This window comes from Onychostoma macrolepis, chromosome 01, assembly GCF_012432095.1.
Source record: "Onychostoma macrolepis isolate SWU-2019 chromosome 01, ASM1243209v1, whole genome shotgun sequence".
Classification (NCBI taxonomy): Eukaryota; Metazoa; Chordata; class Actinopteri; order Cypriniformes; family Cyprinidae; genus Onychostoma; species Onychostoma macrolepis.
The window spans coordinates 24,990,710-25,125,985 of record NC_081155.1 but is presented as its reverse complement, the minus strand read 5'-3'; the positions used below and the strand labels follow the sequence as shown (position 1 = coordinate 25,125,985).

The window sequence follows — 135,276 nt, the reverse complement described above, 5'->3', positions numbered from 1 at the left end:
TTCAGCTAAGATCTGCATTCTCTTAGTGAAATTATTTTTCATTTATTTCTCTGTTTTCTCTCCACAGGCGATGAAGATTTGTCACAGAGCCAATTGCATTCTTTTAAAAGCTTGCAGAAATGTAATTCCAAAGGCAAGTTCTAAATTCAAATGATGTCAATGTGAAATATTTTGACAGGGAATGAAAAAAAAAAGAGATTTCATGGCATATTCACAAATCAAACTACATTACAGATAACTATTTAAAGAGATTTTCATGAATATTGTGATGTATGAATTCCAGCCAGGATTTAAAAACTTGCTATTTGGATGGATGAATAAATAAAACAAATAAATAAATAAATATAATTGATATTGACGATGTGTTTATTAATGAATTACAGGTTCAATGTATATTGTAACGTTTAATACTTCCCTAAATTCTAAAATATAAGAAACAACATGAATGTAAAGACTAAAGATTACAGTTCAGCACCTTATTAATCTATTCTTTCCTGAATGAATAGATGTTTTCTCCAGTGGTGCTCCTTCCATTGTTTAAGATGACCCCTGTTTTCATAAGCCTACAGAGGTCAGATGGTCTGCCTTTAAGCCACATCTCTGGAGCTTAATGGAGGGGGTGTGATTTGTAGAGCTATCTTCTAACACAGACACACACACACACACACACACACACACAGACAGACAGACAGACACAAACACAAAATCTGGTATATGTGGTTTACGTACACTGTAGAAAGTGATAAGTTTACTTTACTTAAAAAAATTTAGGAAACCCTGTACAAACTGTATTTTCTATTGCCCTACACCTAAAGCTACCCCTTACAAGAAACTACTGGCAATTTTTGAATTTCATAAAACACCGTTTTGTATGTTTTTTAAGCCTTTTGTTTTACAGGGACACAGGAAGTGTCCTCATAAACCATGTTTATGTTGTAGTACCCATGTTATTATACACTCCTCATAAACCATATATACCAGTACACACACACACACACACACACACACACACACACACACACAGAAAGCTGTTTAGAAGCCTGTCTCCAGTCTGAACCACCTGCCCCGTTTTCTTAATGACATGTCAAGGACTTCTAGCATGATTAAATTGCCAGTTTAGTCCATGCACACACACACACACACACACACACAAATGTGCTGTGGTCAGGAAAGGCTGAGTCTTTGGTGGTGAGTCAACAGTAGTGACAGACAGCAGTGAGAAAATCAATAGGCTGACTATAATAAATAGTGTATTGGGACATTAGAAGCATGCGGCTGTTTGTTGTGCAAAGCCTCTGACACTTCTGTAGTGTGTTAGAACTCGGTGACCCTCTGAGCTCATCTGTGCAGCTGAGAAAGCACAATTAGCTCAATCCCTAGGTTTTATTTATTTATTTATTGGAATTCACTTTCAGGACAAAAGGGCCAAAACAACATGTTTATGATATAATTATTTAAAGCAGGGATTGCCTTTTTTAAATTTAATTTAATTTATTTATTTATTTTAGTCGTCAGCTGAATCCCCTTTACCTGAAATATTTACTAGAAGTACCCCCTGAAATTTTAATATGCCAATAATGTTAACAACACATTCACATAATCATGGTTCTCTGATGTTGGTGAATAGTCACATGACATACAGTACAGGTAAACAAAACATTTCAACCTTTTTTAGTAATTGCGTATTTATGTATTTATAATCAATTTATTTTACATTTTAATTCATTTTAATTTTTAATTAATTATCACTATATCATCAACTGAGTTTAGGCAGTGAACCCCAATCTGACATAAAGGAATAGATCAAAACAAAAATTCAGTCTTTATTTACCTTTATCTCATCAAACATTGTGTAAACATGGCTCAGGTGAAGAATATTATATTATCTAAGAAAAGTCTGTAAAATTGAGAAATTTTCTGTATTGATTTTTCACGTGTTGTATCCACTGCATCGTGCTGGCATTTAAGGCTTTAAGATATGTCCATAAATTAAATTACCAGTGCTATTATGTTTTTCTTTGGATTTTATACAGTGCAGAAGAATGTCTTAATTTTCAGTCTGTTTCTCATACAAAGCAGATATGCACTATTTTTATATTTTATAAGCAGAATGAGTGAGTAAAATTGACAGAATTTGACAGATGTTCCGTTATTTCTAAATTACTCCAGACATTAATTAAAATAACAAGCAATTTGGGTCACATTCTGCATTTGTGTGTTTCTAAAATGAGACCGTTTCTATGCTATTGTGTCCTGCAGGAAGCTAGTGATCATTAGCAGTCTAGAAAGCAGAGGGTGCTCAGAGCTGTCTGTGACAAAACAGTCTCAGGGGAGGATTTCCCCGTCATACACCCCAGAGCTCTCTAAACATCTGAGTCCACAGCTGAGCTTTACCCTCACAGTCACAGCAAATCTAATCAAATGGCTAAATGAATTGAAATAGATAAATGAATTCAACGAAATGTATAATAAAGGATCAAATGAGGTTATTACAGATTTATTTAAACACTAAAGTGCACTGGATGTATAGAGGATGATGTATTTGTAATGTACTTTGGGATATCCTGCTGTAATTGGTTCTGTTTCAGATGAAATGTAATGAATCAATGCCAGGCCGTAAAGTTGCGGTCTGGCAGCCGTCCTTGGCAAACACTCCCTGCAGTAGGTCTTTGCCGACATACAAGTAAAACGACACCCCAAAGAGTTCAGCTGATGCTTTTCATAACATAAATCACCACAGCTACAGCCTGTAATTGAGACATTACTGGATAAATTAAGCTGAATTATTATTTTTTTTTCAATTTTGTTCAGCTTTTTTTTTTCTTTCTATTTCTATCTTTGTAGCTGCTGCTTTTCTTTTGTTCTACCTGCAAAATGAGGTGCATAAAGTAAATGAAATATATTGCATATTGTATTATATATACAAATACAATATTCCAGCTAACAAGGAACATTCTCAGAACTTTGGCTCTTTAGTCTCTCTTAGCAGGGTGTTTAATGTTCTCAAAACATTAGCACTAAAACATTATTTATACATCATTTATGCATTTTTTAAGGGTGGCCGAGAGAGCACAACACAAACAAATTAATAAACGTGCTGCAAAGGCTCACAACACGAACAAAGAAACCCACTGCAAAACAAAAACATGCTGCAAATAGGCAGAGACCACCTTGAAATGTTTAAGAGAACCGCAGTGTCGAACATGGCCGAGACATATTTATCAATGTTTGCCCTGAAAGGTGAGATTTTCCTTTATTTTTCATTCTGATCATACTATTACTTATTTATTTATTTATTTTGTTGATATTATTAGCCTAAATAAGCTGATCAAATACACAATTCCTGAAACTGTGAATGTAAGCTGGTTAACTTTTACAAATTAATTAATACATTTATTATGTAAAAATAAATAAAAACAAAAATGGTTACTATAGTTAAACCATGGTAACCATGCACTAACGAACCATGGATTTACTACACTAACCATGTTTTTACAACTGTGGTTTTACAAATGGTAATCAATAAAAACAGTTCATTTTCGTTTTGCCTGGGTAATTTTAAAGTGGTGTTGTGCTACTTGCATGTTTCTGATTTGCAGCGTGCCTCTGTAATTCGGTTGTGTTATGAGCATTTGCAGCACATGTGCTGTCAAACTGATGAAGATGTTCTCTTAACATTTGTATAACCAAGAAAAGGTGTTTTTAAAAATGTAAAAAACTGGGCATTTTGAATGTCAGAAATTGCGTTTTTCATAATTGGTATGTTAGCAAAAGGTTCCTAAAACATATTTTTGTTAGATGGGATATTGGCTATATAAACATCCACATATCATTTAGTGAGAAAAGACTCGTTCCTCACAGGTCATTGGTGTTAATGTAGGCTGTGTTTAGCTTTATACCTTCCATTATGCATCAATCGCTCTCTGTCACACTCCTCCCACTCATCGATTACACACTGAGTGTGTGCACATGACCCACATTACTTCTGCACCTGAGAAGCTGACTAATGAGATCAGAAGAACACTGCAAACAAATATAACTTACCTTTTTTGCTCATGTTTTTATTTAAACAATGTCAAAAGACTCACCTCTCTTTACAAATTTCCTTATATACAAATGTATTTAGAATCTAAAATCAATGTAAATTGCCATTGGCCCTCCATTTCATTTCAGCAATGTGATATATTTCAGAGTAAAAATAGGCAGAGCATGGTTTAATTTTATCTGTAAGGGCTTGACTGGATCATGAGAAGTGGGCGTGGCTATTGGTTTACGTGATCCAATAGTCCAAATGGGATGATTTCAAGTAATGTCCATAAGAACTCTTTTTTAATTATTATTATTATTTTTTTATTATTACATGAATAACATACACATGCAATAGTTAACAAAAGACCAAACAGGTTAATTGAATAAGTAAGGGTCCATTTTTTTTTTTTTTTTTTTTTTTTTTTTATTTATTTATTTTATTTTTTATTTTATTTTATTTTATTTTATTTTATTTTATTTTATTTTATTTTATTTTATTTTATTTTATTTTATTTTATTTTATTTTATTTTATTTTATTTTATTTTATTTTATTTTATTTTATTTTATTTTACATAAATTTAACTCTTTGGAATTTTTTTTTTTTTTTTTTAAATGATACAATATTCAAAAGTGGTCAAAAGTGACCTTCAATCTTCAAAAATAAAAATAAAAATAAATAAAAATAAAATAAAGTATTGGCCCAATTACAACCTTTGACATCTGCAATTTATTATCTGTACATAAATTATGCCCACTAAAAAAATGTAACCAAAAAATGGTAACATCTAAATTAAATGGTTTTATGTATGTTAAAAATAATAATTTAACATCACTGAATCAACCTAAATACATTAATTTATATGGGTTAAAAAAATGTTGTTTGAAAAATGACACGAATCATATGTAAATGCAAGCAATGCAATATGTGCACTGTATTGCACTATAGAGTGCCAGTGCCATAGCCGTGCTGCGTGCCTGTGGTTCTTCTGGAAGTGCCTGCAAATAATTCAGCTGCTGTTGAATTATTCAACAAAACAAAATAAATATAACATCTCAAGGAAAGTAAATTTGATTGTAATAATATGTCAGCAGATGATTATCCTTCATATACATATAATACACAGTAACACAGTAAATAGGTTTAAAGAATAATAAACCGTCTCCATCAAATTAAACCTCAGGCCCAATACTAGTCTATAGAAATAAATCTAACAAATGAAATTGATTTAACTGAACTCTATTCACCAGTCGATCAGTTGTGGCCTTGTCTAGTGTCACACTTTGAAGGTTTTGATGCTTGATTCATTTTTACACAGTCATGCTGCCTCCCTCTCTATTCTGGGAAAGAAAGAAACTGTAGTACTGAGGTTGCGTGATGTTCTTTGCCGTAATTTCAGAGAGGCCTTGTTCAATAATTCAGACTAACATTTTCTCAGAGCAAAGTGATTCAAGATCCCAGTGTTCCAGCAAGCATCAGCCTGCCATTATTACGCCTCACTGGACTAAAGGTAACAGCCATCGAACCCCCCCAACACACTAGAGAGAAAGAGTGAGAGGAAGAGGAATAGAGAGAGACTCACATCTGCGCTGAAAGTCCACCACCCCCTCAAATGAAAACTTCAAATGTGTGTTTGAAGTGGATGTGGGGGTGAAGCAGCACAGGATGAGGTCCATTTTACATTGAGCTGTCTCATCTTAAACCTTTTTTGATCCATATACAGTAACATACTGTATTACCAAGAAGACGAAGATCTACACACAAATAATAAAAATATACCACTTTTTAGCACTCAGATTTGTTTATTAAAACATACAGCTTTTCACTTCACAAGACTTTAATTGGTGAGCTGTAATTGTGTGGATTACTTGTGGATTATTGTGATGCTTTTATCAGCTGTTTGGACTCTCATTCTGACGGCACCCATTCACTGCAGAGGATCCACTGGTGAGCAAGTGATATAATTCTAAATTTCTCCAAATCTGTTCCCATGAGGAAACAAATTCATCTACATCTTTATTGAAAAAAATAACCTGTCGGATTTACTTAAAACATTAAGTAAATATTACGTAATTATATATAATTTCACAAATAGAATTGAGTAAAATCTACTTACCTAAGTTAAGTAATTTTAACAAAGCAAATAAGTAACTTTAGCTCGGCCAATAAAGTTTGATCCATTTTTACTTAGTGAAAACTTACTTGGCAATACTTTGATTTTACTATATATAGCACCTAATTAAACCATGCTTTTAAAGTGTATGTTACTTAAAAACATCTAAATAAAAAATACATTAGATATCATGTAAACACCATCTACATAATGTACTCAATACTTGGTACACAACACGATGATGGTAACATTCTGTGGATCATTTTTGAGTATGAATGTGTCATTTTCAGTACAAAATGAACTCCAGATGTAACAAAATCGCAAGTTACTAAACCTAACATCAAAAGCAATGATAAAACAGTGTAAATATAACTGGAAAACGGGAAGAAAAAAAATCGAACTTATTAATTATTCATGCCACAGTGCATGATGAGAACACCAGTATCAGAAACATTGGGTAAGTTTTACTTAATTTTATAACATTTATTTAATTTTATAACATTTTTATGATTTCACTTACAAGCATGAATTGATTACCAATATATAATGTACTTTGTTCATGAAGACATTACATTTGTTTTTCTGTATTTACTTCACCACAGAATCATTTTTCTTTATTTTTCTTTTTTTGGGGTGAGCTATTAAAGTTAAATAAAGTTTTCCAGAGTTTTTCCAGTTTTCTACCAATAGTGCCTGAAGTATCTTTTCATTTTTACAGTGATGAATATTTGTTGGAGTAACAGATAGTGTAAATTTGCCTCATTACTGAGTAGGAACCGGTAAAATCAAGAAATTAATTTTCTCTGGTGCTTAACATTGAAAAAAGGGGGATTATTTACCTCCATCTTCTTCAAGGCTTGTTTTCACTTTTGTTTAATTTACTCATTCTTTTACAGATTTGTTTATTCCCTATCAGACTGGTTATTGCAACTTTATTTATATTTCTCAAGTGCCACGTCTACTTTCTGTCACTAGTGGAACTGCGGTTGAGTGTAAATCTGTTTTGCTCTCTGTAGTTATGCAAATCTCAATAATTAATGTGTTAGGTTGAACAGATGAAGCTGGAAACACCTCCAGCGAGAGAAACGTTATTTTTGTTAAAGTTTCCAAACATTCTAAAATTGTTCCTTGTAAACAATAGACGTTGCAGGAATTGTTCTGCAGGGGAAACACTGAAACACAAGTCTTTTGAAGTGAACTGCACACATTTCAGGAAATCTCTGACAAAACAAGATGTCGCCCTCTTTTTGAAAGTTGATCTAAATATAAGAGCATCTGCAAAAGAATAAATGTTAATCATGATTTCATTGGTAAATTCTATGTGGCTTGTGGTGCAAGTGCAGCGTTAGTCTGGTCAGCATAAGACATTTATATAGAGTTAATGAATTATGCATACGTGGTTGGAAGTAGGATCTATTTGTCATATTAATGTGTCAGGCTAATTGAAAACACGCAAACCACAATTAATTTGTAGTTCTAGTCATAACTATGTCTTGCAATTCCTATATAATGCATGTGGATCTCGCTGCATAACTTGCAAACTTAGTATTTGGACACATTTATGTGTATTTCTGTTGACATAGTATGACATTAATATACCAAAGCTTTCATATCATATCAACACCACACATACAGTATCTCAGGAACATCAAGAGGAGACACAACCTTAGTTTCAAATTTAAATTTCTCTCTCATCCACCCACCTCTTCCCAGTCTCGCTTTCCCCCCACTTCTCTCTTTCTCACTCTCCTCCCCTGAGAAAATATGCAATAGGAAACACCCATTTCATGGAATGAGAAAAAATGGCACACCGACAGAGACATTCTTTACCTTATTGGATTAATTTCCTCATTCTGCACATCAGAACACCAATTTATTATTCAAAGCAAATGTCTGGTCTGAGACTTTTAATTAAACAAGTTATTTCATCAAAATCTCCTACTGCATTGTAGGGAAGGGCCTGTATTTGATTGTTAGAGGAAGCACTATTGATCTGACAAAAGATTAATGGATGTTCAGACTGACAGTAATTAAACTCTGTCAGCTCTGCTGTTGCCTTGTAGCAAGTCTTCATTACAAGACATGAACACGCATACAAACACATTCCAGTTACAGAAAAGTGCACACACACACACACACACACACACACACACACACACACACACACACACACACACACACACACACACACACACACACACACACACACACACACACACACACAACACAAACACACACACACATGTTTGTTTTTGTGAAAAGTGGGGACATCCCATAGGTCGTAATGGTTTTTATACTGTTCAAACTGTATGTGCTATTGCCACGTTCCACCTCCTTCCACCAGCAGTCCAATCTATTTTCACAAATAAAACTGCCACTGAAACAGTTTTAGCACATACAGAGTCATAAAACGTCCCGGCGCATGTCAGATCACTGCATGGAACGAAGCCATAACACTTCCTCATAATGAAACCACAGGAAGAGGATTAAGAGCAGGCTTATAGCTGACAGATTTAAAATGCTTTTTCATCAGAAATGTTACCATCAGCCAATCAATCTGACCTGACAGCATACACATATTTACTACATAATGTTTAACAGAGATTTAGTTAGCTGATGTTTAAAGGGATAATTCACCCAACTGTATGACTTTCGTTCATCTGTGGAATATTAAAGAAGGTATTTTGAGAAATATTTTTCAATAGTTTTTACAACCAGTGGAAGTCTATGGGCTCCAGTGTTGTTTGGTTCCCAACATTCTGCAAAATACCTTCTTTTGTGCTCTACAAAGGAAAGAAAGTCATATAGGTTTGGAACCACATGAATGTGAGTAAACAATGACAGAATTTTCCTTGGGGGATGGAGTATCTCTTAAGTGCCTCACATTATATGTGTCTATATATCATGTACAAGGACTACATGATAGTCCTTGTGAATACTAATTTAATACAGACTTCCCTATATTCACTATATTTATATATGCGGAAGTAAGCTATTTCCTGTGAGCTATTTCCAAGACTTCTGATTTATCAGCCACTGGGGTTGACTACAAGAATAACGAAGTATAAACTGTTGGGCTACAAACATGAGTGTTGTTTATGATTATATTTACGTTTATGCATTTAGCATAAGCTTCTATCCAAAGTGACTTACAATGGAGGAAAATTAGCAGTTTGTCACAAAGCTAACGATATCCATAATATGCAGAGCCAGGTTTAGACAACAAAATTGAAGAGGTGTGACTTCAGTTGATTCTTGAGATTGGCAGCTCATTCTGTGCAGGGTGGAACAGAGAGGGGGAAGGTTTTGGAGAGTGTCTTTGTGCCTCATTGTGAAGGAACAATGTGGCTTGTTCAGCGAACATATCTGGTAAGAGATTAGATCATTTAAATAATAGATTATTTATGATTAATACTATAAATTAAATAATATGATAACAAATATAAGTTTGCATTACCAAGCAGAACAACTGACTGTTATACTATATAGCTAATATAGCTGCCCGAATCCTTATGCCTATTGTTTTGTTTGTTTAGGTTCAATGTTAAAATGACATGCTAAGCAAACCAGTACTAAATGTATCAATTTCATTTTTGCTCGCAACCAAAATAACTGAACTTCAAGGGTAAAAACACCTTTACATTTACAATAAGGTGTATATGATCAAATATATATGGGTAGTTGACAATTTTTTTTTTTTTGTAAGAGACCATTTTTGAAGAAGAAATGTAAAGTCTGATCTTTGAGAAAATATAAAGGGTCACTAACTTTGTCAGTTCTTTCATTGTTTTTTTTAAACATTTTTACTGAACTGTACCATACATTTGTCCTATGGTGTGACAGCAAAAATTAAGAAAAAAAAAACTCTTAATAATATATAAATATATTTTCATATAGCGTTATTTATTTAATATAAAATGATAACATCATTTTTTCCCCACGACTTGACAACAAGACAAACTTTGCTGTCATCCATTCAAAACTGCTGAAAATTATACCATTTTAAGTTGATATTTGTATCTCCCCTATTGCAATACTCAACTGTTTTTTAAGATATTTTGAGATAAAAACAAAGCTGTGGTTCTTTTATGTGTGTCACACCATAGGACATTACGTCACACCATAGGACATCACACTAAAGGACAGAAATGGTAGGTATTAAAGTATTTCTATTTAACTTTGAACATGTCAAAGGAGAAAGTTAAATTTTGATATAAACAATATCAACATGTTTTTTAAACAAAACAAAATAATTTTCATCAACAAAATTCAGTCTCTTTCAATCAGTATGTTACTAAAACTCGTCTAGCCCCCCTGCTGCATGTGCAGCACAGCCAAATATGATTGGTATTCAAACTATATTCATTAAGATGTGAATTATTTTTTTAAACTATATAGCTACTCTTTTTAAGGCATCATTTTTGTTCTATTTACTTTCTGCATTGTTCTCTTAGGATCTCCTCTCTTCTGCGTGGATCCCTTTCTGTTCTTTCTGTTTCAAAAACATAGTATTACATTTTATACTTATATTCACGACACTTTATAACAGTACAAGTTTCTATAAAAACATCAAAAAATTGTTTAATTAATGCAATTATTGCATGTAAGAACACTGAAAATGATAAAAAAATAATAAAAAGGAGTTAAAGAAATCTTATTTAATTTTTTAAAATGCTTTTTAAAGAGACCTTGTCCTGTGGTGTGACATCTTTGTTCTGGTGTGACAGTACAGGCGTCACACCAGAGGACATATTCTGTCACACCATAGGACGGTTTCAGCCTTTTTCTGTCAAGTAATGACCTTGCTATTCCAAGCTAACCTGTCAGCGGTTTGCAAGACACATCTGCATCATTTTCCATGATGATTAACACAACCATGAATGGGGTCCTTCAACTAATTACAGTTTTTTTTTTCTGGAATTGTTGATTTAAAATCAGGATATGGTGTCACACCATAGGACATGGTTTTCAGAGAAAAAATGTATTAAGTTTCTACACTTTCAGAAATATATAGAATAGATATAGAATAGACATGCCGGGTGTATTTATTAACATTTTTATGCTTTTCTTTTTAATTTATAAAAGTTATAATTTACTGAACCATGCTTGGGACAGTCACACCATAGGACAATTTTGACATTTGGCTCAAAAATGTAAAAAATCGACTAACACTGCAGCTTTTTTATCAACAGTTCCATGTAGGACTAAGAAATGTTTAATGATTTACAGCATTTTAAATAACGACAATATTAATTATATTCATTTTTATCCTGTGGGACAGTGAAAATGCCATGTCATGTCAACAACCCATACACACACACACACACACACACACATATATATATATATATATATATATATATATATACACACACAGTATATATATATAATATATATATATATACATATATACACAGTATGTATATGTATATGTATATGTATATGTATATGTATATGTATATGTATATATATATATATATATATATATTTGTATTATTATATAAATGTATGCTAGCAAAAAATGGTGTCTAGTAAAATCATTCAGAGCTGCTGGGAGCCACACCCTGCCAACCCAGCAGGAGGTCTCTGCTCACAGGAGGAGAAAGAGAGAGAGCGAGTGGGGGATGTTTGCCCTGACACCTAGAGAGAACACATCAGACTAACCCAGGGAGGCGACAAACAAAAAGGACATCAAAAATGACCTAAATGCATATATAATATGCACAGAATACAGCGAATGAACCTCCCCAACCTATATACACAAACACAATACAATACTGCACTGTAACACTAAAAAAACATTCTTCACATCATAATCATCACTCCCTTTAACACCAACACTTTCAGATCTGCTTACAGTGGAACCTTTATAATTAATGAAATTATTTTCCAAAACTATGCCTTCCCATTCCATAGTTTCCATGTTTCCACTGTATTCGATTAAAACAAATACGGAGGGCAGTTTGAAGTATTGTAAGGTAGAAATGCTGTGCTGATCTCAGGTCAGCAGACAAAAGGCAGATGGAAGATGCTGCAATAATGATTGCAGATTGCCAATAGCTGTCTCTTCCTTTTAATTGCAATCGATCAAAAAGCAAAACGTAGCAATTGATCCAAAATCAATAACCTAAGGTTTAAGACTCAAACCAGTGCACAGGTCCTAATGTCTAAGACCTGTTTTCACTGAAAATAATGATATTTTACAATTTTTCTATTAAGTATAGGCTATCATCTGATATATATTTGAAATATTTATTGAATTTATATATATAAATTAAGACCAGGATTTTTATATAATAATAACTTAGATCATGTGGATTGTCCAACAATGGAATTTTCATTTTAAAGGAAGCAGTATCGACACACACAGACTGTGTGGTAAAATCCAAGCATGACCACACCCTGGTGTCAGACTGCAACGTTTGGCTGCTCTTTCTCCCTCACGCTCAGCACTGCAGTTATTATGTAACACACTGCCAATGACTCTCTAACACATATCTCATATGTGACTTTCATCATTCAACTCTTGCACCCTTCACTGTTCACAGTCAGCCAACTGTTCTGCCATCATCTCATCAAACTCTCATCCTTAAATCAAGCTGCAACTGACTATATCAGATTTGGGCTGATCATTATGTCTGTGATAGATGATCAGAATTATGGTGTTAATTGCTTAAGTCATGGTCAGTCTGAATAGCACAGACTTTGACAAGCATATCTGGAGATTTGGATGTTCTTTACATAAATATAAAGAATGCTAAAGAATGAGTTATTCACTCGTATGATTGTAGGCCTATTCCAGATTATTTCTAAAATACTGATATACTGTCATATGTTTCATATTTACAGATTTTTTTTTCTTTATGGTTTAATTGGATATTAATGAGAAACCGGTTAACTGACCAAATCATTTCCAAAAGTGATTGATTACTGTATATTGAACAACTGGAGTTAATTATTTGCTACAGCCAATATACCTAGGCATACTCCTTTTTCCCCGAAGAACTGCAACTTTTACAAGTGCATTTCTGTTTTTTTTTTTTTTAAATAATATAATTTGATTATATATTCTTTTAAAGCTACACTACACACTTTTATTGTCCCAATACGATCTTTGTCGCTTTAGTATTCAACGGCAATAATTGAACTACCACGCCATCTGTTGGTCAGTTGGAACATGAAACATACAAAATGAATAAATGATGCCATTTCCCATAAAATGTTTTATAACAGGCTATCATTTGCTCCCTTTTCAAAACAAAACAAAAAAACCAAACAAAAAACAACAAAAACAGAACTAAACAAAAAACAACAAAAAACAAAACAAAACGTTCTCTTTCGGGTGGCAGAAACGCCATACAATGTCAAGGATCTAAATACAATAGGTTGGTGGATGTTGCAAAGCTATAAGGTGCAACAGGAATGCTCAAATGTGAATTATAACTGAGATCACTAACCCAGCTCTGCTATCACTGTGCCCCAGAGCTCTTAACCCCTAATGGATAAAATCAGGTTAGGTGTGGACGACAGATAACAGTGTATTATTCTAGTCCAACCCAGTCATTTGCCTGCCTGGATTCATTCAAATCAATTATAACTAAAACAAAAGAACTGAATGGGTCAATTGCCACAAGATAATGCAAACTGGCTTCTGTTCTAAGCCAATTCAGCCTGGTGAATATTGAGGCTGTTTTCATCATGGTACCTATAATTGCATGCCTGTGAGAGAATGAGGAACCGCCAGTCAGACTGCGACAAATACAATGTGATTTATGTGATATTGAGGCACAGTGGAATATGAAGATGATTGGAGCTTATGAGTTCTGCTTGGATTTAAATTTAAATGGTCCAGTGCATAAATAGTGAACTCTTCATATGTCAGTCCATAACGAGTAAAGCCTTTATATTTGTATTTGTTTGCATCACTGTGGTTAGTCTAGATCTAAAGAACAAAAACAAAACAAACAACAAAAAACAAAAAAGATTCTTGCAGTTTAATCATTATTCTTACAGTTTGTAGTTTCCCTTCAAAACTAGTATATCAAAAATTAAATCATTTTATTTTATTCAATGAACAGATGATTCATCTAGGTAATGCTTAGCATATGTGCATTCACTGTCATTCAATGACAGAGAAGGACGAGCTCCTCCAGCTGAATCTGCTTTCTTTCAAGGTTTTTCCTTCCACTATCTAAACATCTTGTGGAGTTTTTCCTTGCCACAGTTGACTTTGGTTTGCTCTTTGGCTTTAAGGCTTGAGACATTTGTTTATGATTGTTTGTAGCTGCACATGAACATGGCTTGTGAAAAGTGCTATTCAAAAACGACTTGACTTTGATGAGAACAGTCAAATAAATAAATAAAACAGGATGCCGGAAAGATACTGTATACTGAACTAATCTTGATAACAATAAACTGAACACTGTCATGACATTTTATAGATATATAAAGACCAAATATGAAGAGACCAATATTCATTTTTGCCTGTGATGCAATGCATATCAATTAATTTGTCTTGAACATTTGAAATTAATGAACAGAAATTGTTAAAAAAAATAAAAAAAATAACTAACTAAATAAATTGCATTATTATTCTTTAAAAATCTATAAATACAGATACATTTCAAGAAATAATCACGGACACAAGTTTTATTGCTCTGAATATCATCATGACGGAGTCACCCATTGCCATCAAATCTATTAACATTTCCGTTAATTGATTAATAGATCATCAGGAGGGTAACAGAGCTGAACAGATTAACAGGGCATGTGATAAAGTTAAGATAAAAAGTGCTCATCCTTGACTCTGATGATGATATTGTTCCTTTGAAAAGATATGAGAGACATGGAACTGAATCATGTGATCCAGATTTCAATTCAGTTAAATATATTTCTATTTTCTTTCACAATATTGTCACAGAATAACAGCCTTAGGTGTTTACCATGGTGCTATGGTAACTGATTTAAATAAATGTAATAAAGTTATTTTCTTTTTGAGTTGTATTTTAGTTTAAATGGTCTGTAATGTTTCAGCCTCTTATTGTAATACAACAAAACAACAATATGACATCCATAATCTGTAAATTTGAAACATGAATAAAAAGTTGATTTGGCATGAATGATTAGGCTGGAAGTTTGTAGTTCCACATATTCTAAATGGAGATCTTCCCATCTTTTAAATACTTTGTTGTGTGTTTCTGACAGCAATGTTTTCAAATAAAGTTCTAAATGAAGTCCAGGCTCCACTGTGTCAAGTAAGTACATTTTATTTATATAGCACATTTAAACATAGCAAAGCTATCCAAAGTGCTTAACAATGTAAAATAAATTTAAAAGAGAAAAGAAAAGAAAAGAAAAGAAGCAAACAAGACAACCAATAAAACAACAACAACAGTGAGGTTATCTGCAGACATATATATGAACTAAGATGACTTGAGTAAAGGAAACCTTAGACATTATGGTTAATATTGCATCCATTAGTGAGAGCAGATCAGAGAGCATTTAGGATTTCACTTTGATTTAACTGCTCTGACATTAACTGGCCCTCAAGAAAAGACCAAATACACTTCTGTAATGGCTTTAATGACCAGCAGATGTCAGCAGAGTTATTAAACAAAGACTGCAAGGGTTCACTGTCAGGCCTAATAACCCTTTCTGAGCTGACAGACCTCATAATGTCTGAAATTAACACAAAAATGAGTTTCCTTGTGCCACTGCCAATATTCCATTTATACATGATCGGAAAATAAATCAATCAAAGTGTCTATGATGAAATCATTTATTCCATTTTGATTTTATCCTAGTTTTCACTTAGTTTCTCCTGCCAGATGGTGACTAGTTTCATCACTCCAATCAGTTTAAGAAGAAAAGCAGTTCATTTTCATTATTTACCGAAGATCAGTGTTAATTTTACACAGATTGTTTGCTCTTTGGTAAATGTGACTCATTTGTAGACTGACATCAACATGTGTTCATTCAGTTTTCCCAAAATAACGCAATAAAAAAGTTATTAAGGCGTATTAGCAGGTCGTTTCCTAACGCTGAGGGTAAAAAAAAGGGAAATGACAAAATCAACCTACCTCATGCTCCCCTACTAAGCCTAAATAAACTGCGAGGATCTCCTTGCACTGCATATTTACGAGCTGGGCTCCCCAACGGCCAAGGCATTTCCCTGGAAACATAAGGGGGGTATGGGAAATACCATTCAATAAGGCTGCAGGAGAAAAGAGGACCCCACACCAACACTGCTTTTCATTGGTATGTGCACACACACACACACCAACTGCCAATGCTACACACTATCCTGCTGAAGTACACATGCTTGTATACACGTAGAAACTCACAGCTGTAAGGAAACCGCAAAGACGTCACAGACGGCTATTTTTATGTGCATGGACTGATGCATAAAGACATTTTTAGGAGTGACACCTCACCTCCTAAATGTTATGATGTGTGGCTCGACCACCAGGTTCACCAACCTGGCCAAATGAGTATTTCTTCCATTCAGAGAATACTACTTTATAGTGGGCAAAATTCATAGCATTCATAAAACAGTAGGCAAAAAGTCCCTGGATGACGTATTACTTCTGCCCAGATGAGGCCATAGGAGAGGGTTTTTGAACGGCAGTGAAGTGATGCAGCTGACACAGGTCACATGACAAAAACAACATGGCGAATGTAGTACATCCAGATTACATTCATTCTATATAGACTTTATTGCTCATGTAGTCATGAAGTAGTTATTTAAAAGGATTACCTACTCAGAGAGTATGCGATTTTGGACACAGTCGACGAATGTAATATGTTTACATTCATGTTGCGCACATTCTTACTATATAGAACATAGTTTTACTATCAGTTGTGAAGTAAGTAGGTTTCATATTAAAAAAAAAAAAAACCTACTCCGAGAGTATGTGAATTCAGACACCATCCCAGGGTGCATCTCAATCAGAGGCCGATCCATTTTAAAGGCCATCTTAAAAGTGAAATCCTTGGATCATTTTCAGGGAGCATCGACGTTCACTGTGTTTCTTTGTTAAGCACAAAACATGAATCATAAAGTATTTGTCATACTGTACTTTAAACGGCATAAATAATAAATAATTTCAGAAAGATATTATGATATTATCAAGTATGGATGTTTCTGGAAATTAAGTAATTTGTGTCCCAGTCAGCCTGACCAAATACCCCCCATGCACTGCATCCAGAATTGCATCCTGTCTACTTGGTTTGAAAATCACTTTGCGAGCGTTAAAATAGTATGCGCTATGAATGTGTGTAGTATGATTGAGAATCAGACCGCCACATCCACCATGTTGTCACTGTCATGTGATCTATGGTGTTAGTTGAAGCGTTTCTCTGTCATTCTCAAATCCTGTACCAAGGCCTCATGGGATAGAAAAGTGGCCACTGGATGCACACTTCAGAATCTCATCGGAAGTAGTAGGACATCTAGGTACTTGTTGCCTGCTGTTTCATATATAATATAAATACTTGGCTCATATAGACTACTGTTTTTCGCCTACTGTATAGTATGCATATTTGGATGCAGAGCTGCATGCAATTTTGGCCACTTGAGAGCATGTGCATGTGACAGGAAGTAAGGTCTGAAATACCACAGCTCAAAAAAATCCCACCATTCATCATGTTCAGGAACTTACACGGAATATGTTCCAGCACAAGTTAAAATAATTAGATATTACATATAATTTGGTGTTAAAACACAAAATGTTGCACAACTGTTTTTTTATCATTTAATTAGTAGCATCACTATTAAATGCAGTCATCTGTTAAATAGGGACTACTAAACAGACATTGAGAAGTTTATTGTAAAGTGCAAAGTATTGAAAATCTAAATGTGTAAATAAAGCACTGTTTATTTGCATTTTTACAACATGGTGTTGTAAGTGCGTCCTATTGGATAATCAAATGTTTTACACACACTTGAACACTTGAGCCAAGAACAGGCAAAATGTCATTTAAGTTGACAAGTGGTCAAAGACTGCAAGTGTGGGTATTGGGACAGAGCCAATGTAAGTCAGGGAGGGTGCAAATTAATGTACAGCACACAGCGCACTGATTCACTACCTAGGGAGCTAGAGAGCTGATTGAGACACACCCACAGTCTGACAGAATAAGAGCTGTAATCAGCTGTTGATGATTACCGCTAACTTGATGTCAGCTCAGCCTGTAAAGGAAAACATTGTGATTCACCTGTATAAAAAAAAAAAAAAAAAAAACTGCTGACAGCACAGCTGCCACAACACCAGGAAGCTTTGCTACTTCATAAAACCCAGTAGGGAGGAGGACGGGCGTCTCGTTAACACCCTGGGTTCTCCCTTGTGAAGCCCAATTCATTACAGCAGCTCGCATGACAGAGTGAAAAAAGGCACATCATTTTGTTCAATATTTCCAACACGTCATATTTTCTCCATTCCTTGGGCGAGGGACCAGTGCCAGAATGTTTCGAGATACCTTGTGGTATACGTTAGTGGTCGTTTTAAACGCTCCGCATATAAAACTGTTGTTGTTCTCAGCTACCAGTGAAACCTTTTAATAGTTGTGGGGTTCCCTGGATGCTTCCTGCTCCCCTCCAGATGGGCTCAGGGTTTGGCCCATGATGCTGTGGGGTTTCTATCGGACACACACGTGCACAGCTGCATTTCAACAACACAGATGAGACCGAGTGGAAAATGTGTGCCCTGCATGGCATGTTGGCTGAGATTGTAGAAGCCCTGGTAAAAATGAACCTAGTACTTTGGGTGAGAAAATAAGTAAAGGGCAAATAATATTCATTCATGATCAAATAAATAAATCATGTGGGCTGTCATATGTGGTCCTGGACCACAAAACCAGTCATAAGGGTCAATTTCTTTGAATAAATAAGCTTTCAATTGATGTATGGTTTGTTATGATAGGACAATATTTGGCCGAGATACAACTACCTGAACATCTGGAATCTGAGGGTGCAAAAATATAATTAAGCAAATCGCCTTTAAAGTTGTCCAAATGAAGTCCTTAGCAATGCATATTACTAATCAAAAATTAAGTTTTGGTATATTTACGGGAGGAAATTTACAAGATATCTTCGTGGAACATGATCTTTACTTCATATCCTAATGATTTTTGGCATAAAAGAAAAATCGATAATTTTTACCCATACAGTGTATTGTTGGCTATTGCTACAAATATATCTGTGCTACTTATGACAGTCTCAAAGCAAGAAATCATTTCCATGGGCTGTTTTGTGGTCTACTTCTGTCACCAAAAGATGGCAGCAGTGCCAAATGTCTAATTAATGCTTATTAGTTTGAGAATGAGAAATCCACATTTGGATGGATGAATGAATGAATAGGTTTCATTAACTATGTTTTTTTTTTTTTTTTTAAGGTATACCGTATACTGTTTTGCTACCCTCAACATCTGTAATCGTTAATTGTCACATCCAAACAGTTGTGTTGTGTTCAGCCATGAAGTGAGCAATCCATAGAGAGCATCAGGCTGTGTACAGTATCTTCTCCACTGAACAGCTGCTGTGTGCGGTCGGTGCACCTGATCCCGCGCGTCTCACGGCGCATTCCTTGGCCAATAGCAGCGCGCTCTCTGGACAGGCCCCGCCCACACGCGCTCATTGAACTTTCATTATTTGCATCAAGCGCCTCCACATCCACTTTTACTTTCACGCTCTTCTGCAGACGGTTCAACAGAGCACTTTGTGATGGTCAAGATGCGCGACGCGCTCGCCGGTTTGTGCATTGGGATTATACTGTTATTAAACAGCGGGTTTGTGGTTATGAGGAGGCAGGACTCGTCTTCAGCTCTCGGCAGTATTTTCCGTACGAGGTGCGCCGCCAGGTGCCTGAGCCTTCACAGCACGCGCATCGCTCTCTCTCCAAGACATTTCCAGGTAAAGAAGAAAAAAAGTTGAAAAAAGTGATTTTTTTTTTGAGTGCTGTACTGTACTGTGCTGTAGACAATCAGTTTATTCTGCCTCATTTATGCAGTATGCTTTATTATTACTAATAATTAACTTATATTGATTTTTTCCCCACAACAGATATATATCGTTTTTCTTTAAGTGACCTATAATACTGTTTTAATTGATAATACTAGCTAATTGAAATGAATAATAATTGATTGCACTGATCTGTCATTGATATTAGTGATATTATTGTTTTACTTCTGCTTTTGACACAGTAACTAAACCAACTGTATTGTAATTCTAAATTGTATTGTAATACTAAATGTATTAAAAACATAGTATGAATTATTATTACTATTATTGTTATGCAAGGTGGATTTTGTATATTATATGCAAAAACGGTCTAAATTCACGGTCTCAAAATGGTCAGGAGGAAGAGCTAAGATTGAATGGTTGAAAAAGAAATTATACAAATAGCACATTAAATAAGTTACTTATTTAAGCTGCTTACTCACTTATATATATATATATATATTGATAATATACATATGTAGAAAAAAAAGGTTGATCTAATATTATTACTGATAATTAATGACAAAAAGCCTATTCAGTGGCATGTTATCTCATGACGGTCCATTCACACACAGATTTCTTTATCTTAGAGATAAAGTAATCTGTGTAAATGGACCATCATTCTACACCTCAGCCACTTTCTTTAGTTAAATGACAGTTATTTGTAGAGTTATACCCTTAGCGAACACAAGCAAACTCACTCACCAGCTCATCCATTTGAATTCCTAAGCATTCACCCAGAGGAGTTCTGTCTATAAACAAACAGATGCACAGGATTGGAAAACTGGAGGCACAACTGTACAAATCTCTGCCAGCCCCAGTCTCAACACTGCGGTTGGGGTTTTCATTAGAAGTTTAAAGTTACTTGCTTCTCTGTTTATGTTGGTTATGACAGACCGTGGGAGGGTTTGGATGGGAGTGTAGAAGAGGAGTGTGTTTTAGAGGCTTCCTTTGTGTATGTGTGTGCGTGCGCATGCCTTATATGTTTATGTGTGTGCACATAGGCATGTGGAGGGGGATCTTTGTGCGTGTGTCTGCACTTTTTGTCTGCTGTCAACAAACTCCCTTGTTACTGTGATTATATTCATCCTCATGTCCTTCCTGATCTTTATCACGAGCACCGACATCCAACCCAGAAACAGACTAGCTAGATATACAAATTCACTTATAACTCTTTTGCAAAAATTGTGAGTGAGTGTCAAACGTTATTCAGTATATCAACAATACTATTCCCTTTATTATTGTTCCATGCATAGGCTAATTTGTTTCAGAATAATAACTCCAAGGTGTTTTTAACATACTAAACCTTTAAACGTGGACTAAACCAATGTCTGTAATTACCCGGACCTTTAAAAGACATCCAAAAGACCTCCAGGTCTATATATCCATTCAAATGAAATCATCTCTTATCTTCAAATGCCCTGTCAATGTCTTGTTGTTATCTGGGCCAGACATCAGCGCAAAAGGAAGCTATGCACATCAGTCTCTGTTATCAAATGTTTTATTCTACAGCAAGCTGTCCATCTGGAGATGCTATCAAATTAGACACTGGTCTAGAAGCTCCTCATTGTTTTCACTGATTCCACAATGCGTTCAAAGCGTTCCAGAGCTCAAACAGCAGCTAGTGTTCCTGAACAGCTGCCTTCGTTCTGCTGTCCGTGAGGGTCTGAACCAGAATGAATGCTTTTCATATCTGCTGATCATTGTCTTCGTGTCCACATCCCCAAAGCCCACTTACGCTGTCTCCCAAGGGGGGACGCCATTTTGGCAATTATCCCCCTTCCTCTAGTATCGAATGGAGACCGGGGTCATGGGTTAATTTGAACGGGCTGAGCTGAATGTCAAGTTATGCTATAACACCGTGCTATGTGGAGCTATCACTGATGATTAACGATTACGGGAAATTAGAGAGTATTTGATGTGGTTCGGAGAACGTCTGATCTGTCAGCATTATGCAGACAGTTACGTGGAAATACACAAATCTTTCAGCTGTCTCAATATCCTGTTTGACTGCCATTGTTTTGTTATTTGATCTTCAGTCCTCACTTCACTCAATCTTAACCTTTTCCCATGCACCAATAGTTGGTTTTAGAAGTATAGTCATAATATAGAAGTTTAGTACATAATTCTAAAGTAAAGAAATTGGGTCAATGGCGTAACATAAATTTTTTTCTGTTCCATTCATTTGTTCAAAAATACAATAAAAATGCAATGTGTGCTTACAGTGACTTGAATACACATTTAAGGATGATCATGTCTAGAATTATTTTGTATTTTAATTACAAATGGTGATACAACTGTCTTGATATAAAGAAGAAAAATTCTCATTAAGGACATTTTTAAGAAGAAAACCTTATTACCTGCCAAATCAGAGTCATATGGAGTGACCAACAAAGAAAATTAAGAAAAAATAAAATAAAGGCGATTAATAAGGTCAATATGTCTCCTGAAATATTAGATCATTTGATGTTTTTATGATGGTTAATTCAGGTTGTAAAAATGTAATGATATTTATAAATTGATATAAATTAAAATCCTGATATTTGTTTAAAAGTACCTTAGATAATACAGTTGTGTGTTTTTATGTATTTTTTTTTTTTATGTGTTCATGTATTCACTGTGTTAGGAAAATATATTCTTACTTTTTTATTTGATGGTTATGCTACATAAATAAATAAATAAATACACACAAACACACGTGTATATATATATATATATATATATATATACAAAATATGAATGCAAATTTCTAAGAGAAAGATTTTTATTAGCATGTATGCTCTTATACGTAATTGACCCAATAACAGTTATTATATTGGAATATGTTTGTGCAGTTCAGATGTGAGCACATGCATAACGTGCATGCGAACACACCATGCTTAGTCCATTGATCCCACCACAGGCCAAAATGGATTTGTATAGCTCTATTCCCCACAGTGGCATAGTCACAAGATCTGGCAGCAATAATATTATGGTTACTTTAGAGTCCCCACCATGTGCAATAAAATATACAGTGCATTATATGGGTTTTATCCTTTTTTGTTATTGTGCTATTGAATACCCATTATTCTGAACCCAGCATGACTGGCCAGGGGCGTAGTTCTGCGCTCTGCCAATCAAATATGCTGTATATAAGCTAGTGTTATTCAGATAAGCCAAACTCTTTGACAATTCCTGACACGCTACAGAACATTCCCGAGATCTGCTATGCAAACAAGTTTGTGATTCCAGGTGCCGATGAGTGATTTCTGACGTTTCTGTGCTCGGGTGCCCTGGCTAGTCTCCTTAATAAGGGAGGGGCCCTGTTCTGGTTTATGAGCAATTTTACATTGCCGTAGTCAGGGCGGTGTTTTTAAATAAGAGTAATGCCTTCATAATAGGAAATTTCCTTTTTAAAGCCTCTCTGCTCAGCAGGGGCACATTAAAATAACGTGATTCAAATGAGGCTGTCTGATGTGACTGGTGATTACAGCATTCTGACACGCAATTCCATCTGTCTCTTCTGTCCGCAGAGTAATGGATCCCTTGGATGGTGTCAGAGCCATAAACAGTGTGCAAAGGTAATTTCTGTCAAAATTACACAGCATTTCACAGCAGCTTGACATAAAAGCCAACACAGATCCGTCACTGTAAAACATTGGTATGCCTGCGTACCTCCTGTAATGACATCATACATCATTGTAAAAGCTACTGTATTTGTCAGCTATCGCCTTGGACTATTATATCTGTGCTAGCTGGTTGTCGTACAGAAATAAGATTATGATTCACTAGCAAAGCTAGAGGTCACGTCTGTAATGAGGCTGATACAAATGGAGTTGAAAGGCTATGTGTTTTGATTCGCGTTATATTATACAGCCGGCGTTATTTTCCTTTTTCACTTCAAGGCGAAATGCTAATTTCAGTAAAGAACTCAACCCACTTTTCTTAATGAGGACATTAACATGCTCCAGCAGCCTAGTCATTAAATAACAATAATATGCCGGTAGCACGGGGGGAATAGAGCTGACATGTTGCCAATGCAGATTTTCCACACATTTCACTGTGGTATTATGTAAAGCTCCCTTTGATGTATTGTTAAAGATGAGGGCCGCTTTCCTTTCAATGCTCTGCGCTTGCATTCCTTTACATATCAACCAGCTATTGCAGTCCGAACAATGCCGCACAGAAAACCTTCTTGAATGTACATCTGGACGTTTTAAAAAATTTCGAAACAGTTCATGATTGTGCATGTTACGGTTAAGTGCCTAAGCAGACTTTTCATGGCTTGAGGGGCGGCTTTAAGGATTTGAGATATTTAATGCATTGATGTATGTGTGCATATGGTTGGAAAGAGTGCAGCACGTGTTTTCATATCACCCTGGGGGTAAGTTCACTGGAACAGCCAGGGTTCTGACCTCTCTTCTACGATCCATGAAAACATTTGGCCAACTGGTTCATGGATTTTTACTGCGTTCTCCAGAGAGTTTCCTCCGTTAGATTCAAACGAGGACAATGCCTTTTAAACTCTTTCTGCTCATTATACAGGATCCACAGTCAGTTAGAAGCCCAAATGCTTCAGGACAGTATGCTTTTGAAAGTTAGTTTTGTCATTATGAGAAGAGATGTGCAAAACGACGTATTTTCGGGTTGTCTGAGTGCACAGCCTTTCAATAGGGGTAACTTATATAACGTACACTCATATGGTTTTGGATAATGGTTCTTATTATTATCAATGTAAAAAAAACCCACTTAATATTTTTGTGGAAACCGTGTATATCTTCAGGATTCTTTGATGAATATAAAGTTAAGTTTATTTAAAGTTCTTTTTTTTCCCATTTTAATTTATTACTCAAAGTTTTAGTATTTTTTCTCTTTTTTTTCTTCTCCTTCTTCTTTTTTTTTTTTTTTTAATCTTACCACGGATTTTTGAATAGTAGTGCATCACTGTTTCCACAAAATATGAAGCAGAACAACTGTTTTCAACATCGGTAATAATAAGAAATGTTCTTGAGCAGCAAATAAGCATATTACAATGATTTCTGAAGGATCATGTGACACTGAAGTCTGGAGTAATGGCTACTGACAATTCACCTTTCCATTGCAGGAATAAATTACATAATATATATATATATATATATATTTTAATAGAATACTGTTGTAAAAATTGTAGAATATTTAAATTGAGAATATGCAACTTCTTTTTAGACTTTTTATATGCAGAAAGTAAAATAGCATGTTAAAGCACAAGCACAGCATGCAGCGTTTTGTTTCTAATTATAAATGGTTTGCTCTTAGTACACTGAAATGTGTGTCATGTGTGTAATCTCCCATTAAAATAAAGCCCATGGGATTCATGGCTTTAATAAAACTAAACTTATTTATGAGTCTCTGTGCACGATAAGTTTGAGTTTTTTTGCATAACATTAATGGTTTGCTCTGGAATTACAGACCTCTTTCACTTCCAGTGGCTTTTATGCCACATTCAGGTGAACAGGCCTCTAAAATTGTTTAAATCTCACAACAAAGTGTGCACGTCTGATTAAAGAGCTGTATCATATCTCTGCATACAGACACAAAGCAGACTGCAGCTTTTGTTTTCCTGACCTTGTTTCCCACTTAATTCCAGCACTAGCATTTGCATTCAGCATGACGTACACAAACAAGCATTAATACTACTAATACAGTGTTTACAAACTAGATTTGTGCTTCAAAATCCTGCCTCAGACATTAGATGTTCTTGCGCAGAAGCTAGTTAGTTAACTTGCTTCTTGCCTAGAATTAACCAGGCAGTTAACAGTTAACCTAGTGGTCTCCTCTCATCAGCTTTTGAATTATAATAACTATACTCAGACAGCACTTGGCCAGCTCTCCACTGAAGTACTCTTCAAAGTGATTAGCATGTTATAACTACACACAGCAATTCCTCCATTTCAAATGACAAAAGTACACAGATGGCCCTCAAATCGAAGATCTGCTCTTGAAAGTTATTATGCTTCCACAGCAAGTGGCCTTTAGGCATTTGATATTCAAATGCCACCAAAATAATTAGTGTGCCTTGACAATTCTCTTACCCTCCAGTTTAATCGCTGGTTCAAGTATTAATGCTGCAGCATCAATGCAATTGCAAAACCGAGAGAGCAAGCAATTTTCATGACATGGGCAAGATTTCAATTACAGTTGCTCTACATAATTTGCTGAGGCTGGCAAAGTGAGCGTCTCAGTGCTAGTTTAAACAAGGACTGGAACCTTCTTTTGTAACTGCAGTTTGGCCGAACATTTGCCACAGACAAGGGTGGGATTCTCACATTCCATCCTAGCATTAAACACCCAAAGCAAGCATCGTCCAAACTCACTTACAAAGGGCGCCATGTCAGATTTTACCATTTTATTCAAAAGAGACAAGTCTTATTTTTCACCTAATGCTAAAAAGTACAAAACTTGTCTCGGTTTGTTCAAGGGCAGTGCATCTTAGCTGAACTGGAACTCACCCAAGGCTTCTCCTCAGCTCAATCTCCATGTCCGCAGCTCCTAAATAACCTTTATTTTGTACGGTAGAAGGGAATGCTTGATTTGAGATTGAAATGGGGCGGAAAACTAACTGGCGCTGGGGTACAATAAAGGCACTGGGAGCGAACTCTTTCATGGAGATTACAGGTGCCTCACGGACAAAAGCACAGTGGGTTTGGCACAAGCCAAAAGGTGGCTTTAGAAAGGTGAAAGCGATTTAAACCCAGTATTGCAGGATTGTAATACTTTAAGTGATTTATAGCTTAGATCTATGCTGTGCTTTTTCCACCAACATGCAATGCATCATAAAGGGCCGCTACACAAAGGGAATGAGCCATTGAGTGCTGTATTTGAGAGACTGATAAATGAGACTAGGGTTGTGAATGTGGCGTTCCTCAGAACAAGCTATTGTTTACAGTGGTTTAAGTGAAAGGGTGAGGGTGAATGAGATTGTAGTTTATAAAGAGGCCAATGAATCTACTTGTCATATGAGGTATGAATAATATCTGATCAATTATATAGTGTGTGGGTAGGAGATAATTTTCCTGCATTGACATCAGCATTGCATAAAAACACATTACCTGCAGAGTATTGAGACATAGATGTTTATCAAAGACTGCATTATATATCAAGAGTTTTTATCTGATAGAAGTATAATAAGTTTAAAAATCATTTTAATAATTTATGTATGTCCATGATAAAGAAAAATAAAACAAAAATAGATATATATATTGTAACAAACGTTTGTCATCTTGTGCAAGATAATAACACTGAACTGAATGCCCACATCCTAATAAAATGTTATTTAAAAAATATCATTATGATTTTGGGGAGTCTATTCACTATATGAAATTTCCCTTTTGCTTCGCAATAAAAGGTCAAACTGTTTGATATTTTAAAGAGACCTACTGACCTTTACACCCATTTGTGAGGCTCTATGTGGATTTATTTATTCCCTGCATGTTGGTTGCTCCACGGCCTTGATTTCAATCACATGTCTTTCAAATATTTAATCATTATTATTATTATTTTAATTAATAATAAAATTTTATGCTAAACTACTAAATAATGTTTTCTTTTCAGTAATTTAATTCTTTTAATTAGCTATTTTCTTTATTATTATATTTATTCTTCATTATTATTATATTTGGAAAAATAAATTGGTTGTAATTGCAACTTTAATATCATGTATAAAGCAGCTTTACAGGAAACAATACAGTGTCATGATTTAAAATCAGTTTAATTCACTTATTCGGTGTTCTCATTCAATCCTATCAAGAACAGCTAAATCAATATGTTTTACTGAGAATTCATTAATTAAATTAAAAATACCAAAATATTAATGAATAGATCTGGACATGAAAATATGGGGCATTGATCTCTGTAACTCCAGTCATTTCATACTTAATTGACTTGTGTATTACACTTATTGCAAATGATAAACATTCAGTAAACATTAGTACTGCACTAGGTCTAGACTGCAAATGAAACTTTAATTATGCAATACTTGAAATGTCATTGTTTTATTTCATGTGGCATAAAGTGGTGTGCATGATGAATTGATATTTGCACGCATGGGAAACAGAAGCAAGCAAAGCTGAATTCTCTCAGCTGCACATGCGACTCTGAGACAGCGTTTCGTGTGTTGGAGCACACAAGCTCCAGGCGATCTCAGCAGGGCTCTGGCCGCTCTGAGCTCCATAAAACTGCCTCCTCTGCTGCCTCTAACTGCCCCTGTGCCTCTCCCATTATTCATAGTTTCCGACGACCGCGCCACCCGAGCCCGAGCCGTCTTTAAAAGGTGTGCATTTTTACTGCCCTCCCAGATAAATGTGTTTCCCACTCTCATTCTCACTCAGAAACATCGCCCCGGGATAACATCGGTTCCCTCTGACACAAACACACATATATTAACAATTTACACAGGCACACACACACACACACACCTTATCGTTTCCTCCTAATACTAAATCCCTGGATTAACAAGCATTTTAATGTGAAACTCTCTCTAACTGACGTCTGCAGAATCTTTCCTTCGGCAGGAAGTGTACGTTTTCCCAAGGTGGTGGTAAAGGTCCATTCATGCTGTTCTGAAAATGTGACCATTGGAGTAAAGACGCCTACTAGATCAGCATAATGTGTAATGTTCACATCTCGTTCCCAGCATGCTCCTGCAGAGCAATGTTTAGCCCCAGCACCATAGTGACCGCTGTGTCTCATCGTGGCATGAAATTGGAAATGTGAATTCCCCAGAGGCAGCCACGCTCACTCATGCAGGAAGTGAAGTGTCAATTTTAAGGAAAGGAGAATAGAAGATGAGAGAGGGAGTGAAGGAGAAGGAGAAAGAGCAAGGGAGAGAGGCAGGTGTAGACATCGAAATGAAAGAATTTTGGCATGTGATTTAAATGCTGAATGCAAATGTCAGTGATCGGAAAACGTTCAGGGATCTCTCTGCTGACACTTCCAAGTTGCTGAGAAGGTAGTGACAGACTTCAAACACCTACGAATGATGTATGATCAAAAACAACAAAAAAAATGATAAAAGAACCTTTGTGTGAACAATTTGCGAACTATAAAAGTGCTGACTCTTCAGATCAGCAGCAACGAATGTCAGATTTTCACTACACGATTATCACAGCCAAAAGAGTTCACGATTATGATGTTATTGCGATATCTATAGTACTTTTGGGAAAATATGTATTATGCTGTTAGTTAAATTCATCTTTAACTCCCACATTGGCAAGCTAACCTCTGTCAGATGTGGGTAGAGTAACTTGTCTCCTCCAACATGATTTTGTGTGGCAGTCTCATTGCATCTATTTCTTATTTCTGTTTTGGAGTGTCAACCAATTACAAGTGATGGTTTATTTATGATATTAGTGTGTAATATTACCATGATATCAATATTTCATTAATAAAATACCACGGTTATTGTCACAAGCGATATATTGCGATACCCCTACACAGATCAAATGCTTTTGACTTTAACATATTTGACTGTGATTGTATGAAAAAGAATAATACCAGAGTCATCTGAAACTGATTCCTGATACGCAGACCTCTGCTGTCTGTTCACAGTGCCTGGAGCCATGCAAAGACTCCTGGGAGTTGAAAGATGGACCTTGTCGAGATTTATGTGAGGTACAGACCGCAGCATTCTTAACAGATCTAGTAGTTTCTGGGATGTGCTCTCAACAAGAAAAAAAATCTGATACAAAATGGCTGACCTCGGTGTTCTGGTTTTCCAAATATTAATCCTCTATTGTTTTTCCTGACAGACTTGGCTACCGTTTAAGTGGTCTCCCATTGTTCAACATGATAATGTTTTGCTCTGATCTTCTTTTTAAACAGTCTGAGAGTTTCTTTGATCATTTCTCTTTGGTCTTGAATCCTGTTATTGTGGCGTTTCTCTACAATTTAAAACTCTTGGCTTAGTGACATCTAGCTTTTCTTCTTTCTTTGGCAATGAATATATTGTTGAGGGCAATGGGGACTTAAAACAATGAATATTAGTTCTTTCATTTGCCAGAATTGATCAGGACCTTCATCCATCATTTTAGTCTTAGACTAAGATTAAGTAACATGAAATCCACTCATTCACAACACATGTAAATCTTGTAATCATCTTGTGTTGAACGTAGAGCCAAAAACAAGAAAATCCATTCCCAAAGCCAGCTGAAAAACAATACACCTTTCATATAGATTTAAACTGCATGTGAAAGTCTACAATTTTATGTAGAACCTATCCTAGACCATTTTTTTTTTCTCTGAATTACATTTTCAGTAATATAATTTTCAATAATTACATTTCTAATATAAGATGGGATAGGCTCCAGAATCTCTACGGCCCTAGAACAAGCAGTTTGGAAAATAAATGAATGGATGAATATTATATTATATTATATTATATTATATTATATTATATTATATTATATTATATTATATTATATTATATTATATTATATTATATTATATTATATTATATTATTTTATATTATTATATTATATTATTTTATATTATATTATATTATATTATATTATATTATATTACCTATCATGTGTTCTTACAATAATATTATATAAGTTAAATGAATGTAAGTTAATATATAAGCTGTAGACACATAGGTTATATGTAAAAATACATGCATACATGTGATGTGAGTGAATGGGACTCAAAGTGTGCCGAATCCAAAATCCATCGTCAAATGAATGTCACATAGATTAATTGCTAGGTTGTAAGACTGTGATATACAGGTGTTAAAGTTTGGTCCTGTACACTATGACATCTTCTCAGCATGCGTTTCCCAAGCGTCATGGCGAGTGTGTGACGAGCTGTGAGTTCCTGCGATCAGTGATGGTGGTGAAACAGGGTGACTGTCCTGCGCCGGAGAGAGCCAGTGGGTTTGCAGCTGCCTGTGTGGAGGGGTGTGAGGAAGACGGAGAGTGTTCAGCCCAGAAGAAATGCTGCCCAAATGGCTGTGGACACACATGCCAGTCCCCTAAGAACCTCTACAGGGGTAAGATCTGCTACTGAACTTGATGATAAATAGCTGGCTTAACCCAGTTATCACTTAGAGTTTAACCTCAGCTGTGGACGATACCATTAAACTTGTACCTTTTTGCACTTTATCCCTGTTATCTGGAGCGAATAGCTGTTACAGAAATAGTTCACCCAAAAATTTTAATTGGCTGAAAATTGAATCACTGTTGGGCCATCTGAGATGTAGATGACTTTATTTCTTCATGGGAACAGATTTGGAGAAATTTAGCTTTACATCACTTGCTCACCAATGGATCCTCTGTAGTGAATGGGTGCCGTCAGATTGAGAGTCCAAAGAGCTGATACAAACACCACAGTAATCCAAAAGGAGTCAAAAACTTTCAAAACCACTGATATAGAGGAACTCTTAACATCAGATGTTTAATTTTTCTTACAAATTAAAAAAAAAAAGTGTTCTGTTTCAAAATGTGCTAAAAATAACCATAATCGGATTTTTGGAAAACATGCAGATTGGATTATCATATTTGAAAGGTCACAACAAATAGCATACATCAAATAGCAAACATCAAGCGTTATGAAAAACTAAAGCTAGTATGAATATATTGTTCTTGATAGACTACTGATCGCAATAAAGGCATATCCAGATTGTTCTTTCTCAGGTTGAGATTTGCTGTTTTTCTTGTCTTGATCTTCAGGTGCTCCTCTGAAGCCCAGGAAGGAGCTGGTCTTTGAGGAGCTGGAGTCTGGAGTGTTGGAAGTGCGCTGGTCCTCCAAGTTCAATGTGTCAGCAGAGCCGGTGCTGAATGTTCTGCAGAGGAGGTGGAACTATGGCATCCACCCCAGTGAGGATGGAGCAACTGAGTGGCAAGTGGTGGCTAGAGTAAGTGTGTGTTACTTCTTCAATAAAGGTTACTAGAAGGTCCACGGCCATAATGCAAGAGATTTGAAAATTATAGTTTGAGTAATGAGTAATATGCATTAAAAAATACATCACATAAAATTAAAATGTAACTATATATTCTGTTCAATAATAATGATTATTTTAAGAAAAATATAATATTTTATTTTTAACATTTTTTAAAATAATGCATATTATAATGCAAATAATAAAATATTTTTAAATGTAAGCATCACAACAACACATGCAAATATAGTAGTATGATATAAGCCAAACATAAAATGAAATTCTTAACTTCCCTTGGGATCCATGCACTATTACTTCAGTCGTTTATATGCTCCCTCCTACACTCATTGATCTGTGTTTTTGTACTGTAGACATCAGAAGAGCGTGTGTGGCTGACGGACATTCGGCCCGGTCGCTGGTACCAGTTCAGAGTGGCAGCGGTCAATGTTCATGGAACCAGAGGATACACCACCCCCAGCAGACACTTCAGATCCTCTAAAGGTGAGAACAAGAGACTGTAATCTAATGTACGGTGGCTGAGAGAGCTCAACGCACTACAACTTCAGAAAACACATGCAAATAGAAAAAGCAGCAGCAAATCAAGAAAACACCTCCATCAATTTGACAGCAGGGGCTGCAATTTGCTCACAACACAAACAAATAAAGGATTTGTTTGTGTTGTGAGCATTGGCGGCGTGTGCTCGTTGTCAAATTGATAGATGTTTTCTTAATTTTCAGGTGTTTTTTTCTATTTGCAGTGCATTGAGCTCTCTCGGCCACCGTACTAATGGCATTCTGTTAGGATCTATTTTAGCATAATAAACAATAATAATCATTTATATAATGAACGTTATCCTTTATTTCTTTCTATTATTATTTGAAATATCGGGCACTGTAACCTTTTGCTAATTTGTATTCCCCCTTATTTGCCCCTCTCTCAGATCCTGCCCCTCCCCCGGCTCCGTCTGAACTTCATGTCAGTGACATGACCTTTGGTGCAGAACGCTCTGTGTCTGTCCGCCTCAGCTGGAGCATGTCTGCAGATTTAGACATCCCTGTTAACCACTACAAACTCTCCTGGAGCTGTTCTGACCATACTATGCCATCCAAACTCAAGAGGAGACAGACTACAAATGGGGTAATTCATCTGGTCTGCCCACAAACTAACTCTCTGACCATTCGCTTTTTCTCTCGGCCTTTAATGCTTTCATTTTCTCATATATTGGATCGTTCCCAAAACCCCTCAAGGGTTAAGCTTCCCAGCCCCTTTTTTCAGCAAGCCACAACAAATTAGAAATCTTAGTGCAAATAAGTGCAAGATAAACAACTCAGGATTGGGCCTTTGATCACACCAAGCCCTATTTTCAAGGGCTTCAGACACCAAGCTAGGGTGGTACAGCATTGCATCACTACTCTTGGCAAATGCAAACATTTCTGGGCGCCATTTGATATACAGCCAAAAACAGCATATCAATTCAAGTTGTGCTTGAGAAAAGGAAATCTCTCAATAACAGCTGAATTGTTTTTCTTTCAATGAGATCATGTTGAAGAGTTTATTTTTTCCTTCTTTAGGAATCCAAGAGATGGCAGTTGATTCATATTTGCATTTGAGGGCTCTGTCAGTTGAGGGACATGGAAATTTCCTCAGAAAATGACATTTTCTAAATAGCTGCTGAGTGAATGCGGACGAATGTAAGCCATGCTCCTTTTACTGCTTGGCTCTGCAAGATGATAGGAAAAAAATATGCTGAAAATTGATTTTAAACAGATTACTCTAGTGCACAATGATTATAAGATTACAACAAATTTGGATAACTTTACAGCTCTTTTCTGGTGTACTCTATTACTGTGATTTATGTGATTAATAGTATTATTAATTTTATATTAGACCCCTGTGGATTGACTTTGGAGATTTTTTTAATTGGTATGATTTTTCTACAAAAGTTGTACGTTATACACTAACATTAAAGTATATTTATGGTCAGCACATTTCTTTTTTGAAAGAAGATTCTTATGTAATAATATTAATAGTTTCCACTGAATACTTACTACACGAATATGACACATTAATGCTAATTTGATGCTGCCAGAATTTGACTGAACAGCAGGCCCATAAATTAAAATGAGTAAATTATTATTATTATTATTTATTTATTTTTTTCAAAGAGCTCTTCACTGAAAGGTTCTTTGGCTTCTTCTATGGAATCGCTGCAAACATTTATTTTTGAGCAGTTTGCTTTTATTTGGCCTAACTTTGTGTTAATGGTCAGTTATACTTTCAGATGGCATATTAAAGCTTTTTAAATTATCCAGGCAGGCCGATAAGCGATAAGGGGTTTTCTCTTTTTTTCTTGTCAGTGTTTTTATTTGATCAATATTCCCTCACATGCAAATGTAGTCCAAAGGTCTCTGGTGACTAAAATCAGTAAATTGCTCCCAAAAGTTGGCCACTAAACCAGCTAAAGTTGATTCTGGATCTTCTCCAGAAGAGCATGTTCTTTGCATGCCCTTTTTGTGATTGGGGTTCACCAAGGATTAACAAATAAGATATTTGTTGCATGGTCCTACACCTAAAATGAGATTATTGGGTAGTTCAAAATTTACCTTCCATTTCCATTTGTTCTCTCTTTCTTTTGTTTTGGATTTGGATTTCCGTGACTATACTAATCCTTGCCTGTGGGTTTTGTGTGTGTGCAGGACTCTACCTATGCTGAGCTGGATGACTTGAGAGAGAACAGGAGTTACACTGCGGAGTTGCAGGCGGTTTCATACTGGGGTCAGGTCCCTCTCAAGAGCTCCAAGGCCATTTTTCAGTTTACTACAAGCCAAAGACAATCTGGTACAAAACTATTTAATTGCTGTACGTTTTTTGCTTGATACATAACAGCTCTCATTTGGGTGTTGTGAAATACAGTGAAAACAGCTGTAAATGTTTTCCATTTGTAACGTTATATGTTTTCTCCATATTTGATGTCATGCAGATTTGGAACCCACAGACAGCCCGGTCTTTATAAAACCCCAGTCAGATCTATTAGACGTGGGCACTCCGTTCTATCAAGATGGACAGCTTCAGGTCCGGGTCTACTGGAAAAAGAAAGGTATAACATACGCAATAGACCACGTCTTTCATCTGTGAATCAGTCCTGTTCCTGTTACTGTCTTCCTTCCTCGAAGCTATGCAGTGTAATTATGTAAACATAGTGCTTATTAAAGAGTTAAGAATTAGAATTATATGCAATTAAATGAAGAACAATAGCTCTTTGTTTGGGAAGTGATAAGAACCACTCTTGAAATAAGTGCGGAGCTGTTTGTGTGCTAACATGAGCAGATGAGGCATGTCTCAGCCTAGCTTCGCATGCAGCAAATTACATTTAAACAGTTTCGTTCTGTCAATGAGTGATGAGATAATCCCACATTAAACTCACAAATGAAAACTGTCATACAAACGAAAACATTTTAGTCATACCAAGCCATGTAAAACGATTCTTGAAACCTTGTCATTGACCTCTGTTTTGAATTTCAATAACTTAAGAGTCACACTGGCCACATGTCAAATCCCTTAATCTCTCTAATGGATGTCCAGCGGACTTATCTCATACTGATCTGTCAGGCACATTATCAAGATTGCTTTGCTTTGCATATTTTGCATTGTTTTGCATATTTTCTGGATGAATAAAAAGCATGGATCTCTACAGGGCGTATCACTGAGCACTGATTACTTGCCAGGTTTGAATAGATCACTACTGATGATTATCAGTGAATATTTAACCGTTCGTTTACTGATACTGAGATTTAAAAAAAGTTTAATAATACAATGAAAGGCTTATCCGAGTTTTTAAATATTTATCAAAAATGTTCAGATGTGTTGAATGGGATAGTTCATACAAAAATGAACATTCTATCATAATTTAGGCCTACTCATGTTGTTTCAAACCAAGACACAAAAGAAGATATTTTGAAGACTAGATTTTGAAGATATATTTTTGCTCATACATCGAAAGCCAGTGGGGTTTTAAATATCACTGGTGCCTTTAATTTTATTGACAAAAAAAAAAAAAAAAAAAAAAGAAGTAGTACAAATAATTTTGGATAACATGGGAGTGAGTAAATGATCACTTTAAATTCAAAACTTAAGAAATTTGAATTTAAATTTTTGGGTAAATTACAATTTCAAATTGCTAATATAAAATAACTTAAGTATCAGACAAAATTTCTGCCAGTCCATACAGTTGAAATAGTTCCAAACAAGAGCAAAGCACCAGTTTGCGTTTCACCAAGCAGCACAGCAGTGAGTGGAGTGGAACAAAAGAAACTTCCCGTCCCCCAATCAGAGCCCTCCATAATCACGGTCAGAATCTGGCACTTCATATTTTGCCGTCTCTCCTTTTCAGATCCCACCGTGAATCGTTACCGTGTGCAGTGGTCTCCGGAATTCTGCAGTCACAATGGATCCAGAACACAGGAGAAGCTCATCACCCAGGTAACCGGTCAGGAATGTGTCTTCTTTCCTCCCTACAGGTGCGAGGACACATTCTGACAGCTCATACATATTATGAATTTCCAGGGAGAGTGTTCATGTGGTGTTCATTGATCATTCATTTCATTTGGAGGCACATCCACAGAAAGATTTCTTTACTAATTCGCAGAGAAATATGAGACAAAATATTTTTAAACATCCTTAGGTTACGATTTTTATCAGTGTAATTATTTAATTTACAATGTGAGCGATTGTGTTAAAGTCTTTGACATTGAAAAAGTGGAGAATATCTATATTCAGCGTGAAAATAAATCTTTCCTGACATATGCAAAACATGAACTATAGATTTTCCCTTTGTGGCCCACAGCTATGCTGGATGTGGTGATAGGTGATCAGTCATCGTATTTCTACTTGAATTCTTCTCAGTGGAGTTGGAATAAGGTCTCACTTTTTGCTCTCTTCTCATATCACTGAGCAGGAGAATTTCGCCAGCCTTCCTGGACTTCAGTTCTCTTGCAAGTATAAGGTGATCATCCAGCCCGTAGGATCAAAGGGTAAAGCCCAGGCAGAAAGCACAACCTTCTACACCCCGTCCTGTGCTACCATCCAGAGCAAGAGTCCCAAACCCATCCCTTGCTCCACAGTCTCAGGTAATTCTGAGACTTAGTTTCTGAGAACAAGATGACTGTATTGCTACAATTCTTTAGTGTAATTTTCAAAACTGCTTTGTTTGTGAGGTATGTTGGATCAAATATGTGGGACAATGACACGTAAGAATGCCTATAGAATTTCATATTTTACAAATTAATTTGTCAAATTTCTTTATCTTCTTGCAAATGTACTCTTTGTAATCATGTAGGATTCAAAAACATATATTTACATATTTCCTTATACCTTGAATATTTGAGTGTACACACTATTTTAAATCATTAATTATATTGTTTCTGCATGTTGGGTGGATCACTTAATTTGTTTTGGCCATTTTTGTAAAAAAACAAAACAAAAAAAAACAAAACAAAACCTAGAAATAATAATAATAATTTCTTATTAAAATAGATTATGCCAAATTTTCTTCTCAAGAAATTAACTAAAATTTGATTCATTTTGATTCAATTTAGTTCAATTTCAGTTTAGTTCAGTTCAGTTCAGTTCAGTTCAGTTCAGTTCAGTTCAGTTCAGGTCAGTTCAATTCAATTCAATTCAATTCAATTCAATTCAATTCAATTCAATTCAATTCAATTCAATTCAATTTCATTTTTCATTTTGACATCAGGGCTGTTGTGTCATTGTAACATAATTGACTCTATGCCCAGAAATCTCAAAATAATTGTAGTATTAAAATTCAGAAAAAAATAGCATCAATATCTTTCTTTTTTTTTTTTTTTGAGTGTTATGAATTTAAGCCCTACATCTATTACTGGTATATGGTTTTATGTGTCTTATATGATTCTTTATGTTCTCTCAATCAGCAGTGGTTCCTCCAAAGGTCCTGGTCAAGGCAGAGAACCTGACAGCAGCGTTCTCAGTCTACATGGGGAATGTGACAGGCCTGTTCTCATGGGTGGTGGCCATGCCTCAACTGCCACAGCAGGTCACAGGATATCAGGTCACATGGGCAGAGGTTATCACAGAGAGTCGCAGAAATAATCTGCCCAACAGCCTCATATCCCAGTCTCAAATCCTGCCTCCAGTAAGTCACATTAATAATGATTGCTGGTCACAAGCATACAGTATGTTGTCTTTTGCACACTGTTCACCAGCATGGGATGTAATTTCATTTTGGGCATTAGTGTGCTGGTCCAGCAGTAAGACCACTAAACCAACATACTGTAGAATTCATACAGTTCTGAGTTAATTCATACCATTCTAAACTGCAGTTCATAAATGTTTTGTATTCATTGTATTAATATCAAAAGGTCTTCTACAATGTAGCTATTTTTATTCTGGAGTTCTTCTATGTCTTTCTATGGTGTTTGGTGTTTTTAAATATATAAATTTTTTTATTCAGTAAGGTTGCATTAACTGATCAAAAGTGACAATTATAATTTTTATTTCAAATAAATACTGTTTTTTGGACTTCCTATTCACCAAAGAATCCTGAAAATATGAATTTCTATACAAATATGAAGCATTACAATAATAAATGGTTCTTCAGCAGAAAATCAGCATATTAGTGTGATTTTGGAAGGTTCATATTGTAAAATATATTCAAATGTAAAAGAGTTATTTTGAATTGCGATAATATTTATTTTTCTGTATTTTTGATCAAATAAATGCAGCTTTGGTGAGCAATTACGTAAAAAAATCTTTAATCTTTCATCCCCAAAACTTTTGAACTATAGTGTATTTGTATTTGAATTCTTTCTCAGACTCAAATTTGAGTGAACTAAAATATCTTCTCTTTCTTCGCAAACAGGAACGTAATATCTTGGTAGTTTCTGGTCTTCAGTTGGCATCTCTCTACAGACTTGAGGTGCAGGTGATCACTGCAGGAGGACAAGGCCCAGCATCCTCCAGAACCTTCCAGACACCAGCTCACAGCAAGCCAGTCCTGCACTACAGTAAGTACTTAAACTTACAAGATGACATATGCGTACCTCCACAGCACATACTATTTTGAAATGGCATCATCGCTCTTACTTATTTCACAATTTACCATTGATCATCTTTTGCGGTTTCTGTACCACACTGATCTCTCCAGTGCAAAGAACTGCAGCCCAATACTTAAATCTTAATAAGGGAGCGATCAAAAGTCATTCTTGTTCGTCGGAAGGAAAAGGTCAGGGGTTGCATGAGAGGTCAAATGTCATGTGCAAGTGGCCCCAGCTCTTGATGTGCAGGTCAACCAATAAATCATGTAATTGAGATAAATTGCTTTTCCTCTCTTGACTCTAGTGTATATTTAACTTCTCAGAACCCAGGATTAAGAAACACCATCTAAGGTCGGTGATAGAACGGCACTGAAGACCACACTGCAATGAATCATCCTGGACCAGAACTGACTCCTCAGGAACACAGAGAACCAGACGAACCAAAGAACAGTTAATTGCGAATTGCGAATTGCGTTTCAGCCTGAGCCAGTCAGCTGCCTCATAACTCAACATGGGGACCTGCTGTAATCTGAAGATCAAATTTTGATTGACGTTACGATATTTAAAGCCCCAGTAATTTCCTGTGGGGGATCAGCTTCCACAAACTAATTAAAATTGAGTATACTACAAAGACTAGGGCATCAAAAGCAAAAGCCATAGGATAAAAACAAAACAAGTGCAAATACAAATACAAGAAAAGGATTTGAAACTGTAACTTTGTGGTTATTTGCCTAAAAGACATGCTTTGATTTGCACCCTCCCTAAAAAAAATGGTTACCCACACCCTAAGCGCTGCAAATGGAGCCTCTTTAATCCAATATTGCATGTGATGACTAATTTGGTTTGACTTGTAAATAAGCCTGTCTGACTCAATACAACTGTTTGTGGTTTTGCATGTGTTCGTTAAGCATGGAAATTTACTGTTTGTATCCCCTTTGTGTCAATAGCAACAAATGAGGAATCAATGAAAAAATATTGCAGCTCTTTAAAAAGAAAATGTCATTCAAGTTTATAAGGGTTTTGTGTGGTGTGTGCTCAATATGCTGTAGAGATATTTGTTTGCAGTCATGTAATTCCTGTATATACTGTATGTTTTTTATTTATTTATGTATGCAATTCAAATGTGTTATGTGGATTTGTAACTGTGTGAGTGCATGAATGTGTGTGTGTGTATGTGTGTGTGTGTGTGTGTGTGTTCCCCCAGCATCATTCACAAACTGACAAACCCTTGCAAGGAGATTTTGTATAAATATATTTGTAAATTCCCATAGATAATGAATATTACTGTACATATTTTATATGAATAAAGCTGTTAAACCTTGTTTCCCTTTACCAAGCTGGTTGTGTGTTTTGTAATTACAAGGCTGAATATGTGTGAACTGTGTGTTATGTAAATTTATCACGCCACCTAAGCAATATTCACTCAAATCATGTATATTTAAAATGCACAAATAAAATCTCTATAAATATACACACATACATGCTACCAGAGTGAATATGATTAAACTGTGCGACACAAAGCAATATTCCATCGTATATTATGTAAAATGAACAAAATCTATACAAATAAATGCCACCAGTATTCATTTTACTACTAAAACACAATTTTATACAAAACAATCAAGACTGAATTTTTCCAGTCCTTGACAAAAATAACATAATACATATGTAATTGTGTTTATTTTTCATTTCGATGCAAATGTACACACTACTTTGGAACAAAAAAAGCATCCAGATTGAGAGTAATGAGACGTTCTGTTGATGCAGCTACATTGTGTTCTGTTGTGGTTCAGTGTGTGTGTGCGCAAACAAAGCATTCATAAAGCCCTAAGCTCAAGGGACAAGTGTGTGGTTACTCAAACATACACATATGCATGCAGGCAATTCTGCCCTTGTAGCTCTGTAGTCACTTTCATTAGAATTCAACTCCACTCCACATCTGGCCCTCATGTCACAATGGAAGTGTGTGTGTGTATATGTGTGTGTGTCGGTGCGCCTGTTTGTTATATGGGATACTGATGTGCCCTTGTCATTACCCCTTAGGATAACGTCAAAACAAAAAGACAGGAGACAACGTGGACGTTCGTTTACAATATTCATTTGTGTAGATCCTCAGTGAGATTATCCGATACACATTCTCTACCATATACTGCGGATGTCAATACAATGGACTATCAAGCATATGCTTTAGCAATATCACATGAGCAGGAGGTTTGTTATTACCCTGGTATTTAGACCAAGAGCTTGTAGCATGATTGTGAGTGTGATATTGCTTTTAAACAAAAGTCATATATATCCAGTTACTTTGTCTGTGTTTGCTCCGGCAGCTAAAAGAAGTTCACACAAAGCCACAGTAGAATTAATCATATCTCGTCTTTGAACAATAGAGTTGCTGTTTCATTCTTTAATGAACCTGTTTTCAATAAATCATTTGAGTGAATGATTAAAAGACTCACCCAAAGAAAGCGTATGAATTAGTGTTTTTGAATAAATTGTTTGAGTGAACAATTCAATGACTCCATCACAAATGTCACTCTAAAGGTGTAGTCACATTTACTGTTGCTGTCCAAAATTTTAGGGGTGAATTTCAGTCACTTCAATAGGAATCTCTGCAATCTGCAGTTTTATGCAAGGTCGACAAAGTTCCGCACACAGAATTAATTTACTTTCACGTTGGTCAAGTGAATTCACTGTTCTAAAAAAAAAAAAAAACCCTGAAAGTTGCTTAGTTTCAAAGTTGCTTGATTTTGTGTGTGCCTGGTTTAAGCTGAAATTTTTATAGTTAGATTTTAAATGGTACTTTATATGAAAATTACATTTTTAGGATTAGATTTTAAATGGTTTTTAAATGTTTAAGATCTTATCTGTGTAAACTCCCTGAAGGAGTGTTCAAAAAGCTGCTATTTTGTCACATTGTTTTATCAACCTCATTGTTTAAAGTAATCATTCTCTAGTCAATGAGATGGACTCAGTGGACTTAATTAAGTAGAACTGGTGTAACGTCAGTTCAAATCAAATCACGCCAAAATTAAATTTATGTGAAGTAAGTTTTACAGTGGGGGTGTCATTATGTTCGCTAACATCATATTGCTTAATCTTTCAGATCATCATTACGTCAGGTAAACTTGTGTTTTGCGAAGCTCACTTCAGCAGAAATACATAACAAGGGCTGCAAAGGGGGTGCTTGTGAACACACTTCTGAAATGTAAAAAGACAAATGGGATGCCATACGGTCTTGCACATGGCTGTAAGTCCGCACAAGTGCTCATAAAGTATACTATTTGGGACAGGGCTCACTCACAATTAAAGACAGCTCTTCTGTCTGAATACTGTATGAATAAGTATTTTTTAACAAATCTGAGTTTCTGTGACATACAGGTGCATCTCAATGAATTAGAATGTCATGGAAAAGTTAATTTATTTCAATAATTCAACTCAAATTGTGAAACTCATGTATTAAATAAATTCAATGCACACAGACTGAAGTAGTTTAAGTCTTTGGTTCTTTTATTTGTGATGATCTCAAAAAATTAGAATATGGTGACATGCCAATTAGCTAATCAACTCAAAACACAGAAGTTTTGGAGCACTTCATGCTTCCTTCTGCTGACCAGCTTTTTAAAGATGCTGATTTCATTTTCCAGCAGGATTTGGCACCTGCCCGCACTGCCAAAAGCACCAAAAATTGGTTAAATGACCATGGTGTTGGTGTGCTTGACTGGCCAGCAAACTCACCAGACCTGAACCCCATAGAGAATCTATTGTCAAGAGGAAAATGAGAAGCAAGAGACCAAAAAATGCAGATGAGCTGAAGGCCACTGTCAAAGAAACCTGGGCTTCCATACCACCTCAGCAGTGCCACAAACTGATCACCTCTGTGCCACGCCGAATTGAGGCAGTAATTAAAGCAAAATGAGTACCTACCAAGTATTGAGTACATATACAGTAAATTAACATACTTTCCAGAAGGCCAACAATTCACAAATTTTTTTATTGGTCTTATGAAGTATTCTAATTTGTTGAGATTGTGAATTGGTGGATTTTTGTTAAATGTGAGGCAAAATCATCACAAATAAAAGAACCAAAAACTAAAACTACTTCAGTCTGTGTGCATTGAATTTATTTAATACACGAATTTCACAATTTGAGTTAAATTACTGAAATAAATTAACTTTTCCACGACATTCTAATTTACTGAGATGCACCTGTACTCTAAGCACATCTTGCTGACATTATCATTAAGTTATGAAAATGCTATTTCTGACTGTTCTGCAAACATTCAAAACATCTATTTAAAAAACAAAAAATAAAATCTTGGTTATGCAAATGTTAAGAAAACATTCCATTTTATAATTTTGCTAACATTATGGGAACATTACTTTCGAATACAAATAGTAGCATGATTTTTTTTTTTTTATACAAATATTGAAATTTAGAGAGATTTAGAAAAAAACAAAAAACATTATATTAACAATGTAGAAATTGTTTTTTGAACTAACAGGAACTATTGAAGGCAAGATAACTTTGAACAAACATTCTATTAATGTTACCCGGAGAACATTCATAACTTTGAAAGAATCTTGCCAGAATGTTAACCAAAGTTCTGAGAATGTTTCCTGTTAGCTGGGAAAGCACTGACTGACTGTCTGGAGTGTGCAAAAAAGACAAGAAATGATTCAAACATTGGAAACTCTTAGGGGGTTGTTTACCATAAAAGTATATGGCATAGCCAGCTTTACCAGAATAATACAGCATGGAAATTCATGTTGGTCTAAGTTGAATTTTTCAGCAGGCATCTACTCTGAGTCAGGCTTGGTGATGGCTATTACATGTGGCTTGTTTGGATGGCTGGGATGACTTCCATATGTAGTTCCTTGCATGTCGTGTGTGTGTGTGTGTGCCTGGGTTAAGCTGACATTTTTATGATTAGACATTAAACGATTCTCTATTAGAAAATGAAATATGTATCTTATCTGTCTGAACTCCCTGAAGGAGTGTGTAAAAAGTCATTGTTTTGTCATGTTGTCTGATAATGAGGCACATCAGTATCAACCTCATTGTTTAAAGTAATCATTCTCTTGTCAATGAGGCCTCAATGGATTCAGTTAAGTAGAAAATATTGCTAGTTGTTTGAATCCAGGCCGAATGTTAGTATGACTGATATAAAGGCTGTCTGAATAAATCGATGGATCTCTGCATGTTGCATCTGGAGTGCAGTGAGAACATTAGAGAACGTAATGGCCTGGTTGGAAGTGTCTTCTTGCTTCCCTGCTGAAGTGTTGAACTGTGCCTCAGGATTTATGAGTGCTTCTGGACTCTGGTGACCCACAGACAGGGATTTTGAAGAAACAGAGAGAAGGAAGGGTGGGGGTTAGAGAGTTTGGGAAGACTCGATCCGCTTGCAACACATTTATGATGCTCCAGAGATTGGCCGGAGTATGGTACAGTGTGAGAGAAAGGGAGACTAAAAGGTAAGCAGCATCAGGAAGAAGGAAACCTAGAGGGGAGAGAAGCAAAGGAACCAAAGGGGAGAAGAGGCAAAAGAGGGACAGCGAGAGAAGGAGAGAATAGATGACTTCAGGGACCGAAAGTGTGAGCAGATGAAATATGTATCAAAATACTTCACACTTTTTAAACCAGAGGGAGATATGATATTTCCTCCTCCCACTTTCCCATGAGCCTCCCAACTGGCCAATCCCATAAGAAACATTTTCAAAAATGATTGCACTCTGGCTTGTGTTCTCACCATTACAGCTTCAATTCCTGCATAATTCCTACATACCATTTTTTGTCTTAAATATTATTATTATTATTATTACTATTATTGTACCTTTAGAGTTATTGAGTCCTGCAGTTATTTTTATTTTAAAGAATTTAAAATTTATTTTTCATGAATTTAAACTTTTTTATTATGATACGATTTAATGCAGAAATTACACACATGCTTGTTACAGAAGAGGTGTACATAAACCATTGTCTGTATGAATTGCATGTTTAATGTAAATGTAAATAAATTAACAGATCATATATGTGACTTGAATCAGTATGGATATTGCACAATTGTTTCAACATCTTACTTTTCACAGATCATCTTAACATTTTTTTATTTTTTCAATTTTTTAAAATTTTTAAGTATTTTTTTTTTTTTTTACTTTTAACACTCTTTTAGCGTTAAACATTGTTTCAATGTTTGTTCCACAAAAATAACACGAGGATGAGAGCCATGTCATTGGTCAACTTGTTTTTATTTAGCAGTCTCTCACAAAGTCTACCTGTTTTGGATCTCCCTGAATTCTTAGATTCAGCTTTTATCCAGGGGTGACAGACTTTTTGGTGTTTTATTCAATCCAGTCTCACTATATTGATTTTTTAAAATCCCTCAGATGTGTTTCATAATCAGTTCGTGTGAAATCCATGCTCAAATTAATCCATGCTCTACAAATCGTATAGTGCAGAGGAGGGAGATATTTTATAGCTTGTTTGTTTGCAAAGAGCTGCTTTGATTATTCAATAGTTATTACATTTTGAGCTGAAAATCTGGGGGACCCACAAGAAGAAGAAACGCTCATGAAGTTGAATGACAGTCATTTCTCAGGGCGAAAGCTATTTTGCACGCTGGACTGAAAAGAAGGCACATACAGTACAGCTCATGGATTAATGGAGTGACTTCCCTCAGGGGTATTGAAAATTTGGCGTTCATGAGCGTTTAAACCCCAAATGCGTGAGAAATGTGGCTGCACATCACCACAGATGAAACAGAATTGCATTCGGGTTTGAACACTTGATGTTTTTTTCTGTTTATTTGATTCATTTTGGAAACATTTCAAAGAACAGTTTTTAAAAGATACAATGTGTTCTTCCAAACATCACAATGCCGTCTTTGCGTATCCCGGACTGCTTCAGAAGATTATAGGCCTACAGGTGAGAGGTGTCAGAATAAATCATTATTAAATTACAGTGTTCAAAGGATAATTCTTTCTATTCTTAGCATTTTAAACGAAAATGTGTCTTCTACATTCAGTACACTTTTGTAATGACAGGACCTTTGAATAGGACCTTTAAATAAGATTAAAAAAAAAAATAGCTTGAACGATAATAAATTCAAAGTAATGCGATTGTCCAGTCTAATCTAATAGGATGTGCTCTGGATTGTGAAATGGGTCTTGCTGTACTCCAGGGAGAGACCTTTTGGCCATTACTGCAGTGTTGTTGTTATCCAGCAATGGGGACCAATGAAAAAGCGGGACTTAGACAAATAAGAAATCTTAGGTAGTGTATGTGTGTCCTACATGGATTAACTACATTGTATGCATATGTTTGCTATCGTAAGTGTCCATTTAGATAACATTTGTGTGTGCATGTGTTTTGTGTCCGTGAGAATAGTGAGCAGATGTGCAGTTATTACTCTAAGTTTTATGGCACCTGGCTGATGCTGTTTTCTCCCATCAGCACCCAGTACGGGGGAGCCATTACTTTGGTGCTTTATATTTGATACTATCCCATATCAGTCACAGAGGATTTTATTATGAAGAAATGTTCGCTCCATTAAATCAGATCCTACAAAAAGAGGGCGGCGATGTGGCGACGTTACAGGCGATGTTTAAGAGAAGCCTCCTGAGATAAAGAGATTATAGTCCCATATGGACATCTGGAGGCCTTGATTTCTCCTTTTCCATGCGGATTAGTGTTTTGAAACTTTGTTTTTGTGGAGCACAACGCTGCATCGCGGCTGCTTTTGTTTGTCGAGTTCCTTTGAGGCTTTTTTCCCATCCAAATCCTGTTTAATATGGATTATGCATGTCGTCTGCACTGGGATTACTGGGGATGAGTTCCATAACAAAATAGCAGCAATACAGGATATTTTTGTCTCCTGCATTATAGGCGCTGCATGAAGTCTGTGTCAGTTAAATAGCTGATTTGTGATATTAAAAATGTGGCTGACTGGACTAGTGCTAGTAGAGCTGACAGCAAAACACAGCACTGCATAATCTTTTTAACAATACAGTTCTACCCTTTTGATGGCCTAAAGCAAAAATTCAGCTGACTGAGTGAATTTGCACACTCATTTAAGAGATCCACTATGACAAAGTACCAGATTAGCGCTTGTGTTTTTCTACATCTCTTCGAGGATTATCTCATCACAGCAAATTAACTGGAATGTTTTCATTCACATTTTGAATTATTTATGTTCCCAAGACAGTTCCCATGGCAACATCTTGTTGTATTCCACTGGCAATACATTAATCACCAACCCAGGCTCATTGGAAATACGTGCCTGTGGCGACATTTCAGCGAAATGATATTACCTTGCTTCTTGCGCGTTTCAATACACTTTTAAAGTGAAATGTCCAGAGAGTATCACTAAAAGCATATTCGGTTTTACTGAAACAGATGAGTGTGATCATCTCAATGTTTTATTATGTTGGTTGTAGAATGTATTGTGGCAGTTCGGAAATTAAATGTTGGGTGAATGACGCAATGCTGTATTGAGTTTGAAAATAACGTACCACCAAACCTACCCTAAACCTCACCAGTAGTGTTAACAAAAGCAAATGTGAGATAAAAACACATTTGTTGACGAAACCATGCTATTTTAGCAAAAAACGTTGGGATCGTTTTTCACAGAACTCACATTCCACACCACAAGCCGAGCAAGTTTACTGCATAAGAAAAGACGCATATATGTAGCTAGTTATGTGATGCAAGTATTACACTGTGGCAAAAGTGTTTTGAGTTCATAGAATAGTTTTGTGTAGGGACCCGCATAAAAATCTGCACCTGGTATCATAATTTACGTAAAATGCAATAAAAGTTAGCATTTTACTGGCACTAGTGTTCATTTCAGCTGGAAACTGCAATGGTCTGTATAGGTGCATATTTGGAGTTTTACAGAGATATAGGGATATTTTTGATGATCAAATTAGTAACAATATGACAGTAACCACAAAAGAATGTGATCAACTTTAGTGTTTTAAGGATTATTGAGTCGTTTAAACTAAAATGACAGGGCAATGTTCCTAGATGAGACTCCGTTCTTTGCCAGACAGCCATGTTGACAGCAATCAACTCTTTCAGTACGTCCTCGACGCTTTATCCAGACTCTCTAGAATGATTGCCGACCTCGCTCACGGCCAAGAGGGAGATATATTTCCTCCGTGGGCATATCTGTGTATGTGTGAGAGCAAAAGTGAACATGCTTGTTTGCGTGTGTGGGTGTTGCTGACAGGCGGAGAGATGGCTGTTCTGATAGTGCTGATGAGGCACACATCGGTGCTTAATCAAAAGCAGAGGCTGTGGAATCACACTCCGGAGATGGGAGTCATAAATTTACAGTGAAGTGCAGAGTGCAGCTTATAATGCAACTCACGGCGCTGAAAGCACAGTGAAGGGCCCCTTACGACACCTTTAGAGCACTATGAGTACTTTGTGCACTGGAGTGTGTAGTGCACTTTGTAGAACACTTCCTACTTAAGGAATTAATAAGTGCGTCAAAATAATGTACTGTAAATCAGTAGGCCATTAAAGTGAACTGTTTTATACCTTGTTGGCAAGCTAAGCTACTTAAAATATGCCAAGAGCAAAATTCAGAACGATAGTTCAAGATCTTCAACACCCCACACAAGATTTTACATAATAATGCAAATGATCAGCACACTGGTTTCATAAACAGACATCTGCACTCCGTATGAACAGGCGCGATCACATTCCTGAACTCCGAGGCTGAAATTGTGTTTAAATCATACCAATAACATTTAATACGACCCAGATTTAAGATCATTTTGTCAAATGCCACAAAACAGATTGACACAGGCTTTGAAGGGCCATTGACGGGCATGAACCACGACTGTGATTGACAATCGAGATGAGTCTCATTAAAAAGAGCTTGATGTCTGCTGAAAAAAAATCAATATTTAATCAAGGAAGACCGCAGACTCATATCTGATGTGTCTTATAAAGAAACTCAGTCAATCAATCTTCTCTGTAACATTTAATACACAGTGTCCAACTGTTTAATGGCTTTAAGTAGGTAAATATACAGTCACCTGATTTTATTGACCAGAGATTTAATAATGCATTAGGTATATTGAATCTTGGAAAGCATAGATGTGCTGTATGAATGAATGTGTGAAATGTGAGAGTTATCAGCTGTTGGAACATGGAGTTTGGACCAACCTTGAAAGCATTGATCCATAGGCTAATTTATTTTACAACCAACAAACAAGGCTGCAAATCAATTTTCAAACCAAACGATATGAAGATGAGTATTGATCGGTGGAGGTGTTGGCAGACACAGAGCACAGTATAAGGCAGCACATTGTGTGTGTGTGTGTCTGTGTGTTTCCATGGTAATGGAAAAACTGATGGATATGTGGAGCTGGAGTGAGTTATTTTGCTCTGAAGAACTTGAAAAATAAACCCAGGTGCCAGTTATCATTAAGTCTTTGCCAATGGGATATTGACGTTTCATGGCTATATCATGATGTCATGAACGTATTTGAATTTTTAAAAATAATTTCAGGTTTCAGCAAGTTCTGTCAATGGAGTTTACAGCCTTTAGATTTAAAAACACATTATTTATAAAGTTATGTTTGATGTAATTTATCCTTAAGAAACATCCATTAAAAAATATTATATCTACTTGTTTAAATCTATGATTATCTTACCATTTCAAGACCCTTTTTGTGTGAAAATGATTTGTAGTTTTATTTTTCTCGGTCAAAAAGTACAGCTGTCCCACATTTGAGGAGTCATTTCCAGCACAGCAAACAGTTTTCAGCAGCCATTACTCCAGTTTTCAGCTTCACAAGATCCTTCAGAAATCATTGTAATACTGATTGATGCTAATGAAACATTTCTGATTATTATCAATGTTGAAAACAGTTGTGAAACCTTGATACATTTTTTCAGGACTTTTGATGAATAGAAAGTTCAAAAGAAATGTAAAATAGAAATCTTTTTTGAAATTCTAAATGCCTTTACTGTCACTTTTGCTCAGTTTAATACATCTGATGTTGAAAACAGTTGTACTGCTTAATAGTTTGGAATAAAGAACAAATAAAGTTCAAAAGAACAGTATTTACTTATAAAATACAACTTATAAATACAATCTTCTAATTTGTCAATCAATTGAATGCGCCCTTGCTTAATAAAATTATTAATTTCTTAAAAAATAAAAAATAAATAAAAATAGCTGAACCCTTACTTTTGAATGGTAGTGCATCATAGATCAGTTCAGATCTACAGATCCTGTTTTACAATTTTTGGACTCTTGCAGCTATACGCTACTACAGATATGGGGGTTTTACACACACACAGAGAGAGAGAGAGATACACCATCTGACACTCAATCCATCTCCCCCATGATGCTCTGGATTTTATCAGGAACACTGCAGCAGATGGGCTGTGAACAAGAACAGAGTGATATGTGTTAAAGCGCAGACTGACGCGTATACACACACATTTCATGAATATTGCGTGCTTTGACTCATCGGAGACCACTGGCTTCTTTGAAATAAGTCTCTGACTTTGGCAATCGTCTAGATAGTCATCCAGACTTCATGGCAAACCCACTGCAAGCACTCCTCTGGGGAGCTTCAGCTCCAGACTCAGAGAAACTTTGCACTAAGATACTCCCACTGCACATCTGCCCCCAAAGCCCGGGAAGATGAACAGCGCTAACACTAGCTTATGAGACAGCATGTGAGCGTCTCGATTTCACAACCGCAATTGACATCTGACACAATGTTGGAAGGTTGACGTCATTATGTTTTACATTTATTTTTAGAAAGTGTGAAAAATGTTGCATTTTGCCATTAAATATTTCAAAAAAGGCTCTTCACAAGGTGCTAACCCTGCTTTTAAATTACAAGAGTGAAGTGTTCTTTTTTTTACCCAGCGTTAAATGCAGGGTTTATACAGTAAATGTGAAAAGCCTTTCTTCTGTGTGAATAAATCACAACCAAAACATCTTTAAAGGGTTTTAGCACTAAAGCTACAGGAAAAAGAAAACAAAACATACAAGACAACTACATAAATTACATTTAAACATTTGTCAGTCAAGCCTAATTTTAATTTAAGTTTATTTTTGCACTGGTGACTACAGTATCTCCTATGAGTCTGTATGGCTGTCAAAATATTGATGTTGTGTACTAAACAAATCATAGTTCACTATGTGACATATCCAGACAGTGATGTGAAAAGGGATCAAATTTATCTTGGCTCATCATCAATCATTCTGAACTGCTGCCGCTGTCAGACTCTTTATGATTAATGATTCTATGATTCTGCTCTTTATTTCTCTTTCCTGTATGTTAATGATGTGGTTTAATGTCCCAGTTCTATTCAAAGACTTTCTTCTTGACATCCATCCAAGTTGACCTGATTTCTTTCATCCTTAACTGAAAATGCTGGTTAAACGGGTTAATATTGCCAATCCAGACGAGTTGAAAATTTTTACTTATTCAAGGTTGACTGACATCGATCATGGCCAAATGATTTATTTTGCTGTAAACCTTGGTTACAGAAGTGGGTGTAGATATATATATATATATATATATATATATATATATATATATACAGTGAGTACGGAAAGTATTCAGACCCCCTTAAATTTTTCACTCTTTGTTATATTGCAGCCATTTGCTAAAATCATTTAAGTTCATTTTTTCCTCATTAATGTACACACAGCACCCCATATTGACAGAAAAACACAGAATTGTTGACATTTTGCAGATTTATTAAAAAGAAAACTGAAATATCACATGGTCCTAAGTATTCAGACCCTTTGCTCAGTATTTAGTAGAAGCACCCTTTTGATCTAATACAGCCATGAGTCTTTTTGGGAAAGATGCAACAAGTTTTTCACACCTGGATTTGGGGATCCTCTGCCATTCCTCCTTGCAGATCCTCTCCAGTTCTGTCAGGTTGGATGGTAAACGTTGGTGGACAGCCATTTTAGGTCTCTCCAGAGATGCTCAATTGGGTTTAAGTCAGGGCTCTGGCTGGGCCATTCAAGAACAGTCACGGAGTTGTTGTGAAGCCACTCCTTCGTTATTTTAGCTGTGTGCTTAGGGTCATTGTCTTGTTGGAAGGTAAACCTTGCCCAGTCTGAGGTCCTGAGCACTCTGGAGAAGGTTTTCGTCCAGGATATCCCTGTACTTGGCTGCATTCATCTTTCCCTCGATTGCAACCAGTCGTCCTGTCCCTGCAGCTGAAAAACACCCCACAGCATGATGCTGCCACCACCATGCTTCACTGTTGGGACTGTATTGGACAGGTGATGAGCAGTGCCTGGTTTTCTCCACACATACCGCTTAGAATTAAGGCCAAAAGTTCTATCTTGGTCTCATCAGACCAGAGAATCTTATTCAGGTGTTTTTAGCAAACTCCATGCGGGCTTTCATGTGTCTTGCACTGAGGAGAGGCTTCCGTCGGGCCACTCTGCCATAAAGCCCCGACTGGTGGAGGGCTGCAGTGATGGTTGACTTTCTACAACTTTCTCCCATCTCCCGACTGCATCTCTGGAGCTCAGCCACAGTGATCTTTGGGTTCTTCTTTACCTCTCTCACCAAGGCTCTTCTCCCCGATAGCTCAGTTTGGCGGACGGCCAGCTCTAGGAAGGGTTCTGGTCGTCCCAAACGCCTTCCATTTAAGGATTATGGAGGCCACTGTGCTCTTAGGAACCTTAAGTGCAGCAGAAATTTTTTGTAACCTTGGCCAGATCTGTGCCTTGCCACAATTCTGTCTCTGAGCTCTTCAGGCAGTTCCTTTGACCTCATGATTCTCATTTGCTCTGACATGCACTGTGAGCTGTAAGGTCTTATATAGACAGGTGTGTGGCTTTCCTAATCAAGTCCAATCAGTATAATCAAACACAGCTGGACTCAAATGAAGGTGTAGAACCATCTCAAGGATGATCAGAAGAAATGGACAGCACCTGAGTTAAATATATGAGTGTCACAGCAAAGGGTCTGAATACTTAGGACCATGTGATATTTCAGTTTTTCTTTTTAATAAATCTGCAAAATGTCAACAATTCTGTGTTTTTCTGTCAATATGGGGTGCTGTGTGTACATTAATGAGGAAAAAAGAACTTAAATGATTTTAGCAAATGGCTGCAATATAACAAAGATTGAAAAATTTAAGGGGTCTGAATACTTTCCGCACTCCACTGTATATATTTTGGAAACATGCTTATCATATAAGTGGTTTATTCACGTCATTTTATGTATTTTTTTATAATGCAATTAATGTTAATATATTAATACCACCCCCACCAAAAAATAAATAAATGAATAAATAAATAAAACAATATATATATATATATATATATATATATATATATATATATAAATGTTTTGGTGGGGGGCGTCTATTAACATTAATTGCATTATAAATAAAATACATAAAATGACGTGAATAAACCACTTATATGATAAGCATGTTTCATTGTTCATATTTTTGGAAAGTAAAAATACATACATACATGATAAAACTGCCCTGACTTTTTTTTAACAAAATTGCCTCACTTCTTATTAACAGTTTGAAAAATCTTTGTCCGCCAAATCAAAGTCATGTGGTGCTGGCAACATGAAAAGAAAAATAGATATAAAACAGTATAAATATCATAAAGAGGACCCTGCAGACCATCATAACATGTCAAGGTCATTAAGTCTCCTAAAATATCAGATAATTGGAGCTTTTTATGACAAAGCAAGGTCAGTTTTTCAAAAGCATATGAAACCAACATGACATTTCTACATTTAAAACTTTATTTTGAAAATATTTTCCCTTTTATTGTGAACACTATTTCTCATTGACCCTCAAATGATCCCTTACAGATCAAGCATTATCATATCATATGTGCAGACCCGATGAATGAAGATCTCACTGCAGTCATGGGGTCAGTGAAGAACGTGGCCATCCTTGACTAACTTGTTTTTACAGTGGTAAGAGGTCAGCAGCATAACAAGAGCACTAGCACTTGGCCAAAAAATGATTATTATTTGGATTTATATGAAGAGGAGACATGAAAACAACACTTGCCCTAAAACAGTCAAACTTGGAAGACTGTAAGATGTTAAGATGCTTCTCTAGGGTGTGGTTTCTGAAAACAACAGCCTGACGTTGATGATAGTACTGGGATTACTCTGAATCAACATTAAAATGAAAACAAGTCAAAGCTGCTGCCAAAGATAGCCTCACAACAAATAACAGATCAGCTTCAACAGAGGAAGAGCTCTCCAAAGACATCAAAGCATATACAGTACACCTGATAGAATTGATGACATGTGCAAGATGTTTAGATGGCGAAGGGCACCTGGTCCTCACCACACCTGTATGATTGTTTACAGAATTGCTAAACCTGCGAGACAGAGGTTTGAGGTGATGAAAACTTAATGCTAGCACATCAACGAGTGCCAGTCATCCCTCAAAACTGGCATTTTCTGTATACTGTCCCAGTTAGCATTGCTGAAGGCAAAAATGCGGTCGAAATGAAAACGGAGAATTCAGCAACTACTTCTCAGGAGATTAGACAAGCCACCTTAAGGGAATGAATCCCAGCGAGGCTTAAACACCTTCAAGTAGAGCAGCGAGGGGGGAGAAATGAAATAAGACAATGTAGTGTCAACATTACGGCATCATAAAGAAGAGTTAATTTTGCACAAACCATAAATTACAGACTTCAAAGTGATGTATTTTTGAGTGAAATCATTTTTGGGCACTTAATCCCCTCAGACAGCATGTCACTACTTTCCTGAAATGAAGTTTTCTTTTTGCTCCTAAAATAAATAAATAAATAAATATACTTGACAAGTTTTACACCTCAAGCAACGCACACTGACAATTACGGAGTATTTACGTAAAACTAACAAAGAGTTCATTGAGCTTAGCAGACCTTGATGGCAGTTTTCTTTGGATCAATTCACATGTGTTTTTAAGAAACGATTAAGTTGTCAGTAACAGCTGTACAGTGCAGAGATTCTCTGATCACCTTTAGCTCTGTTACTGCTACAGCAACACTTCTTCCTCCTCAGAGAGATGGATTCAGATATATATTTTATGTAAAAATCCACCAAAATGGAATATATGGAAAATATATATTGCTCATATTTAAAAATGTATGATAAAGTTTCCAATTATTATTATTTTTTTTTAATTCCCTCATATATTTTGACCCATTCTTGATTGGAAATGTATTTTCTTGCCCTGAGAAGTACATTTTAGCATTTGAAGGTTTAAACAAATGAAGAGTGTATTTGCAAAAACAGATAACGCTGTTTTTTTTTTTTTTTTTTTTTCAAAAATCATGTTTTTTATTATGTTATAATGTTTTTATTGTGTTAGTTAGCTGTATTTTTTGTTGTTGTTGTTGTTGTTATTTTTACTTAATAACCCAACTGCAGTTTGACTGAGATTACTTGGAATGCACAATGGAAAAACATGATTTTTGACAATTGTTAAAAATGGAGTTATATGGTTTTGCAAATGAACACTTCAAATATATTTTCAATTTTTAACCCTATGCTATTTACAACATATTTAGTATTAAAAAATTTTGGTCAGGAAAAAAAAAAAGAAAGCCATGCATTAAAACGTGGGCCAGCTTAATGACAAAAAACATACGCTACCATTTGAAGTGAGTGTGATTGCTTCCCCAGGCCACATTTTTCTCATAGTAAAAGAAATAATAGAGACTGTCACTGCCCGCTGTGTTAATGGTCTCCGTTTTCTCCAGACTACAGTGCTGAGATTGTGGCACGGCTCTGTGCAGAGGGATCAAACCACTTGTTTTCAAAGGGATGTCCAGGAAATGACTCTTCAAGTTAAGTGGTTCGTTTTGGTTGATGCTGGATGTATGCAGGACACGGGGCCGCATCGACCTTCAGACACGTGCTACGTTTCTAGAGCATTACTGGACTGTGGGGGACTGACACTCACAGAACACACACATGCAGACATAGCTCAAGGCCACCTCTTTTGTGTTGTGTCTAAACAATATTGTGGATTCTGGGAGGGGGGTGGATGTGGATTCTGCTGTATACCACAATGATCTAATTCCTCAAGACCACACAAGAAGGTACAGTGATGTTTAGTTTATTATACCTGGACTAAAACTGATCCTAGACTAATTTGACTTGTTAATATAAAGTATCCATTTGTTTCCAATTTCAAGTTTAAACTTCACATGAAGCCCTCAGATACAAAGCTCTTTTTTTTTTTCTTTTTTTTGCGTCTTTAAACTTAATTGACCGATTTGGTGTTCCAAGAGGGACTGGGACTGCTTGAATCACTCCATTTGTCCATGTTTGCGTTCCAGACAGGCTCGTAATTCTTATGAGTATTCATAAGAATTACGAGTTGGCGATTTTGTATGAGTTTGAATAGTTTGACTTGCACTAAAACGGAGGTGTGAGCACAAAAAAGAAAGAGAGAATTTGTAACAAATTCATAAAACCATAAAATTTGTCAACCAATTTGTTCAAACACACTGATTCACTCAAACAAAATATGATGCTCGGTATGGAGCCTTGCACATGACATGCCAACCTGGTGTAAGGTGTAAGCAGCTGGACTGGGACAAAAAATCGGCCCTGGCGGCCCACCACCACCACCACTTCTGTATATAGTATATATACATACATACACTATCAGTCAAAAGTTTTTGAACAGTAAGATATTTAATGTTTTTTTTAAAGAATTCTCTTCTGCTCACCAAGCCTGCATTTATTTGCTGCTCGCTGTCCCTGCGTGATGGTCCTTAGCAAAAAAAAAATAAATAAATAAAAAACATTCTGTTGGCCCCTTAAGTGCGTCGGCCCACCGGGAAAATGCCCGGTATGCCCGATTACCAATCCAACCCTGGGTGTGAGCAGATTGTATGGAAACCTATAGCTACCGGTTCGCCTTCTAAGATGTAGGTGAGTTTGTTTCTTCATCAAAACAGATTTGGGGAAATTTAGCGTTACATCCGCAGTGAATGGGTGCCGTCAGAATGAGAGTCTAAAATGGTGATTAAAAAAATATCACAAGTAATCCACATGACTCCATCAATTAACAGACAGACCGTCAATTAACCATCAATTAATATCTTGTGAAGTGAAAAGCTGCATGTTTGTAAGAAACAAATCCATCATTCAGACGTTTTAACTTTAAAATGTTGCTTCTAGCTGAAATACAAGCCCTCTATCCATAATATTGCTTTCGCCAGTGAAAAAAACAAAATAACAACAACAAAAACATCTTGTCTGAATCAGGAGGGAAATATGCACAGATCAAGCACCATTTACAAGCCAAAACAGGACAGTTTTAACAAACATGTTTGATATGAGAGGACAGACTTTTATTACGTTACTTTATGGACTCGTTGGCCAGAAGCAACAATTTAAAGTTAATTTAAATTTGTTTCTTACGAACACATAGCTTGTTGCTTCATAAGTCATTAATTGATGGACTGGAGTCGTGTGGATTACTTGTAGATTATTGTAATGTTTTTATCATCTGTTTGGACTCTCTTTTCAATGGCACCCATTCACTGCAGAGGATCCATTGGTGAGCAAGTGATGTAATGCTAAATTTCTCTAAATCTGTTCAAATAAGAAACAAACTCATCAACATCTTGGATGGACTGAGAGTGAGTACATTTTTGGCAAGTTTTCATGTTTGAGTGAACTATTCCTTTAAATGAAATGAGGTAACTAATTAATAAAATGTGGCCACAAACGAACAAGTACAAGTTCTTTATTTGTGGACACAATATCTTTTTTTTCCCACTTGTCATGTGCAGAGCTCTGTAGCTCAGAGACAAACAACTGTCAACTGCCTTGACCCTTTTTGGAACTATTTTTCGGTGCAAAATAGACAAAAACTGGTAATGTTATGTCTAAAATAATTATTTATATATTATAATTATAAATTATTTATTGAACGATTGTACTAAAGCATGACCCTCAAATCATGCTGTTGGTTGGAATATCAATGTTTGCATCAGTAATCAAGTTGTTTGAAACACAACAAGGGGTTAAAAAGAAAATGACAGCTGAAACCCATTTTATAATCATTGTAAAGCCATACAATATAATCTCAAGGTGGCACACCACTTCATGTAAACCATTTTACAACTGTAGGCCTACATGAAAATTGACAATTTGTAATATATTTATACATATTCAGGTCTCAAAGGTATGCAGTGGGGTAATAATATCTACAGAACAAGAAATGAAAAACAACAAGAGATGAAAAGAAAGCAGGAGGGAAGTTCAGCCCAAGCAGAATAAACAAGAAGCGACAAGTGATGACATGATGTCTAATAGAGAGAGAAAGGCTGTTCTTGTCACGACCTTGTTTTTTGTAGAAAGGCAGATAGAAGAAAAATTGACTATGCTTGTTGAAAACTTTCTCTGTTATGTTTATAATTTACCTCTGACATTCAGTGACAGTTCCTCACAGAATTCAAAGTCTGATACCAGTGGTTTGTTATAATCAAAAAAATGACTGCTTGGGCAAAGTGTTCTGTGGGCCTACTTGAAGACTTTATGAAGATTAGTCTGAACATAATTCTTTGACTGTCTTGTAATCATTCACAATTTCTGCCTACATGATTTTAAGTGGTTGTGACTGGTTCAACAGATCTTCCTTACAATAAACCAAGGGTCATTTGCCTTTAACGGTCCATGCTTGCCTTCCCTTTGAATCCGAGCAGAAAAGATTATTACATTTCACCCCTTCGTGAGATTTTTACAAAAACTATAAAAGCTTTTGTTGTGGTTTTTAGAGAAAGAGAGGTCAGACAGTTCTTGAGCATAAATAAATAAATAGTCTCATCAAGTGAATAGGCCATTTTGATATTGTATTTGTTGTTTGAATTTAAAAAGTGTGAAACCGCTTATGAGTATGTTCCTGGTCACAGCAGTGGACACAAGCCAGTATTGTGTCTTCCAATGACAAAACCTCATACACAACAAATAGCCTTGTTTCCCATGAGAGCCCTTCGAGCCAGAAAGCCATTGCTTGTGCAATTTATTTTAATAGAACAAAATGATCATGCCACAGAAATATGTCCAATGATTATATAGAAAACACGGGCCAACGTGAGCTTGCCAAAAAAAATTTAATCCCAAACTTTTTTATTTATTTCAAAGTTGTCAAGCAGCATTTTGTTGGTACAAATTGTTTTACTGCTGTTTTTCCAGTTAACAGTTTGCTGTCTCAAATTATATTTCCCAAAAGTGACATCAGATGAAACAGAAAAAACAAATGAGGAAATCTGGAAGTTATCTACTCTTAAAAGCATTCTTCTCATAAAGCATTTCAGATTTCTTTAAAGAGAACCACCCCACCTAATAAAAAAACTGTGTTTACATTCAAAATGGGATTTCCTGAGACCATCTTCATCTTTGAGAAGATACCAAAGTCATTAAGTGAAGAAAACAAAACAGACTCAAAGGAAAAATAAGGGCTGTTCGCATAGAATGTGTTTTTGTATTTAAAAACGGAGAAGAAACGCAGTGGAATGGAAAATAAACGCACAGGGTCACAGGGCCCTTTTTTTTTGTCATAAAAGTTCTTTGAACTCTACATTGGGTCTAATGCTGCCTTCAAGTGCACCTGGGAAACTCATACCTCAAACACGACAGTAGCTTAAACAAAACAAAAGAAAACCCAAATAAACTTAAATTTATGTTCTATCATAATTTATACAAGGTATCAACCAGTATTTGTGTTACATGAAGCAAACTGTGAAAGGTGAGTGATTACACTTGTCAATAACCTGTTCATCAATCATGCCTTAAAAAACAAAAACAGTTTGCAAAATTCAAATAACTGCAAAACCATTCATTAATTCACTACAGGCTTACTTTTCACTCACTGATCTCTAAAAATGATATGTATTATATTATATATGTTATAGATCAGTGTTTCTGTGATGTATTAAATCAAGACCAACGTCACAACTTGCAAATATGACCTCGCCATTCATGTTCTTGGAACTCATAATTATGATATTTCTGACTCCAATGACACTTTAAAAAACGCGCATGAAATGCTTATATAAAGTTCAAATAAAAAAAATGTGCCTCAAGTTACGGAGTTCTTCTCTATTTTGCTGCCATGCACCTGACATTTTTAAACACAATATCTAAAAGCCCCTGACTGACCTATCAGCCCCTAATAAAACCACCGTGACTTGGGATGAAAATACCTGCTTCAGTTGAAAGAGAAATGCCAAGTTCTGTCATGAAACTCTAGATGGTGCAGGCTGATGGGTCATTATCGCAAATTGATGAAATTCACAGTGTTAAACTACTTGGCACAAGCTGATTGGTTCATGTTGCATACACAGCCAATGAGCTTACTGCTTTACATTTAAATGGTTGGTTAGCACTCATTAGAGCATTTTACTCTGAAGCCCTCCACCTTCCCTAGCTCCACCTGTATAGATCTGCTATGGGTTATTTAATATGCTATTTGTGCAGCAGCAGTATGTCTTAAATATTCACAGCACCATATTGGCAGCAGCAAGTTACTGTACTCACTTTGCAGCAGCAGTAATAATCTACAACAACAGCAATAACCAACAGCAGCAGCATATCAGATCTATTCCACCAAAACCAAATACATTAACATTATCATATACATTACCATGCTAAAATCTTCAGAGAGTTGTCATGATATAACTAGGTGAAATTTGTTTGAATTAAAGAGAATGATTTAAACATATTCAGTCAGACACTGCATGCTCAGCAGATGTAAATATTGAGAAATCTAATAGGCATATTACTACTAATCCAATAAAATCTAATAACACATCTAATTACATAGAGGGTCAATCTTATAATTATTATTGATATTGATATAATTGTACCCTGAGATTCTATGGACCATATTACTTTTAAAATAAGGACACATTACTTCAAGGTAAAAGTAAACTACCTGGACACTTCTCAGGGGCCTTTTCTATGGCTTTCGTGAAGGAACTTTGTTAGATGCTCCTTTCTCTTTTATCTCCCTTAAGGCATTCACTCATGTTTGACAAATTGTCTTTATTCAGTCATTACAGGAGTGTGGGGATGTGGGCCTCTAGCAATGCACCAGGCTCTTGTTCAGACAGAGTCAAAAGAGAGAGAAAAAGTGAGACCAAATAGAATGAAAAAAACAAACAAAAACAAACTGATTACGTAACACAATTTAATTTCCTAAAATAAAAGTATTGATAAAACCTGTTTTAAACGTTTTTAAATACCCTGCTATCTTTCAGAGGCCGGTGCAGGTGTGTTGTCTTTCAAAGTCCCTTTATGATAAGATCGACCACCAAGCATGAAAGGTGAGTTCAGGACCCTAACATGATATACAATGGTCTGTTCCACCTGGGTGGGCCATCTGTGCTGGAACGCGCCAACACAAGCCAGAGGGGTCTACCTGCTGAGACAGGAGCCTCGGGGCTCTTGCTGATAGGAGACCCCCATGTGTTGAGTGACAGTGGCATGACCCTGGTTGGAGTAGGTGGAGGAACTGCAAACAATTATCTGCAGATCTAATCTTTTTGAAAGAGAGAATGGGTGGATCGTATTACCATAGAGTGCCATTTAATATGTATGCTGCACTGAGGACAAATTCATCAGAATTATGAGAATCAGTGTGCCACTACGGTCTTAAAGAGTTTTTTTTTTTTTTTTTTCATTCAGTCTATTTGTGTAAATATCCTTAAGGTTAATTCACTGTGATGCCCTGCAGCTTCTTTAAATAAGCTCTTTTGTTGTGTACCTTGCATCAGTGCACATTCTTTCTGATACTGCATTGCTTTCAGTTCTGTTCTGGAAGAAAACTGATTCTGACGGCCAACTCTTTGTTTAGTGATCCATAGCCAGTATGTGCTGAGTGTTTCAGTTTAATAAATCAGGTATATGGCATACAGGCTTTATTCTTTACTTAAATATATAGTAGGTACTTTAGAGGCTACCCTCTATTTCAGCATGATATAGCTTAGAGATTCCAGGAAATGGTCAGCAGTTACAGGACAAGACTATGCAGTGATCAAAATTTCAGTCCATGCCAGAAAGCTGATACTGCCATCAACTGGTCAACATGTTACATTGAATATATGATGCCTTTTATTGTTCATGTATAAAACACAAACAGTTAAATGATTACTGTGACTTATGTTCTAAAATGTAAATTAATATATAAATGCTTCATTCATTCATTCATTCATTCAATTTCCAGTGCATACAATGTCTGAATATACTATCCAGTGCATGCAATGTTATACAATATAAATGCTTGTTTTTGAAAAAAAAAAAAAATAATAATAAAAATAAAATAACAATAACAATAATTAAACCTTATGATGACAAAGGCTGCATTTATTTGAAAAAAAAAAAATCAGTGAAATCAGTAATATTGTGAAATAGTAATACAATTTAAAACAACATTATTTATTTGGATATACTTTAAAATGCAATTATATTTACTGTAATACATTTAATGCATTCTTGCTGAAAAAGCTTTCTCTGTTCAATAAATTTCAAATAAAACTAAAAGATAAAAATAAACTATAGTTAATGCAGTTTGAAAAAAATGAATTATATTATACTGTACAGTATGAAAATGGATATTCAGTTTTGTATTTGCTAGATTACATTTTTACTGTGTTATTAAATTATTTGCATTTTTAAACACTAATTTTATGTGGGCATTAGACAACATCAAGGGTAATCTAAGTGTAAAAATAAGGTATATACTACTGATAAATGTTACCATCATGCACCTCACTACAGTCCTTTGATCAAATAAGAACAGGAGGTTTGCTGTTGAAGGGTTCTCCAGTGACTTTGTAAAGTGACACTAGTGAGACGTTAGCTGACACAGTGAGACTCATCCAAATCTTTCTTCCCTCAGTTTTCAAAAGGGGGATCAGTGTTTGATCATTGTACTCTGTCAATAACTTCCCATGGACAATTTCATTTGAATAGGACAAATCTTTAGCTGTTAGGATTTGATTTATTGTTTATTTAGATTGCGAGTCAGTGCCTCAGAGGCCTACGAAGAGAACATTTAAGTGTGCGACGCAATGATGTTATAAAACAGTGTAATGTAAAATGTCAACACAACTACTTGTGCACTGATGTGCGGCAGCAAGCCGGGGGAATGGTGTTTTATTAGCCTACACAATTAATCAGAGAATCATGTTAGACGGTAAAGCCAGCTGGCACGTTTATGGCCAGGAGCCAGATTTGCATATACAAGCAAAGCAGCAGAATGGCCTGGATGTGTTACTGCTGTTTAGCATAGTTAGCTTTTTCATTTTTATGTACTTCAGTGTGAAGTGTGCTCAGCACCAACTGCTGGCTAGCAGCTCACAGCACAGTCTGAGCGCTTGAGCATGAATATTAGCAAATGACCCCCAGAAGCCCCAGTGGCCTCAAAGATTAACAGAAGAGTAATGCAGTTAATAAGGCTGGATGCATCCCGTGAAAATAAATGCTAGGCTGTGTTAGTCTGCAAAGAGTGTGGGTGGATCTAGTCGACTTGATGGATAAATACTATAAATTTGCTGTAGAAAGAGAATGGTTGAGAGAAAAATAGAACAGAGAAACAAAAAGGCAATGGTCTGACAGATTGAGAGAGACAGAAAACAGAAATTAAATTTCAATACATGTTAAAGTAGCCCAATAGTTCACCCTGAAATGAAAGTTGTGTTATAATTTACTCATCCTCATGTAGACTTTAACCTATTACCTTCCTTCTTTTGCAGAATACAAGGTGTTTTGAAGAATGCTGGTTGGTTACTATATATATATATATATATATATATATATATATATATACACACACATAGAGGTTACAGTGAAGCACTTATAATGCAATGAAAGTAAATGGGGCCAATTATTGCAGGATTTAAGACCAGAAATGTGATACATACACTATGCATTATATTTTATAGGCCTATAAGAAAATTATTATTTTGTTAAAATGTATGTAAAATTTGCATTGCAAAGTTGTTGTTCTCTCTCTCTCCCTCTCTGTTTAAGGGACTTTTTTTTTTAGTTATCATTATGCCACAAGTGCTGTCGATTGCAGAACCCAGAATATTCTTGAGCTAAACAGCGTGAGACTGCTGGTGTTTGTATAAAATAAATCTGTGGGATCTGTCGCATGCTTAGCCTAATATAAAAGAGAAAAAACCAAAACACACTTTCACTGAGGGAGTTCATTTTCCATCAACGCACATGATCCCGACACAATGAGATAAACCTCAAAAGAGCTAATTTCAGAGCAATTTCTGTCAGGCACTGATGTGCGAGCTTTAAAAGTTAAAATTTAAATATTATGCTAATATGCAGCGGGATTATCGGTTGCAAACGGTGTTTTGACAAGCTTGTCATAGCATGATCTCTTGCCTGTCATGAAAACAGTAGACCACAGAAATCCTGATACAGAGGGTGGAAGATTGGTTTCCTTGTATATTTAAATGAACGAGAGGTGGCGCTGTTTCACTGAAAACATATCATTAGAATCTCTAAGAATGTTGCGGAGGACAAACTGACACAACACAAGCGAAAGTCTCCCAACAAGTTAGCAGAAGCTGGAACCAAAGACCGTTTCTTCGGAGAGAACAGTCCTGACAATTAGACTACTGCTGCACGTGCGCTACACGACATTTCCCGGTTCTTCATGGACATTTTATTTTAGCGCTTAATTTAAATCAAGCTGAAAATGAAAAGCGCTGTGTTGTGGAGGACATACAGAAGATTAAAGGTCAAAAGTGCTGATTATAAAAATAAATTTCCACTCTATCAGTTGACCAATCAATCTGACATGCGTGAAGCACGTGATCTTCTGCACTCAACTTCCTTATATCGTCAGCGTAATGTTTGTTTACACTAAACTAGAGCACGTTATGCATTAACTGGCATCTGCAGCGATGTGAATGTTTCTGGCAGCAGTCAGATTTATCTCTCGCCCTGGATGCAGCAGGTAGGCCACGGGAGACCGACCGTTTTAGGAGAAAATGCATTTAGTCTGTACTCAAAACGTATTGAATAGGCTAGTTTAGCATTTCAATAGTCTGTTTGGAAATGCAAAAATTGGATTATAGCCTATAGGTTGCAGATAGGGTGCACACTCGGCCATTGCACTCAGTAGTGTGAGTTATATATTATTTGATAGACTCTCATAATGTAATATTGACTACCATTCAGCTCACATTAAGTTTTCAAAGCTTCCCAGCAGTATTGTGATTATTTACTGAAACTATAAGTGTATAAAAAACCCGTATAATAAAGGCTAAATAATAGATGAAAAACTAAAAAAAGAAAAGAAAATTGGGTATGTTGCCTTGCTGACAAATAACTGAAATAAAATAAGTATGAGCTGAAGTTCTAAAATATAATAATAAATAAAATTAAATTAAAATTTGTGAAGTAAACTTAAAAATAACACACACACACGTACGTATATATTTAGAAGTTAAACATTTTGAAGTACACATCCATTTGTTTTCTATTTCTGTTACCTTCCTTCTCTTTCAGGGTATACAATGAAATCCCTTCCATGGATCCATTGCACCCTTGGCCTGCTGCTTCTCTGTACTGCTGATGCAGACAGTGGTAGAAAACCTAATTTTGTCTTTATGATGGTGGACGATTTAGGAATTGGAGACCTTGGATGCTACGGAAACACAACACTGAGGTTTGTTCATATAATTGAGTTTTTTGCTTTCATTCAGAGTTCTTCCAGTCTGCTTATGACTTGTGTATCATTTTAGTTGTTACATATATGTACTCTGCATGTGAAATAATGTACAGTTAGGCCAGCAATGTCAGAAGATGCTGTGTAAGAACGATTCAAGATCAGTAAATTTGACTTGCATGGGATTTTCTTTTTGATGGGTTCATATACAATATGTGTCAAGGATGAATACATTTGTTTGGAAGCTTGTTTCTGCCACGGGATAAAAAAGATAATTTCATATTTTTATTTAACAGTTCTTAGGTCACTTTTTTCCTCGCAATTTTGAGGGAAGTCTGAATTGTGATGTATAAACTGGCAGAATTGTTAGATTAAAAGTCAAAATTACATTTCGTGACGAAAAAATTAAAACAAAACATAAATTAATTGTGAGATGTAATCTCAGAATTCAGTGAAATAAATCAGTATTTTTTTATTCAATAGAGAAAGCAGGCTTTCATAAATTTGGAACCCAGGTGAATAGACATCTCTCTCACAGACAAAACGAGACTGTGTTATATTGTTGTTGTGCTGGCCCGCAGGACGCCTAACATTGATAGACTGGCCCTGGATGGGGTGAAACTGACCCATCACATAGCTGCTGCACCGCTCTGCACTCCCAGCAGGGCGGCCTTCCTCACAGGCAGATACCCGATTCGGTCAGGTCAGTGCTGGAGTTACTGCACATGGAGTTCTGCTGAAATAAGCAATATGTGCTGTTTTTACAGCATTTCTGAGACTTAGTGTGAAAGTGTTAGTGTTAGTAGTAGTAGTAATGGGGGCACATAGAGGTTTGAATTAATATTTATACACTTGAGTGGAGTCATTTATTTTTGTAAGTCACATTCATGCAGCACGTTCATAAAATTGGTCAGTTTGTCTTTTTAACTTTGGTTTAGGTTTCTCAGGTTTCTTTTTTTTTTTTGTGATGCCATAGGTATGGCAGCACATGGGCGTATGGGAGTTTTTCTCTTTTCTGCTTCGTCAGGAGGCCTTCCACAAGAAGAAATCACCTTTGCCAAGGCTGTCAAAGTGCAAGGCTATTCTACTGCTGTAATTGGTATGTTACTTGCATAACTCTGGTTATACAGTAACAGGGTCCTGAAAAGTATGTCACTGTGGGAAATGCCTTCTTAACATCTCTTCTTTGTTCTGATTGCAAGGAGGGAAGTGTGTCGAGATAACTATTATCAGAGAATGTGAGCTAGCATTTAACCTTAAAATCATTTGATATTTCATTAGGAATGTAAACGGCTCCATATTGCAAATAGCATGTAATTCAGATAATGCAGTGTTGTTTACTGATCTCTTCATAGCTTGTATGAATCAAATAAATTCTATAATTTATTTTTAAACGTTGGATTTACTCAGAGAAGTGTAGTATTATACAACCTGTAAAATCTCTTGATTGAGTGCAGTCATGTCCAAGCTGACTTTGCACTTATATCTTTGGAGGGATATGCACATAAATAGCATCTATAATGTTGTCATCTCCTGGGGTTGCAAGCTCACACTATTATAATTTGGTATCACTGATTCTTGGGACATGGGACAAAAGATGTCAGTACATTTCCCCTTTGAAAATAATCCAAGATTAGCAATAGAATACTCTTATCACACACACATACACACCATTTTATTGTATTATTTTATTAATCAATATTATTACTGAAAACCACTGTTCTCAGACCATAATTTATACTTCCTATAGACAATGATTGTCAAGACCGATAGAAATATAGAGATGCATATTGTAAACATTTTTGAAACATATACCGTTAAAAATTTTGGGGACTATAAGATTATTTAATATAATCTCTTATTTTATTTCACTAAGGCTTCATTTACTTGCTCAAAACTACAGTAAAATTGTAAAATATTATTGCAATTTTAAATAACTGTTTTCTGTTGGAATATATTTTAAAATGTAATTTATTCCTGTGATGCAAAACTGAATTTTCAGCATCCATTACTCCAGTATTCAGCATAACACACGAAATCGGAAATAATTCTAATATGCAGATTTGCTGCTCAAGTAACATTTCTTATTATCATCAGTGTTGTGCTGCTTCATATTTTTATGGAAACTGTGATTCTGCAATGAATAGAATGTTCAAAAGAACAGTATTTATTTATTTATTGTAAATTCTTAACAGTCACTTTTGATTAGTACTTTTTACACATTAATTTGCACATTTATATGCTTGTTTTGTGAATATTTATAATAAATATTAGATATTACATTCATATATATTCATAAAGCACATTTTGTGAGAAAAGGGAATAAGCAGGAGGTTTCACCAAAACCTCTGAACATGCGAATAACTGAATAATCCAAAATAATTCCATGATTGAGTGACTAATTGATTTATGTTGTCCTGTGTCCTAATAAATGAGTGATATTGCGTGCTATACCACTGGATGAAAAGCTAGCATCTGAACAGATGAGCAAATTAAAAATGACTGGCTCACCTCAGGCACAAATGTGGATTTGGCTTGAGGGACTCCTTTTAAAAAAATTAAAGGTGCCATAGAATGGAAAACTATATTTACCTTGTCATAGTTGAAAAATAACAGTTCTGTACATGGAAATGACATACAGTGAGCCTCAAAAACCTTTGTTTGCATTTACCCGCCCATGTTCTATGCCAGCCGCCAGCTGAACCATCAGAAGTTCTGCAGGTATTGTAAAGAAACAAGCGAGGACAACAGTGAAAATGGCAGATCATGGAAATAAATGTTGTGTTCCAGGCTGTGCAGGGGATGTGAAGTGCAGGGATGGGTTGGTGTCTGTATTCAGAAAGGCACGGAAAGCAAATAACGCATTCTAATAAAATAACTCGAGCCACTAAAGGGACATGGTTATCTCCTTGCTAGCGGTAGCCCGTTACATTACAGTACATAAGATTTCACTTACCACATAAACAGAGTAAGGAGAGATGACTGAGGATGATGGCGAATGATTTACAGATCTTGAGCACCACTGACAGCATCTGATCTTGTAAAATGTGTGGTAAGTACTGCTGCTCCATAGTATGAACAGAGTTTGTGCGATTGCGAATCTCAAAAGTGAAACTAAAAAGCGATTGTGCATTTGAAAGCAGTTTCAATGCCCAGCATATTAATAGCGGCTCCCTGATGCCTGCATTTTATTTACAGTATAATTACCCAACGATATAACTGCGCGAGAAAGTATTGAAATATATATTTTCCCTGTGTTTCTTTCCTGTAAGCTACTGAAATGAGCCGCACTGTGAAACAGCCAATCAGAGCAGAGCTCAACATTATTATTCATGACCCTTCCAAATAAGCCAATAACAGACCATTTCATTCTAGGGAGAAATCCTAGGGTTGTAAATGGACATGAAAAACTGTTTCTGGAGAATTTTTGCCCTTACCTAAGCCATATACCTTCTATGTAGATATCAGAGAACAATTTTAAATATTGTATCAATGCATTCTATGGCACCTTTAAGTTCAAAATGCATACAACTGGGGTAGAGTGACAGAGTATGCAGCTTGCTGACTCACTTTGCAGGAAACAGTATATGCTTTTCATCTTTTGTAGGAAATCACTGTTTGGTTCAAAAGGGGGCTGAGAGTGAGTTCAAAATCACAGTTAGATCTGAGAATGGGTTTAGTGGTTTTTAGGCAATTTGCATCCTTCATAAAATGACACATCCGTATCTCTCGCACACTTAATTCTCCAGTTGATTAGAGTTGCATATAATGAATGGGAACGTGCACTCCTCCACTCAGCTGCCAAACTGTGCAGCTGTGACGATTGAGTGTCCTCCTGCTGATTTATGCATGCCACCACTGTGGTGGTGTTTGATCTGACCAAAATGCAGTGCTTCAGAGAAAGTGTGCAGAGTTTTAAAACCGAGAAACAAGAATAATTCAAGATAATTTATGTGTCCCTTGAAATTATGGTGGCTGTAAGCCCTTCGTTCCTCTGCCCTCAAACTCAGCACCTCAGCGAATTAGTGTTTGTGTTTATCAACTTTTCTCAGTGAAACAGGACCTAACTAGGTTATAGTTATTAGAAATGAGGCAAGCTGAAGAATCAACTGCCAGTTGATGTGAGGGTGGGCAATGCTGTGTTGCTGTCCAAACCGAGGTTTTGCAAAAACCCCAGGAGAATAACAGCCCATGTCGAATCCATTAGGCCCAACAGACGAAGGCACATCCTGAAGGAATCTGCTTGTCCCTTCCTCGTTTTGAGAGGGAGTGCAGAGACGCAGATTGTCTAAATAAGCAGACACTCTAAAACCGACATTTCTCAAAGCCTCTTGTAACACCCAAGGGGCAAGTGAGAGGCGACAGCTATTGTTTGATATTTGTGAGTCCTGTGTCTCAGGCAAACCTAGGAAATTTGTTGTTTGCAGGTAAATGTCTATGTGAAAAAATGTGAACCAATTGGTGGGACAAATAAAGCAAAACAATAATTTACAGATGTGGTGGAATATAATAGAGGTCCATGCATCAATCTGGTGCACTTGAAAAGCAAAATTACCAATTTGACAATAAATAAATAAAATTTGCATTGACTTTAAAGTGGTCTGTTTTGTGGACTGTTGTGATAATGTCTCAGTTTATATTATTTTGACTCTTACTGTATTTCTAAGAAGTCAAATGATTTGAGTACTATTATTATTATTTTTGCAATAAGGTTTCATTTGTTAACACGAGTTAACTACATTAGTTAACATAAACTAACAATGAAAAATATTTCTAAAGCATTTATTAATCCTAGTTAATGTTAATTTCAGCATTTACTAATGCAGTATTAAAATCAAACACTGTGTCTGTTAATATTATTTACTGGACCTGAGCTAAAATCAACTAACATCAAACAGTTGTATTTTTATTAAGTAATGTTAACAAAGATTATTAAATACTGTAACAAATGTCTTGCCCATTGTTAATGTTACTTAATGTATTAACTCATGTTAACAAATAAACCTTGTTGTAAAATGTACTTATAGTAATAAAATTAACATATTATAGTATTAAAATACTATATAGTAAAAATAAAATTAATACAAATATGTATTAATTTATTCACTCGCAAGAGGTGAACCCTCAAGGCTCAAGCCTTTAGCAGAAAACTGCAAAGAGACCTTCAAAGTTTCTGTGAGAACAGGTTTACAAATTCAGGGAAATGCTGTAAACTTCTGTTCACAAAAATGTTATAAATTCTATGACTTCTCTAATGAGTTAAACTCGTAGCACATGCAGAGATGAAGTTCGCAATGGAAACGCTGAAAACACCGGATCATGAACTGCATCAATGTAAATTAACATAGTGCCACGCTTTGTTCTAAAATGCATAGTAACAGACTTTATTTATATTGCAGCTTTGGATTGTGATTTGATAAGCACACTGAAGTTCAGACTGCACTGAAAATTTTCCATGGGGATATTGAACAAATATTAGGAGGAGAAACATTCAGTTCCAATTCCTTTTTTTTCTCTTAATGTAATGTTGTGCCAGTCATAACTTTATTTATTTATTTATTTTTTTAGGGAAATGGCACTTGGGTCTCAACTGTGAAGATAGTGCCGACCACTGCCATCATCCTACCTCTCATGGCTTTGACTACTTCTACGGGACCATTATGACGCACCTTCGGGACTGCCAGCCTGGACATGGCTCTGTCCTATATTTTGTCCATGGCTACATCCCATACAAGGCCCTTAGTATTGGTCTAGTTTCCCTGGCATTACTCCATATTAAAGGGATGATAACTGTAACCAGGAGGGTAGTTTTTGGTTTTCTGGTCCTGGTAGGAGTAGTGGTGAGTCTCTTTGGTGTGTTGGTGTACACATTCCCCAATCTAAATTGCTTTGTCATGAGAGGGACGGAGATTGTGGAGCAACCATATACATCAGAAAACCTCACACAAAGGATGACCAGTGAAGCCATAGAGTTTCTGGAAAGGTATGTGTCCACATTTTATCATAATATTAAAGTGTGAAAAGCTTTTTTCAGGGACTTGCTTTGAGCTTAACAAATGCAGTGACTGAATTAATATCAAGGAAAATTGTCAATCCATTTTGAAAGGTCTGTATTGAAAATGAAGGTCTTGCTTAAGCCTCTGCATTATTAATTTGATTAAACCTCAATAGTTAGATTTCACCCAAAAATGAAATTGTTTCTCCTTTTCATTCCAAACCTGTATTACTCTATTTTTTTCAGTGTAAAAGGAGACATTTTGAAGAAAGTACAGATCACTCAACTAAATGCTAGTATTACTACAAAACTAAAATGGGAACAGATTTTAAAACACTCTAAATAATACATTTGGAAGTGGTTATAGGGAAAAACTGGGCATCATACACGACTGAGGATCACACATTAGCAGAATTTTACACTGTTTCAAAAAACAAACTCTTGCAGAAACGTGCACCTGGTTGCCAGATGCAATATTTGTTCTAAAATGTCAAAATATCTGCTTAAAAAATGTTTGAAATCCTCTGACTGGATGGAATCATCGTCTGCAGCTAAAAGTGGTTGCTGACTCCTCCAAGCTGCAAATCGCCACAAACATCTAGGCAAAAGTCATGTTGTGTATTCCAGCCTTAAGGCTGTCAAGCTTCAAAAAGGACACAAAGGAATAAAAGTGTAATTTTTCAGAATAATGTTCATACTTTATTGCATGGCTTCAGAAGATTTGAAATCATATGGACCACTTTTATAATACTATTATGGCGCTTGTGTGTCCTTTTTGAAGTTTTGAACCAAATTCATTGTGTGGAAAAGAATGACTAGTACAGTTCTGTCATGACAACTCTCGGAGGGATTGGCATGGTAATGTACTTGACAGTGTTAATGTATTTGGTCTTGGCGGAATAAATCTGCTACGCTGCTGCGGCAGAGCAAGTATGCTGGAGCATGTAAGAAATACTGCTGCTGCAAATATAACATACATGAAATAACCCCCCATAGCATACATGAATAGCAGATCTATACAGGTGGAGCTGGGGAAGGTGGAGGATTTCTGAAGCACGCTGCGAAAATGCTACAACAAGCACTAGTCATATATTTGAATGTTGAGTAGAGAGCTCATTGGCTACCGATATAGGAGAGAACCAATCAGCTGTAACCATATGGTAATAATGTTATTAGGTCAGATTGAGTTAGACTTATCAGACTTCGCCATCTAGAGTTTCATGCCAGAACTCTGTATTTCTTTAAAATTTGTCATTTTATGTTTCACAGAATAAAGAAAGTCATACGAGATTGAACACATAAGAGCGTGTAAATCATGGCAGAATGTTCATTTTTATGTGAACACTGAGCCTCAGCTCTTACCTGTATCACAGAGAGTCTGTTTATTGGAAAATTGAAGTTTTCAGCTACAGGGCAGATAAAAGATTCATATAGTAATGACCAAGTTTAAATTCTCTCCTTGCAGTATTATATGGTTTGTAAGGCACTGTAAGACATTGCCTTAATGTAAAACAAAGCCTTGTGAAAACTTACATAAAAGCAAATCCCTTACAGCCAGGCTCTAATCCCTGATCTGATGGCATAACACAACCCTGAAATGAAGTGCCTTGTGTTTGTCCAATGGTAATCTAAAGATTGAACATTGAAGTTTTTTTTTTTAAACAGGAATTCAGAGAGGCCATTCTTGCTCTTCTTCTCATTCCTCCAAGTCCATACTGGACTGTTTGCCTCTCCTCTCTTCAGGGGAAGAAGTCAGCATGGCCTCTATGGTGATGCTGTCATGGAGGTAGACTGGAGTGTAGGTACTGAATGACTTTTGTTACGTCAATAATCTAAATTTGCTGGTAATTAAAAGTGAGTGCAATAAATGGCCCTTTGATTTGACAGGGAAAGTCTTCTTAATAAGCTGTTATCTCAAACTGTACTACTTGTTTCTGCTGTTTTTGCCTTTAATTAAGGTATATTTATCACATTTGCTAAATTTATCTTCTGAGGCAGCTGAGTCCAGAAAGAATTCATCATAAACCAACGAGTCTGTCTCTTAAAAGGGCACAATGAATGGTTTCTAAAAATATCTATGAAAAAATCTAATAACAAATTAGAATAGTTACCATATAAATGCAAAAGTGACATTATTTATAGCACTGAATGCATACTGTCGTCATTTTTTTTAAAGCAAAGGACACTTCTCTTAGTCATACTTGAGTGTTCGGGAGAATAAGCAGAAGGAATGAATAGATTTTTTTCTGTCTGTTGCAAACCGCAAGCTGGTAACCAGATAATTGGATTGTGCATTTTAACATATTTTAGCAAGTTTTGGAGGTAACAAGATATTTTAAAGAAATTCATGTCTAGGCACAATTGATTTGCCTTGCATTATTCAGGCATTAAAGCATAAGCTTTTAGATCTAATGTTTTAATGTTTTTAGGATCATGACTAATTATCAGTCAAGTGCGTTAAAACATTTGACTGGTAAATGTTGGTTTTTGACACAGGTGCATTGCAGAAACTAATTAGTGTAACATGATAAACTAGATTTGCATTTCCTAAAGGAAGCACAATAATATTTCACCCAAATATGACAATTCTGTCATCATTTGCTTATCCTCATGTCATTCCAAACTTGCATGACTTTCTGTCATCTGTGGAACATAAAAAGAGGTATGACAAATTTAATCAAAATAGTTTAGTTACCAAAATGTGATCTTTTGTGTTGTGCAGAAGAAAAAAAGTCATACAGATTTGGAATGACATGAGGGTAAATTATGACAGAATTGCCTTTTTTTGGGTGAACTGTCCCTTTAAATACTGAAAAAAGCCTATTGCAATTAAAGAGGAGAATAAGCCACTAGATCTGCAGACAGTCACAGCTAAAGATAATGTAATCAAGTGTAATCAGAATACTCTTTTGCTTGTGGTGTTTCTCAGTTGTAAGTTGTTTATATAAAAGTGTGTGTTTTGAGTAAATGAACTGCAAAAGTTTCTACCGTAGTGTTATGGATTTAAACAAATCTCAAATGAGAATTTTGGTAAAAATCAATACAGTACTGCATTGCACTAGAAGATGCTAAATGTTGCACCAGGTTGGTTTTAGTATTTTAATATTGATCTAATTGTCAATCTGACTTCTCACAATGTTGTTGCCGTTCCTAGGTCAGATAATGCAGACTTTGGAGCGCTTAAACTTGAAGGAAAACACACTGGTGTACATGACTTCAGATCAGGGGCCTCACCTGGAAGAGATTTCCATCCACGGAGAGATGCATGGGGGTTATAGCGGCATATACAAAGGTATTCTGTTCTGTCCTTAGAAAAGTCCTGAGAGCTAGTTTACCAACCCTCATGGACAAAGCATTATTTTCAAATATGAGGTGAACAGTAACAGTATGCAGTTTCGCATCCTTTGCGGTCTCTCGAGCAGCTGGCAAGTCAACTAACTGGGAAGGTGGGATTCGGATACCGGGGATTCTTCGTTGGCCAGGTGTCTTACCTGCCGGGAAGGTCATTGATGAGCCCACTAGCAACATGGATATTTTCCCCACGGTGCTGAATTTAGCTGGTGCTTCCATACCCAGCGACAGGTGAGAACCTGTTGCCTAGCAACAAGATCTGCCAGTCAAAGATTTGGTTACTGAGATAACAGATGCAGATACAATAGATGCAGCTCATCTGGAGGTAGAGTGAAATATTGGGATGAACAGAAGTCAGTAGATTAGAATTTGTTTTCAGGCACTTTGTAAGATGAACGTATCCCTGGTAGCTCATTAGTATAGAATAATAATGTTTTGTATTATGGCTACTCATACTGCAAAATAGACTCAATAACTAGGCTAGTAATTGCAGTGCATCGCCACTTGTTTCCATTACAGAGTCATTGACGGTCATGATCTCTTGCCTCTGTTGCAAGGGCAAGTGGAGCGTTCTGAACATGAATTTATGTTTCATTACTGCAATGCCCAGCTGAATGCCGTCAGATGGCACCCACCGAACAGTGAGTCCCCTCTTGTGATGGGTTGTAACTGATAACTATTTGGTAACCCTTTACAATAAACTTCCTTAGTTAAAGGAATAGTTCACCCAGAAATGAAAATTTTGCCATCATTAACTCACCCTCATTCCATTCCAAACATGTACAAGTTTCTTTTTTATGTTGAACACAAAAGAAGATATTTTGAAGAATGCTGGTAATCAAACAGTTGATGGTCCCCATTGACTTCCAAAGTATTTCCTACTCTGGAAGTCAGTGGGCACCAACAACTGTGGTTCTTCAAAATATCTTCTTTTGCATGTGTTCAACATAAGAAAGAAACTTATACAGGTTTGAAACAACATGAGGGTGAGTAAATGATGATTTTTGGGTGAATTATTTCTTTAACCATAGTTGACTACATTAGTTAACATTAACTAACACTGAAAAATTCTTCTACATCATTAAATAATCATAGGTAATGTTAATTTCAAGTAGAACTTATAAAAAAAATGGATCTGTTTATATTATTTAATGAACCTGAGCTTACATGAACTAAAAATGAATAGGTGTGTTTTTGTTAATTAACAAAAATTAAGAGAGGTTATTGTAACATGTTACCAACTATTTTGACAATCTTAATAATTACTAATTTGAGTAGTATATTAGTTGAGTAGTATATTAAGTCCACATTGCTCAGTGTTGCTCTTCTAACAACATGCAAATTGAAGTCTAGATAATGTATGTATTGTGTACAAAATAGTTTACAACTAAACTAAAAGTTAAAGTTGCTTTGTGGATAAAGCTCATATATTATGTAAACAAACTTTTATTTTGGATGCGAGTTAATCAATTTGACAGCCCTATACACACACACACACACACACACACACACACACACACACTTTAATGGGTAGATAAGATAAGATTTTCCACTGTGAATGATTAAGAAATGGATAGATAAATGTGATGACTGATTGTTGAAATTTTGAAAGCTAGACTTCCTGTTTTTCCAGGTAACGCAATCTGGAAGGCCTTTTTCTTTACCCCTGACTTCTACCCAGAGAACAGCTCAACCTGCTTTCACACTCATATCTGCCTCTGCATCAAGCCATACGTCACGTTCCATGATCCTCCGCTGCTTTATGACCTGTCGAAAGACCCGACAGAAAGCACCCCCCTGAGTCCAGACACTGAGCCCCAGTTCTACTCAGTTCTGGAGGTCATAAGGGCAGCAGCAAGCCGTCATGCAGAGAGTCTGAAGCCTGTCCCAGTACAGGTTTCACTTCAGCAAATAGCATGGAAGCCTTGGCTCCAGCCCTGCTGCTCCTCTCTCAGTCAGCTGTGCACGTGTGAACGAGATCATCAGATAGAGAAGCTACGAAATGAGCTTCGAAAAGAATAGTCAGGTACTCAGAATCCTATGGCTTTAATGCACAAGAAGGGCATGTAATACTTAAAAGGATAGTTCATATCAAAAAATATAAATAAATAAAATAAAATCATTACACCCTTGTGTCGTCCCAAAGCCGTATGACTTAATTTCTCTGTAAAACACAAAAGAAGGTATTTTGGTTCACAAAAGAAGAAAACTGGTAACCAAACCGTTTTGACTTGTTCATTGACTTCTGTTATGTTAAACAGAAAAAAGAAAGTCTTACAGGTTTGGATCGAATTGAGGGTAAGCAAAGATGACAGTATAATTTTTGGGTGAACATTAGCTTGGTAATTGGATAGGTAATTTAAAAGTGTTGTAAAAAGTCATTTTGTGATGATATGCTGTTGTTTCTACACAACTGGCAATTTTGCGAGGGCAAGAAAATGGGTTCACTCAGATTTTGTTCACCACAAAAGTTGCTTTGTTTAAAAGTGACTTCTGTGTGAGCTGTGCTTCATACATCGCTAATCTGTTGACAACGGACAATGGTCCGTTTTTGCCTGCAAAAATGTCACTAAAATTCGGCTGATTTAACTGAATAAAACTAAATATTTTCTAGCCAAATTTGTATCAAGATAGCACATCTAAGGTCATTTGCAACAGTGTTTGTAAGCACAGCCAGGTTCTCTGTTCTGAGTTCTGTATTCCTGCTAGTCTGGAGCTGCATCATCCTGATTGAACATTGTAAGGTCAGGGATTTTGTGAAGCAGTAATTACTACCTTTATGCTCGTAAGCTTTGATCTAGCCTGCAACCGGTAACCACTCAATACCCGTAATGCCTTTTACAGGCTTTGGTACTCTAAGGGTTTTTTGTGGTATTTTTGGTATCCAATCTGTTTTGCTTATTTTTGTGTTTAATCAAGCTGCACTGAATGGTTTACAATTTTTGCCAGCCATAAGAGGCTCTCCACGCTCTCAACATCATGTTCATTACACTAATCTCATCACATTAAAAATGGTCTGTATCAGGAAATAAAAAGATGTTTTGCCTAATTTTTTAAGAGCCAGATGTGATATTTATTGGTATTATGCTGTACTTTAAGGCTTGATGTATTTATCACTGTTTCTGGAATATTTAATATGTTTGCTAATCAGATATTGATAGTCATTTGCATGAGGTAAATTTCATATTTAAGAGTGTCAGCTCTGTAAGTTTTCATCCTTAACCGATGTTTACCATTTGATAGTTTCACACATAATTTCCTCAAGATTTCATGATCATCCACAGTCCTGAAAAAAAAAAAAATAGTCCAGCTTCTTAAAATTATTAAAATTATTTCAAGTGGGTGTTTACTTGGCATATGATCAAGTATCTCTTACTAGCATCTTTCTGAATCGAATTTGAAAACATTTTGACCACTTTTACAGCATATCTACTAAACCGCATCACTTTTATGTGAACAGATACTGACTTTTAAAGATAGCTAAAAGAGCAGATGGCAGTACCCAGGGGAGCCTTGAAAGCGATTGAACCATGGGGCTTCTCAAACTGAAAAAGATCTAGGCCTATGTCAAAATAGACAAGTTCAATCATTCTGATTTTCCGGGCACTTTTGCAGAGGGGAGAGATGAATCAATTGCATTATGGGAGGTCAGCTTGGCTTAAATGATCAAAGGCACCAAAAGGGAACATGTGCTCTGCTTAAGGATAGGTTTCTAAAACCTATAGAAAACCTATAGAAACTTTATTTATAATAACTCTTTAGAAGTTGGAAAACATAAATGTAAAGCTTCTGTTTTTTTTTTTTTTTTGTTTAAGAAAAAGAAAGGAATTTCATGGTTTTCTCTATCAGGACAAAATAAATAATCATCTGGATCTTGGCAGGTCTTAAAATTTGGAAAATAATACCTCAGATGAAAAAATGTTGTGTTATTATTTATTTAGCAAAAATAAAGCCAATATTGAAAAGCCATGGGTGACGAACTATGATTCAACTGCCTGTAGATCCACTTTTAGCAGCAATAACTTGAATAATCATTTTCTGTATGACTTCATCAGTCTCCCACATAATTCTGGAGGACTTTTGGCCCAGTCTTCTTTACAGCATTGCTCCAGTTTAAGGTTTGTGGCCATTTGTTTATGCACTGCTCTCATCACAGCATTTCAGTCAGGATGACGTCTGGACTTGGACTGAACAGTTGTTCTGTTGTAGATTTGCTGTGTGCTTAGGATCATTGTCCTGTTGCATGACCCAACTTTGGACGGATGGCCTCACATTTGACTCTAGAATACTTTACTCACGGAATTTTTGGCGATTCCATGATGCCACCACAGATTCGGAGGTTAATTAAGTCCGTGAACATTACACGGAATTCTGTGAGATCATGTTGTTCATTAAACAACAGAAGATGTAACATAAAGCCCAAATGTACATAACTGATAACAAAAACTATTAAAAAACATGATTATTTAAACAAAATACTTTCAAATGTGGAGTGTCACGCAGGGAATTCTGGGAATATCAGTTTACAGTTTTTGACTGTAAATTATACATTGATTTGTTATTTTTACTTCTAAAAACTGTCCAATTAACAGCATTTTACTGTAAAATTACATGAAATGTCTGGTTAGATCTTTTACAGTTTTCTCCTGTATATTGTACAGGAACTCACTGTTAACATAACAGTTTTTTTCAGTAGCATTTTTACAAAATTTTACAGTTAAAAATACACGTATTTTTTACAGTGATGTTGTCTCTGGTCGTCTGATCTGTTCATGCGGTCAGGAGGCGTGGCTTTGGGCGGCGATTTGCAGGGAGGGTGGGACGTTCACTTTCAGAGCTATCTGGCTAAAGTTAGCATTTTCCAAGATCTCCTACTGCACTTTTAACCTCAGAACGATCTCAAAGTAAAAAGGTGCTAAAGTCTGATTTTGTGCTGGCTGTGCTTTAAAAATAAATTATTATAATCTTAATTAAAGTGATGAAGGATTTTAAAAGTCAATAATCAGTACTACTGTAAGGTTAACCTGCCTGGTTTAAATGTTTGAAAATGATTAACAGTTGAAAACATTCGTTAGAAATTTTGAAAAGTAATTAAAAAGTAATCAAATGTAATCAGTTACATTACTTTAATAAAGTAATTGAAATAGTTACACTACTTATTGAATTTTTAAGTAGGGTAACTTGTAATCTGTAACCTATTACATTTCCAAAGAAACCTTCCCAACACTGCTTTTAATACACTTGTTTTTCACAAGGGTAAAGAAGCACCTCCACAGTTTTTGACCTTTGACTCCTCATTGACGTGTTTCAGCTATACACTGCCAATGTATATTACTCAGTCTGATTCACTGTTTATCTGAGCGGTGAAGCAGATATAGTCAGCTTTGTCCTCTGCTTTGACGTTAACTGCTGTTAATTTGAGTCAGGCTTTGGCGGGGCTCCTGTGTTTTTATGTGTTTTTCCTGTAACCACTTTCAGCCTCTGGCAGTTTAGCCCAAAATTATCATTAACGCCACGCTGTCTGACAAGGCCAATGCCCACGTGGACCATAAAGAGTCGCCTTATTCATCGTGCCTGGCACCACGCAACATTTACTGCTCATTCTAGGTATGTTGTTGTCACACGGGACCAATGATATTAACATATTAGAGGAATATGAATGAGGAGAAACAGGTAAAACTATGCTTATAGCAAGGTGACAGATGTAATACCAGACTTGGTTTGACATTCTGTGTAGCACAGAAAAAAATGATGAATTTGAAAACAGCCTCATTTGAAATCTTGCGAGTCAAATATGGATTAATGCAGAGATGACGATAGGCTGTCTGGAATGGACTCCAAGCTCGTTTTAACAATATAATCTTATGGCAGTTGGCAGTTAAGTTGTTTTTGCCTCTCTGTCCAGCTGTCTGATTTACTCTGATCGTTTCCTCTGGCAGATGTGATTCCTAGCATATTTGAGCACAAACTTTGATCTCATTTCCCATCTAAGAACATATTCTCTTTTGCATCCATAAAGCACCGTCTGTTTCCGCACTGAAACCTGCTCCTTCCATAAATGAATTGAGATTGGAGTTTCTCATATTTCCTCTTTTTTAAACTGTTCAATGAAAGATGTATTTCGAAATGGCTTATTTTGACAGTCACTACATAATTGAGTTGCAATGCTTTTGTTTTTCTTTGTAATTAACAATTAAGGGTTGTTCTGATTTGTTTGATTGCAGATTTGTTTTATCTGCAGCTGCATGTTGTGCCAGTGCAATTAACCTATATGAATGCAGGTTTCACTTGTACTTAAAACACTGACATTTTTCATGTTTGTTTTCCAGTGCAGAGTCATGTCATGTCTGATTTATCCAATAAACAAAATATAGTTGATGGATTTGCAATAGATAAGTATTTAAAGGCACCATGAAACTGGCTGTACTTGGAGTTTAGAATATCGTATAGTATTTATTATAAATGATTTCAATTGTATTGAAAAAGTCATTGTAATCTTTTATATATATATATATATATATATAACATTATTTTCCCTTCCCCTCACTCCCCAGTATAAGTTTGTTCTTTCACGAGGTCGCAAGCATCTGTGCAAGGGATTGGCAAAATTCCCTTCCCTCCAGTAACCTGTCACTAACATAAAATTGCAGCAGTTAAACAACAACAATCCAACCATCCAATTCCCAATTAACAAAATCAAACCCCACCCCATTGCACTAGGACTGGGGTTCTCAGCTCTGGCCCTCGAGGTCCACTTTCCTGCAGAGTTTAGCTCCAACCCTAATCAAACACACCTGAACATGGTAATCAAGAGGCTTGTTTGAGATGCGCCTTGCCTCGCCTGAAATGTAGGCAGCTGCAGTGAGGGGAGGAGTGAAATAAACACAGTCAAGACAGACAATTCTGCCCTCTCGAAGTGGAACAGATACCTACAAGATCAAAGGTAGATATTGCATTATTCTCACTCATGTGCTGTGTTGCTGATAAACATGATATAATTTCAGTTCTGTTGCTTTATATGAAAATAAATATGATGAACAAGACACTCAAAGTGCTTGCTATTTAATTCTATACGAAAGGTGTATTTATCATCCATTTTTACTTTAATACAAACATGCATTTTAGATTTTTATAGAAATATGACAACAGTCACATATCTCGCACAGAGATTGCACTTAATAGTGTTTGGGAATATTCATGCATAATTTCATACATAATCTCATGAAATCAGATAAAAATAAAAAAAAACATTGTAGAAGAGAACGCAGCATCACAGTTGTCTGAACCAATGAGCATTAAACCGTGTCGTCAGTCAGTCGTTTCCCATCATGCTTTTGGTCAGCGCAGTCGGTGGAGAGCATCTGCGTGCGACTGCTCAATCCGACACAGCCGCCTCGCTGTCGCGAGAGTTTTTTGGAACATGTCAGCATGACATCAGAGCAAGGCGGACGTAACTTGGACACTTTTCTAACCGGCATGCATCTCGCGGTGATCACTGTTGATCAGTTCTGCGCAGATTTTGCTCATCTCAAACAAGCCTAAGGTCTTTAGACATGCACTCGCAAACTTCCCTAAGCACTTCCCCTCAGGGGAATCCCCGCTGCCATTTTGAAGTGCGTTCCACTTCATGAGGGTAGTTTATACACTGAACAAGATTATAAACGCAACACTTTTGTTTTTGCCCCCATTTTTCATGAGCTGAACTCAAAGATCTAAGACTTTTTCTATGTACACAAAAGGCCTATTTCTCTTAAATATTGTTCACAAATCTGTCTAAATCTGTGTTAGTGAGCACTTCTCCTTTGCCGAGATACTCCATCCACCTCACAGGTGTGGCATATCAAGATGCTGATTAGACAGCATGATTATTGCACAAGCTGGCCACAATAAAAGGCCACTCTAAAATGTGCAGTTTTATCACACAGCACAATGCCACAGATGTCGCAAATTTTGAGGGAGTGTGCAATTGGTATGCCTCACAACCGCAGACCATGTGTAACCACACCAGCCCAGGACCTCCACATCCAGCATCTTCACCTCCAAGATCGTCTGAGACCAGCCACCCGGACAGCTGCTGCAACAATCAGTTAGCATAACCAAAGAATTTCTGCACAAACTGTCAGACACCGTCTCAGGGAAGCTCATCTGCATGCTCGTCGTCCTCATTGGGGTCTCGACCTGACTGCAGTTCGTCGTCGTAACCGACTTGAGTGGGCAAAGGTTCACATTCGATGGCAGCTGGCACTTTGGAGAGGCATCTGGCACTTTTCAACGTTGTGGATCGAGTGGCCCATGGTGGCGGTGGGGTTATGGTATGGGCAGGCGTATGTTATGGACAACAAACACATCCATTTTATTGATGGCATTTTGAATGCACAGAGATACTGTGACGAGATCCTGAGGCCCATTGTTCATCCACGACCATCACCTCATGTGGCAGCATGATAATGCACGGCCCCATGTTGCAAGGATCTGTTCACAATTCCTGGAAGCTGAAAACATCCCAGTTCTTAGGAATAGGCCTTTTGTGTTCATAGAAACAGTCTTAGATCTTTGAGTTCAGCTCAACAAAAGTGTTGCGTTTATAATTTTGTTCAGTGTATGAACAGACCCTCGACTCCTCGATTTTGACCGAGGGAGCGAGTCTGCTTATGCACACTTCAGGCCGCTCCATAGACTACAATGTGATATGATCAAGATGTCATCGCAGATCGCGTTTAATTTATCGCCACCCCAAACAACTCTATATAAATTATTATTAATTTTTTGGAGCTAAACTCCAGAAAGTGGACCTCGAGGGCCAGAGTTGAGAGCACCTGCATTGGATAGCCTATACATCACAATCCATTTAAGTATTGATGTAAGAAGATCCTGTGTCTGGGTCCAAGCACTCGTTTCAATTGCTCTCAGCAACCATTTATGAGCACTGTTTATTCATATCACATTTAAACTAAGCTTTTAAAAATTCATGGTGTACGGGCTCACGGTGTCCTGGACACCAATATTTTAAGAGTTCATAAAAGATGAATTACTGTCTGGTCATCTGAGATTTCAGTATGGATTAGGATCATGATTGTTTAGTAGTATTTCCACACACTGTGAGCAGAGGCGGTTTCTTTATTAGGGTGACGCACCACCAATGTGTGAAAGGGAGAGATTTTTTTTGGCACATTCAACCACAACTGTCACCATTCTAGAACTGTCATCATTTGTTCTGCCTCTGGATATACAGTCCAGTCAGCATCAGGTCACATTCTGTGGAGTACCGCCCAACAGAGAAAAGTTTTGCTCAGCAAGAATAAAAATTAGAGGGAACATTGTATACAATCCAAATGATGTGCAGAACATTGATTTCCATGTTTCAACATAGAATGCTATAATTTTGACCAAATGGGTTGGTGGTATATGTTGATAAAGAGATGAGTGAGCATTTTAGTGTTGAATGGATGTTTTATTTTCCTGCAAATAACATTCTGAAAAATCAACCAAATAGTACATGTTGTTTCAGCATTGAAAATTGATTGATGGCTGATACTGACTTTTACCAGGTTGAATCAACGTCTTTTCCCTATCTGGGTACTCTGTAATAGAAAAAAAAAAAAAATATATATATATATATATATAATTCTATTCTATTCAATGCTTCAAAACTTTAATATTTTAGGTTTGTCCAGCATTTTTTACTATTTCCTGTTTGATGTTATCAGAAGGTTAACTTGTCAAAAAAGTCAGCTATTTGAATAGCATTAATATTCTGTTTCTAGTACGCGCCATTAATCTCAACTATAAAACCGTTATTAGCTTAACAATGCAAATTAATACAGACTTGATTTATCAAAAGAAAATAATGCAAATCCCAGAGTCATGAGTTTCTCCTCAGAGGGTCTTTCTGAGGGGTCAGATTCACTCTATAAGAATGTGAAGACAGATTCTAATTACATTATTAAAGCAGCCATTCAAATGTCCTGCCGGAGCTTTCTGGCACAAATGAATTCACACACTTTCATTTGGAAAAAGTGCATTGCTATGCCACAATAACTTATATTATATAACTTTATTACATAAAACAACTTGCATTTTACATCAATTTATACAATCAATCCTTCAATTCTTTTCAAAAATGGACATTCAGACTTAAATTGTTCAAGGGATAGTTCACCCAAAAATGAAAATTCTGTCTTTAATTACGCACAAAAATTATTCTCATAGCTTCATAAAATTAAGGTTGAACCACTGATGTCACATGGACTATTTTATCGATGTCCTCGCTACCTTTCTGGGTCTTGAACGTGGTAGTTGCGTTGCTGTCTATGCAGAGTCCAAAGCTTGGATTTCATCAAAATATCTTAATTTGTGTTCTGAAGATGAACGAAGGTCTTACAAGTTTGGAATGACATGAGGTGAGTAATTAATGACAGCATTTTCATTTTGGGTGAACTATCCCTTTCACCTTTCAGTTATATATATACAATTAAATCTTGGATGTTTATTAAGATCCTTCTATTATCTATTGAAACCCACCATAATATTTAAAATATTAGTAAGGTTAAAGGGGTCATATGACATTGCTGAAAAGAACATTATTTTGTGTATTTGGTGTAATGCAATGTGTTTGAGGTTAAAAAAAAAACATTATTTTCCACATACTGTACATTATTGTTGCTCCTCTATGCTCCGCCTTTCTGAAACGCATCGATTTTTACAAAGCTCATCGTTCTGAGAAGCGAGGTGTGCTCTGATTGGCCAGCTATCCAGTGCATTGTGATTGGCCAAATACCTCAAGCGTGTAACGGAAATGTTACGCCCGTAACCGTATTGTGATGCTGTGTCCCGGTGCGATGAGACAAAAACAATAAATCCCATTATAAACGAGGCATTTGTTGCATCCAGTGGGGACATAATTACTGATTATAATAACTTATACTATCTTTTTACGCGCCACGTAAACATTACCATGTCTGCATTTGTGATCGTAGAAACGACAAACAACAAGCGCTACTCTACACTGCTCAAAACTCGCGTTTGAATAGTCAGTGGCAAATTCTTTAAATAAGAAAACATACTTACAGGCTGTGAGTCAGAAGTGCCAGACTGTCCTTGCAAAGTTGGAATTGCCCCACGTTATAGAAACAGCCTTTGTGCACAGTCAGCATTGTAGGCTACTCTCCCAGGTTCAGGAAATAGTCCTCCGTAAAATGTTCTGCACACACTCTAATATTTGGGTTGAACTGTTCTAGAACAGTGTTGTAAACACAACTTAACCACAGATTTCTAGTTGTGTCCTCTTTTGGAAGCCCAAAGTACTTTGCCTTTCACAACGAAGCACAGCGTCTCCAGGACATGGCTCTGGCGGCAGCAACAATACTACAGCTAGAATAAAAATCACAACCTCTTTCTTTGCCTGTACATTTGAGCGGTGTTATGCAAATCTTCCCACACTGTGACGTAGACATGTGGGGGCGTGTTTAAATGAGCCGTTTTAGGAGGTAAGGACGAGTCTTAACTTTTATAAAGAATATCTCTTTGGATTTGAGACTTTAGTCTTTGCAACTTTAGGGATCTCATCTATGCATAAACAGCTTGTAACACTCCAAAGAGAAAGGAAAACATGAAACTGCATCATATGACCCCTTTAATATATATAAAATTATAATTTATTGGGTACTTTCAATTGGGAGATCAACACAGATTGTTTGGTGAACACAGGGATAAAACGTAGCCCATGTGTACAATGAAATATATTGCTGTATTTTTGATGTTGTGGGCCTATATTTCTGGAGGTCCTGGACATCTTGTTCAGATAGCAAATGTTAAACTAGCAAATGAAGGTTTCAAAAAGTATTGAATAAAAGGGTGCTGTTAATTGTGGCCAATGTGTATTAGAGAACAACATTTATTTCACAATGATATTTCCCCCCATTTTAAATTCTTATTATCCAATGAAAGGTTTAAGTTTATTTATTTACAGGGGCAATGCACATTAATAAACATAACTGTAAATGTGCCAGAATTAGCCCAAAGGTTATTTTTCATCTGTAGACCCTTGACAGAATGTTAAAAGGTCACCCTAAAATCAAAGACAGAGCATCACACATATACACACCATATGGAGAGAAAGAGAGAGAAAGAAAAAAATAAATAAATAAAAAAAGTTACAGAAACATAAATTCACACACAAAAAAAAAAAAGAAGAAGAAAAAAAAAAAAGAAAATTGCTACTAAAATACAAAATAAGTAAATTATCTAAAACAAAGTAGACAGGTTAGATTTTTGTGAATGTTTTTAAATAAAAGATCAAAAGGATTAACAATGCAGATTAATTTTCACAGCCTTCTTTGATCATATTTACCAAGGGTGCTGATATTTTTGGCCATGACTATATACATATGTGTATATATATCCTTGTGTATCCATTTAAACAGAGAAAAGACAAAAAAGCTTCTATGCACATTGCTGCACTGCACAAAAACTATGCAGCATATCTGAACATGTACACTGAACATGACATCACACATATGAGGTATGGGAAGGCTGTCTCTGTGATAACTTCCATTAGATTCACCTGCTGTTCATAGATCAACCCATCACATATGAATGTGTGCATCATACATAAACTGATGTAAATGTCCCATGCTGCTGCTGCTGAGCGACATGCTAAACAATCCATCTTTATCAAGCTAATGGTGCTCAGTTTATAACATTCCTCTTCCTTCTAATAAAGACCAATTACAATTGATGTATTTTCACTTAAGCAATTCTCATCATCTTTTTATCTTTTGACAACTCTAAACAGCTCTAAATCAATACAATTGCTACTTGATTGCAAAAATGTACAATTTATTCCATATGATTGGATAACTTGCAGTTGGGAGAGTGTGTCAGCTCTGTTTCTCTCTATGCCGCCACATCACAAATACCCACAAGCCTTTGCTAATCCTCAATCCTTCCCCAGGGAGACGTTATTCTCACAGACAGAAAAATGATCATAACTCTCTCGCGGAATCAAATGCAGGTAAAGCGATTGTTCTGTGAGGTGAGGAGACGAGTGGAGTTCAAACGGTCTCTCCTGTGGCTTTACTTCAAAGGCTTGTTCTCCATGTTTGTCCTCAAGGACCTACAGAAACGTTGCACTGATATGTGCAGCAAGTGTTAGCAAAAGGTGAGTTGTTGTTCTTGGGACTGACTGAGGTTTAAAGGCCATTATAAACAGATTCCAACAAAAGGAGTTTCAGAAATATTTAAACGCTTGATTTAGTCATTCGTAAGGAACACTGTGTATTGTTAGCACTCTGAGAACAGGAGTTATTTTAAAGCTGTGCAATAGAAAATTACTGTTTATGACACTGATCATTCAGTCTCCAAAAATACATAATGCATTTTACTGTGCTTTTTTTAAATGGAGAACAAAACTAGACACCGAATCAATATTGATCAATATTGACACCGAATCCGTATGATTATTAAACTAAACACAGCAAATACTGTTCACCACAGAGGAACTGCTATGAGGAAAGTGGTGTTAATATGCCACGTTTTAGACATTCAAGGTGTTGAAAGAGATAAAAATGAGAAAATCAGCTACTGTATCCATCTTTCTTTCTTTAGAAAGTCAACAGCATCCTGGTATCCCTCCTGTTCCAGTGCTTTGAGTCTGGGTAATGAGGGAGGAAACAGAGCCTGGTTCAGCCTTATGATGTTGTCTTTTGAGAACTGAGGGTGGAAAAAAAATTTCAAAACATGTCAGGTTATGACATAGTAGTAGTTTGGAAGGAGATATACACTGCTCAAAAAAATTAAAGGAACACTTTTAAATCAGAGTATAGCATCAAGTCAATTAAACTCCTGGGATATTAATCTGGGCCCATAATCATGAAAAATTGAGTTGCCCCTAGTAACAAAATTCGAAGAATATTCTTAGAAATGTGGGCGTTTCCTCTTAAAATTAAAGAAAATATCCTAGTAACAGGGTTCCCACAGGTCCTTGAAATCCCTGAAAGTTTGTGAATCTGATTAAAAATTTTCAAGGCCCTGGAAAGTTTTTGAAAATAAACAAACATGGATACAGTTCCTTGAAAATTCCATATTATTCCCTCCGGTCCGTTAATGTGTTATTTTGCCAACACTTTGTGCATACTAGCTTGCTTGATTTACGTTGCACATTTATGCGTTACGTTAATTGTTTCCTACGTGAGGTACTTTGTGTTGTTCGTTGCCATGACGTTCACACGCACCTGAAACTACTAAGATGGTAACTCAACGTTTCACAGACACACCGTGAAACATTGCAAAAATAGGCTGAAACCGCTGAAATGTGATGACTGGAAAATGCAAGTTTCAAGATATTTGGCGCACCAAAGAAGATTACAAAGAATGGCTTGCCAGAGATCCAAAGGATGTAATGTTGAATTGCTTTGCTTGGTAAGATAATGTAAAGACATAAGGCAAGAAAAACTTAAAAGCATATTCATATCTCTTAAAACTTCTGGTTACATGAACCTAAGCTCTTTTCAATAAAATCCATGCAAAAGTTAATATCAGATAATTTTAGAATACAGTATAGTATGTACCAAATATTATTCAATTTTATGCAAAACAGAAATAAGACAAATATCAGATTTCTGTCATATGGACAAAAAAAAAAAAATGCAAAAAAAATAAAATAATGCTTTTTTGCAGTTGTGTTTGACACAGGAAAACTGTAACAATGTATCTTACAAGGTGATGCGATGTAACCTTTGCTCTCACTTGAAATGTGTCCCCACATTAAGTCATTGAATTTGAGGTTATTGGACCTGGAAAGTCCTTGAAAGGTCCTTGAATTTGAAGTTAACCAAGGTGTGAGAACCCTGTAGTAAAGAAAACAGTAATTCAGAACGCATTTTAACCCTTAAAAGAGGTCTTAAGGTCCAAAATTGTTATACGGACGAGGACTTTTAAGAGGATTAAGAGTTTCTCCAGCAGTGGAGAAAATGGACGAAACATGAAGAGGGAGAAGAAATGTGTTGCACACAATGCATGACAGTGAGTTAATAAGACACTACACATTAGATCGTGCAGGGATCATTTTTGTGACTGATCTTAGGAACACGCTAACATCTTCGAGACCGCGCAGAAATGCCATAGCGCCAGAAATGGAAGTAATCACTACATTAACTGCATTAACATATTTGGCAACTGGAAAACTGTAACTAAGCAGCAGTGATGATTTGGCTCTGTCACAACCATCTACAGGTGCATCTCAATAAATTAGAATGTCGTGGAAAAGTTCATTTATTTCAGTAATTCAACTCAAATTGTGAAACTCGTGAATTAAATAAATTCAATGCACACAGACTGAAGTAGTTTAAGTCTTTGGTTCTTTTAATTGTGATGATTTTGGCTCACATTTAACAAAAAGCCACCAATTCACTATCTCAACAAATTAGAATATGATGACATGCCAATCAGCTAATCAACTCAAAACACATGCAAAGTTTTCCTGAGCCTTCAAAATGGTCTCTCAGTTTGGTTCACTAGGCTACACAATCATGGGGAAGACTGCTGATCTGATAGTTGTCCAGAAGACAATCATTGACACCCTTCACAAGGAGGGTAAGCCACAAACATTCATTGCCAAAGAAGCTGGCTGTTCACAGAGTGCTGTATCCAAGCATGCTAACAGAAAGTTGAGTGGAAGGAAAAAGTGTGGAAGAAAAAGATGCACAACCAGTCGAGAGAACTGCAGCCTTATGAGGATTGTCAAGCAAAATCGATTCAAGAATTTGGGTGAACTTCACAAGGAATAGACTGAGGCTGGGGTCAAGGCATCAAGAGCCACCCCACACAGACGTGTCAAGGAATTTGGCTACAGTTGTTGTATTCCTCTTGTTAAGTCACTCCTGAACCACAGACAACGGTCAGAGGCGTCTTACCTGGGCTAAGGAGAAGAAGAACTGGACTGTTGCCCAGTGGTCCAAAGTCCTCTTTTCAGATGAGAGCAAGTTTTGTATTTCATTTGGAAACCAAGGTCCTAGAGTCTGGAGGAAGGGTGGAGAAGCTCATAGCCCAAGTTGCTTGAAGTCCAGTGTTAAGTTTCCACAGGCTGTGATGATTTGGGGTGCAATGTCATCTGCTGGTGTTGGTCCATTGTGTTTTTTTGAAAACCAAAGTCACTGCACCCGTTTACCAAGAAATTTTGGAGCACTTCATGCTTCCTTCTACTGACCAGCTTTTTGAAGATGCTGATTTCATTTTCCAGCAGGATTTGGCATCTGCCCACACTGCCAAAAGCACCAAAAGTTGGTTAAATGACCATGGTGTTGGTGTGCTTGACTGGCCAGCAAACTCACCAGACCTGAACCCCATAGAGAATCTATTGTCAAGAGGAAAATGAGAAGCAAGAGACCAAAAAATGCAGATGAGCTGAAGGCCACTGTCAAAGAAACCTGGGCTTCCATACCACCTCAGCAGTGCCACAAACTGATCACCTCTGTGCCACGCCGAATTGAGGCAGTAATTAAAGTAAAAGGAGCCCCTACCAAGTATTGAGTACATATACAGTAATGAACATACTTTCCAGAAGGCCAACAAGTTACTAAAAATGTTTTTTATTGGTCTTATGAAGTGTTCTAATTTGTTGAGATTTTTTGATGGTTTTTGTTAAATGTGAGCCAAAATCATCACAATTAAAAGAACCAAAGACTTAAACTACTTCAGTCTGTGTGCATTGAATTTATTTAATACACGAGTTTCACAATTTGAATTGAATTACTGAAATAAATGAGCTTTTCCACAACATTCTAATTTATTGAGATGCACCTGTATAAGCAAAGTGATCACACAAACAATTACAGCATTTTCAGAACCTCATTAGGGCTTTTCACACTTGAAATTGTTAACCCTGGGTCATCCTAAACCCCGGATAAGCAGAGTCCTGGGTTATCTGTAATCATGTTTCACACTGCTCATACTATGCCTGGGGTTAACTGTTAACCCTGGGTATTCATTAACAGATGTTTCACACTGTACATTCCTAAACCCTGGTTAACGTTCTTATTTGCATATTTGCGGTGTCACTGTCTCTAATTGGACGAACAGCAGGCAACCTGTTTACACGGCTTTTCCCGCGTCTTGCCAGTTATTAAAAACGTTGGCCGCTTATGTCTTTAGATCAGTGAAGATTGAGGAACAGCTGATCAGCTGTACAGGCAGGGATAGCCAATTTTAAATAAATTTAGTAGCAGAACTACTGCAAGTGATTTATCCTTTGCTGAAACTTCTGCGTCTTCGTGACCTTCGCAGGTCATGGTTGCTTAGCAATGGCAGACGCCATGGGATCGCAAGCTACATCGCTTTGGAAAGGAGGAGAAAGCGGCGCGCTTAGCGTTTTAAACGCGTTTTAGGCGCGACATGTGAACGGCCTCATGACGCACAAGGACAAGAAAAAAAAAAAAAGAAAAAAAAAGGAGCAAAGTATGTGAATATTATCTTCTCAACGGCTGCAGTTTACACGACGCGCGTTTCCTGTTACTGAGGTGACATGAGCCTCACTGCTCAATTTCTGATTGGCTGTCTGTTGCCAAGCGTCCAGCAGAAAATAGTAAACACCGCTTCGTTTCACACTGAACAAACTTAGCACCGCAATGTGGGGTTAACACCACAAATGCGGTGCTAACCCAGATGACCCCCAGAGATATATCCCCAGATATATCAACCAAAAATAACAAAATAACTAAAATATAATAAAATACCTAACTACATAATACTACTATTGTTAGAAATTGCAACAAAATTAAAATAGAAATATAAACTTTTGAACTGCGGGTTTCGTCTGGTCAGAGGAGAACTGGCCCCCCGACTGAGCCTGGTTTCTCCCAAGGTTTTTTTTTCTCCATTCTGTCACAGAGGGAGTTTTGGTTCCTTGCCGCTGTCGCCTCTGGCTTGCTCAGTTGGGGACACTTAATTTCTAGCGATTATCGCTGATTTGATTGCACAGATACTATTTAAACTAAACTGAGCTAGACAATGACATCTCTGAATTCAATAATGAAATGCCTTTAACTGAAAATTGAGTGTTTAATCTTATCATTATACATTACTGACACTCTATCCTCCAATTTGATACTGTTAAGTGCTTTGACACAATCTGTATTGTAAAAGCGCTATATAAATAAAGGTGACTTGACTTGACTAACACCGCTTTCAAATTACAGGTGTAAAAGCGGTGTTTAGAACGACGATAACCCGGGGTTAAGCGCAGTGTGAAAAGCCCTAATACGTGCCATCGCCAGAAGGTTTGCTGTGTCTCCCAGCGCAGTCTCAAGAGCATGGGGGAGATTCCAGGAGACAGCCAGTTACTCTAGGAGACCTGCACAGGGCCATAGAAGGTCCTTAATCCATTAGCAGGACTGGTATCTGCTCCTTTGATCAAGGAGGAATAGGACTACCAGAGCACTACCAAAGCCCTACGAAATGACCTCCAGCAGGCCACTGGTGTGAATGTCTCTGACCAAACATTCAGAAACTGATGTCCTCTAGTGGACTGAGCCAGACTGACCAGCACTGTGGAGCTTGATTAGCATTTGCCATTGAACACCAGAATTGGCAGGTCCACCACTGGCACCCTGTGCTTTTCAGATGAGAGCAGGTTCACTCTGAGCACATGTGACAGATATAAAAGGATCTGGAGAAGCCGTGGAGAATGTTATACTGCCTGTAACATCGTTCAGCATGACCGGTTTGGTGGTGGGTCAGTGATGTTCTGGGGAGGAATATCCATGGAGGACATTATGTTTCGGTCTATCTAACGCTGCCAGGTTGCACCTCAGACTGTCCAGGAGTTCAGTGATGCCCTGGTCCAGATCTGGGAGGAAATAACCAGTGTTGCTACTTTAACATTGTTAGCGCAGTTGTTTTCATGTCTGCGGGTTGAAGCGACTCCATAAATGTGAAATTTAGCCCCTAAAAAGCCAATTTTACCAGGGGAACCCCGCCAAAAAGCGCATATTTTACCCCTCCAGAACGCAATTTTTACTAGGGGACCCCCCTCGAAACACATTTGGGCTAGTTTTGAGTAGCAATTGGGTGGGTTTTGTTGTGAAAACCTGGCAACCCTGGAAATACCCCAGGACACCATCCGTCATCTCATTAGGAGCATGCATACAAGCATGTGGGGGCCATACAAACTACTGAGTACCATCTTGAGTTGCTGCAATGAAATTTCAGCAAAATGGACTAGCCTGCTGCATTATTTTTTTCACTTTGATTTTCAGGGTGTCTTTGAATTCAGCCCTCTGTAGGTTGATCATTTTCATTTCCATCAAACGATGTGACATCCTTTCGTTCCTAACACATTACCCAGTCCATGTTAGTATAGATATCCAGCATGATATTTTTCCCCATTGAGATCTGATGTGTTTTCAAAGTGTTCCTTTAATTTTTTTGAGCAGTGTATATTTTAAATGTTTAAATTGTTTAGATATTAGAAATAAATAAAGATGTTTTTTTCATGCTAAAACCTTACCATAATGTTCATGTTGGCCAGTCTGAGATGAAGCTTACTAATGCCTTTATGAGCCGGGGAAATATCCTGAGGGCCGCTAAATGGTGACACTGTGATTGTGCGTCCCACAGGAAGAATAGGAAGACTGTCTGTGAATCCCCCATCCATCCATTTCTGAGGAAAATAAAAAAAACTTTTAATTGCATATACACTGCCGTTAAAAAGTTTTTGGTGTTAGTAAGATTTTTAGAATTTTTGAGTCTCATATGCTCACCAAGACTGCATTTATTTAATAAACAAACACAGTAAAACAGTAATATTGAAAAATGTTTCAATTTACTGAATTCTATTCTATTATGTATTGTAAAATGTTATTTATTTCTGTAATGGCAAAGCTGAATTTTCAGCAACCATTGCTCCAGTCTTCATTGTCACGTGATCTTTCAGAAATCATTCTAATATGCTGATTTGCTGCTCAAGAAGCATTTCTTATTATTATCAATGTTGAAGCAGCTGTGCTGCTTCATATATTTGATAAATATATATTTTTGTAACATTCTAAATATTTTTACCATCACTTTCAGTTTTGTGTTCTTGCTGAGTAAAAGTATTTATTTCTTAAAAAAAAAAAAAAAAATCTGACTGACCCCAAACGTTTGAATAGTAGCTTATTTGTCAAAACATTATCAATTTCATTAAACATTTTAAATCAAATTAATTGCACATGCTTATTAGAAAATTAACAACATACTGTATATCAACATTTGCTGAGAAAAGGCCTAAAATAAAGAATTTAAGTCTTTTTAAGACCTTACATTTTTGTCATTTGAGAAAATGGGCAGGCATTGCAAACAGTAGCTTAAGTAGTCAATATATTGTTTTATTGGCCTTCAAGCCTCAGCGATCTGTTTTACAATGAAGCTGCCAGTCTGACTGAGATAAACTTAAAATCCAGTCAAAAAGCACACTATATATTTTGTAGATATAAAGCAAAAAGGAAGGATAAGTACAGTACATCCATTAGAGACAGACAAGGACGTGCATTTGTGTATGCGATAATAGAAAGGCTGCCTAATATGCACATGTAGATTTTCTCTCTAGAGCACCACACTGATCCTGTTAGCTCCAATACAATCTGTAAGACTGTCCACTTGGGAATAATCCATACTTCATGTTAGTATTTTTATTTTATGTTCATAACAATTGTTGTAGGTAAGGGCATATTCTCTGCTTATATACAAATTGCCATGCATGCAACAGAGAGTTAAATGTGTTTAACACATTTTAAAGCAGTGTATAATTTTTACTAAATTAATAGAGAGCATTACAAATCGTCAATTTTTTAACCTCTGTGTGTGAGAAAAATTTAAATTCTGTGGAGTCTAATAGTCTTCATCATTTTAAAAGAATAGAACAACTTGATGTTTTCCCACGACTGCACGCTTGAACTTCACCAAATTGCTTTGGCTGAAAATACCACAGCATTTGGCAGCTAATGTAGTTTTATCAGGCCTCTGTCAGTGGAGAGGACAAGCAGAACCAAAGAGCTGGTCTGTTCATTCATCTAAATAAATCCAAACAGTCCAAAACTAAACAGCGGCTCTCAGCAGAGCCACATAAAGTACTGGAGCCAAGAGAGTCGGTTGCAAGACACCATTACCTGCCCTTGGAACTCCACTGGCTTCACTCCAGCATAGACAGGCACGAAGCAGCTGGCCAAGAGCACCTTTAAAAACAATACAGTCATAATACATCAGGAGAATGGACAGACAGAGGACTAGTAGGTTATAAGGGTACACGATTTACAAGAGCGTCTGCGATAAAGAAAAAAAAAAAAGAAATCATGTGGAAACTTTGCTGTAAAAATGAACACATTTTTCTTACACCTATTTTCTGTACACAAGTGCGTTTACTGCCAGAAAGGTTTTATATATCCTACTGTTCAAAAACATGAGGACGGTACATAAAAAACAAAAACACAAAAAAAGTCTCACTGATTAAAAAAAAAACAAAAAAACATAAAAATAAAGTAAAATATTTCCCCCCCTTTTTTCTACATGATGGTCACACGTGATTTACTTGGACCACATAATTTTGATTTGACAACAAAAGCTTTTTCAAATATGAATTAGCAGTAAAACTGTTTTGTTCATTACTTTTTCTCTAATGGATAATAATAGCAATAAAATGCTCTGCTTTAATGCATCACCCAGACATTAAAAATGGATTTTTACTTAAAAAATAAATAAAAGAAAATGGCAATATAAGAGGTATATTCAAGTAATTGTATGTATGAATTGCATTTTAATGTATTTTTTGAATAAAAAGATCATTTACACATATACAAAAAGAAAAAGGCGGCCAAAAGACAGTTTGTATAATTGTGTTAGATGGACTACTGAAGCACCAGTGCAATTTGTTCTTTATTTCAGATGGGAATGAATTAATGAACTCAGCAGCAATTTTCCACAGCAGTAACTCGGTCCAGTGACGGCACTTATGGTGTCTAATTGAATAGCCAAGTTCCCTTTGGGTTGTGGGCATTACTCTGCTAGTTGAGAGATAAATCATTGTCCATTGACCTCAGGCTTGAATACCTTAATGAGATCTTCCCTTGAGGTGAAGCTGGACACCATGCTGTTCTTGTGCGTCTTTGAATGTGTTATTGAAACATGGAGGCGTTCATTGGCTAACTGGTGGGCATTGGGCGGGAGAATCTCTTCGATACCCTCCCTAGAGGAAAACCAAAGGACAGATGCTCATTTGTTGTGTTTGCATAATTAACAACCTCAGTGAAAACCATTTTTCCCTCAACATCATATCGTAATTACACAATCTGTTGGCCGAACCACTGAGGTAACGCAGGAAAAACAAGAAAAAGGAAAATCCACTCAACGTTCCATTCCAAGGATATTTCATCAAAATGGATGAAGTCTGCTATGCGCTCCAAGCGGTGTGTCAAGATTATCAGAAGCCCTCAGAGGTTTGTGCACATCACAGATATTATTTCCTTCAACAGAGAGAGAAAAAAACGCCTACCGTTTCATATCATGCCAGCAGTATCTGCGGTTTCACAAGTAGCACTGAGGAGGTGACACATTATACCATCAGAATGGCACTATCTTCAGACCATTCAAACCTCATTCTACTGGAGCCAGTTCTTTCTTATAGATCTCCACAGCTGTGCACAGCTTAATATGAAGGGAAAAAATGATATGTACGTGTGAAACGAATGAGTTTTGGAAAGCATGCATGAAGTTACTTCACGGTCAAGGTGTTTCTTCAGCTCTGTCGGTGTCTCACATCAATTTACACCTCCATGTACACATTCTCTTTTTAAAGAGCATTTTCAAGTTAACATTGGAAAGAGTGCTTAATACTCACAGAGGCCAATTAAACAAGAACACAACATTGTCTAATCAACTCTCTCACGACTGCAAAGGAGGAAAATATCAATGGAGTTTGTGCTTCACTGCACTGATTTGTTATAAAGAGATTCTGTTCTCACTTTGGCCATGGCATATTTTTACGTATGTTGGCACCATCCTTTCATCTCAGTTTTCTGGACGTCAGTTTTTAATTGAATGACCTGATTAAAATGGTCTTGTTGTACCTTATTCATGACTGCACCTTTTAAATGGTAATTCCTCTTTTCACTCTAAATCAACACTGCCATTTGCTGGATGTCACACAGTGAATTCCTGGAACATACTGGAAGCTCAAATGACACAAGACCTAGATCAGATCAAAAAATAAATAAATAAAATAATAATAATGAATAAATTATGTCGTTAATTTACTCAACCTTTTTTGAGTAAATTAACGTAAAAAAATAAAAAATCTAAAATTTACTCAACCTTACAGTGTTCCAAACTCTTGACATTTTGTTCTGTGGAACACAAAAGAAGAAATTTTAAATTATTTGCTGTTTTTCCCCCATGCAATTACAAATAATTGGAGAAAGGAGTTGTGTTCCATTCTGCCAAAAGAGCCCTGGGAAGCGGACTTTACAGGGTATTCTGCTATCTTAAGCAAGAATCCAGTCCAAAAGGAGTACATGTTCAGCTTGAAGGGCACTGCAAACGGCATAGAATATCGATACATTACAGGAAGTTGTAAGGGAGATTTACCCATGCGTCATTGCACACTAGCCCAGTATTGCAATACATTTGACTAAAACGAAGTGAACCTATGTTGATGCTCCAGTGTTTTTATTTAATTAGTCACAGATGCGGTTTGTGTGCTGTTGTTTATAGGTATAAATGCATGACACATGCAGTTCATTATTACGATTACACTGCAATGGATATAATTATCACTCAGTTTAGCACTTCAAATTTGACAAATTAATTTATAATTCATATATATTTTATAAATAAATTTGCATTACATATGTATATTAAATGAAAGTAAGATCATTTATATTTATTCACATAAATATCACATTATCATATCTCAAACTCCTCTAATATGCACAACTCAAGAGATGTCTACTGTATGTTTGATGACGCTGCAGGTTGTTCCAAATAAACACATTTTGTCATGCAAACTTTAACTGAGAGCAGGGAATACTGCGTAGGGACCCTAATCGGAACAAAGCTGGGAGCTTTCAAGCTTAAAAAAGGTTGCAAAAAAGGTAAAAGTACAATAAAAGTCTATCATAAAATGACTTCAGGTCTGTAATCCAAGTCTTTGATAGCTTTGTGTATGAAACGAACCAATATGATTATGTAATTCAGTGAAAAATTAATCAACTCAATCAATCAATAAGATAACATTTAAAAAACAAATAAGTGTGATTTGTGAATGGATCATTTAGGCTGATTTTGTGTTCCAAATAAACAGATTCACTGAAAGGGACAGACTAAAGCAAACAATTTGTTAATGAATCGGATATTGCTACTTTGAGTGTATTTTGTGCAAAATAGAGCTCCATGAAAAACGATATTATACCTTTTGATACATTATGAAGCTCTGGTCCCCATTAATCGTCGTTGAAAAAAGTGACCAGTACATTATTATGAAATTGTTGTTTGATGTTCCACATAATAAACAGAATATAAATGTAGTCATATAAATGTTAAAAGTTCTTTTTTTTTTTTTTTAGTTCAATTAGTTTTTAGGTGAACTATTCTGAATCCCCTAGTGTTAAGTGAGCTTTTCTTGTCCAATAATTTATTTTTAATAAACTGTAGTTTTTATTTTTATTTTCTGCCTTCTTTCTTAGTGTATATGGTTTGCATATATAATAAATGTGAGATTAAATCAATTTCTATGAAAATAACAGGACTGAAAAAACACCCACTCTCTTCAGAAATAAAGAAACTTGACTTAATCTTCTTCCACTGTAAAAACAATATGATACTTAAGTCTGATTTTTCATGGCAATTAAAAATGCCTTCATGATGTCAATCTGAAAAAAAAACTGGACACCCACCGAGAGCTTTAATTAGTTTACAAATGCATTTTATTTAAAACTCACTGCACTGGCAAAAGGAAAAAATATAAAAGCATAAAGACCGTAGCAAAAAAAAAAAAAAAAAACTTAGTGTGCGATAAGGAGTTTCGGTGCAGGATCAGGATCATTTTGATCCAGCCTCAGTGCTATCTATTGCAATATTCTCACACCATTTTGAAATTTAATTTGATTTGAAATGAGGTGAATATAAGTTATGTGAAAGAAACAGCTGAGTAGGATATCTTACCTAGACAGCCTTACTGATTAAAATTCTGCATGACCGAAAAAAAGGGTTCAAAAAGCCCTCTGGGGTTAATTTCAACAACCTACTGAATCGTTTTTCATTCGATCAAAAAATGATGTCTGAGAGCTGCGTTTACCTCAGTTCAAGCATGAAGTCATATCCTGGCGTCACAGCTCCAAACCTCTGACTCCTTACATTACTGGCAAACCTGTAGGTGAATTCCTTACAAACCTGTGTGAAAACACAAATCCAGAACATACAGGTAAGGAGCTCAGTCAGTTTGTGTGTATGAGCCTTGGTGACGCAACTGTTAGAAATCGGTATTTTCTATAGATCTGTTGGCTTGACACATCAATCGGTTTTGAGTCTAAACAGGTCAGTCTCTTTCTAAAGCACTATGAGGGGTCGTGCTGTTATGCAGTAACTTTTAAGCTCTGTAACTAAAAAAAAAAAAAATGTGTTGTAGTTTAAGGAAGCTTTTTTCAACCATGTTATAAAATTTCAATAATATCAGATTGATTTCTGTAATATTTTTTACAAAAAGGTTGGACTTTTAAATACCACATTTAAATAAACATGAATTATTTTAATAAATTGAATATACTGCAAATACTTATTTGTAAAATTCTGCCACGCTTAGTTAATTATAGTATGATAAAAGCAAATGTTCCTCTCTCTATACATATGATCCTATATAGTTTATGTACAGTTTTTTTGTTCTTGTTTCTTCACGTTTTGGGGTGAAACTGAATGGCTTTACCTGTAGTTTATCAGGAGCAGTGATAATCACAGTGGCCACTAAAGCACCAGCTGAAGCTCCAGCACAGGCTTTTAAAGAGGACAGCAGCTTATCTCCATGTCTCAGTAACGCCTCTGTTACTCCCAGATGATATGCTCCTAAAAACCCAGCCGCAGCAAATGATAAATTCACCACCGTCATACCTGTGAACTGATGATAGATATTTTAACTTCAAATTCAAAGATTAAAACTGAAAATAGTTTGGCTTGGAGAGATCTCGAGGCACACGCAGTTCAGTCCATTATTACGTGTGTGCCCTTGATATTTGTGCGACCAAATAGCCTGCAGTTTAAAATCATTCATTAAGTGTTAGATTTGATGAACTAAAGCCATTTAGTAATGTGTCAAAATATGCACGTACTAATTTATATGCCCATTTAAATCGTTTAACGTTACTTACTTCACATAAGGGACATCATTAATTTGTGCTTTCAGGGCACGAGTTTTGTTTGACAACACAGAGAAGCACACGTGCACCAACTTCCGTGTTTATAAGTTTCAAAATAAAAGCCATTTGTTAAGTACAGTATAGTCAGCAGGTCGTTCACAAGGTCGTACTTACATTAGGAAGTTTCACACAGGGGCTTAGTAAAATTAATTATCTCTAATAAATATGTAAATAAAACTGTATAATTCCGACTCATATATATCAGGGGTGTAACTGTACACAAATATGACGGTTCGGTACATACCTCGGTTTTAACGTCACGGTTCGGTATGATTTTGGTACAGCAGGGGGAAAAACTAAACTTTTATTTTTTTATTTTTAAATAAACAGTGGTTTACTGAAAAAATTGTTCTTTCTTTAAATACATTAAGAAATTTTATGTTTATGTTTATTGTTAAATTTGATTTAACTTATCACATTGATTTAAATAGCATTACCTATCTTTTACTATAATGATGTAAAAAATGCAAAGAGTAAGAAAACTTGTTCCATTCATTGTAATTTACAACATGAAGTGCATGAAATATTATATTACATCAAGGTTTCTCAAACTAGGGTTTGTAAATGAACTGCAGAGGGGTTGAAGTTTAATGAAAATCTGACAATTAATTAAATCTTAAAAAATAAATAAATAAAAATAAATAATTTTAAAACAAACTCCCTTTCTTTTCTCTCTCTCTCTTTTTTTTTTTTTTAACTCCCTTTCAAGGAAAGTCTCTTCACTTGGCGGCCATATTTAATTTGAAACGCCTCCAGGCAGCTCCTACAAGATCTTCATTAAGATAATGAATGGGGGGAATCCTGAAATCTCCAAAACTGCTCACTGAACTCACAATTAAATTACATATATCAAATCAGCAACAAAAATCTGAAATTAATTGCCCCATGAATGTTGTTTCTTATGCTCAAATAGCGTTTAAAAAGCTTATTTTTTCAGACCAGGCAATGTGCATGTGGAGTCATAACGTGCTTTTGACTGCACCAATGCATTGACTGGTCTAGTCAGGTTTCTATGGGAAATTTGGCTCTTTCATTTAGAAGGTGGGACTATTCCTCCATATTGCAAGTTGCAGTTTCTCCCATTCATAAGAGAACCGTCTTTGTTCTATAGTCTTTGTTTTAAATAAAACACTTACTAAAAAAGATGAAATATTTTTATTTACCTGCATGCAATGTGATCATTAATCAACATCAAAGAAACCGTGAGCATGCAAATGTGTTACTTGAACTATTGAAATATGTTTTAAAATCTAAGGGGTACTTAAAGCAAATATATTTGGTGAATAAGGTTTAGATGACAAAAAGTTTTAGAATGCCTGCATTACATGTAACTAAGAAATAACGTGAATATGTGCATTTTAATTAGTTATAATTAATAATACATGGTTAAAAAAACTACAGAGTAATAATTCAAATAAAAATGAATGTGTTCATCAGTAGCCTAGTTGATGTAATGTTGAAACCCTTCTTAAACCTGAAATGATTTTTGTAAATCCAGTGTTCAAATGCTGTCGCCACCTGACTAATGACTGATCTTTGTGTGAATGTCCACAAAACTGGACTATATAATATGTATACAGTCGGTAGGCTATTTTAGAAAGGAAAATTTAAAAGATGAAAAAGAGAAATTAGGGAGAATCAATGATTTATGAATAATTTATTGCTATTGTGGGAATAATATGTAATCATGTAATCCATAAAAAAGTAACTCTAGTCAGATTACGAGTATTTTAAAATGTAATTTACTCTGATTACAAGTACTTAATTTTTGGAATCTGATTACGTAATCCAGATTACATGTAATCAGTTACTACCCAGCTCTAAACAGCCTTCACCAGCATTAGAGCACAGTACATTTGACTGAGTGCCTAAATGTACTGAGCCTTAATTCATGATTTCAAATGACTTCAGCAGCCTTGCAATAAACAGATGTAGTATGCAGTGAAGCCCCTGAGATAAAGACATCTCATTAGTTATTAAGAAGCATAGCCTTGGCTAAGATTGAGAGGGCCTTTGTGGTTACTTTAATTGTTCCTGCCCTGTCTAGATCACCTCCTCATTGCTCAAAATCACTTCACAAACATGTAAGGTGCTAGAGGTTGTGTGTGTGGGTACACTCATCATGCCTTGTCCCAGTTACGGCACTTAATGTGGACTTGTGGTCTCATGACCTTTGACTCATGTGTTCTTGAAGTCCACAAGGCTGCAGGGTGTCCCATTTGTCATTTTAGATTTCAGAATGGTGCTTGTGAGCTGTTTTGAGGAAGCCACTTTGAAAATGTCCCTTGCAAAGCTATTGTTTTGAAGGTATAGTTAGCTTCAAAGCTCTGAACAAACAAGTAAATGCGCCAAAGTTACCTAAGGGTGTAATATGTTTTATTAATAATAATAATAAATATAGCTGCAAGCAGCGATTACCGGGGTTCAAGCATTTTAAGGCCTAAGGTGGTATGCTTTTAGGGTCTAGGCCAACCTGGATGTATAGCTGACAGTGAAACACATCAAAAATGGACAATAGGCTCACAGAAACACATACACATACACACACACACACACACAAATAGAAATAAAATAAACTATCATATTAATAATCATTAAGCTTGCTTACACTCACACACACAGACACACTCATACACAGACATACATGCACACATATTTTGTTGCAGATATAGATATTTGAAATAAATGACAGGTGACAATATTTTTTGCAAGTCTTCTCTGTTTAAGAGTATATATAGTCATTTTCAGGTTTCTCTGTGATCATAATATGGCAAAATTGTAAAAACTGATATGTATGAACAAAATGGTAAACTTGAATTAAATGTGATTTTAAATGTTATAACAGTGATTTTATAATATCTCTATAAGAAAACCTATGAACACTACTGTTTTAGAGTTTAACCATTAGTGGTCTTCCGCTGCCATCTAGTGGTTATAAATAGCAATTTCTTTTACAACACTGCGTTTATAATCTTTATAACTATTACAGTGTTATTTTTTGCCCAATCTCCCTTAAATTTTGCATGCTTGTTTAGAATGAAATTATGCATCATTTTACACAGTTTGTGGGCTTTGTTTTACTATTAATAGGCCTTTGGGTACACTATGTAAATAACATATTAGAAAATGACTGGTTTATAGTTGTCCAAATGCAAATGTTCAACATTGTTTTGATAATTATTAACCTAGAGAGTCTAGAGAACAGTACTGCACTGATTTGATTGATTTTGAGTTAAAAACTGAAGGCTAGTTGAAAAAAGCATGTTTTTTTTTTTTTTTTAAATAATCTCAAATACTTAAAGAACAGTTTGATTGACAGCAGTGATCCTAGAGGCAAAGTTGATCAGAATGAGAAGATTCTATAATGTCTATAGTACCATATTAAACTGTAAAATGAAATTAAATTTAAGGCCTTAAATTTGATACAACTAAATTTAAGACTTTTTAAGACACCGCGGAAACTCTGGTTAAACACATCCAAAATGGAGAATAGGCTCACAGACACACAAGACACACACACACATTAAATGATTTAACTAGTATATTAATACTCTATAAGCATATTTACACACACACACACACACACACACATGCACACACATTTTGTTGCAGAGATATATATTTGAAATAAATTAGTGACAATACTTATTGCAAGTCTTCTCTTTTTAAGAGTTTATGACATTTTCAGGTTTTACTGTAATCATAATCTGGCATAACTGTAAAAACTGATATGTCTCTATGAACAAAATGGTAAACTTTGACTAAATGTGATTTCAAATGTTATAACAGTGATTTTATATCTAAGCATGAATCCATCAAACCTATGAACAGTACTGTTTAAGTTATTTCAGTGGTTCTCAAACCTCTCCATGAAGTACCCCCAGCACTGCACATTTTGTATGTCTCCCTGTATTTGATAAAGCCACTTCAGGTCTTGTAGTCTCCACTAATGAGCTGATGAGTTGAATGGGGTGTGAAAGATTAGGGAGACATTGATTGACAGCAATGGTTCTTGAGGCAAATTTGTTCATTATGAGGAGATCTATCAAATGATATACATATTGTGTGGATTTGTGAAACGCCACATGATTACAGAGCCAAAAAAATCTCGTTAGCGCCAACTAGTGGCCGATTTCTTTCAAAATTCTTACAGACCTTTAGGGCCACGAGTCGAACATGCCCACCGAGTTTCGTTCCAATCGACTTCCGTTAACCTTGTTTAATAGGTGTTTACGTTTCATTGGCCGATGGCGGCCAAGTTTTTTGAGATACGCAAATGACCTCATACACACTCGTGCCCCTTTAGACCAAGACGCTGCATACCAATTTTCAAGTCGATCGGACCAACGGTTGCTTAGTTATCACTGTTTTTATGGGGGTTTTTTTTTCAGTCTTATAGCGCCCCCAAGTGGCAGAGCTGCGCAATTTGTTTTTTTATTTGACCAAAGATTGAGTGCATACACATTTTTACAGAGTTTGGTGAAGATATCTCATTCCCTTCCAGAGTTATGCTTTAAATAACATTTGGCTAACGTTAGCATAGACGCTAATTGATGTAGTGTTTCGCGCGAAACTCTAAATTTCAACTTTGTTTTGATAATTATTGATATTCAGTGTCCAGGGAATATTTCTGAAGTGGTTTGATTCGATCAGGTTAAAAACTTAGGACTAGTTCGCAGTGGGTCTCGGATATAACAAAATTTAGCAAAAAAAATTTGCGTTTTAAAGAAAATCTGTCTCCACACTTTTTTTTCCGGGCAGACCCAAGGATAGCAACGATGTTAAAATTTTGAGTCTATGACAAACGGTGTACGAGCTAAGGCCAAAAATGTGTAACATTTTAGGTTTTTGCACTGTAAATCCACCGTTAGGCAGATTGGGGCGAGGCTTTGTATCTGAGTAGCGAGCAATACTACCACGATCTGACCAAGTTTCTTCGTACACTGGCACAATGGATTAGAAGTGGCATTATAATGCATTATACATGTACCAAATCCTTGTTATTGTACAAAATAAAGTGTGTAAGATTGTACATTTTACATCCTAGTCTACATTTTAATATTAGAACCAGTTAGTATTAGATGCCAGATACCCAGCTAACACAGTTACGTCATCACGACGTAACTGAACCGGACCATATACGTCGCAGTGACGTACCAAATAACGTTCCTGCGACGTAACTTTGTGATTCCCATATTCGTCGTGGCGACGTTAATTGTTACGTCGCTGGAACGTGCTGAGAACGTCCTAACGACCAAACTGGCACGTTGTGAGGACCATTACCTTGAAATACATATAGAACTAATAAACTCATCTTTGGTGCAAAAAAGAAACCTTATAAAATCTAACAGTAATTTAATTATAGTGGATTTATAGTAAATACATTCATTACATACATGCAGTGCAAACCAATTCAAAAACATTAAATTCTAATAGAAAATGGACAAAAACACAATGCATTCATTCATAAACCAACAATTATTCAGAGCTACTTTCTACAAATACTAAACCACAACATTTTGAACATTACACCTGTTCTTTAACCATGCAAAGTGTTACCAATCATGAGCACAGAAAACTGACCACATCAATTCATAGATTGCACAATATAATCAACTGAAAAAGTTTGTTTCTCATTGAGGATGTGCATAGTTAAATAATGCTGTTATCAGTGAAAATTATCAACAATTATCAGTACTCTTATCAGTAATTTGGTGCAAAAAAATAAAGACATGATAAAAAGATATGAAACAATTCAGTAGATACTTCATTATTACTTCTTTGCAGAAATAAGTTACATTGTTTCCTGAGTATCCTGTATATGAGGAACCTGCTACAAATATCTGGTGCTGATGTGCTTTAATACTGCTTCACTATCAGAAGATAAACCTAAACAATATTACAATCACCAAAGAACCATAGTTCTTGAGCTTCTCGGAAGAAATAAAGAAAATAACATTCATAAAGAGTAAAGATATGTAAAATGAACAATATAAAGATTTCTAGCATCACTCCTGTATAATTTGGCCCGCTCCAAAAAACAAACCGTTTTTGTTTAGGAAAATGAGCATGTTGACTTTCTCTGGAGAATCGGTGATCTCTGATTACTGACTGGAGAAGACTCTTTCAGACAGTGCTGAGGAGGCAGAGTTAGGTGCTGGACGGCTGTGAGAGAAGAGGAAGAGTGTCGTTCTTACCCCAACAGCAGAAGACAGGCTCTTCTGAGGGAAGGACAGGAGGGTGACTCTTCACTCTTCATCTTGTCATGGAGGGTTGATGCAGTGTTTTGCTAGGTCTTCTTCAGCAAAGAGTTCCTCTAGTGCAGAGTCAGATATTCCTTGCAAACTGGAATGTTTTAATAAAATTTACCATATTATTGTAGTCTATTGTTTTTATTATAACACATGGCAAAGGTATGAGAAAATTATGTTAAAGGTGTTCTTCCTCCTCTTCGCCATCCTGAGCTTGCACTGTCAATATCCTTCTCTGGCAGCTGAAAGGGAGGATATCGTCGTGTTAATGTTACTAATTTATGTACACAACTAGGGCTGTGCGATTAATCGAAATCGAAATAAAATCGCGATTTGAGCTTGTGCGATTTCTAAATCGCTTTATAGCACGATTTTTTCCGCGCGCCCGGCCTCAACCTCCCGCAGTATGCTATCCGAACCAATCAGAATGCAGCGCGCCTAAATTGAGCGTGCGAACAGAACAGACCGGGCATACAGACAGATAGTATGCTACAGAAACAGGGAAGATGAGTTCAGAACAGGATAAGGACTTGGTGCCCAAAAAAAAATCAACATCTGTGGTGTGGGACTACTTTGGATACAAGAGAGATGATTTATCACAGAGCCAGGAAATTTGCAAGACTTGTCAATCTGTCGTTGTGGCAAAACAGGGTAACACAACAAATCTATTTCAACACCTGAGGCAGCGCCACAAAGAGCTCTATGACCAATGCATGGCAAAAAAATCCCTGGACATGAACGAAAATACATCCCAAACACATTCGGAACGAGGTGAACAAAAATCAATAATAAAGGCATTTGCGAGCTGCACACCATACGAAAAAAGTTCAAAAAGGCATAAAGAAATAACCGACGCTGTCACGTATCATTTATGCAAAGATATGGTACCCGCAAATATTGTCAGTAAAGCCGGCTTCCAAAAAATTATACAGACCCTTGATAAGAGATACAACTCTTCAGATATGTGGTCAAGCAGAACATCGGAGCCTTACTTAAGTTTAACGGTGCACTTCATTAATGACGATTTCGAAATGAAAAGCCGATGCTTGCAAACGTCATACTTCCCTGATGACCACACTGGAGAGAATCTGTCTCAGGGTTTGAGAGATGCTTTGGCTTCCTGGGGACTTTGTGAGGAGTAGCAAGTGTCAATGACCACAGACAACGGATCGAACATTGTGAAGGCCATAGACTGCATCTTGCAATCGGTAAGTTTCATTACATATACAGTTTCCTTTAAAATATGAAAATATAATTTATTAATGGCAATATCAATATTCATCTGATAATTTATCCTGCTTGTTTTCATTTGTGAAAAATGTAATGCACATAAAAGTGTTCATTTTAGAAATCTTTAGTCATTGTAATAGCTTGTAAATTTGTAATTAAGTTATTGAAATAGGATCCATGTTCAGACTACTACATTAGGTGGTGCTATTGTATTCTACACAGCCATACATATTGCGATCATCATTAATAATGTAATCAGTATTGTAATCATTATTAGTAATAAATAGAACAAAAAGTTAGTTTTAACAGCAATTTCAAATTTATTTGGTTTTTGTATATTCAAATGTAATTCTTTTTGTGTATAACGTCACAGTTTTCTCTTATTTAAAGGTTTGATATAAGATGATTTTCATTTAAATGATAATGCTTTTTATTTAAATGCACTTTGTCTTATTTATTTCTTTTAGAAAATGCAGTTAAGGATGACTCTCGCATTTCCAGAGCCACAGGTTTGTGCAAAAAGTTGGTTGGCCATTTTTCTCATAGTTGGAAGAAGAAGGTGGCATTAACTGAAGCCCAGGAAGAACTTCAGCTTCCAAAGCATGCACTCATAACAGAGTGCCCAACAAGGTGGGGCTCAAGGCAACGGATGATAGAACGAGTTTTGGAACAACAGAAGGCTCTGTCTCAGATCCTTTCAGCTGATCGCAAAACAAGACACCTGGTTCCACAATGGCAGGACACAGATGTCCTTGAATCTGTGAGCAAGGCACTGAAACCCCTGCAGGAGTTCACAGATGCCCTGTCTGGCGAGGACTATGTCATATCTGAAGCCAGTTCTTCATCTGTTCAACACAAATATACTGGCTGTGAATGATGAGGATTCTGACCTGACCAACACAATAAAATCCAAAATTCTTGAGTACATTAATAAAAATTACGATGATGAAGATACCCAAGAACTGCTGGATATGACATCATTCCTAGATCCAAGATTCAAGACAAATTACATCGCTGAAGACAAACTTCCAAACATCAAGGCCAAGGTGATGTCTGATATGAAAGAGGTATCACACAAGGTGAGTTTGTGTATGGGTAAATTGAGTGGTAGTATCACGGGTCAATATGCATAATTATTAGGGCTGCACGATATATCGTTTCAGCATCGATATCACGATGTGCGCATCCGCGATAGTCACATCGCAGTATGTGCGATGAAAAACCGATCGTTTTCTTTGCTCACACACAGACACCGCGTCTACACCGGTCGCGACAGCTGTACAGAGACATCCATTTTTAAATAAAATTAGTAGCAGAGCTACTGCAAGCGATTTTCAGTGCAGGAAATCCGTTTATCCTTTGTTGAAACTTCCGTGTCGTCGAGGAGAGCGCAGGTCACGGTTGCTTAGCAATGACAGATGCCACGAAAGTGCAAGCTCCCAGCGCTTTGGAAAGAAGGAGAAAGCAGCGGGTCACGCAGCTGCGTCAAACGTAGACACGGTGAGAGCCACGCAGATGCACGTGAACACTGAATTCCATTCATTTCCTCTATATTTGTGCCTGAAATGACACATATGTGCGAAACTATGTCAAAATGCATGTCTCTGCAAGTATCCTTGTAAAAAAAGTCTTAGGTGAAGGTAAACAATTGAGAAAAAAAGAGGATAACAATATCAGCAGTTTAATATCCCTGTTGCTTCCTGTGTCATGTTAATCAAACAACAAAACACATAGAGAAAAATCACTTTTGTAGCTTTAACAGATTTATTAGATTTAATTTATGCAGTGAAGACTATGCAGTGTTATTTTACAATTTCTGTACCTGAATACTGTTAGACTTGCCTTAAAAATACAAAGCACTGTTTATTTCATTTGTATCTTTGTTCTTTTATATTTATCTATGCTTTAATTTATTTCTTATGTTGATTTACTCACCTACAAAAACGACTTTTTCCAAATAGAGCTATTCAAGTCATCTGGTTATTTATTATTATTTTTTACGCAATATATATTGTTGGAAAACAAAATATCGCAATGTGAGATTTTTCCAATATCGTGCAGCCCTAATAATTATGGTTTAATATTTTTCTATTGTCCGTAATGTTTGTTCTCATAGGATGCAGTGAATTCTGAGAGCACCACAGGGAGACAGAATGTAGACACAGTTCTACCTTCATCAGCAAAAAAAACGAAGACGTCTTTGGGCAGCTTTTTTAAGACTGTCTCAGCCATGCCAGCATCTCTGCAGCTTGAAGAAGCCATTGCATCTGAGATGAACAGCTACCTGTTTACTCCTCCTATCGACAGTGAGGAAGATCCTCTTCGATGGTGGAACATCAAATTAACTTCCCAAGATTGAGCAAGCTTGCACAAAAATATCTGTGCATTCCAGCTACAAGCTCACCATCTGAGAGGGTGTTTAGCACTGGAGGGAATGTGGTGACATGCCAACGTTCATGCTTGAAACCAGAAATGGTGGACATGCTGGTTTTCTTAGCAGAAAACCTTTAAACATTTAAAGCAGCTAGATTCTGCCACTGTTCTAATTGTAGTTATTTGAGAGACTTTAGTCTGGGTTGTTTTTTGTTGGTTTGATTACTCACATATATATATTTTTGCCATATGTCTGTTCTAGAGACATGTTACAACTTTTTGGTAAAGCTCTAATTGGTTTCCTTTGGAAATATGTTTCAAATTCACACAGAATGCATTTATAACTGTAAAGCATGTCTGTTTGTCTCAAAATCGTGATTAAAATCGAAATCGAAGAAAAATTCAAGAAATCGTGATAGGTTTTTTTTGTCCATATCGCACAGCCCTATACACAACCAGTCAAAAATCTGGAATCTTTATGGTTTTTCGAAAGAAATCTCTTCTGCTCACCAAGGCTATATTAATTTGATCAAATTTACAGTACAAAACATTAATATTGTAAAATATATATATATATATATATATATATATATATATTTTTTTTTTTTTTTTTTAATTTAAAATAACAGTTTTCATACCCTTTTTCTAATACCCTTTAAAATGTATGTCATTCCTGTGAGGCAAAGCTGAATTTTTTAGTAGCCTTTACTCCAGTCTTCAGTGTCACATGATCATTCTCATATACTGATTTGCTACTTAAGAAACATTTCTGATTATTATCAATCAGTGCATTTACATGCACCTAATCACATTATTGCCTCTCTGACCAGTGTGCATGTGCTCGTGACGTACATTAATGACGTGACACGCACCTGCAGGGGTGCGTTTCCCAAAAGCATCGATAGCTAACTATGGTCGTTAGTTCCACTGAACTCTATTGGTAACTATGGAATTTGTGACCATAGTTGCTTCTGGGAAACGCACCCCAGATTAGAAACGATGGGGAAGAAAGCTTTGCATTTCTGGAGAGCCGAATCACTTAACTCTGTCAGCACACCAGTCTCTGCTCCTTACCCTCATCCAGCGTAGGCAAACCCAGCTGAAGTGACATTGCCATCACATTGCTATGGTGGCGAAAAAGCATGGAATACAAACGTGTTTTGCATTAGACAAATTAAAACAGCGGCCAGTAACACACCAACTCAGTAACACACCTATTTGTGCTGAGCAGTGGGTTTATGTTATGTGAATAATGGTGGTAAAAAAAATAACCACAACTCAAATAATACGAATAATGGAAATGGCATATAAACGGGAGTGAAGAGCTTTGCTCTTGACATGCAAACATCATAATGTGATTAAGTCCTACTCTGATTATTGGAAATAATCACATTATTTGTGCAAATGTAAACGTAGTCTGTGTTGGAAATAGTTGTGCTACTTAATATTTGTGTAAATCATGAAATATTTTTCTTCATGATCATTTTATGAATACAAGTTGAATACAATCTTTTGTAATATAATCAAAGTATTTTCTATCACTTTAATTAAATTTTATGCATCCTTGCTATTAATGTCTTCCCAAAGAAAAAATAAAATAAAATCTTAGTCACTCCAACCTTTTGAAGCGTAGTGTAGACCAGTGTTTCCCAACCAGTGTGCCGTGACAGGTCAGGTGTGCCATGGAAGATTATCAAAAACTTCCTTCTCTATTATATTTCATTATTATTATTTTAAATCAGTGCAATTGGTCATCGTTATCATTAACAACAAGAGAAACTGAGTGCCCATATAGCTACAATAAACTTTATAACCAGAAAACCGATGAAAACGCGATGCTATTAATTTACTGCCTCAGATGCGGCTGGTCTAATGGAGAAAACACAGATCTCTGTCAATCGCTCATCAAAAACCTTGTTAACTCCATTTGAGTATGATTTTCAGAAATTAAGTGCAAGTGTATGATCATATATAAAGCCAAAATACGAACTCTGATGACACAATGTTTAATCATTGAGAAACAAAACTTTTCCCCTTTGTTTTTTTTTTTATAATACTTAGTGGTGTGCCGTGGGATTTTTTTACAGGTCAAAAAAAGGCAGAAATAAGGTTAGGAAACACTGGTGTAGACAAAAATATTGGGCAGCACAACTGTTTTCAACACTGAAAATAATCCTGTTTCTTGATTTCTGAAGGATCATGTGACACTGAAGACTGGAGTAATGATGCTGGAAATCCAGCTTTGATCACAGAAATAAATTATATTTTAAAATATATTTCAATCTTTTGACCAGCTGTGTACATTGCTAGATTTAAATGAAAACACAACTTGTAATAAAGAATACACACATTCTCAAAGAACTTACATTGTGATGATTACTTCCTTCCCTCGCTGCTGTCTTCTTCAGTCGTTCCCAGACTTCCTTATTTTTCATTTTTCCCTTGAATCTACACAAAAATAAACAAATAAAAATAATTAAACAAATAATTTTATAGACAATTTGGGTAAGTCACCCAAGATTTTTGATGGTGGCCACAAACTGTGAATCATCTTTTTGAAATCTTAAGTGGTTCTCCAGCTTCTAAAGGAAAGGCAGATTCTGGGGCCATTTTCACAGAGAATTTTATCTTACTACTAGGTGTCCTATCTAGAGGAGATTTAGCTTAAAACCTATTAACAAAACTCTTAAGGGTCTACAGTAACTAAAAAGAGGGTTGACTTTTTTCTTTGTTAAATTTCCACGCTGAGCATGCATTGGAGCTCTTAATATTGAACTCTCAAAGTGCACCAGATAGACGAATGTAACTTTAAAATGTACATAATTTCTTAAACGAGACCATGCCCCCAGATCCCCCAGACAGAACAAGCAAAGTGATGTGGTTGTGTATGGTTTAGGAATAGGGGAGAGTCTTTTCATTGCTGAAATTTAGGCCAACTCCAATATTTTTTAAACATTTAAAAATGACTAGGAGCTCAGGAGGTGCTCAAAGGCAGTGGTTTACAATTGTGGTCCTGGGGACCCATGGCACTGCACACTTTGTATGTCTCTCTTGTTAAACACACTTGTTTCAGATAATCAGCTCCTTACACTGTAAAAAAAAAAAGTTGAGCCAACTTAAAATTTTAAGGCAAACTTCAGCAGATTTTTGAGTTTTCTCAACTTGTTGTTTTAAGTTTATACAACAAAAATTTGAGAATCTCCCACAAAAACAAGTTGAGCAAACTCAAAAATCTGCTGAAGCTGGTAAAAAATGTTTTTTTTAAGTTCGCTCAACTTTTCTTTTTTACAGTGTAGGAAAGAGCTCCATGAACTAAACTAAACTTTTAAGAGATGTATAAAATGTGCAGTGCTGTGTGTCCCCAGGTCCAGAATTGAAAACCACTATCATAAGGTACTCTGCTCAGCTCATAATTTTTCTCATAACAAGACCATATGAACATCAACGATTTCAACAAAATTCTTCCTGACTGGGGAAATTCAAATTGCGTGTCACTTTCAGTTACTACAGTCAAAACGATGAAACTCTCTTCAAGAGCGCACAATAACTGAGATTTAAAACTGTTAAAAGAAAAGGCTCAAACTATCACGCAGATTTAATACACTTACACACCAATATCTCTTTCCTTTGTGCTTTGAACATTTCTATGCGTAGTGCTGCAAGTTGATGCGCTGCATCATTCTGCGCACGGGTTGCACATTTGTGCCGTTACACATGACATATGAAAGCAAATAGACATATGATTATAACGATATATTTTCTGTATGTGTTTTGTATACAGCTCATATTTTTATAACAATAAAGATGTTGATGACATACGAGTCTGCCTATCATAATCAACTATAGATCACAATCGGAAGTTATTAGAAGCACGCGATGATGGTTTAAAGTGACTTATAAACAAACACATTAATAATTCAAGTGTAGCTTGATTCTAATTGTACCTCTAATTATATTATAGGAAATTCTTGTAAGTATTAAAGATATTTGTGTTTCTGGTGTAGAACCAAACTTTATTTATCAAAATTTAATGCTGTATATTGAGCAGCGGACAATGTTAAATATACGAGATACACATCTGAGGAAAAATACATTGTTGGTCAGCGCCACCTAGCGTGCAGGCGTGAATTAGCACAAGGTGAACAATTGTTTCGCGCTCAGTGTGAAAGCACCGTCGTCGGCGATTCGCGTTCCACTCAGTGTGGAACGGCCTTAATTTCACTAAAATGTTTCACTAAATGTATAGATTTTATCAAATTATTGTGCACCCATGATTTTTCTAGAGTATCTTTTGCTGCTGAATTATCCAATAATCTAGTTTATAATAGTATTTTTGTCATAGTGTCACGTCTGGACGGAGAGACAAACACTGGGTAAGTAGTAACACTCTTCTTTATTACTGTCCAACAGAAAGAGAACTTCCACAAGGAGTTCAAAACGACGATATAACATAGGCACTTCAAACTGAGGAATAATTAATCTTAACTTGACCCTTCTTTCAGGCACGTTCTGGCAGGAGATGTGAGGCAGAGGATACAAGCAATCCAGGAGGTATGTAGCGGTGTGAGACTGGCTTGCAACCTCGAGACCAACCAACGATTGAGTGAGGTGAGTGTCCTGATATAGTGTGCAGGTAAGTGGCATCAGGTGGTGATTAGTAATCTGGTGATTGTGAGCGGGTGTAGGTGGTTGGTGTGGATGATGCGATGGGTGGATCTGTGACAGTACCCCCTCCCCCACGGGCGTCTCAGGGTGTGACAGATGAAAGTCGGAGAGAAGGGACGGATCCAGAACATCCTCTCGGTTTACCCATGATCTTTCTTCGGGGCCGAATCCCTCCCAATCTACCAGATACTGGAGTCGGCCGCCCCGCCGTCGGGAGTCTAGGATCTCTTTGACTCTGTAGATGGTCTCGTTGGGGTCGGCTTCGGGAGGAGGTGGTACTTCGTGCTCTGTGGAAGGAGGGAGAACGGGATTAATGAATGGTTTTAATAGTGACACATGGAAGGTGGGTGAGATACGGTAGGTGTCTGGAAGCTGAAGTTCGTAGGTTACTTCGTTGATTCTTCGTGTTACAGGGAAGGGACCTATGTAACGGGGACTCAGCTTCCTGCAGGGCAGACGGAGGCGAATATCCCGAGTGGAGAGCCAGACTCGGTCGCCTGGTTGGTATATGGGCGTGGCGGCGCGATGGATATCCGCATTGTCCTTGTGCCGCCGTACTGCCCGCTGGAGATGGACATGCGCTGAGTCCCATACCCTCTCGCTCTCCCGGAACCAGTAGTCAACCGCCGGGACTTCTGAGGGCTCTCCTGTCCAGGGGAAGAGTGGCGGTTGAAACCAGAGTACGCACTGAAATGGGGTGAGCCCGGTTGTTTCTTGTCGCAGTGAGTTCTGTGCGTACTCGGCCCAGGGCAGATACTGGCTCCAGCTGTCTTGGTGTCGATGGCAATAGGCGCGGAGGTAGCGCCCAATCTCTTGGATTTTACGTTCGGTCTGGCCATTGGTTTGAGGGTGATAACCTGAGTAAAGGCTGGCAGATACTCCCAGTAGATGGAAGAAACCACGCCAGACCCTGGAGATGAATTGAGGCCCTCTATCTGAAACAATATCTTCTGGTAGGCCAAAGTTTCGAAAGACATTTTGGAAGAGAGTTTCGGCAGTTTCGAAGGCAGTGGGTAGCCCCCGTAGAGGGATTAGTTTGCAGGCCTTCGAGAATCTGTCCACTACGACTAGTATGGTAGTGAAGTCGTTGGAAGGTGGGAGGTCTGTGGCAAAATCTACCCCGATATGGGACCAGGGTCGGCGTGGAATCGGTAATGGAACCAGTTTGCCCTCCGGTAAGTGGCGTGGAGTGGATGTGATGGCGCAGACCGAACAGCCCTTGACGTAACGGGCGACATCCTGGGCCATGCTGGGCCACCAGTATTTGTTCTGGAGGAGCGAGAGGGTTCGTTGGCTGCCAGGGTGACCTGATCCCGGAGACGTGTGGATGGAGTCCAGCAGGGTGAGACGTAAGGTGGTAGGTACGTACTGCTTCCCTTCTGGACCTCCCGGCGGAGCGGGTTCAGTTTGAGTGGCGGCACGGATCTGATCATCCACCCTCCATATAATAGGACACGCAAACACCTTGGGTGAGAGAATGGGTTCCGGGTTCTCAGGTGATGGGTCTGGTTGGTGTAGACGGGATAGAGCATCTGCTTTGAGGTTTTTGTGGCCTGGACGGTAAGTGATTGTGAAGTGGAATCGGGTGAAGAATAGGGCCCATCGGGCTTGTCGTGGGTTTAGACGTTTGGCTTCGCGAAGGTATTGAAGGTTCTTATGGTCGGTTATCACCTCGAAGGTATGTTGCGCGCCCTCCAACCAGTGCGAGTTTGATGGCCAGCAACTCGCGGTTACCGATGTCATAGTTCGGCTCCGCCGGGGACATCTTCTTGGAGAAGTAGGCACATGGATGGAGTACAGGGGGTTCACCCTTTCGTTGGGACAACACGGCACCTATTCCTACCGTAGAGGCATCCACCTCCACCACGAAGCTGTGGCTTGGGTCCGGATGGGTCAAAGCCGGAGCGGTGCAGAAAGAGGATTTCAGCTGGTGGAAGGCTTGTGTGGCTTGAGGTGTCCAGGTGAGTGTTTTGGGCTAACGTTGGAGGAGAGAGGTCAGGGGAGCCGACAGATGGCTATAGTGGGCGATGAAGCGCCGATAGAAATTTGCGAACCCTAGAAACCTCTGTAACTCCTTGATGGTGGATGGCAGTGGCCAATTTCTTACAGCCTCCACCTTGGCGGGATCCATCTGTACTCCTTCAGCGTCTATGATATACTCCAAGAAGTGGATCTTGGTCTGGTGGAACTCGCACTTTTCAAGTTTGAGATAAAGGTGATGTCGACGGAGGCGTTGGAGTACTTGGGCTACATGGTTTTTATGTTCTTCGAGGTTAGGTGAATAAATAAGGATGTCGTCTATGTAGAATGAGTACAAATCGGTTTAGCATGTCCCGGAAGATTTCATTCATGAAGTTTTGGAAGACAGATGGTGAGTTTGAAAGGCCATACGGCATAACCAGGTATTCATAGTGCCCGGTGGGTGTTATAAAGGCCGTCTTCCACTCATCTCCCCTACGTATGCGAATTAAGTTATAGGCGCTGCGGAGATCAAGTTTAGTGAAGATCCGGGCCCCACAGAGTTCTTCTAAGGAAGCGGGTACCAGTGGTAGTGGATAGGCAAACTTGACAGTTTGGGCATTGAGCGCTCTATAATCAATACATGGCCGTAGGCCCCCAGCCTTCTTTGCCACAAAGAAGAAACTGGATGCCGCGGGAGAGGTGGATGGACGGATGAACCCCTGTTGTAACGCCTCCTTTACGTACTCCTCGATGGCAGCGCGCTCCGGGATCGAAAGGGGATAGACATGTCCTTTCGGTAATTTGGCCCCAGGCAGCAGGTCAATTGCGCAGTCCCAGGGTCTGTGAGGTGGAAGATGTGTTGCGGCGACCTTACTGAACACGTCCTGATAGGCGTGGTAGACTGAGGGAATTTGGACGGATTTATGTGATGTTGGGCTTTCGATGGTGGTGGAACAAAGCGTGATGGAGGGAACGGTCTGGCGAGGCACCGGGAGACCGGTGAGGCATTTTTCGAAGCAGGAGTTACTCCAACGAAGGATCTCCCCCGAGTTCCAATGCAGGTCTGGTGCAGGTGTTTAGCGAGCCAGGGCCGGCCTAGGACCACGTCCACAATGGCCTCCTCCAGAACGAGAAAAGAGATCTGTTCTTCGTGGAAGTGTCCGATGCGGAGAGTGATCTCCGGAGTGTGGTGACGCACTAACCCCTTACTTAATGGTTTGCCTTGAATTGTGGAGATTTGATAAGAGGTGGTGCCCCAGAGCCGAGGGAGTTGGATTTGGAGGAGACTGGCCGAGGAGATGAAGTTTCCAGAGGCACCGGAGTCGATGAGGATTTTGACTGGAAAAGATCGGTTCAGGTATATGATTAGGGCATCACCATGAGGAATTTCAGAGACATCAGGGTGGAGATGGACCGTACTCACCGTCGAGTTCGTGGGGCGAATTGGGCAGGAAGGCAACGAGTGATTTTCAGACCCGCAGTACATGCAGGGGACAGGTGGTAACGACCCAGTTGCATGGGTTTGGATGTTAGTGGAGTAATTTTAAGTGAGGCAGTGGCTGAGGCGTCTTCAGCATGACAAGCATTCAGATGCTGAGAGATGTGCAGCGACTTCTGTAAGAAGCTTTCTAGTCCCACCGTGTCGTCTATGATTGACATTTGTTGTCTGATGGAGGGTTCGAGACCCCGTCGGAATGCGGCCAAGAGCGCAGTTTCGTTCCACCCACTGCTTGCGGCTAGAGTGCGAAATCGAACGGTGTAGTCGTGAATGGACAGGTTGGCTTGCCGTAGTTGAAAGATCTCATCGTGAACGGAGATGGAGGAAGCAGAGTGACTAAATACTTCACAGAAGTGATCGATAAAAGCATCCAGTGACCGCACTATCGGGCTGTGCGAATTCCAGAGCGCCTCAGCCCACTGCAACACTCTTCCCGACAGCAGAGACATGATGAAGGCGATCTTCGCCCGATCGTTCACGAACTGGTGAGGTTGGAACTCGAAATACAGGGAACACTGAAGCAGAAAGCCACTGCAGGCGGCCGCCTCGCCGGAGTAGATCGCCGGTTTGGCCATGGGACATGCGGAAGGAGATGGTATGACAGGTGGTGGCAGAAGGAATTCGCGGAGTGTGCGAACCAGTTCGGCGAACGGATCCGGTGTTGGGGGAGTTTGGTCCACCATATCGTCTTGATAATTCCTTTAGGGGTTGGTCTTCTGTCACGTCTGGACGGAGAGACAAACACTGGGTAAGTAGTAACACTCTTCTTTATTAATGTCCAACAGAAAAAGAACTTCCACAAGGGGTTCAAAACGACGATATAACATAGGCACTTCAAACTGAGGAATAATTAATCTTAACTTGACCCTTCTTTCAGGCACGTTCTGGCAGGAGATGTGAGGCAGAGGATACAAGCAATCCAGGAGGTAGATAGCGGTGTGAGACTGGCTTGCAACCTCGAGACCAACCAACGATTGAGTGAGGTGAGTGTCCTGATATAGTGTGCAGGTAAGTGGCATCAGGTGGTGATTAGTAATCTGGTGATTGTGAGCGGGTGTAGGTGGTTGGTGTGGATGATGCGATGGGTGGATCTGTGACACATAGATTATGATTATATATTTTTTCATTTGTTATTTTTCAGTAAAATTAAGTTGTCTATTTAGAAGATTGTGGTTAACACACAAAAGAGCGGTCAACACACAGGTCAACACACAGAAGTATAGAAATTCTACATTGATTTTAAAAAAAAAACTGCACTGGTATCGGATCGGATCGGCAAGGCTCGAAAATTGCTCCCATATTTTAATCTGTGCGACCTCAAAATATATTTGGGAGCATTTGTGCGAGTGCATATAATTGTTGTAGTGCCTGTTTTCATTTCTCTAAAAACATTCAGTCATGTGCCTTCTGTGTGTTGATACGGCGTCTGCCGTTCTATCAAACATTACATAACTTCACCTTTACGTTCTTAAATTTAATGCAGATTTTAGGTTAATATCAGCTGTCAATCACTCAGTCACTGCTTTCCGCTGTCAGGTGACAGGGAGCTAACTACCGCGGGAAATGCAAAGGGCTGAAGAAGAGAGAAAATGAAAGGAAACACTGACAGATTCTTTCCAGATTTATTTGTAAACCACCTAAAGTTACAAATAATGGTGCTGGTGATAGCGATCATGTGGTGAATGTTGATCCACCAGCCGAAAAGAATGCGTACAGTTTTCAGAGAGAATGGTTGAAAGACTTCGAGAGGCTCTGCTATGAAAATGCACTGTGCTCTATGCACTGCTTCACTTTAAAGCCTGTGGGACGGAGTTTGCAGGAACACTAACAGCATTCGCCACCGAATCTACACATTTTAAGCTCGAGAGCTTGGTTAAATACAGAGAGAGTGCCAAACACAAGAAATGCAGGGACAAGAGTGTGGAAAAACGTTCAGGATCATCTGGTTCAATCGTTAAGGCCTTTAAAAATTGTCAGGATGCTCATGTAAGGGGTTGCGATAATATCATAATTGTTGTTTTAACGATGTGCGATTTGACATTATCGAGTATATTGCAAAAACCAAACCAAACACCTATAGAGAATGCACGCATACATGACGTGATGAAGTCCAGTAGGTTGGACTAGTGCACGTGCGCATTTAGAGTGCTTTTTTCACTGCATAATTCACTCTATTAAAATGCATAACAAAATTCAAGGGCTTTATATCATCTCATATAGTTAATATCACACGAACAGTGCCGTTTTTTCCTCCAAAAATCAGCATGATTACAAATGTGATATTTTATACAACAGTTCAATAAACAAGAAGTGAATATTCTTGTAAATGGCTTAATTGTGAAGATGACCATGAAAGGTAAAAATCTATTTAAACTTATTGGAAAAGATTAATTTCTATCACTGCTGTGAACTGACCACCACACAGAATATGAAGAATATCAAAATCAGCTAGACTACCAGCACAATAACACAAGAAAAATATCGTCAGATATCAGATTAACTTCGGTGGTTTACGAAATAAATCTGTCAGTGTTTGCACCAGTGCTACCAAGTAAAAAAGTTAATTTCGAGCCCTGATTGGTATCGGCAAATACTCAGAATTTTCGGTATCGGATCGGTTCTGAAAAATTGTTTTTTTTTTTGAATCCCTAAATCCAACCCTGTGGATTTCCTGTCTCTCCTCCAGAGCCTTTAGTCGTGTGGGTCCAGGAAGGGTGCTTATATGTCTGGATACCGCTGCACAAATCTTTCAGCCACGAGAAATGCAGTTCCAGCATGTCTTCAAATCCAGGACAACAGAATGATCAGGATGATCTGAAACAACCAACTGAAATCAATTTAAATGTATTTTGTCTTGCCTGAGTGATGCTGAAACAACCAGGTTTAGTTTTTCACCCAGGATTCGCTGCTTCCTATGGAACAGTCTTCATGATGAATGATCTCTTGATCCTGGATCCTTGCTGCCATCCACTTGGAGATGGTTTGGATGATATGTGGTTGTGTCTAAAGGGGTAATGAATCAACGTTACTAAAATACTGATAGCAGCACTATTGATCCTGTAGCTTATATCCATTTTTCAGTACTGAACAAGTCAGGAAGCAAAGTAGTACCAGTTCTTGAAACCCATCTCTACTTGTAATAGTTGTCTTGTTGCTGCTGCCCAGACTGTCTCTCCACCTGATGATTAAAAAAAAAAAAAAAAAAAACCTTGAATAAATGAATAAAATAGCAATGAATAAAACATTTATAATACAAGGTTGTAACAAATGAGCATCTTTTCTTATAAGCAACTCACTGAATCATTGACTCAACTGGTGGCAGTCAGGACCTAAAAAAAGTGAACCATTTGATTATTAAAGATTTGTTGAAACTAAAGTATCAGATCTGTTTGAGAATTAAACTAGCATAAAAAGCATGCATGTAAAAAACACCATTAACGAGCAGATGACAATTTACAGGCCTGTCACTTGAGGGGGAAAGGCGGAAATTATTAATCCCACAATTAACATGATTTCGGCAGCCTCGGTCTAACGTTAATTAAACTTTATACAGCGGTTTATATTCAAGTTTACAGTATGGCTAGCATGAGCATCATCGACTAGCGCGAACGGCAGGCAGTCAAACAAACTAATTAACTTTACTATGGTTAAAGTTTAAAGAATTTGAAAGTGAATAGTTTATCGTGTTAAATTTCAAATAACTGAAAGAAAAGTATAAAATTTTACCTCAATGTTTTAACGGTTAACGTTACCTCAGACCGCCTCATGAGACTGCTCGTGAGCTAATTAACCGAACAGGGCATCTATTAATTGAATTAAACTGGACCTACAAAAAATACAAAACACTACTCATCTTTGGTGACAAATAACGTTATATATCAGTAAAAACGATGAATACAAGTAGATTTGTAGCACTTACCTTTTCCTCCGTGTCAGTCTGCTGGCACACTTTTGCGCAGTACAGTGACGCCTCGCGGTGCTGGTTTAAATGTTAATTTGTCCCGTGCCGTCTTTCAATAAATCTCATTCTCAGTCATTCACAAACATGTCATTAACAATGATCACCATTTACTGAGCAAACTATTTGGTTTTAGTTTTGTCCTTAATTTGATGACACCTACAAATATAATAATTCATGGCATCTTTTTAAATTGCTTGATTAATTCAGTATATTTCCCAAAATATAGGCTATCCAAATAGTATCTTAACCTGATAATACATGTAGTGCAATAATATGAAAAGTTGAGACCAGCTGACCATGTCGCTACAACGTTCTTCATGGGACTATCTAACGACGTCTTTTGAGGACGTGCCCACGACGTTTCTGGAACGTCAGCCAAGATTCTAAAAAATGGAACTTTACGACGACGTCCTCACAACTTCGCCATAAAGTAATGTCGTGCTGACCAAAGGACGCCCAGACAGCAAGCACACTCGGGCCGATTCTGGCTGAAATGCGGCACCGTCGGCTCAATCACGACGTCGGTGAGATAATGGGCCAGAGTATGGAAGCAGAATAATGACAATAGTTTTTGAAACATAAAGCATGCTGAATTCCACAAATCGAAAAAAAGATGCATTGCAATTGACAGTGTTTGCATTTTAATGCCTTCCCAGACAGCAAGCCAACATTGAATAAACATTGTTTTTCCATCTGAATCATCATTATGGTTGATGTTGAAATTTCAATGCAAAATAAACGTTGAATCACCATTACCATATCGATGAAAACCTGATGTTATTAATGTTGATGGCAACAATATTGGAACAACATTGATCTATAGTTATCTTTATGATTGATTAAGCATTGATATTTGGTTTACCGGGCGATCGCTGAATGTGTTGAAAAGTCATTGATTTATAGTTGACCGGGAAACGACGCTGTTGTTGAAGAGTCATCGGCATATAGTTGACCGGGAAATATGATTGAAAATGCATCGATATATAGTTGACTGGGAAATATGATTGAAAATCCATCAATTTTTGGTTGACCGGGAGATCAACACCAACGTACTGCACCAGACACAGCTCATTTCTGGACCTTGGCACAAGCGTACAGGTAAGCTTGCTTAATGTTCGATATGAATGAATTGTACCAAATCAAATACTGTTAGGTTGATCGTTAACATGATGGTTAATGTAGTAACCGACGCAGTGCTGCAGTCACTGAAATAGATTTTTGTTTTAGCCTACCAATGTGTCAAAATCTGCCAAAAGTACTTGATCTCTTTAGGTTATAAAGTTAGCAAAACCTCATTGGTCCAGTCTATTTTTGTGACAGCTAGCTCAAAATACATGTCTGTACCCATTGCTAGTGTCGTGAAATCTATTAACACAGCACCGCTATTTCTTTTGACCGCCGGAGAACACCGGCGGAACCAACGCTAGCATAGTGCTACCCACAGCAGCGGCGGGCCAGAATTACACAAAAGACATGGTTTACCTTTACTTTATTCAATGCAGAACTGTCTCGAGTTGTAATGTTAACTGGAAATGCCGATTAGACCATCTCGTAGCCTACAAATCCAAAATATGAATAATCCTCGAGCAGGGCTGCGATGTGCGTTACAGTTTTGTAACTCCATTGTGTTTGTTTTCAGAAATGATAACAGTCGTTTTATACTAGTGCTTATGCGATATCACGATTTTGATGATCTTCTGCACCTTTTCTGAGCTGGGAAGCGCTGTTATACAGCGCCTGACAACCAGGCCTAGGCGTCTTAGCCCCACATACTTCATTTAGAAACAATTAAAATGCCTCGTTAATTTATTAGCCTGTTTTGCAGTGAGATTTATGCATATTCCTCCATGCACCCAGTATTTAAGCAGAAATTAATGTGCAATTTAGTCAACCAGAAAAATCTTTTGTCTATAACTCTAATCAATACATTTACTATTTAATTAGTTATAAGTATCCAGTTATTTATATTTAATTTGTTGAGTTAACAATTAGTTCTGATTTAATAAAATGATAAACATGATTTTTTTTTTAGAGTCACTTGGCCTCATAAATTGTCCTTATGAAAGATGTCACTGCAAGCTAATCCTTTGCCTCCCTTTAATTCGAATACATCCATGAACATATTGGGCAGTTTTGAAAAGTGCTTTGAATGTAGTCCGTCTTATACAGCCTCAACAAAAATGCGTTTCTACCCAGAAATATAAAATGATTTACCTAACTATGAGATGGCAAGATAAGAGAGGGGGTAAAATCTTTGCGTGGCAGGTGGATATATGTTCCATTCAGACATTATAGCACATGTGACAGAAAATTACGTGATGTGACGTGATATAGGTATCTTGTACTTAAATATAGTGAACGGAGTCCATTATTCATGAATAAAAATTGTTCAGTCTTTAGAAAAACCTTTCAGTGGATGATTCTGAATTGAATTGCTGTTTACTGACACTGTGATTTACTTTTTGTCCTTTTTTTCAGATCATTAATCCACATCGTTTTTCAAGTAAGCAAGTCTTTAGTATAATAAGCCTCATCTGAAGTGGCTGCGCGACGCCCCAGACCGAGCGGGAGGAGCTGGAAGACAGACGCAGCAGGAGTTAGCACTTTTAAAGACAAAAAAAAAGAAATAATACAATAAAAATGATTGTTTAATTTTTAAAGAATGCGTGGGGTGTCATTTGTGCTAGTCTAGGTTATAGCCTAAAGGTATTTCTATTTTCTATATTTTGCTAGCCCATCCTGGCTGTCGATAAAGCAGGATTATAGCCTAATAATAATGTTTTTAATATTATATTAAAATTACAGACCTTCAGATTAAACCTAGCTGTGGTATACTAAAACACCATTGAAGTTTTGTTGATATGCTGGGATTTCAACATTGTTTCAATATCCATTGTAATCGAAATACCATTGAAATTCTGTTGATCTAGGTATGATTTAAACGTTGTTTCAATGATAATAGAGGGTGCAACATGATGAAGAATCAACATCAGAGTTCGACGTTGATTCAATGATTTTATCGTTGACAGTGGGATGTTGATTTAACATCGTTTCAATTACTATTTGCTATCTGGGTTGTATTTCAAGGGCTTACATTTTTAGGTCCTGAAATTTAACATAGTTGGTTATTTAAGCTGTGAATATTTCAATTCAAAATATTTCACAAACATTTTCATAATTAAAAATTCAATAATTCATATTCACCTTCCAGAATTCACTTCCAAAATATTCAATCTGTTTAAAAATACGATGTATAATATTCGACAGGCAAATTTCAGTCATTTTATTTCACTTTCCAAATTCGCTACCACAAATTTAGTGGTTAAAAATTCGGCAGAAAATTCAGCCTTGCACATCCGGAACCGCAGGAATAGCAGTAGAGCACCGATGCATGATCTCCAGCTGCTGTCAGCCGCTCATTTACAAAAACTGATTTGCAGAAATGGAGCTAGCGCTAGAAGTTTTGATTATCGGGGCCAGCATAAACATGTGGAAACACTGATTGTGTGTATGTTTAATTCAACATCTTTGCTGTTTCCCGTAGCCTACATATAAGCAACTTTCTCTACCACAAAGGAGATTATAATGCTCTTTTACCCAACACTGAAGTACAGAACTAACATTACATCTGAGGAAGACATATATTGCTTTCGGTTGCTTAGTTTCTGTAACTCTGTATCATGGCTTGTGTGACGCTGTGCTGTAATACTGGGGTTCCCCTCATACGTCACACTCCAGGATTCCCCAACGACGCATAACGCACCTCAGTGAACTAATACAGTGATTTAATTTAGTAACTACATATTTTAAGTTTTATCTTTAACTGTAAAAGCTGATAAATATATTCAGTCAACACAGACGTGTTACTGTTGTAGTTTTGCTACTCTAAATTTAGTATGAATCACTTAATGCACAGCGATATTTTGACATTGGCTTGTCTTCCATTATCAATGTCAATCATAACAATGAGTCCCTGAACAATTTAGCAGATTTACCCGCGTAATATTTAACACCCGCGCTTGTCATTCCTGAAATGGTATACGTGGACGTTTGGTCCTCTTGAATAAACAAAAATTTTCTTCAAATTGTGAATGGATTTTGTACAGAAACTAAGCAAAGGGTGCGCCCTTTACAGCACAGTACAACTGACTGGAAATGACTGAGCTGGCTTATCTAAAACCAGGAAGTAATTGTGCATGTGGTCAATTTACAGAGCATTAGTGATTGCTTTGAAATATATTGGATACAGTATTTTTCATACTTTTCCCCGGTTTTCCCTTAACTGAATTTGATGTGTTTTTTTCTCTCTCTCTCTTTTTACATTAAACACAAACTGAACTTTATTACATTTATCGCATGAAATGAACAGTATTATACACCTCAAATGGAAGTTAAACTGATTTACGATATCAAATTCTACTTACTGTTTGATGTTTTATTGCTCTGTGTTGTGATGTGATTGTATTTGCTATTATTATTGTTGTTGTTGTTACAGTAAAGTGTTATTTTTTATATTCAACTTCTGGTCTCCTGGTATAAGCTTCATAGCTTCCTCCCCAATTCTTTTAGAGTCCAGAACTGGTCTAGTGGATATTTGCATTGGAGGATGCAATACTGTATGTGTGTGTGTGTGTGTGTGTGTGTGTGTCATCAATCAATTACATTCTACATCAGGGTGAATTTAAGCAAACTGCAAGTACAGTGTAAGTACTACAAATACAGTGGAAAAGTGCACCTTTAGAATATTAAAAAAAATAGGAATCCTATAGGAATGGTTCCAAAATCCGATAGAAATTCCAATTAAAATCCTATACAATTGTCCTATTGGAATCCTATAGGATTTTTTGACAAGGGAGGTTATAAAACAACGGGAAGAATTGCCATCGAACTAAACCCACAGCTGACAACCAGAGATGCAGACACACACACACACACACACACACACACACGGAAAGATCACCGCAACTTTACAATTGTTCAATTAAAATAAACGTATTTTGCTCCATACAACGTGTCTGTTGTCTTTGATTAGCCTAAAAGTAAAATAAAATGACATTCAGAGTACTTAAAGCGAACGTCCCCTAAACGTCCCGAATGGCCGCTGCACGTCCTGTGAACGTCCTCGTGAAAGTCTGGAGGACGTCTTCGCGGACGTCCGCTCGACGTCAAGGGGACCCTGCACGCTGACGTCCGGGGGATGTTCGCAGAGGCCGTTTAGGGGACGTCCTGGGGACCTTTTTTTGTTAGCTGGGTAATTCAAATAAAAGACAAATCTTCTCTAATTATGTAGTCCATATGAAAATGTGCACCTCCATTAGCCTACTGTGGAGATGGAGAGTCAGCGCCGGCGTTTGCACTCGACACTAACTGAGAAAGCACTAGTTTAGTAATTAATAATTAAAATGTCGTCTTTTCCCCCGATTAAATTATTAGCTATTTGCCGGTGCTTTAGCAAGCTTTATGTGCGCGCTTGAGCTCGGAATATAGGCAATACGCCTAAATGCTTATTAAAAGATGGTTTAGTAGGTTACTATATTAATCTATTTAATATAAACGTTCGACTAGTTTACTAGAAAAATCCATAGTTGGGGGCTGGCCTAGCCTACTTGGCACAAGGAACCGATCCATTTTTTTCATATAAAATGCTGTGACATTACGAAATGTGCGACTGCAAATCACGTTACATTCCATTGCACGAGCATGTGTAAGTAGACAAATGTTTTTGTATTATTTAATCTTTCTTAAACTATGGGGGTACTTTGGTCTTTTTAGGGGTGCTGGAGCACCTGCGCCGCCCATTACAGTCATTTGAAGCGTAACATCAGCTCCAAAGGTCAGTTTCTCATTTTGAACGCGGCTGCGCCGCAACATCAGAGTCTATATCTGGACTATAAACTTTTATCCCAATACTTTCATTATTATTTAATGTTTGCAACACAGAAATGTAGCCTACTGTGTACTGTTTGTAAAGCTGTTTCAAACATAACGTTTATGATGAGCGCCTCTCTCTCAGAGAAAGCAGGTTGAAATATTCCGTTGTGATTGTGATTTTAATGGTTTAATAGACATGGTCTCATCGACATAGCAATAAGATTGAGTGTGTTTGAATCGAGATCGCGATCTTTTAATGAGTAATCCATATGAGCCTGTAGCCTATTTATTTTTGTGTGTCATAATTTGTACCAGACCTCAAAAGTTACCGTGCGGGTATTCTTTTTTAATAAATCTGCAAAAATGTCAACAATTCTGTGTTTTTCTGTCAATATGGGGTGCTGTGTGTACATTAATGAGGAAAAAAAATGAACTTAAATGATTTTAGCAAATGGCTGCAATATAACAAAGAGTGAAAAATTTAAGGGGGTCTGAATACTTTCCGTACCCACTGTATATATTAGTGCCGTCAAATGATTAATCGCAGTTTAAAGTTTTTGTTTGCATAATATGTGTGTGTTCTGTGAATATTTATTATATATAAACACACACATATACAGTATATATTTGGAAAATTATATTATATATATATTTATATTATATATTAATATATTTAATATAAACAACATATTTCTCTTAAATATATACGTGCGTGTGTGTGTATTTATATATAAATAATAAATATACATAGTACACACACACATATATTACGTAAACAAAAACTTTTATTTTGGATGCGATTAATCGCGATTAATTGTTTGACAGCACTAATATACAGTCATGGCCAAAAATATCGGCACCCTTGGTAGACATGATCAAAGAAGGCTGTGAAAATTAATCTGCATTGTTAATTGACACTACAGCTTTATCAGTGGTGAAATGTTCATGTCTTTGTCCTCAGGCGACAAGCTAGAGCCTATAAACCATAGTCCCGCCATATCTGGACACTGAAAAACACTACTGCCATCTATCCCTCGTCTCTAGGCAAATTCACATCAATCCACTCATTGTTTCCCTGCGCTTTAACTGCTGCATCAGTTACTAAAATATCCTCAAGTGGTCTTTCCCACCTGGATTCTTGTTGTGACAAATTATTTTTTTTAATCTTTACCCATTTGTTAGGCACTATACCATGGGCCCCCTTTGGAGGCGCCAAAACTTGATTCTTGGCATTGTGTACTGCCAGGCTGAGTCTTTCATCACTTTGGACAAGGCTATTAGATGTCAGATTTTCATTGGACATGGGCCGGCCTGTGACATGTTCAAAAGGGCATAGTCCATTTTCCTTGTGGTTTTCCTTAATGCATTGGTTGTCATCATGCAGTTTTGCACCATCTTCCATTAACATGAAATAACATAATTGTTTTATGGACACTTCAGTTTGGATCTGTTTACTATGCAAAGCTGTTTGTGCGTCTTTCTGAAGTTGTCTTAATGCCGCTGTATGTTCACCTCTCTCCTTTACGGCTTGTTCAGCACTGCCTACTAGGACATCATCTTTGGATTCAGTTGTTGAGGTTTCTGTGTATGCTTTTCCCTTCTGTATAGTGTCTTCACTTGTCTTGTTTGCATACACATGGAGGCCATCAACTTTTGGATGAGATGTCGCTAGCTGGTGCTGCATACAGAGGTTCTTCAGTTTCCCTGCGGCTCCACAGCATTTAGCAGAGTCTGTTTTTGTTTGGCTGTCAATTGCTGAAACCTTTTCAACAGGTTTTCCTCTTCATCACTTTGATGTCTCAAACTCAGTTTACAATCACAAACCCAGTGTCCTTCCTCATTGCAATGTCTGCATCTTCCCAGAGTTTTTGCTCTTGAGTATCTCAGATATTCACTGTATTCATGCTCATTCCCAATTGTCCGGTTGTTGCATGGCAAAGGTTTGGATTGCAAAGCTCAGAGTTTGACTTCCTGTGTTCTTTCAGTCTTTGCTGACCATTCAACAATCTGCATGAATGCTGTTCCAGTGCTGTCCCAGTCATCATACCTGATTTTAAGGGCTTTAGAAATCTCTGGTTTTAACCCATATACAAATGATGTTTTCAGGGGCAGTCCAGTGTCTTTGTTAAGATCTTCACTTTCATTCATTCCAGAATGTTCCATTCAAGTTCGTCTGAAGCGCTCTTCAAATTCTGCAACACTTTATCCTGTCTTCTGCATGCAAGAGGTAATTTTAGCCCAATTAACTTCTGCAGGTTTCAGTTTGAACAAGAAAGTTTGTACAGCTTTCCATCCAGACTCAATGTTTTCTTGAGATTCACCAATCCTTCTTTCAACACTTTCTGTTAGTGTCTTTTGGTCATTGTCTCTTAAGTTCACATTAATAATCATCACACCATCCTGTGGATGTAAATTATAGATTTTCTGCAAGGGTTGAAGAAATTGCCAAACTTTCCGTGGTTGCTTGTACACATCTGGCAATTCTTTTTACTATTTGTCAACTTGCTCTGGAGTAGCTGGCTGGTATGTTCTGTATGGAACATATTTCTTTACCAACTTTTTTACAGTGTGAGTTCGTAGTTCACCATTTTCCTCATTGTCGATTTCAACTTCAGTTCTTCTGTTCTTGACAATTACAGGAGCAAGTCTAACCTTCAAGTTATTCTTTGTAATTCCAGCATGTGTGTTGATGTCTGCATCGCTGTCATCAGAGCTGCATGAAGATTTTGATTCCAGTTGTTTGGAGAGTAAAGTTGGCAAACTGTCGTTCTCAATTAACAGTCTTTCTTTGTCCTTCTTTACATTCTGCAATTGTTCAGCCAGTGCTTGAACTTTTGCTTTCTCTGCTTTGATCTCACATTGCAATTTGTCAGTCTCACACTTCTGCAGATGCTGCATAATTTGTTTGATCAAAATCAGACAATCCATCTTTCTTGGTGATTGCCCATAAGTGCTGTGTCTTTCCATAAGCCCTTTTAATGTCCAGCAATGCCCATAGTCCACTCTCTGAGTGCTTAATGCTGTACCTCTGGCACATATCATTATGGCACTTCCTCAGTCCCAGCCTTTTGTCCAAATATACATTCAGATTGTCCAACATCTGATCAATGGTCACATTTGGAGGTTTTGTCCCACGTCTTTCTGTTGTTGGTCTCAGAGCAGAGCCATTACCATTGTTTCGTGCAGACTCAGCCATGGCAAGTACAGGAAAAGTGCCCTCAGAGGTGTGAAAACAGAACAAAAGTTGTTAGCCGTAAAAAGGTGCTTATTCTGATTTAAATTCACAGCAGTCTGTTAGACTGACCATTTCAGTTACACAGACAAATCAATATTTTTATAATTTGGTTTTCAATACTACATTTAAAACAAAACATTCACATTAAGTTTAATTGTCTGACAAATCCTGAGTGATAAGACTTCTTCAATTCTTTCTGAGTCCTAGCTCAGAAGGCTGAATTACTTTGCTTCAGATTTGTCCCTTAGACAATTTACGTTAGATCTTTCTTTCTGTATCTTTCAACAGAAGGCAAACAATTTTATAATTTCATGGCTTTATGCCCATCTTCTTTTAACCAAGTTAGAACATTATTTATATCTAAAATAGTGGCTACTGAATTAACACCCAGTTAAGAATTCCCAATTCTTGCAGCAACATCAGCTCCAATGCTATCTATGGCTCCTACAGTCTCTGGAATGGACTAAATTGTTTTTTTGTTTTTTTTACACAATTCCTACAAACAAAAAGAGAAAGGACCAAGCCTCTGCTTCTAATCTCTTTATGAATGGACCAAATTGTTTCTTAAACAATTCCTACAGACATAAAGAGAAAGGACCAAGCTTCTGCATCTACAATCTCTTGATGACTGGACTAAATTGTTTCTTTAACAATTCCTCCAGAGAACAGGACTAAGCTTAGAACTACATGTCTATGGCTCCTACAGTCTCATGAGAATGGACTAAACCTCTTTCTAAAATGATTCTTACAGACTCTAGGACAGGACCAAGCTATAAATGCTATTTCTATAGCTCCTACAGTCTCAGGAGAATGAACTAAATCATTTAAAAAGTTCCTACAGACTCAAGAGAAAGGTCTAAGCCTAAAACTCTTAAAACAGTGCTACACTGATTATTATGGCTACATTCAATACATTGATTGATCTGCTTACTTATGAAAATGTGTTCTTTAAGTTCTAATTTGTTCTAATAGTTTCACTCACCAAATTAGGTTCTTTGAGACAGTATCCAGTTGATTCAAATAACTTGTATCCACAAATGCGTTCTGTTAATCTTATACACAAAAACTGTAGAATCTCCAAAACTCTTTTGTTCACTTCTTGTTGCAGTTGGTGAGTTCTCTTCTTTTCAGTCTCTCCTGGCTGGCTCGCCAAATTGTTAGATTTTGCTGTATTTGGCTGAGCAGTATTTTGGGTGGCTCGCCAATGTACTAGATTTCTCTAATACATAAAATAAGTAAGCTTGACCAAAGTTCTTGTGGGGAGAATCATTTATTGAAGGTAGCAGTGTAGCAGTTCTTCAGCAGTGATGTGAGCATGTCATCCTTCAAACAATCTTAACCCAAAGTACTGTCTGTGAGACCAGACCTTTATACCTGGTAACAGATGTGCTACAAACAATACAGTAACACCCCATGGAGAGCCAATGATAGTGTAACCTTATGATGACCTGATAGGACCTCTCCCATGGAGAGTCCATGATTCACTGACCTGATGTTGACCTAAGAGGCTAATTATATGGACCATTTGGTTCACACTTTTGTAAACATAAGTACAGCTGGCTACGGTTGATTGCAAATACATTTGACTAAAGTTAATTAAAAACAAATAATCTTTCAATATCTTAAAAATGTGGGTTCATACAGTTGTCTTCATTCAGCATTCTTCAGAATATCTTATTTTGTGTTCCACAGAATAAAGAAGATCATACAGGTGTGGAAAAACTTGAGGGTGAGTACATGACAGAATTAATTTTTTTTTGGTGAACTATCCCTTTAATTAGAACCATATATTTGAACTTGAACAGTAAAATACTTTAATTTAGATGTAAAGATAAAAGGACCATTTGGACAAATATCAGTTCAATAAATGAAGCAGACTTTCCAATAATCAAGCAAACTATTTGAAATGATTCATTAGAATGACTCAGATCCATTCTGTGAGACCAGTAAAGATGAAGTAATTCACTAGAATATCTAATGTGTGTTATTTCCTCAGCTTAGAAAGCACAAATGCTCTATTAAGAAGATCGGAACCACTGTTGCTCCTGAAAAATGTAGTTAAGCTACAGTAGTAGCGTTGCAATTTTTAATTAATTACTAACTGTGTAGACTCGGAAGAAGATCCAGCCATCGCAATAGCTTTCATTTTTAGCTATCTGTGAGTTTCAACACACCACTGGGGAACTGTTTAGAGGTTACTGTTACAATTAAAATGGTTTGCTAAATATAGACACTACTGTTAGCTATTTCCAGATCTGTATCATAAATCTGTCGGTAACGATGCCTTTCAAACTTTAAATGCTTGTGGGCATTCCCCCATATGTAGTCAGACTGATTTTTTTCTTTTATGTTGAGTCCCTGGAGTGTAATTCCTCCAGTATATTCTTAAGTCAGCACTTATTTCTCACAGACCCAAAACAATGCTCATTCTGCTATTGCTGTGACTGCTTATTGAGGTGTCAGCACAAATTTCTTGCTCCTTTGCTTCTGTTTACGGTTAGCCTACATATAATGTGCTGAAGAGAATAATAAAACTTGCAAGTGTATGTGTGCCTGTTAGCATATCTCCATGTGTGTTTTCCAGATTTAAAACACAGATGAGCATGAATGTGTGAGTAGTAACAGAAAGGGACAGCAAACACTTCTGGATGTTTTCATTTAAATGACAATC

General features: G+C 36.9%; 3 protein-coding genes, 1 long non-coding RNA gene and 1 pseudogene across 10 annotated transcripts; 2 read left to right on the top strand and 3 right to left on the bottom strand.

Annotated features, from left to right (window-relative positions):
- The first annotated feature begins 18,467 nt into the window (after positions 1-18,467).
- On the top strand, positions 18,468-40,425 carry anos1a (anosmin 1a). Of its 2 annotated transcripts, none has more exons than XM_058790835.1 (14): positions 18,468-20,047; positions 23,647-23,694; positions 29,699-29,761; positions 30,915-31,137; positions 31,817-32,001; positions 32,397-32,526; positions 32,967-33,163; positions 34,723-34,864; positions 35,007-35,123; positions 36,417-36,505; positions 36,981-37,152; positions 37,972-38,192; positions 38,919-39,063; positions 39,417-40,425. In XM_058790835.1, exons 1-14 carry the CDS (start codon positions 19,859-19,861, stop codon positions 39,464-39,466), a joined length of 1,971 nt encoding a protein of 656 aa, XP_058646818.1. In that variant the 5' UTR covers positions 18,468-19,858; the 3' UTR covers positions 39,467-40,425. The 2 variants fall into 2 exon arrangements, with proteins under 2 accessions (XP_058646818.1, XP_058646827.1); XM_058790844.1 differs by having other exon boundaries at positions 19,543-20,047; positions 37,975-38,192.
- A 24,244-nt stretch (positions 40,426-64,669) lies between these two features.
- Positions 64,670-77,252, top strand: sts (steroid sulfatase (microsomal), isozyme S). The gene is made up of 10 exons (XM_058790502.1): positions 64,670-65,070; positions 65,625-65,784; positions 66,366-66,487; positions 66,761-66,883; positions 71,353-71,767; positions 73,445-73,581; positions 74,934-75,071; positions 75,202-75,361; positions 75,650-75,771; positions 76,764-77,252. The coding sequence occupies exons 2-10, from the start codon at positions 65,633-65,635 to the stop codon at positions 77,150-77,152; spliced, it is 1,758 nt and encodes a 585-aa protein (XP_058646485.1). The 5' UTR covers positions 64,670-65,070; positions 65,625-65,632; the 3' UTR covers positions 77,153-77,252.
- A 10,082-nt stretch (positions 77,253-87,334) lies between these two features.
- Positions 87,335-101,616, bottom strand: pnpla4 (patatin-like phospholipase domain containing 4). Of its 5 annotated transcripts, none has more exons than XM_058786514.1 (9): positions 101,512-101,611; positions 101,073-101,209; positions 100,449-100,543; positions 98,468-98,499; positions 97,650-98,345; positions 97,208-97,343; positions 96,271-96,336; positions 94,632-94,784; positions 87,335-88,840 (listed from the first exon to the last, which is right to left on the bottom strand). In XM_058786514.1, the coding sequence occupies exons 5-9, from the start codon at positions 97,655-97,657 to the stop codon at positions 88,709-88,711; spliced, it is 495 nt and encodes a 164-aa protein (XP_058642497.1). In that variant the 5' UTR covers positions 97,658-98,345; positions 98,468-98,499; positions 100,449-100,543; positions 101,073-101,209; positions 101,512-101,611; the 3' UTR covers positions 87,335-88,708. The 5 variants fall into 5 exon arrangements, with proteins under 5 accessions (XP_058642497.1, XP_058642507.1, XP_058642470.1 ...); XM_058786524.1 differs by having other exon boundaries at positions 98,473-98,499; XM_058786497.1 differs by lacking the exons at positions 97,650-98,345; positions 98,468-98,499 and adding an exon at positions 89,876-89,976 and having other exon boundaries at positions 88,788-88,840; positions 101,073-101,261; positions 101,512-101,616.
- Positions 101,617-122,413: 20,797 nt separating this feature from the next.
- On the bottom strand, positions 122,414-123,528 carry LOC131539390 (uncharacterized). 2 transcript variants are annotated; one of them, XR_009270847.1, is made up of 5 exons: positions 123,458-123,482; positions 123,265-123,364; positions 122,835-122,867; positions 122,650-122,716; positions 122,414-122,541 (listed from the first exon to the last, which is right to left on the bottom strand). It is a non-coding gene; the product is annotated as an uncharacterized LOC131539390 (long non-coding RNA). The 2 variants fall into 2 exon arrangements; XR_009270849.1 differs by lacking the exon at positions 123,265-123,364 and having other exon boundaries at positions 123,458-123,528.
- A 7,537-nt stretch (positions 123,529-131,065) lies between these two features.
- Positions 131,066-132,566, bottom strand: LOC131532403 (uncharacterized; annotated as a pseudogene).
- Between the last annotated feature and the right edge of the window lie 2,710 nt (positions 132,567-135,276).

What these genes read in the sequence shown, in the direction of transcription:
- anos1a (XM_058790835.1), top strand. Translation starts at nt 19,859, where the DNA reads ATGGTCAAGATGCGCGACGCGCTCGCCGGTTTGTGCATTGGGATTATA. An exon ending in CTTGTCGAGATTTATGTGAG is followed by an intron (nt 29,762 to 30,914) that starts GTACAGACCGCA and finishes ACATCTTCTCAG; the next exon opens with CATGCGTTTCCCAAGCGTCA. An exon ending in AGGAGAAGCTCATCACCCAG is followed by an intron (nt 36,506 to 36,980) that starts GTAACCGGTCAG and finishes ATCACTGAGCAG; the next exon opens with GAGAATTTCGCCAGCCTTCC.
- sts (XM_058790502.1), top strand. Translation starts at nt 65,633, where the DNA reads ATGAAATCCCTTCCATGGATCCATTGCACCCTTGGCCTGCTGCTTCTC. An exon ending in CAGATACCCGATTCGGTCAG is followed by an intron (nt 66,488 to 66,760) that starts GTCAGTGCTGGA and finishes GTGATGCCATAG; the next exon opens with GTATGGCAGCACATGGGCGT. An exon ending in CTATTCTACTGCTGTAATTG is followed by an intron (nt 66,884 to 71,352) that starts GTATGTTACTTG and finishes TTATTTTTTTAG; the next exon opens with GGAAATGGCACTTGGGTCTC.
- pnpla4 (XM_058786487.1), bottom strand. Translation starts at nt 101,252, where the DNA reads ATGACGGTGGTGAATTTATCATTTGCTGCGGCTGGGTTTTTAGGAGCA. An exon ending in CTGCTCCTGATAAACTACAG is followed by an intron (nt 100,544 to 101,072) that starts GTAAAGCCATTC and finishes GTTTTCACACAG; the next exon opens with GTTTGTAAGGAATTCACCTA. An exon ending in CAAGGGAAGATCTCATTAAG is followed by an intron (nt 96,337 to 97,207) that starts GTATTCAAGCCT and finishes TTGTTTTTAAAG; the next exon opens with GTGCTCTTGGCCAGCTGCTT.